Source organism: Ictidomys tridecemlineatus, chromosome 5, assembly GCF_052094955.1.
Source record: "Ictidomys tridecemlineatus isolate mIctTri1 chromosome 5, mIctTri1.hap1, whole genome shotgun sequence".
In the NCBI taxonomy this organism is placed as follows: Eukaryota; Metazoa; Chordata; class Mammalia; order Rodentia; family Sciuridae; genus Ictidomys; species Ictidomys tridecemlineatus.
In genome coordinates this window covers 145867948-146012126 of record NC_135481.1, presented here as the reverse complement: position 1 = coordinate 146012126, position 144179 = coordinate 145867948, and positions in this window count along the sequence as shown.

Sequence of the window (144179 nt, the reverse complement as noted above, 5' to 3'; positions counted from 1 at the left end):
AAACTTTTCAAACTTCTAGTGAAAATTCTGGGGAAATCTTACACATTTATAAAAGTCATATAATATATATATTTTACCATTGTCTTTTTTTGGTTGAGGTTTGCATGGCGATTGTTTAATTCTGTATTTCACTTTGGATAAGACACACACACACACAGACACACACAGAAGTTTATGCCTTTGTGTCTCACAAAGGACAAGTTCCCCGATGTTTGACGGAACATATTTTTAAAGTGCTGTGTCTATGTACTTAAAATCATTTCAATGTTTGGTAAAAATTCCAATAGAGTGGCCATATTCTCATTCAATATTTATATTTCTTTATCAGAGTGATTGGTATGCTACAGCAGAGCAAGTGGTAAATGGTACTCTGCTAGTCTGATTTTAGAGGAGGAAAGTTTATTTAGGGCTCACAGTTTCAGCGATTTCAGTCTATAGACAGCCAACTCCATTGCTCTGGGTCTAAGTTGCCACAGACCATTGGGGTAGAAAGGTGTGAAGAAGGAAAACATCTCAGAAAATGGCCACCAAGAAGCAAAGAGAGGCTGTTCCAATAACTGGGGACAAAATATATACCTCAAAAGCATGACCCCAATGACGTACCTCTTCTAGCCACACCCTACTTGCTTATAGTTACAACCTACTTAATCCAGTCAATTGAATTAATACACTGATTAGGTTAAGACTCTCATAAACCAATTGTTTCACCATTAACGTTTCTTGCATTGTCTAACACATGAGCTTTTGGCGGACACCTAATTTATAAACCTTAACAGGTACCATGAAGAGTCTGTGTGTATGTTTAGATAAATTTTTTGAAATAGTTTAGCTATTTATAATAGATTTGTATATTATATATGGTACTAAATTATAAAACATACTATTATTTGAATCTATTTTATGCCTTTGTGATTCACCTAAGTTTTTGTTATATATTTTTTTCCCTATTTCTAGGCTATGGGGTTCCCCTCTGCAAATCTCAAAAAAGAAAACCTCTATATAAGTGGACCCATTTTGTTCTAAAGTAATCTTTCGTATGTACACACATATATATGTGTCTATATAGTATGTATGAAATATGCATACACACACCTCTCTTTTTCCCCTTACATACATATATAGATATATGTATATACATTTAGTAGATATTAATCTATATTCTTGAACATTATATACATATATATATGTTTATGTGTGTTTGGTTTGTATATATGTACATATTCTCTCTTGTGTTTATATGGATATGTGGGTATTTATACGTATATGTTAAACCACACATACATATATTCTTGAACACAATTGAATACATGCTACTGTAGTTCTCAACTCCCAAACATGGGTCCCACTATTTCCTCACTGCTTGCATAAATTATTTAATTTCAATGAGACTCAATTGGCTTATCTTTAAAATAGGGATCAAGTCTAATTCACAGGAGTGGTGCACTAAATATTCAGTGCCTGACCACAGTGCCTTGGATCAAATGCTTACAATGCAGACATTCGACATACAATAAATCCTCATTTCTCCTCAGAACTTTCTAGGCTTAGGTTATTCTCCATGTAAATCCTCCTTAGCTTTATAAAACAAACAGTCATTGAATTTGAATTTTCCAGAGTCATGTTTCTGGTCACACATTTTTATCATGAGTACTACAAATTTACCTGAGATATGACAGACACATAAATCTGGTAACTTAGTCCCTCCAAATTCAATAAATAAATAAAAGGAAGTGGAATAAATTATAGAAATCCTCCTGCATCTATTTGTGACTAAAAATGTTTTATTAGATTTTATAACAAAATCTAAAAATAGTATCAAGTAGGAGTGTGTGTGCTTCCCAGGTAAGCAACGAGATGAGGATATATTGAGTTTTGTCTAGTCGGAAATGCCTTTAGGATGCTGTCATATAGTCCCACGTCAAGGTGGACAGAGAAGGGGAGAAATGTTCTGACAGGCAGGACATGAATTGTGGCCTGTTAACCAGGATCCAGATGCTAGTGAGGAGAGAATTTTATTCCATAGTCTACAGTGAAAAAAAAAAAGAAGAAGAAGAAAATCAGGAAATACCTTACATTTAATATTTATACCATCATGCTGTTTTTTTTTTCTGATTTATTTACTAAATGCTTAAAGTTTGTTTGGCATAATACTCTCAATAGTATAGAAAAAATTAAAATGACTAGTAATTTTCACCTTCCTGAACCAAGAGGGATAGAAGAATTCTTAATCTTTTTCTAGGTGTAAAACACCTTCATAAAGGACAAGAAGATTGTAATTCTTCTGGGGTTTTGATATGCTAGGTCATCTGGATTTTAAGTTCTAAAGGTCTTCCACCAACAACATTAAAAAAAAAACAAAAACATAAACTAAAACCCTGCCCAAATTTCTTGTCTTAGTATTCCTGGCAATTCTAAAAAAAAAAAAAAAAAAAAAAAAAAAATTGAAAATCATGCTTTTTGTAGTTAGCATTTTAATTGCTGTGACCAAAAGAGCTGACAAGAACAACATATGAGGAGAAAAAGTTTATTTTGCCTAGCGGTATCAGAGGTCTCAGTACTTAGATACCTGATTTCATTGCTTTGGACCCCAGATCTGGCAGAAAATCATGGCAGAAGGGGTGGCAAAGAAAAGCACCTCAGTACATGACAGCCAGAAAGCAGAAATAACCCTTCTCACAACGAGACAAAAGACCCAAACTGTATGCCTCCTGTGACCTACCTCCTCAGGCACACCATATCTGCCTACAGTGACCACCCAGTTAATCCACATCCACTGATCAGGTTACAACTCTCACAATCTTGCATTGTCTCACATGAGCTTTTGGGAAACACCTCATATCTAAACATATCTAATAATGTTTTGTCTTAGTTTTTAATAAGCTTACATCTCTTGGAAACTATTTTTTCTCATATTGTCTTACCAAAGCAACAAAATAAGAAGAAAGAGAAGGGGATAGATAAAAAGAAAAGATAGGAAAAAGAGAAAGAAAAAGAAATGTAGTATGGAAGCATTTAGCAAGTTGTTAAGTGCATGTTAGAAATTTCCTCACAGAACAAATGATCCGTCCCCTTCATTCACTGATCTTCAGGTAACTGTAGAGCTAAGAGATTTTTCTGCTACAGGTGGTCACTATAGGCAGGTAGGGTGTGCCTGAGGAGGTAGGTCACAGGAGACATACAGTTTGGGGGTTTTGTCCCTAGTGAGAAGGGTTATTTCTGCTTCTTGGCTGTCATTTCCTGAGGTGCTTTTCTCTGCCACTCCATCTGCCATGATTTCCTGCCAGACCTAGGGTCGAAAGCAATGAAGTCAGATGCCTTTCTCCTTGGAAGGGGGCAATTCAAACTCCAGAGCAATTCTTATTTAAGATATTGAAAATGCTGACTTCATTAACACATCTGTGAAGTGTGCCTGCTCCCCTCTTGGTACTGTGAGTGCTCCCTTAAATAGGAACTTTATTGGGGCCTGAAGAGCAATATCACAGCTGATGTCACCCACTAAGGTCCCAAGACCATCTTTTTTGCTCCTCTCCCAATACCCTGGGTTTATATTCATGGTAATGTTCATTTTGATAATTCTCTTTGGGGTTTCAGGTGAGGCAATGCCTCTTTGAGAATGAATTTCTGTGTATTGAATATGAACCTGAATGGATCCTCCATTAAAAAAACAAACCCAACAAATTTAGAAAACAGAACTAAAAGTTCCATTTCATAGGTTTTAGAGTCTATACGAAGTTTTACATCCTGAAGCAACATAGTTATCAGTATTTTGTTTTGGAAATATGGGAAGCACTACTTCAACTAACTCCTGGCCTGAAAACTTTTAAATAAACACATAGTTTTAAAAATAAGTTTGCATTCTCTAAGTATAATTTTAATATTACTCCATATTCTCTGAAATCCATTCCTTAAAGAAGTAGTCACTCTTTTAGTATATCTATACTATCAGTATGTTATCAGAACTTTCTAGTTTACAATAAACTATACATAATCACTTCTAATATATTAAAATTAAAAAAACACAATTTTTTCATGAGATACTAGAAAGTTATTTTCCAAACTCCACAGTATACATTTTGTGTATTTTATCAATTTACTTTTCTGGTACTGTAAGTCAAACCCAGGGTTTCCAGCATGCTAAATGCATGCTCTACGACTGAGCTGTAATCCAGCCCTATAACTTATTTTAAATTACAGAATGAATGTGTGTAAGTTATCTTGCATTTGGAAGGAGGGATTAGGAGACACCAATCAAAACTATTTTCTTTTCTTTTGTTCTTCTTTCAAATTGAGAAGCAAAAATTTTGAGAATAAAAGTAGATTTTCCAAAATTTTAATACAGAGACCTATGAAGAACTTGATTATCTTTTCAAGTAGCTAGCTTCTTAAATGGGTGGGTCCCAGACTCAGTAATGAAGCTCTATGGCTTATTTATTAATATTTTCTAAAATGCAGTCAAATCAAGGGAGAAACTGCAACAAGAAAGTTACAAAAAAAATCATGTCCAAATCTCTCCAAATGTATTGATATTCTTCAGACTGATGATAATAATAATAATAATAAAAAACATTACATGCTTAGTTCCAGAAATTCTCCATTTCCATTATTGCAGGAAAAGCCATCTAAAAAGCACTTGAAGTTGATGATGTATGTTGTTTACTCTCTTGAAAAAACATCCTCTCCAAATAGGGGGAAAGGTTAGAAATGATTTGTACTGCATTGATCAATTTATCCGAGTTGTCTTTCGACAGATTGTATTAATGGAACTTCATTTTCTTTTATTCAGTTGACGGCCAATTTTTTGTTGTCTCTTAAAAAGATCAATGAACATGTCTCGCCATCTTTTCACAAAACAAGATTTCCCCTTAAACTTTAAAAAAGACTTTATTATTTTGTTGTAATAGATTTTTGTCCCCCTCTTGCTTGCTTTCAACCCCCGGCAGTGAATTTTCTAATGCCTGCCTATTCTTTCATATCTCTTTGTAGTTTTGACTTCAATACCTTGAATTTCACTTTTTCTTTTTCATCATTCTGGGTGCCACAGATATCTTCAGGAATAGCAGCTTTCCACTCTTCAGGCTACACAAGACGAGTAGGCTGAGGGTGTTCAGGATTGTAATGAATAAACACAATCAAAATAAGCATCCACAAGAAGAAGAATGCATTTTGATTGGGGTATTATGCATTATATCTTTCATATTCTCTAAAAATGAAAGCTTTCTGTTTTTAATTTTTTTTAACAAGGTGAGATAGAAAGAGTTGGTTCCTTTCTATTCAAGGAGGGTTGGGGGCCTAGTGGCCCTCATTTACCCTTTTTTGACATTAAGAGTATGTTTCCATGGATGTAATGGCATCTTTCTGGCTGATGAAAAAATTCTTTGTGTGTATGTCTTTTGTTTCTATTGCAATGGGAAAATATGAAAAATAAATAGACAAATAAATCAATCTATGTACTTGTTTTTTCTTTGTAGATATTGATTCCTGCTTCCTTTTATCCCTGCTTCACCCCCTCATCATTATTTCCACAGTTCTTCTGAGCCTAACACATGACTAGTTTAAGGATGTGCCACTCATAGACGATGGATTGGTGTATTCAGGAGGAGATTTTTCTAGATACTGATTAGCAGTAGAAAGCATGTGATATATACTAACTTCTTCCAAATATTGTCCAACACAAAAACAAGAAAGAAAACAAAATGAAAAAAAGCAACTTCAGACCTTTAACAATTCATATTTTAGGGCTGAGGATATAGTTCAGTGATAGACACTTGCCTGGTATGCCTGAGGCCCTGAGTTTAATCCCCAGTACTGCAAAACAAACATCAGAACACAAAACAAAACAATACAAATATTAAACAATCATAGTACAGATATTAAATCTTGAACACAGTATTGCATTTCTTCATGATGGGCTCAAAAGCATACCTGAAACGTATTGCAGGAGAAGAAAGAAAATTTTGGCATATTGATGATGATGCCTGCATTTTGTTCCAAAGTTGTGATAGCAAAGCAATGTTAAATCCTGATTCCCTGAATTAACAGGCAATTCCTAAATCCGCGCCTATGGGGAAATGGTTTTCCACTACTGGCTTAGTATCCACCACAAATTATTCTTCATCTGTAGGATCCACAGTATGTGCAGGACACCAAGTGGAGATCCGAACCTGTGGGGTTCTGAAAGGGAGGAGGAAGAGCAGAGAGTTGCTGACTTTATCTTAGTAATTGTCATCACAGTCACCTGACTGGGATTTCCAGGCATCATTCAACATTTCTCCCTCTTCTTTAACCCACACATGTGATCAGTCACCCAGTCTTAGTGATCCTTTTTCCTATCACCTCATATCCATCACGTTTTCTATTCCTTTTGGCATTTATTTTAATTCAGACTTGCATCATTTCCCACCTGGATGTCTGGGTCAGCCTCCCAACTTGTCTCATTTCCTCCAGGCTGGACCTTGAAATGATCTTCCATACTGCCAAAATAAGCTTCCTAAACTGGAAATCTGATCATGTCATTGTACTTCTCAAAACTACCAGAAAGACCCCCTTAGTCTCAGGATGGAGCTCACATCATTGCTCTTTTCTCATCTGTGGCCTCCCTTTCCGTCACTCCCTTCCCCCACATGACCATGACCCTGCACAAACTGGAGCTATCTGCAGTCCTTCCTTCATCCTGATATTTTAATCCTTTGAAATTCCCCCTTGATTGGAATGTCCTTTTTTTCTTTTTCATTGAACAATTTCATACTTATTTTTAAAAGTAAAAGAGCAAAACATACATTCTAAGCACAAAACACAATCTCCAATAAAATGCTGCTTTCTTGGATGTTCTACCTCAACTCTTCTTTTTTGTTTGTTCTAATTAGTTATACATGACAGTGGAATGCATTTCGGCACATCATACACAAGTGGAGTTTAACTTCTCATTCTTCTGGTTGCACATGATGGAATGTACTCCTTATGCAACCAAATGCTTGCTCTTTTCTATGCATCCAAAGCAGCCTTTTCCACATCTTCACAAAAGAGACTATGGTTCTGTAATCATTAGTTTAGTTGATAATGGAAGTTACTAGCACTCCTTTAGCTAGTACAGAATGGCACATAGTAGCCATTCAATAAATACTTTTGGAAAGTTAAATGAGGAATTTAATCTAAATATCAATGTTCCATGGAAACTTTGGGCTGGAAATCACAGAGATTAATGGAATTACTTATGGAGAACCTTGAATGTCCAAAAGCAAAAAGGAATGTATTTATGCTCCAACAAAGGCATTTTTCAGTGAGTGAACTTTGGGAAATCAAATATCTTTCCCACTGGAAAGAGTTATATCCTTCCTTGTCTCTGTTTTTCTTTCTTTCTTTTAAAATTATTTTTTAGTTGTAGTTGGACACAATACCTTTATTTAATTTATTCTTATGTGGTGCTGAGGATCGAACTCAGGGCCTCACATGTGCTAGGTGAGCGCGCTACCGCTGAGCCACAACCACAGCCCCTATCTCTGTTCTTCTTTCCTACCTACTTCACTCTTTACCTATGCAACCCAGTTTTCCAACCTATCCTGCCTTCTTTGTGTTTAAGCCCACACTGCCCAGTCCTCATTTTACATAACATTCTAATTTAGGCACTTAGCAGACATGACTTGTAGCACTGAATTTTTAATCCCATCTCAGGCGAGAAAGTGAATTTCACAACTTGGGTACATGTCCACCCTTGACACAGGAAAGTGTGGGAGTCAGCGGCTATTCCCGTGGACAGGAGCAGGAAAAAAGGATTATGGGAGATAGTTAGGTTCAGATTTTAAAACAAGGGATGGTCAGTCCTTATCCCAATTCTCCAATTTATTTACACAGTTTCATAAAGCCCTAGATCAGAAAGATTTTTCTGCTTAAAGACGGGTTTTACTGACATCCACTTTGCATTTTGTGAAGAGCTGATCCATGAGTGTCTTCTCCAAGTACAACATTTGTATGATGTTGTATGATGCTATGGTTTTCCAGAATTATAGAGCACAAATCCCCAGAGGTAAAACTGATTGTCAGAAGAAACATTAAGCCAGATTCACTGTTAATGATTTAATAAAAAATAATGACTTGAATAATGTAGTCCTAAACAAATGTTGGTTATTCATATTGTTTTTAATTAGTAACAATGATAAGTACTTTGCTTAACATGTGATGTTATTTAATTGGCTCTCTATTATTGTATTTTGTACCCATAGACAAGGAACAATGTCTCTTGCTTAGGTACTATGCTTTCATTTAAAAAAACAGACAAAATGAAACACCTGTTTTCTGAAGTACCTATTACAGATTGAGTTATATCTTTCCCCTAGTCCATAAGTTGAAATGCTAACCCCCGATTACATTAGACTGGAACATTTAGAAATAAGATCATTACAGATATAATTAGATAAGAGGAGGTCAGATTGGAGCAGGGTGGGTTTTGAGTCCAACGTGACCAATGTTCATATGAAAGGAGGAAATTTGGACACAGAACCCCACATGAGGATGAAGGCAGAGATATTGTTGGTATTCTTACATGAAAAAGATACTAAGTATTGCCAGCAAACTACCTAAGATGGGTGAAATCAACTAGACCAGCTTTTTTTCATAGCTCCCAGATGAGAGCAATCCTGACACATTGATTTTGGACATCTAGCTTTCAGAAACGTAAGACAGCAAATTTCCATGATTTAAGCCACCAAGTCTATGGTGCTTCATTACAGTAGTCCTAAAAGTTGATGTACACGCACAAATTAAAAAAAAATCTTATAAATATTAGATGAAATTCCAAGATGATCCCTAACTCTTGCAGAAAAAGAAGTACATTTACACAGTAGCAGGCAAAGCACTGAGTTTATTTATGATAGTTCAGGATTTGGAAATGCCTTGCCTCCATGAATTTTTCTTGGAATGTTTTGCTTCCTTTTTTCTCTTCAACACATTATGTCCAACTTTGGGTCCCCATTATTGACCACTTTGCAGAAATCCTCTGAATTGAGGTCATGCGTGTTTTTCTATCTCCGTTTCTTCACCTTTAAATTGAAGATATAATGGAAAATATCCCCTGGAGTTGATGTAAGGACGGCTTGAGGAAAAGCTCATAAAGTGCTTAGTAATTCAGTTTCTGGCATAGAGTAAATACATAAAAATATACCTAATTTTCTTAGTCAAAAAATGCTTATATTTTACTCTCCCAATTTATATTTTCAATACCAAGAGCCTGAGATGGTTATCAAGGTTTCTCTGTTGGTTAATGTTCATCTTCCCAAATAGATAATATTTCAAAATAGATCTGTAACACTAATAGACCAGTTACAGAAAATAAAAGAGCATCATAATTTTCTTTTCTATGGTTTTTGTTTCATTCCCCTCAAAATCTAGCACAACAGCATGGTGATACTAGGTAACAGGATGAGCAAGTATACACTGCATGAAGGTACTGATAAATAAGGTAAAGCTGAGCAAAACAAAATTCTATCCTTCTGAGAGGATCCAAGTATCTCTTTGGAAACTGGTCCCTAAATTTCTTAATTTTGAAAGTGTTAGGTCCAAAGAATTAAAACACTATGGACTTTGTAGTCAGTGCCTTGTAGTTTCAACTCATGTTGCTGCCACAAACATATACTGAGGATTGGCAAAGGATGTAACCCTCATAATTTCATTAAGCTTATCTGTAAATACTGGGTCTCCTGAAAATGAAAAAGGTAACATATGTAAAAATATTGTAGAGTCACCAACATTTAGTAGGTGACTCATTCCCTATGTTTGAACCCCATGGAAGTTTCATTGGTAGATAGGTAGACAAAGTCAGACAGACAAGATATTCGTTTCAAGAAAGTAGCTTTTATGACTATGAGGCTGGATAAGTGAGGCTGACGTCTTCAGAGAGGTCATCAGGAGCTCATAAGTAGCCTGGAAACCACTGGCAAGTTCAAAGCTTCTGTCCTTCCCTTCATTTTTATTTTTTCTCCCCTTTATTTAATGTCATATTGACACATCAAATGCCTTCACCTGTGGACAGAGCAAGTTTTGAGTAGAGTACTGTTCTTTTTAACTTCTACCACGGTAGTGCCTTGAGTAAATGAAATAGTTTGCTTCATGTCTATTCTACATCTCCTTCCCAATGTCTCATCTCATGAACATATCCTCTGCTTGTACTCTCTATATATTTAAATTTTTCTTTTTAATAAAGATAATTTATCCACATAGTTTAAAAATAAAATTGCATGAAAAAATGTTCTACCACGAAAGGCATCTGAAGAAGAAGGACTAGGAAAGAAGAAGTTAGTACAGATATACAGAGAATATAAATATACAGAGTGGTACATTTCTGTGTCACTTGAGGAACTATTCCATGAAACTATTTAGATAACTTTGCTGAACTTTAAAGAGACCAACGGATCTTAGTCTAAATATTCAGTTGCCAATTCTCCTGAGGGAGCAATACAAAATCATGACGTGGTTAGAAATTACCAAGAAAAAAATATATATATATATTATGACATCAAGAGTAGAAATATGAAGGTATTTTAAAGACTAGAATATATAGACAGCAAAAGCATAAGGTTTAAAAGAACAAAGGGAAGAAAAGGAAGGTAGAAAGTCAGAAGCAGAAGATATAAGCTGTAGTACAATATTTTCTTGAACAAGATCCTGCAGTTTAGAGATAGCCTCTTTCATCTCTGTTTGTCCCTAGTCCCCAGCAACAGAAAAAATTAAAACAGAAGTGAATCTTCATTGTATCTTATAAAGGCTGAATACTTCCCAGAGATCAGGTATTTCTGTTTTGTTTGTTTCAAGATAGTTGCTATTCATTCTTTAGTTTGGAAAGTATTTGTTGATCATGTAATGCTGCCAATTTTCTATTGGCCATGACCAAAACTTACATTTTAATAAATTAATTGTATTGTTAAAATATTTTGGGGATAACAAAACAAATTCTTCTGATGTGAAATAAAATATACTGTAATTTTCAGTTAAATTTGAAGTTGTCTATTTATGAAGATGTTGATAGATCACTCTTTTGTATGAGCTTCTTTAATGTCTTGCATTTCCTGTGAAGTTTATCATTTTTAAGAAAGAATATATAGAAAAGAAAGCATTGTTTGAAATGAAAACATATTAATATGTGAATTACTGCGGAGCAGTGAGTATTCTAGGATCAATGATGCAATAACCTTTGCAAATAGTATCTAAAAAATAAACACAAAATATTTGTATGAACTATATATTTCTACTTTATTTACTCCCTAATTATTTGTTTTAATGAAGTTGTACCTTTTTTTTCTTTCTCCATTAGTTCTCTGGACCCCAAAGTCCATTTTTACTTGAAAGATGAGAACAGGTGCTCAGATATTTCTGCTATCTTAGCTTATTATTTTCCAATAAAATATAAGAGAAGAAAACGAAGGAATGACAAAAATAAATGCTCTGTTGTAAAAAAAAATATTTTTAGTCAATGAGCACCACATTCAATAGTAATCTCAGAACAAACACATAAAGTTTTGCAAAGCCTGGGCCTTAGAAATGAGGGTGGAAGGAGGCAGAGGAAGCTGGGAAGGAAGCATCTTAACAGCTAGGAGCATGAAGTCAGGCATCTATCTACTTGCCTTCTGTGTTAGGGTGGAGTGGTGGACTGCAGAACATCTCTTGAGTATCATAGTAATATTTAAGCTTATATATTTAAAGCTGATTTCCATTTATTTCTATGGTCTACTTATACCAGATTAAAATTTTACGTTAAAGAACAGTGGACCCATATTGGTAATATTCCCAAATACTTGGTTGGAGGAATGTAGTCTCTTTCTGGACCAATGAACTTTTCTCTCCAATTTTTTAATAAAAAGGGCCTAATTAGCATATAATAAATTGCACACATTTAGTAGTGCAAATTTGGTAGGTTTGGCTTTCTGTATGCATTGGGGAAGCCAGTCCTGCAGTGAACATATATATTGTCACCCAAGTTTCCTTCTGTCCTTCATAATTTCTCTTTCCTATCCCTTCCTGCACATTTGCTTTTGGTCACAGACAACTAATGATCTGCTTTCTGTCACAACAGATGAGTTTATACTTTATCGTATTTTATATAAATGAAATCAATATATTCATTTTTGTTCTGGCTTTTTTCATGTAGCATAACTGTTTTGATACTAATTCATGTGAGTATGACAATGGTTCAATTTTTTTCCAGATAAAAAGTATAAATAAATTTATCTTTATTTGCAGGAGAAAATATTAACCATGTGTAAAATACAATGGAATATAATGGATTAACAAGTGAGTTTAACAAGACTATAGAATGACCAGAAACCAATTATTGTTTTTATATATTATCAAGAAAAAAAAGGAATTAAAATACAAACTATATCATAAACAATTTAAATATGTAAATGTAGGAATAAGTATGACAAAATATATGCAAAACAAATATAATTTAAAAATACACCTGAGATAAAAAAGTCATGAGGAGATGGAGAGATACACCATGAATATATGTCAAAAGATTCAATATTTTCAAAACGTTGAGTTTTCCTAAAGACTTCTATAAATTTAACACAATCCCATTCAACATCTTAAGGACTTTTGTGTGTCTTGGTCAGATCATTCTAAAATCACATAGAAATGCACATGACTAGAAAGAACCAAAACAAACTGAAAAATAAATTTGGAGAACTAATACCACTTGACTTCAAAATATATAAATTTCAGTAATTTAAACAACGCAATTGATGTCAGGATAAATAAATAAATCAATGACAAAAAAATAGAGCCCAGAAATAATCACTCAAATACATGAACTAGTGATTTTTGACAAAGATGAATAGACAATATAACATAGAAAGAACAGTCTTTTTAATAAATGATACTAGGATATTTGAGTATCCATAAACAAAAAGGAAATTGTATGCATAACTTATACTACATAAAAAACAACTCAAAATGGGAAATAGGTCTAAATGTACAGCTCAAAATCATAAACTTTCTAAACGAAAATAAGAAAAGATAAATTTTTATAGCTTTGAGTCAGGCAAAAATTCCTAAGGTATGACATCAAAAGAATGATTTATAACAAAAATTTAAAAATGAAATTCATCAGGATTCAAAGCTTCTGCTCCTCCAAATACACTATTAAGAGATTGTTTAAAAAATTCAGGCTACAAAATAGTAGAAAATGATCACAAATTATGTATCTCATAAATGACTTGTATCCAGAAAATTCTCAAAACTAAAGAATAAGAAATAATGCAAAACAATTATGGGAGGAAATTTGGAAGAAACTTTACCAGAGTTTATCTACACTTTACCAGATTAGATTTGACCAATTGGCACATGAAAAGATGTCCTCCTTCCATCAGTAATTAGGAGAATGCAAATTAAAATCATGAGATGCTATCACACTTCTGCTAGAATGACGAAATAAAAAGACTGAACACTAAGCATGCTAAGTCTTGGGGAGGACGTGGAAGAATTGGAATTTTTTCATTAATTTCTGGTGGAAATGTAAACTCACTCTATCTATCTATCCATCTATCTATCTATCTATCTATCTATCTATCTATCTATCTATCTATCTACCTATCTATCTATCTATCTATCTATTTATCTATCTATGTAGTGTGTGTGGTACTGGGGATTGAAACCTATGGCTTAGTGCATACTAGATAAGTGCTATGCCATTAAGCTATTCTAACTTTAAAAAAGCTCTTTGATATTGTTTTATAAAAGTAAATCACATGCCTACCATATGATTGTATATGATTCATCCATTTCTCTCTTAAATATTACTCAAGAGTAATAAAAGCTGATGTCAATTCATAAACTTGTACATGAATGTTTGTTTAAGTGGAAAGACCTCAAATATCTATTGACAGGTGAACTGATAAACAAATCATAGAAGAATAACCTAAGAATGCATACAATGGCATGAATAAATCATTACATAATTTTGTTGAGTGCAAGAAATCAGAGAAAAGAGTACATATTATATCATTAAATTTATATAAAAGTTGAGGAAATGAAAACCAATCTCTAGTGGCAGAGTGCAAATCATTGGTTGCCCAGGGACAGTGTGAGAGGTGAGCAGGTGGAAGGGACTCCCAACAGTACAAAAGAGAACTCTTGGCTGATGGAAAGTTCACTGTCTTAGTGTGACAATCCTTTTATGAGTGCATACACTTGTCAAAACATAAAAGGATATGCTTTCCATAAGTGTATTCTATTGTATGCCAACTATACCTCTAAATAAAGTGTTTAAAATATCAAACTCAATAAAAATAGTAATGAGACAAACATGGAGCTAAAGAAATCAGGCAATGTGATTTTAGTTACCTAAATTCTTGAGTAGACAAAACTAATCAAAGGTGATAGTTGTCAAAATAGTGGTTTCACAGGAGAGAATGACTGGAAAGGGACAGGGGGAAACTTCTCAGGTTACAATGTTCTATATTTTGATCTGTGCAGTTGTTATAAGTAAAAAAAAATCAACAGGATGTTTCAGTGATTGTGTTAATCTGCTTTCTGTAACTAATACCTGAGATGATTAACTTATGAAGGGGGGAGTGTATTTTAGCTCCCAGATCTTAAACTTTCAGTCCGTGTTCCATGCTTTTGGACCTTTGGCACAGCAGCACATCTTGGCAGGGAACATGTAGCTGAACAAGGTGATCACCTCATCACCAGGATGCAAAGGAAAAAAATAAAAGGAAAATCAAAAACAAAGAAAGCAATGGGATATAGTACCACTTTCCCTTTAAGGAGCATGCCCTCAAGGACCAGAACAACTCTCACTAGGCTCCAACTCTTAAAGTTTCCATCACATACCAATAATGCTATACTGAGACTAAGCCTATAATACATGGATTTTTCCCCATATATTTATTTTTTACTGCATTTGTTAATATTACAGAGTTCTTGCACTGCCAAACCATGCCCGAAAATCCAAAGAAGGAAATGGTATAATGGATAGCCCCATCCACCCATCATATAGTATATTAAAACTTTATTCATATACATTCTCAAAAATGAGAATTTCACAATCTTTTATAAAACTATAACAAGAGTTAGAGTTTAAGACTGCTGCAGGTCTTCAAAATACCCAGTACAGTATGCCATTAAATAAAACCTCCTCATATTCATCTCAGTTCATTCTTCAACAATACAACCCAACAAAAGTTTGTGGGGAAAATGAGTACTTTCAGGAAAATATGTGGCTCCAGGTCCAAGAGATTTATTTGGATGAGTAGCTGAGCCAGTTGGGGGAAGGTAGAATGATTAAAGGAGAATAACGATTCTTGGTTACACTGAAGACATGTTTGGGAGCCAAAAACCTTAACAAGTTATCTTTTGGACCCTGAGCTACATGGATCTTTTTAAAAAGCATGAAGATACAATGCAATGAAATATAACACAAAGAACTACACTTTTCATGTTATTTTCCATGAAACATTGTTTCCTACATGTTCTCTATTCCTTTGGAGATTTTGTTGCAATTAGCATTTTAGAGCCTCTGAAGAGTCTGAAATACAGAAAACTTGTTTAACTTTGTTTTAAAACCAGCATTTCCCAGACTTATTGCACAACTGAAACATTTTTTTTTATTTAACACTTTTAAACATCTGATGGAACAAGTGTTCCAAAGGGATATATTTTAGGAAATGCTAAACAAGTCAATTAAAAACATATCCTTTAGAATCTATGGAGATTTAGAGAGGTTAATTGTTTCTGTCAGAGCTTACACCACCAGTGAAGGGCAGAAGCAGGATTGAAAATGCAGGGTTGTCTCACTCCATGGCCAAACTACTTACCTACTCTGGGCCTCAGTCTTCTCATCTATAAAATGAGGAGACAAGAATGTTCTGTGGGGGCTGGGGTTATGGCTCAGAGGTAGAGGGCTTGCCTATCATGCATGAGGCACTGGGTTCGATCCTCAGCACCACATAAAAATAAAATAAAGATATTGTGTCCACTTATAACTAAAAAATAAATAAATAAAAATTTAAAAGAATGTTCTGTGGGAGATGACAATCAGCTTTGCCACTTTTCTGTTCTGAGGCAGCTTAAAGAAACTTTCAGAGCTCCATGCATCTTACCTGTAAAGTGAGAATAATAATGATAATAATGCCCTAAATGAAGGATTTTATTTCTTCTCATTCTTTAGTTTGATGGAAAAAGAAACGCTTGAATAAGTTTTTCCTTCTCTTGATGTTTGCCTTGCCTCTGTATCAGAGTTCAGCAGTTATTCCTTTGCTTTGGATTTCTATCAATAACTAAATACCTTCGCACTTGGCACACACTGATTAAATGTGAAATTATTCGTCAAATGTCCAACTTCACCCACTCAGCATTATTTTTATTTGAATATTTGATGTATTTATAAATAACGAGAAGAGGCATCGTTTATGATACAATATGCCAGATGATTGTGCCACTAATTAGTTCCGGTAAAACTATGATTCCATTTAATCTTCCTAACAGCCCAAGAGGAAAGTAGGATTATGCCCGTTTTCGTGATGGAAAAATAAGTTCTAGAGGATTCAATCAACTATCTACATTTTGGAGGTATTATGAGATGACACCACTGTTTAAATCAGATCTATCTGCCTCTTCAGTCTCTGTTTCCTGAAAGATGTTTGCTGATCAAATGTTTCTTTGTGGCTTAAAGGTACTCACAGACAAGCAAGGAGGTTGAAGCTTATTGCTTTGCTTTTATATCTTACAAGGAAGAACAGAATCCATCCACAGTATTTCTCTGAACTTTTGCCACTCAAGATATGGAAAATCCAAAAGTTATCTTTATATATGTCATTTATCAAGTTCTTAGGCTCTTTCCAAATTCTCTTTGAACAAAGTAAAAACAACATTATATGTTAATGTTGTAATGGAATGAAAAGAATGCATAAGTCTGCCCCCCTCCAATAGCATAAAGGTGTTGTATAGACTTTTTTAACATCATGAAGGGCTACATTATTATAACAGGTCTTCCCAAATAATAAGGACATAAAGGTGTACTTATAACAAAGTAATTCATAATGTAAAACAAATTATAACGTTAAAGCAACATGCAACATGTACTTCAGTTTAACCATGTGAAAACAATGACATATCAATGAGAGTGTTTTCTAAGAATGCTCTGCAAATGCCAACTTATATGAATTAACCAATAATATTTATTCAAAAATAATCTTGCATTTTGGAATGACTTCTATATATCATATCCTGTGATAGATGGATATGCAAAGATAAAGTCATTCTGGGGCCTTTGCTTATTTAAAGGAAATATTTAAAGGAAAATTTTAAAAAACATGAAAAGCGTAGGATTTAATGAAAGCAACTAAGTCTTAAGAAGAATAAAGTGGAATAACAAAATGTCATTAAATTCAGGCAATGAAGACACTTGTCCTCGTGACTATCTCTTCTCATCCACTGGTACCCTCTCCTAATTGTCTGTGCAGTCCTGGGCATCTGTGTTGCCATCAGGCCACTTCTCATCCACTATTGCTGCAGGGGAAGGGGGGGTTTACCAGGAATTGAACTCAGGGGCACTTGACCACTGAGCCACATCCTCAGCCCTATTTTGCATTTTATTTAGAGACAGGGTCTCAATGAGTTTCTTAACACCTCACTTTTGCTGAGCCTAGCTTTGGCCCTCCTGTCTCAGCCTGCTGGGGTTACAGGCATGCACCACCATATCCACCTTCAAAATGTTAACATGATAGACATGTTTAATGCTTCTACTCTTTTGTTTTTTATTTTGAGTATCATATATTGTTAAAAACAGTGGCAGAAAGTATATATTACATAAAAGTAGTTCTGAGACTCTCTTGACCTAAGAATTTCTGCTAATACTTACTGAGAACTTACTGGATGCACACACCAAGATGGTGCTAGAGGAAGGAGATGGCCTCTTGAGTTGGATAAGTCTGAAGCTTCTTGCCAAAGAACAGCCATGCCCACTAGCTCCCTTCTAAAGGACACCAAGCAGGCTGATGAAATACCAGTATTTTTAAATACCACAAATTACTCAGTCCTCTGACTCTTGCCTATGTGAAGTCATGCCTATGTCATGCCTGGGTTAAACCATTGCATTTGACACAGGCTGCACAATATTTATAGCCTGCATGTTGGTAGGGTGGTGCATTCATATGTACACACATATATGATAATGTGTTTGATTTTATCCTAGTTCTAATTTGCCAAAGCATATTGTCTCAAAAGTATCTTCCTTTTTTCAATTTTCTTTCTTCCCTCCCTCCCTTCCTTTATCATTTTCTAGGATATACATGATAAACAAGAAGTTTACAATTCAGAGCATCACATACAATACCAACAAATAATATCAACACTGATTCAGTGCAGGCTGTTACTACAGAATTACAGGGGGTTATGAAAAAGCAATATCAGGATAAGGAGAATATCACTTCAATTAGAGTTGCATTTTTCTGACTTGATATGCTTCATTTTACAAGAGTACATAGGCAGTATTTGCATGGCTCCCATGTGTTTGTATTTAGAGTCCATGGGTTTCAATAAGGAGCAAACTTCTCAGGAGATGTGGCCTTTAGTAACAGAATGCACTTGACATATGTTATCTAATATCCCAGGCAGAACAGATAAGCTTGTGGGATATATTATTCTAAACAACTTGTGGACTCAAAGTTCTGACTTCTCCAGCCCCTTGGAAGGGGCCTCACCAGGACACAATAAGTTGCTAACACTGAAGAAAGACTTGCTGATGAGGAATAAATGATTTTGCCACTAGCATTGATTGCTGATTGATTAAAGGCAAAGTGACCTGCATAATCTATTCAGAGAAGAAACAGGTTGATAGAAGCTGCAAAATGTCTGCTTTCACTTTATCCTGTTAGGTATTTCTCAGGAATGAAGTATCCAAGCAGGAGCAATGGACCCTTTCACACAAAGGGGTGTTCGTGCCAAGAATCCAGACATGAGAAATATAGAATAGCATTTCTTCCAAACCAAGGGGGGTAGCTAGCATTCTTCATTGTAGAATCATACTAATTAACCACATCAAACAATATACCTAATTAGCTGCTTATGAAAACTATTACGGCCATGAACCAAATCCCTAAAATATTTTTGGACCTGGGAAATCTGTTTTGACAATGACATATAGAGCTGAAGGAGGAAATCTTTGGCTTCTTTAGGTGCAGTGGGCTCAAATGAGTCAGGACTAAAAGGCAAGCCCCCACATTTGCTATATCTTCTTGCTCCACATGAGAAAGGAACATATAAAACAAACAATTGTGTCAAGAGAGAAATGTGAAGCTTCTTGTTCTCTTTGGCCTTCAGGTGAGAGAAAAGTCATAGTTTCTTAGTCATACTCAGGATCCATTGCATAGGTTATGAAAGATCAAAGTACAAAAAAAGATATGGCAGCAGTTTTTAGGGCATAATATACAGATTTTTGCAGGTCTAGGGATGAAGTACAGGTGTGTATTACCACTGGGCTACATTCCAAGTTCTTTTATACTTTATTTTGGATATGATCTTACTAAGTTGCCCCAGCTGGCCCTGAACTAGAGATCCTCCCACCTCAGACTGAGTTGCTGAGATTGCAGGCATGCACTCCCACACTTGGCAGAAGATAATATTGTGTTTTTTTATTGATTTTTGTTAGGATTTCGTGTGTGTACGTGTGTGTGTGTGTGTCTGTGTTAATGAGGATCAAATTTAGGACCTTATATGTGCTAAGCAAAGCAAATGTTCTACCACTAAATTGCACTTCCAGTTCTTTTTTTTTTTTTTAAGGAGAAGTAAGGAAATAACCTGAGTGCTCATCAATAAAGGAATGGTCAAACAGATTATAGTAAAGGAAAAAAAGCAGAGTGCAATATAAAGAATGAACTATTTCTATTATTATTGATAAGGGAAGGTGTTAAATATAATTATAGGAGAATTAATAGAACATAAAGAAATAATCCATGCATGTGTGTGTGTGTGTGTAAATATGAAGAAGTATCTGTAAATAAGTAGGTACAATTCAGAAACCACAAACCTATTGGAGAAAACTATATGGAGAAACACAAATGGAGAAAACATTTGGAGAGAAACTATAGCAGAAAGAAATTTCTTGTTATAGTCTCTCTCTCTCTCTCTCTCTCTCTCTCTCTCTCTCTCTCTCTCTCTCTCTTACTCTCTCTCTCTCTCTCTCTCTTTTGTGTGTGTATGTGTAGTCGGCCCTCTGATAGTGTAACAAAATACCTGAGATAACCAACTTAATAAGAGAAAGTTGACTTTGGCTTGGCCCTGTTGCTTTGAAGCCTATGGCAAGGCAGTAAATTATGGCAGGAGCTCATGGCAGAGGAAACTCTTTACTTCCTGGCAGCCTGGAAACAAAACAAAATAAAGAAGGGGATTGGGTCCCAATATCCCCTTCCAGGTTATAACCCCAATAACCTAACTTCCTCCAGCTAAGTTCCATTGTATGAAGACTCCACCTCTTCCCAGTAGCGCCATGGGCTGGGGATTAAGCCTTCAACACAGGAGTCTTTGGGGGATATATTTATGATCCAAGCAGTATGTATTTGTTCTTGTGTATATTTGTGGGATCTGTGTGTATGTGTTTTGTCAGAAATCCATAAGGTTCATTATCCTCTTTAATTGTACAATTAAATAATTTTGAATTTGAGTGTTTCAATCCCAAACCATAAGTTTAAATAAACTGCTATTAACTCTAAGCCTATTTACATTGAAGGGAAACTTGTCATCTTCTGATAATAAAAATAATATAAGACATACAAATGTTTTGAATAACTGATGAAGACAGGATTTCTTCTGACTATTGCTCTATTGTTAAATTATGTGTAAGTTTTCCTCCATATCAAAACATTTTTAAACTTCTGTGTTTTTAAATCAAACAAGGCATACCAATGTGAAATCAAATTACAAGTGGAGTCTGAATTAATTTCTATCTTCTGTTTATTTATTTAGAATTGACAGATAACATAATATGCTTTTATTGTGTGCAACATGCTTGGAAGTATATACACTGTGGAATGATCACACATGACTAATATACCATCTATTACCTCACATAGTTATGATTTCTATGTTAAGAGCACATAACATCTATTTTTTTATATTTTTCAAGAATATGATACATTGTCATTGAGTGTGGTCACCTTGGCATATTAGGTCTCTTTAAATTTATTCCTCCTATCTTACTGTAATTATCTATCTTTGATTGACATCTCATTCTCTCCTTCCTCCAATCCCTAGTAATGACTATTCTATTCTCATACTTTTTCTATGAGGTCATCTTTTAGATTCCACATGTATGTGAGACAGTATGATATTTGTCCGCCATGTCTGGCTTGTGTCACTTCACAAAGTGTCTTCCAGATTCATCCATGTTATCATATATGACAAGATTTCACTCTTTTTTAAGGGAAGAGTATTTCATTGTGTCTTTACACTGCCTTTCCTTTATCCATTCATCCACTAATGGGTATTTACATAGATTCCATATTTTGACTATTTTGAATAAGCTGTATAAACATGAGAGTGAGGATAATGTTTCACTTTCTTTTTAGGTTGAAGACAAATAGGGTCACTGATAAAATGTATTGGCCAGGTGTAATTGAGATTATATCATTTATCTTTTTCATTCTCTGTACCTGTGCTGAAGCTGGACCTGGATAGACTTCTCCATTACATAGAATTTATAAGATTATTTGAATAAAATCAATATGCAACATTGATTTGTTTCCTTATCTCTGAATGTGGTACCCCCCCTCCATACCTAGGATTGAACCCAGGTGCACTTCACCAATGAGCAACATTCTCAGCCCTTTTCTGTATTTGATTGAGAGACAGGGTCCCGCTGAGTAGCTGAGGCTGGATTTGAACATGCAATCCTCCTATCTCAGCCTCCAGAGCTGCTGGGATTACAAGCATGTGCCACTGCGCCCGGCTATGGCATATTTTCTAACTGTCATTTACTCCAGACCCTTTCATAATTTAACCACTTGCTCTTTCACGGACTCTTCTTTCTTCCCCATCGTCTAAGCCATGTGTGTATTAGTAACACTGGCATGCTGAATCCATAGAAAAATATATAAAAATGGCTTCTCAACACAGAATGGAAATCGACATAAAGTAGTGGTGCCTTTAAAGGGTCAATCCAGCAGAGTTGGAAGTATACAGTTCCTGGAATTACCTTCCTCCTATGGTTCAAGTTAGAGTTTGTTGCAGAAAAATTTATGCAGGATTGGGAGGGTGAAGTTGAATCAGCAGTTATTATGCTCAGAAAGTTGGAGTGGGGTTTCTGGTCCCTGAACCACACTCTTATTATCACTGACCTGCTGGCTGTCTTCAATGGTGTGGGGAAGCAGTTGAGCCCCTACTCTTCCAGCTCCCCCACCATCTCTTTTCTCCCAGTTTCTTCAAGACTTAGGCCAAGTTCACATATGGATATGTGGCCAAGGATATCAGCCCCTTCTGCTGATCACCTGTGCCATCAAATTTGCACTCAGAAGTAGAAATAGGTAGGAACTTTGCTCTTGGGTTCCCAATTGTCCTCATGGGTTCCAGTGGTTTCTTGGTGGATTTCAGCTTACCCTTGCTCTCTCTGTTGGCATTCAGCTTTTCTTCCCAACAATGGTCATGTTGACCCACAGTGACTCCAGTGGCATGGCCAGATGCCACATATATAGAAGATTCAATCTCTATAATGATTACCACACTCTATGTCAATCATAGGATCACTGTTTCCTTGACTGGATCCTCAATCATGCAACGGCAAAAACATTTCTTCAATACTTAGTGTATCAGGCAGGTCTGAGAGATAGGAAATCTGCCTTCACTTATTCTGTTCTTTACTTGACTTCTTCACACCCTGTGTATGAGTATTTGACCTGGCTGGTGGAGCAACTCAGATTTCTTTACCATAAATAAGTCAGAACACTTAACCAGGCCTTGGAACCTAAGCAAAATTTTCTTGAGTACATCTTTAAAAAAAAAAATAAAAGTTTGTTTTATCCCCTGCTCCCACTCTTGGAAAGAAAAAAATATTTGAAAAATGGAAGTATATATAATATTCTGATTGTGCAACACAAGTTCTAAGGGTGTTTATCTGAAAGATTTCTGTCATTCCCAAACTTTGGGGTTTCTGTTGGTGATTGGTGAGGAACAGATTGCACTTTCCTGAACTGAAATCTAATGAATGCCACAAAGTGAAAATAAACTGGAGACACTTGAAAAAAAGGAAGAGAAAAGAAAAGAAAACTCACTTCAAGAAATCGAAGCCTCTTTCCCCCCTCTTCTCCCCTCACTTGCAGCCAACTACGCTCCCCACACATTCTGATCGTCTCCCTGCACGGTGTCTGTGGTGGTGACAACTGATTCATGTGTTCATTTGCATATCCCCCGGTGCCAGCAGCAGAATACAGAACGGGGCCTCCTGCTCTGGCAGCCGACACAGCACTGGCAAATCAGGGGAGCTGTCAGAAACAGCTGTCCATTAACGGAGTTTGTGGAAACAACCAGGAGCTGTTTGAAAATGCTAGGTGGTAGAATTTAATTGGAGTAGCAACTGTTCAAAATTAAGATTAAAAGGACCAGTCAGTCAATGTAGATTTTGTGACACCTTAAAAATAACATTCCAGGTTTGATTAATGCTGCATGAAGTTTGCACGTTTCTCGACTTTGCCAATAAGGCCTGTTTGCTGGTAATTGATTTGGTGAATCTGTGTAGCAGGAGGGGCTCAAGGGTTCCAAAGTTCAGATATCCTATTCTCTATGCTGAAACCCTGCTTGTTAAGGAGATTTTGATAGGAATCACATGCAGATTGCAGTGGTTGCAGAAGGGGCAAGGCTGGCACTTTGGAAACGGAGACCTATACATCCACCCTGATAATGGCTTGGCCATCAGCAGCAGCCCTCACTCCTACTCCTAACCCTCAGAGCCAGGCACAGGGATTTGCAAAGCACATTGGCATCCAGGCAGTGAGTGAGGGGAGATCTCCATGATCCATTTAATCCTTGGCTTCTGTTCTGGGCATGCCCAAAAGGGTATCAAAGGTCCCTAACACTGAAGTAGAGGGAGGAGTGGGTATGGGGTTGTGAAAATATGGGCTCAGTCATGGTGTATCACATTTTCTCTTTCTGAAAAATCTCAACTTTAACCTAGCCTGAAGATTAGGGAATAATTCTACATGCCAGAAATAGCTTCTTACAATTTGGAACAGCATTTTGTAACCCCAAATCCTGAATTTTAGTTATTTTAAATTCATGGCTCAACAGTAAGGGCTCAAGTCAACATTCTCAGTTCCCTATAAGATTCCTTTTGTAGTCGACTAAATGGCAAATTTAAACATTTAGCTAAATTCTTTGACTTCTTATTGGGTAGATTGTGTTCATGCCACTCCTTGCAAGTGTCCATTTAAAAAATCGATGTAAATGGGAGTATATTGAATTTAATTCTATAGTTTGTTTAGATGGAACTTTTAAAAAATCAGAGCAGCTTTACCATGCAGTTAGGACAATGAGTGCTGGGCCACAGTTCTAGATAGGTAATGCATGGCAGCCAGGAGAGGAAGTGACAGCTGGTGGCTTAGTAAACAGATTTCGGTTTCGGATTTTCTGAACATTTTAATATGCTTCTCTACCGTATCTTTTGTTCCCAGTTCAATAACAGCCATTTCCTATTTGTTACCTTAAAATATCAGATTGGTTATAGAAAACAGACATAGAAAAAGGAAAATAATTTGGTATTAAAATATTTCTAAATATCTGATGTAATGCTGGGAAAGGGGAGAGGAAGAGGTTCCACAAACAGGGGGGGAACCTGAAGAGTCTTGTAAATGGGATTATAGGGTGTTTTCATTGCTCTAGGCTCTTGCCTTAAATTCTGATCTCCCTTTCTAAGTCCTGTGTATGTTTCAAGATCTACCAAACAGATAACGAATCCTAGCTGACTGGAGGTAAGTGAAGGAAAAATTAAAAGCTGTAAAGAGTGAAAGCATCTTTAAATGGCATTGAAGGCACTACTGTTTTACCAGCCCAGCTCATTTAAAGGATATTAGACACTGAAAGGGACCGTTATCTTTGAGTCCCAAGGTATGTGTAGCATGCTTTGCCTATCTCAACGAAAATGGCCAATTTGTATTTGTCGTAAAGATCTGTAAATACTGTCTTATGGCAGCTCATTTTTAATTGTTTCCAGCCTCAGGGGAAAGTGTGATTGAGTCCTCGATGCTGCTCACATTGTCTGGGAGAGGTACAATAAGGCTGTTCTTTGAGTGGAAATGCTCCCCTCCAGCGTGAGGGAAAGAGGGAAGCGCTTCAGCATTCAGCTTTTGCTTGCTATTTTTAGTTAAATTAGTTTCATGCTCATGAGCTACTGGTACTGCATTGGCCAGTAAGTTGACAGAGTAAGCTGCTAACATTTCTGTAATTTACCGACATTTTAAATGGAGTGGTTGTTGAGAAATCCTAATTTTAAGGAAAAAAAATTGATATTAAGGAAAAATAAACATAAGTTGGAAACTTCCCTTTCATTTTACTGCATTCTACTGAGCGGACCAGGAAGAATTCATGTTTCAACAGCATCACAGTCTGAATTTTGTAACTCCATTTTGAACATTCTGGGATAGTGCAGATTACATTAGTATACTTGGGAATGTATAATCAAGGCCTACTCAAGATAACTCAATCAAAGGGTGGTGTATAGTGACGCCATACCAGGAATATTGTGAGGATGTCAGGAAATGAACAATGGAGGGAATGAAATCAAGGAAATTTCATAGTTTCTGTCTCTTGGGATTTTTTCTGTATTCTTGTCACCTGAGCAACCCAACCATCTCTTTGTTTCTGTTTATAACTTTGGCCAGCATGTGACTTTTGGCTTATGTCTATAGCAGATTGCCAATACCCCATTTCCTCATCTTTCAACATATGCAGCTTTACCAATTCCCCAGAATCCTCTGCAGTTAGGGTGGCCACAACATTTGTTCTCACCACAGAATCTAAATAGAAGCAATAAAGTTGAAGCTTTTAAGAAGCACATATCCCTCATGCATGCTCTTTCTATAGAGGATGGCCAAGTCACAAAACCCAAAATACAGAGGGGACAGGAGAGCTACAAAGACAAAGCTCTGGGTCTCTGAACCGCTGTTAAAGAAAAGCTCCATTGGGCTGGGGATGTGGCTCAAGCGGTAGCGCGCTTGCCTGGCATGCGTGCAGCCCGGGTTCGATCCTCAGCACCACATACCAACAAAGATGTTGTGTCCGCCAAGAACTAAAAAAAATAAAATAAAATATTAAAAATTCTCTCTCTCTCTCTCTCTCACTCTCTCTTAAAAAAAAAAAAAAGAAAAGCCCCATTGACTACCATCATCTAACAGACTGTTACATGAGTGAAATAAATTGTTCTTGTGCTTGATGACTTAAAGTTTTCATCAGTTAATTATTGCATCTCCTCCAAAATGGGCTAATGAACACAATCCTGTTCTTCATAATATAGTTCTGAAGTTCCACTTGCCATTATTGTTCCAGCACACCTATTTCTCACTCCCACAAATCTGATTGACAAGCTTATTCTCCACTTGGCAGGTAGTATGCTTCTGACCAGCTGACAGATCAGCAACTGTTGCTTGTCCATATCTGGTCCAGTCAACTCTAGTCACCTGGGCTAGTTAGAGCTGCTGGGCCTCACACAACAGAGGATGAGGGCCCCAGGAATGGCTCCTGAGCAGAGATGCAGCATAAGCAGAGGAAAACTGCTTTTCATTCCTGTTCTGATCTTCCAGCACAGACCAGTCTTTCAGAGTTCAAAAAGTATGAATTCAAAGATGCTACTGCAAAGTAACAAAAATACTTCTACTCTTTTTGGGTTCTCAGTAAAACTTGCATGTGCCAAAATCATTAATTGACCATTACCACTATCATTTTCAAATACTCTCCCATTTCTAATAACAGTTCAATTCAATCTTCCAAATGAACATGTTCTTTTATTGACTCTTTTACCCACTTTCATCTTTATCCTTCAGGAGTTCCCAGGGAAGTACAGTCTTTGGGAGCCAGATACAATACTTGTGCTAGAGGAGCAACGATGTGTGACATAAAATACGGTATCTGTACAAGTTATGTGTATGTGACCAGTGTCCACAGACATATGTGTTGTGCAATCTGTACAAAATACTATGAAATTCACATTGAAGCTATATACCTGGTTGAAATCAACAATTAAGATGTTGATTGTAAATTTTGCCTCACAACTGAGTGAACAGAAGGATAGAAAGAGCTCTTAAAACGTGTAAGTGGATAGAGAGATCAGATATATCTTCAATGATTACAGGAATATTGAAGGTTTTTAAAAAACAAGAAATGGCATGGATATTGAGCACCACCTAATAAGAGAATGTATTTCAAATGGATAAGTGATTTTGCCTCCTCATTTTAAATTCTTGAGTTCCTGATATAATTTGCAAATAAGTTTTTATTTTTCCTTAAATTATTTATAATTTTCAGACTTTCACTGTGTCACCTCTACTAAAATACAAGAACTGTGATGGTTTTTTCTCTAATATGAATAGTTTGGAACCCACATATTAATGAGCCCAGGAAGTTGACCCTGGCATTGCTGGAAGGAATTTGACTTGCTACTATCAATAGTCAGTATTCTGACCTCTTAAGATACTTATTTATTTCATAAGTCAGCAATAGTTTGAGATTGTGATATATTTTGGCTCATTTATTCATCAATTTCGTGAAAAAACACATATATTGAGATTCAACTATGTATAGTAAGAAAATGATATAACTGTCTTTATCTATAGGATGACATTAAAAATTTTATGAAAGTGAATATTCATGTGACAATATCTAACAATTTTTATCAGTTTTCTTACAATATATAATATACTCCTTGTAGAAAGGTAGAAATGGGGTAACTTGAATGGCACTAACTAACTTGATTTTGGAGTTATTATTAAAGTGCCTCTGTATTTATTCAGACTGTTCTAATCACAATTAGAGCAAAAATTTAGCTGAGAAACTTTTTACTTAGTAGGGATAAATGGAAGCAAGTACATGCTGGAGTGTAGTTCAGCACTTCCTGACATGCAAAGGCTGTGAGTTCCATCTCTAGCAACACACACACACATACATGCACATACACACACACACACACACACACACACAACTTAGGGAGCCCAAAATTAGAAAAATTATAATCATGACCTGGAGCAAAATTGTACAGCTCCTATCTGAGCTCAAGTTTACACCTTGGTAAGATATGGATAATTTATTTTCTTAGGAGAAATAAATAAGTTTCTCCACGCAAAATGCTATGGAGGGCACTTGGCACACAGAGTGATCAACACATCTAATTACTCTCTTACTGATGATGAATATTACTATTGTCGTTTTCATCATAATCTTCCCCAACTCAACCCTCCAAGACATTAAGCTTTATTTCTTTTCAATCTTCTATTCTATACCTATTTGTCTTGCATATTTTTGAATATACTGTAATTTTTAGTGAAGCATTTTAAAAACTAATATTGCTGTGTTTTATAAGAAAATTTTCAATTCCTTTTAAAATTGTGGCAATTTGATTATAGGATACACTAAGAAAATGTAATGCAACAGTTTTATTTTAACACATTTGTTTTGTTACTTATCTGTCTACTAACATTAACAAATCATGTTTCAATACATAATCATTACATAACGGTAAATATCATATGACAAAGGGACCCCATACAAAAGGTGTCTTTCTTATTCACCAATCATAAAATTATAAAAAGCTGCACTGTGTTTTCACAGAATCAGTATTTATATTTTTCCAGAAAAGGGTTTCTATAATATTGTTTAAATTCTAAATGTTGCCTGCCTCAACATTTTTATGACCAGTCTACCATTGCACATTGCACATTAATATACATACACAAGTCCTTCACCCTATCACAGTTATATTAGTGCACACATATGCAACTTTATTTAAATGAGTTATCTAAATCCACATCTTCAACTTCAGGGAACTTCTTATAACTAAGCAAAGCTTCTAGATTTAAAAATAAATAAATAATAGAAAACACCATCTACACATGTAACTGCACGTATTGTGCAGCCTATCCTAGCAACAGAGATCTTAGCTAAAACTGAGATGACAATAAATAGAAATGCAAATTTTAAAAGGAAAAGGGGAAAAAGGCATGAGGAGGAACAGCAGGCTAGAAAGGGACTGTCACTTAAATGGGAAGCTGCAGCGGGTCACATCGCCCACTCATCTCTGTGTGTGCTTCGTGCTTCTCATTCAGTTTGGCAAGATTCTCAAACAAAGTCCAGTGTCCTAAAAATATTTGGAACTATTACAAAGCATAAATTATAAATGTGTCGGGAAAATGGAAAAAGGTGTCTTGGGCCTACTTAAAGCACAAAATGATCTCAACCATTATTCAACAATGATATGAACATCTTTTATTTCATTTCTCCTTAACAGTTCCTTCTGTTTGCTATCATTTCCTGCTCAGCACCATGTCAATAATTACTAAATTAGCAGGACGCCTGTACAATTTCAGCTCAAGTGTTATTACTGACAAGTCAAACAATGGGGCTGATCGAAAAGATGGGACTCCATCTCCTTATTTAAATGGACCGTGTTCAGGAGGAAAGATTGAAGCCCCCTCTTTCTTCAAAAGAAGGAGGGAGGGAATGGTTTACATTTGTGCAGCTCAAGGACACGGAGTCAGAGGAAATGCCTTTTTAATGTAAACCTCTTTTCATTTCCAGGGGACAAAAATGAAGGGTATTGAAAAGAATCATGCTTGGTGGAAGAAGTAATTACATTTTTTTTTCTTTCAAATCTCAGAGGAATAATGCTTTTATATTTCCTGAGATGACCCAATTTGCGCTCTGATATGCTCCCTTAAATGTAACCATGCAGGCGTCCTCACCTGCATTGTTTCTCAATGGTAAAGATGTCCTGTCGCACCTCTCATTACTTTGAGTACCCGTCCCCCAATGTGCAAAAACAACTGCATCAGGGTTGTCCCTCCTAGCAATGATGAGTTAAACATGAGAGACTCCTCAGCTGTCTGTCCAAAAAACAAAACAAAACAAAAAATTCAGACAGTAGCTGCAGCTCTAAATTATCTTCTCGCACTATACAAGTTGGGGTCCCCCACCTGCCTTGGAACAGGAAATGAAGTATACTGACACATCAGCACTAGGAAGAGAAAGCCAGGCTCTGGGTCCACAGCCAGGGCACAGCTGTGTGTATGGAAGGAAGGGACCTTACTCCTAGTTCATCATTCTCCAGTCCAAAGTCCAGGCAGTCATCCCTTGGTGTGAGTGGGGAATTGGTTCTAGGAACCCCTTGTAGAAAATTCATGCATGCTCAAGTTTCTTAGGTAAAATGATATTGCATTTGAATAGAACCTTCACATATTGTCCATATACTTTAAATCATTTCTAGATGACCCCATGGTAACTAATATATTGTAAAAACTATGTAAATAGTTACTATGCAATATTGTTTAGAGGATAAGAAGACAAAAGCATGTCCATGTTCAGTAATGATGCAATTAAAAAAACAACAACTTAGTTTTCCATTCAATTGGTTTAAACTGTAAATGTGGAACTAGCTGTTTGACTATATGTGCAATATCACAATGTCTCTGCTATCCACAACTGGATAAGACAAAGCATTTCAGAAATATCTTTTCTCTGTAAGAACTTGTATCTTAAAAACCTTTAAGAAATATTTGTTAAAATCTATATACCTAACAATATCATTGCTAATGAAGAGTCCAAATCAATATTTGCATACCTCTGAAACATTCTTTGATTATTTTAATTAAAATGCTTCAAGTATTTTTTGGAAATTGATTTTCATTTGATATAGATAGGAAATCACTGGGCATGAAACTAAATTTGTTTTTGAAATGTCAAACAAGTCTTTAATGACCTATGAATTTTAGTGAAGTAAACATTTATTTAGGACACGCATATGCACACACAAGTGTGTTTGTGTGTGTGTCTATGTTCTGTTTTATTCACCAACCAACTCTTGATTTCTGAGAATATGATCATCAATGATAACATTTAGTATGGTTAAAGGCCTTCACCTTAACATTTCAAACTCAAAAAAAGAAAAGAGATATGATCACTAGTTTAATGTAAATGAGGGTAATAAAGAAATATGTTTACAAAGTTTTCATCTTCTTGCTGGGTACAGTGGTGCAAGCCTCTAATCCCAGCAGATCAAGAGGCTGAGGCAGGAGGATCACCCATTTGATGTCATTCTCAGCAACTAAGCAAGGCCCTAAGCAATTTAGTGATACCCTATCTCAAAATTTATATATATATATAGGCTGGAATGTATAGGCTGGATGTAGCTCAGTGGAAAAGCGCCTCTGGTTTCAATTCCTAGTACCCACCTAACATACTCTCAAAACAAAGGTTTCTACCCTCTCAGTTTTGTTTTTTTATTTCTTTTCAATCATTATCTCACGCCAGCCAGAAAGTGAAATGTGTAATTTGGGGTGATTTGTTTTGAGAACTGACAGGGACCAAGGTTTCCTATCACCTGGCATAACTCAAAGAGGACTGTATTCAAGCTCAAGGATAATAAGATATTCAACAGACATGTGCATGAGACATACAGGAGAGATGGCTTCTGTCTCCCTAATGTGTCCTGAAGACACTTTACATACACTGTCCTAAAATTGGTGTTTAGTGGTTAATGAACATTACTTCCCTTCAGAAGACCTGTGACCCCTGAATACTGATGCTCAAGAACATAATTGTGGATTTCAATAATTTTAATAGTGAGTGTTAAGGTAGGAAAAAAACTTAATATTGAGATTTCTTCAATGTTGAAAATTTATTGACAGTCTCAGAGCTCTGATCACTGATTGAGAGGATTTGTTAGAAAAAAAGGGGTGGGAGGAGGGTGGGAAGGGGGAGAGAAAAGTAAGGGAAAACCTAAAAGAAAAATCTATAATAAAAATCTTTCTAACATTGAATGTAACGATTCTGCCTTGATTTTTACGTAGATCACTCATTAGTCAGCTGATTTTTCTTTTTACAAAGTTGATTAATTCTCTGATTATGTTCAAAAGCATTGGCCACTTGCATCCTTCCTGATGTAGGATATGTGGAAACATTTTGAAACCATCAGCCATTCATTGTTTTTCTTCCTAGGACTTGTTTCTTTGTTTATTATTATTAATTTTTTTGTGAGAAGTTACTAAATTTTGAAATGCTGCCTGGTAATTTGGATAGATTTACAGATAATACTTAATAAGATCATTGTAGATGAACATAGTACATTTTTCCGTGTGTTACTGATGTAGATTGTGAAAACATAAGTTTGCAGAATTTTCAAACAATATTTGTAGGGAGTGTAGATAAAATTGCTACAGCCTATGAATTTAAGGAACTGGAGTCTTTCTCAGTATGGCTTAATAACACCACTTCTGCACTTCCTGGGTGCCTGGAGTTCCATAGATCCATACTTCCTTTGATGGTAGCAGTGACAAAGAACCTTTTTCAAATAGTAGCTACTCTTAAAGAATACATTAATTAGATATTATTAATTGAAAGTTTCTGGAGTCCATGTGTCTAAAATGAATTATGAACCAGCCTAGCAAAGTAATAATTTTCCAGGATTATTTTAGGTAAAACATTTGATTTCACACAGTGTGGTTAGACTGTTAGGGTCCATGTGCAACTTGACCTTATCTAAGTTGGGTGGCTTTGAGCAAGTTATTGAGCATTTTCCCCTTGTGTAACAGGAGGAGGATAATTCAGTAACATTGTCTACTTCATAGGGTGTTTGTGAGAGTCAAGTGAATTAGAGAGTTGAATGGAAGAGCTCAGAACCTTGCCTAACATAGAGTACTCACTTTCTAGAAGTGAACTGTATATGGCAAAACTATTTCCATTATTATTTTCATCATGACAGAATGATTCTAAGGGCTGTCCTGGTTATATAATTTTCTCAAATTTATAAGTATCCTTTTTGAAAATCAAGATTGAAGTGGCCTTTATCCATTACAGTCCCCATTAGGGAAATGAACTATCTCTATCAATGGGAGCCACAGAAAATGGTCCACTGTCATGTACATACACCAACAAATTTATTTACCATTTCATCATCCAATAGATAGATATTTACCAAGTGCTCACTATGTACAAAGCAATATATAAAAATGAGGGTTTTTAAGTATAGGCTATGTATTATCGTCAGAGAGATAATTCTAGAAATAAAATTAAACAAATATACATGTGTATATGTAGTTTTGATAAAAAAATTAGAAAGTATTTGAGAATCCTAAAAAGTAAAAAAATAAAACATTAGAAAAATTAATTTTTGAATGCATTTATCAAGCATCTAGGTGATTATATTACTGAATGATGACATGTAGGGCCAGGCACATAGATATGTATGGGAAAATTAACATTCATAATTCTAGAAGGCATGAAGAAGTGGCTCAGATTACCATGTATATTAAGCAGGCAAAATGGCCATAATAAAACAAAATTATTGTATAGTTTTAAAACTTAAGTTAAAAATGTTTACTGACATAATACAGCACCTGATTAAAACTGTGTCCTAGCATTGCCAAAGATCAATTCATTGTCCTCTAGGGAATATTTCAAACTTCAAACTGAATGAAACAACCAAGATAATGAAACAAATAAGGAAGAGTATAAAAAAATGCCTTAAGTAAGATCAAATCTGAAAATTGACCATGGGACCCAGTAGAGAACCAGTCATTGAAGACGTTGTTGAGGATAGTCCTTCTGGAGAGATGGGGCTGAAAACTTGGTTGGAAAGGGTTTAAAAGAAAATGAAGAGATTAATTGAAGCCAATGCTTGTAGGCAATTCTTTCAAGGGTTCTTCTTTTCAAGAGAAGCAAAGAAACAAAGCTGGAAGAAGAAGAGGAAGAAGTAGAGACAAGGGTGTCTGTGTGCTATCTTTTGAACGAGAAAAATAACAACATGTCTATGATGGCAAAATTCTGACAAAGGGAAAAACACTGTTGTGTGACAGAGGGGTAGAATTGCTGAAAGGATGTCCTTGAGTAGGAAAAAGGGTTAGCATCTAATCTGCAAGTGCAGGGACTGGCCAAAGGGATGGCATATTGGTGAAAGAGCAATATGGAGGGGAAGATGCCGGCATTTGTACACAAAATAATGGAAGACTAAAATTCCCTTCTGACTGTGTCAATATTCCCAGTGAAACACAAAGCATGGTGATATTCTGAGAGTGAAGAGAGAGAGAGAGAAAAGGTGTTGGAAACAAAAAAACATTTTATAAAATTGGCCTTTAGGACAGTGATACCCCAACTTTGTGTGCAGATGGGACTTCTAGTCTTCCATCTATGATAAAATAAGTATAATTATTGCAAATAACTATCCACAAAGATATATCCTAAGTTCATGTAGTCTCAACAATCAGGTCTATGATCTGCCTTAGTAAGAGGTGTTTTGTACTGATTTCATGTAGGAGTATATTGGTTGTTGATATAAATACATTGCACAGAAAACACCTAAATTAAGGACTGCACCTGAAAATAAATCAATGCACTGTTTCCTTCATCAAGAATATTTTGCTATAAAAATTACATTAGCTGAATTAAACAGTGACTTGGTGACAGAGTAAAAATTGTAAATTACAGAAAGCCTGTGCATCAAATTTAAAAATGTTTTAATTATTATGGGATAACATGGAAACTGATCATGAGCAACTACATTGTGTGCTGAGGTATGATAGTTATGAAGAGAAAAGGCTTTCATTGCAAAAGTTTGAACTATAAAATGTTTTCTTAGGGTTTCTGGAAAAATTATAACCAGTTTGGACTTAACTTTTTTAAAGATGCTAATCGGACAACCAGATCCACTTGTTTCTCTCATATCTTGGTATTTTAAATTAATCATAATATTCCCATGCAAATGAAAGGTAAGATTGAAGGGCAAGAGCAAACATTAGGAGCTTGTAAGAACAGAGTTTCTATGGATTGTTTTAACATGTTTCATAATTTAACAATGATTTTTAATGAAAAGTTGATGGTCTTGATATTTTCCATCTATGAAAGGTCATGACAGCATAACTTACAAGTTGATGGAAAGTTTTAAAAATTTTACTTTCTATCAAAAGTTGAATGACACTTGGAAATTCATGGATCCAGAATTCATCTTTTTCATCAAAAGGTAATTTAAATTTATCTATGACATTACAGGATAAATTGTTAGAACTTACTACAGGCAAAGAATAAAAAATGAATTTGTAGAGTACAGTATTATCTGCTTCACTTCAAGTGAAAGAAAAAAAAATATTTTTTGAGCTGGCTTTAAAATTTCTTCTTTCACCTACAGGAACATACTGTTAGATTATGTTTTTTCTTATGTGTTGTTAAAATAGCACTTAAAAATAATTTAGATTTATCTAAATTGTCTGCATTATCTCTTTCCGGTAGGCTGACAAAAATGTGACAGCAGTGTAATCTAGATTAGGTGAGTTAATAAGCAAGAAGAAAGCACATTTTTCATCATCAAAATTTAAATATTGACACTCACCTGTCTTGGTTCAAAGTCTACTTATAGAAATTCAATGAGAAGATTTGTTATTACCTTCATTTTGTTTATTTTTCATTACAGAATTGTGTAAGTTCATGAGTATAATAAAGATTTTCTGTATATATTACCTACACTTACACTTTAAATGACAGAAGTGTAGTTATTGAAATTCCCTTGCATTTGTTTTTTATTCTGATTTTATTAACTGAAGTAGAATGTTGTGTCTCTAAAATCTGTCAATAAAATAGAGTTCAATTTGGTAGGTTTTTGCTTTTTGACTTGTTTTTAATTATGTTTAAAAACATTATCAACCTGGAATAAATTTGAACTTGAGTGAGTTCTTTGCTAGAAAAGGTCTGAGAGGCACTCTTGGCAATGGAGCATCACAGTTTCTAAAACCAAGGAGACACATGACTAGGGTTGGCTAACTAAAGGGCAGAATGGCCATAAAACTCTGTAACAAGCTCAGAAAAGGACAGATAGTCCAGAATTATAGACCAGATATACTCCCAAGGGAAGACTTTGAATGATATTTTGGTGAAGGAAGGGAAATCTAAGTCTAGATGCTGAGAATACTTCAATGCAATGGAAGAAGAAGACAAAGTCTTACAGCTTCTATATTAATTGGGAAAAGTCAACAAAAATAACAGATTGTTAAATATATCATATAGAGATACTTGCAAAGTAAAAAAATCAAGTACACATAGTAAGGGCGAGCCGCAGAACTGAGGTAGGGAATGGAGTGGTTATTGGTATCTTTGCAGGGTGGTCATGGAAGTCTTCATTAATATCTCCTTGGGCAGAGACAGGAAGAAAGTGAGAGAATGAGCTGGAAAGCTATTGGGAGAAGAGTTCAAAATACCTGAGGCAGAGGTGAGATAGACATGTTTAAGGAAAGGCAAGCAATCTTGCTTAAGGCAGTGAGTAGAGGCAGGGGCCAAAGACAGGAGGAGGTAAGTTCAGAAAACAGGCATGGGCCAGGATACCTAGAATCTGGAGGATACTTGAGAGAGTTTGATTTTTCTTCTCTTTGAAGGGAAGAACATTTGACAGTATGAAGAAGACAAGTGGAATGAATGACATTGTGATATTTTAAAAGGATCATGAGGATGCTGTACTGCTAATAAACTATGGAAACAGAGCAAGGTTTTAGAAGGCAGTTCATTTGTGAAGTGACTATAATAATCCAAACAAGGAATCAGAAGGGCCTTGGTTTTGCAAAGCAGTAGTTGAGACAATGAGGAGGAGTTGAATTCTTGCATAGATTCTGAAAGTGCAGATATTGAAGTATTGAGGCAGAAGTCAACTTTAATTAGCTAAGAGAAAAAATGATGTTTGAAAGAAGGAAAGACTGAGAAGAAAAGATGTATAAAGATTGTTTCTGGACATTTAGAAAAATGGGAAGGTGAGAAAGATTTGGCAAAGGAATCAGAAAGAGCAGTCAGTACACAGCAAGACAGCGGGAAGTTAATGGTAAGCTGTGTGGAGATGGATTGAAATGCTGTGACAAATAATGCTGTTGGAATGGTTAAAAAGAGAAATTAATCCTGAGAAGTTTGCATGGAGATTATTGCTCCCAAAATTTTGCTCCAAAACAGGGGTTGGAAACCTACAATCTATTTTAACATTTAAAGTTTTATCAGAAGACAACTCAATACACTGGTATTTTGTTTGTATCTTTTATGTGTTGTGTTTGTATCTTTTATGCTCTAAAAACAGACTTGAGCAGTAGTTGCAGAAACCAAATGGGTAGCAATTTACAGAAGAAATTTTTACAAAAGAAATTTCCCAACTATACTCTTAAAAAGGAAGAAAATGGGGTAGTGTCTAGAGACAGAAATGGGAGCAAGAAAAACTTATTATGATGAAATATACTACAAAATATATCTATTCTAATGGGAATCATTGGGGAGATATGACTAGTGAATGCTGCTGCAGAGAGGACAATTAGCTGAACCATGCTATTTAATTCAATCTTCAAAAGGGGTGGGATCTAGAAGAAAGTAGAGACATGCCTCACTTTTGCAAGGAAGGAAGATAGAATATTTGAATATGTATGTGAATATATGGCAAATGAAGATAGAAAGATCATGAATTTACTCTTCTGATCACTTCCATTTTCTCACTGATAAAGGAAATAAGATTATCAGTTGGGAGTGAAGTGGGAAGTTTGTGTTGAATGTTATTGGATTAAAAGGAACAGAGAAAATAATCAGAAGGAGATTTGTGAAACAGTACCAAGAGTCCACCAAACATCACAAATACCAAATGTGACTATTCGTCATGGTTTGAGATTCCTTCACTTGTGCAACAGTTTAGGTGTGGACTTCAGAGTGATTGCAAAGTTGGATGTAGTGTGATTTGGAGTTTCCTTAATGAATATGATAAGAAAAAGGAGGGCAATAGAATGAAGGGTACCTGTGGAAGTGATTATGTAAGAACAGTGATCCACAAACTTCAAAGTGCCTAAGAAGCTCCTAGAAATTTTATCAAAATACAGCTTTCTGGGCTCCACATATAGTGATTCTGAATCAATAAGTATTGATGGAACCCATAGATTTTCACTTATAATAAGGTCACAGGTAACTCTAAAACTACTAGTCAGAAAACACATTTTGGAAACTTCTGTGTTAGAACATCAAATCTAGATTGACTAGATAAAGAAATAAGAAATGAGGTGTGGTGGACGGTGAAAGGTGGTGAAATTGATACCGTGGTAAGATCCTCTGGGTTAGAGAAAGTGATTTGGAAGAATGAGAGTCATGGGATGGAGATTACAGAGATGGTAGGAAGTGTTGGCAATGACAAGGTCTAGTGGATTACCACATTTGTGAGACTGAGGTAGTAGATATAAAACAAGGTCTTGGGCTGGGGATGTGGCTTAAGCGGTAGCGCGCTCGCCTGGCATGCGTGCAGCCCGGGTTCGATCCTCAGCACTACATACAATCAAAGATGTTGTGTCCGCTGAGAACTAAAAAATAAATATTAAAAAAATTAAAAAAAAATAAAACAAGGTCTTTAGAAATTAGCTGCTAAAAACCAAAAGGCCAAGATATGTTGAAATGGAAATGGAATGTAGACATTGGCATTACCAAGAATTTTGATAGAAGTGGAGTTTAAAAAAGTGATAGCCAGCTAAACAAAAAATTCACTTATTCTTCTTACAACCACATGTAAGAATGATATAGGAATGAATACAGCCATTACGTGAAAGGCTAATAGAAAAAAAAGTGTTCTTAGGAGGGGAGAAGGTTTGGAGAAGAGTAGTAAAGTGCAAGAAACTGCTGCTTATGTGTAGATTGAAGGAATTTTGTTAATATTGGATTCCATATTCCAAAAGGCTTAGGGAAAGAATCTGGGATGCTGGCAAGAGATGGATACTCATGTTCATTCTTTTAGTGATTTCATTTGGTTTTGATGGGTGACATAAAAGTTCTTGGTTTTCAATAAATGAAATAAGCAGAGGTAGAAGGAATGCTAGATTCTTCCTAATCAGTGTCCACAATGAATTCTCCCATGTTGAGGAAGAATGTGTGGGGTCTATCCAATGCTGTCAGGGTTTTGGAGTACTGCCAATCCTTCCTTTTTCACTTAAAAGTAATATTACATTCTATCATTTTATTGTTTATCACATCTTATTTCCTAGTGCTAGAAACTGTTCTGGAAGAAGAGGATACAGTTAACAACCAAATGGATATGTTTTCTCTTTTCCTAGAACTTATGTGTAGCATTGGAAAACAGTGAACAAATAAATAGAAAAGCCCATAAGTAAAATAATTTCAAAGAGTGACAATACCTATGAGGAAAATTATATCAACTAAATGGAAATATAGCTGGTGATAGTGTTGATAGTCTAGTTGACATTTAACCTGAAGAAGAAATACATGAAGAAAGAAGGAGGTGGGAAGAAGTTGAGAGTTTATTTTTGGAAGACGGTACATTCAGTGCATAGCCCATGAGGTGAGAATAGGCTTGGTTTGTTGCAGACCAGAAAGGCAGAAAGTGAGCGGGAGTGTAACTTTCTGAGTGCTGTAGATGATATGGAGACAAGAAGGCAGGGCCTGGTCAGGCAGAGCTTGCTAGGCTGTGGCAGAGTCTGAGATATGTTCTGGGCATGATTGGAAATTGTTAGAAGGTTATAAACAGACAAATGATATGACTTTATTTTTATTTTTAACAAGCTTTCTGGGCACTAGGGAGAACTAATATCCTGGGTGAAAGACAAAGTAGAGCTGAATTTTGTTTTCAGATGTACTAAAATTCAAGCAGACCAAGGTTTCTTCCAGTGAGGTGTAGTGGCTGCTCCCTGCCTGTGGGTCAGTCATGCTGAAACCAGTTTGGAGCTTGGTGTATGAAGAGCTGTGAGTTACTTTGTCATTTCACTTCCAGCTCATGAGGCCATGACTCACCAGTGTCGCAATTTCTTTTCTCTAGAATATATGCCTTCTATAATTGGATTTTATATCTGTCTGGCCTTCGTCTGATAAGAGCACCTTTCCATGTTGCATTAGGGATAGTGTTTGCTTTGGCAGAAAACAGAATCTTTGCTAGTTAAGGCATTTTTTTTGTTGTTGACTTTGACATCTATTACATGGTGTTTTAATGACTCATAATATTCTAAATAGAAAGAAAAATCATGGCCAATTTTTTTTTAAGTCAACAACTTAACCTGTTTGTTGTCGCTAGGTCAAAAAATTTAATTTAACAAGTGAAAGGAAGTACACCTTTGACTGTTGGAGAAACAAACTTTTAAATTAGTTTCCAGAACTCTACTCATAACAATGGATGCTAACAGAGCACAGGGAGGACCATGCAGTGGTATAAACAAGTGCCAACTTCTGCTTCACGTCATGTTGTTCATTTGCTAAAATCTCTGGTTTCTGACTTCAATGTCAAAGAGGACAACGGATTCAGTTGTGAGCTAAGACTTGAATGGTTTAACAATGGAATGCTAGCAAGGGTCCCAAGTCCTCTTAGAATCATAAAACCTAGATGGTCTTTCACTTTTGGTTTGCATGGTTTATAGTCCTGGGATTTCTACAGTTGAGTTAGTTTTTTAGATATAGCAATGAGAGATAGTAGGACCTCAGAATCACAGATAAATGAGACCTTGGTATTTCATAGTGTACAGTTGCAATACATTATTTATTTAGATTATCACTAGTCATATAGAGTAAAGAGTACATAGAAGGCAATGCTTTGGACAAGTGTTTGATTAAGAATATTTTCATGGAAATAATGATTATATGGCACTTTTAAGTTTATTGAACACAAAATATTACCTGAATAAAGAAAATAGATAAAGGTTTTAAATTCTTAGTTTAAGCTCTACAAAGGAACCAAAAAGCTTTAGGATCTACCCTAAAAAAACCTTTATATTTCTATAATCACAAGGTTAGTATTTCTGGAAAGCAAATGTCAAAGCTACTCCTGAAGTGGGCCAAGAAACAACTAAACTTGAATTCACTACTTTTAAGGGTTTCAGGTTAAAAATTAAGGCATTTACTGGAAGAAGGAGAATTCATAAAATTAGGATGAAACAAATTACAATAATGCAGAAGCCTAAAACTTTAAATTCTTTTCAGCCTTTTTTTTTTTTTTGCCAATTTAAGTAGCCATTCTTCCTCTGTCCAAGTAGATAAATTTACCCTCTTTCTGAATAACCTATAACAGCCTTAGGTGATTGTCTTCAGGTTCTACTAATTCTATTCAGAGTTTGCTCCTACCATCTCTCATTGCTATGTCTAAAATACTAACCCAACTGTAGAAATCCCAGGACTATAAAACATGCAAACCAAAAATATATTGGTAAATAATAAATTGGCAGCACAAATGCAGCATAAATTTATATTGACAGAATTTTGGGAATAGTTTAGGGTATTTGTCCATAAAGGAGTTGAATCAGATTGGGAGAGGTATAATATTGAATCAAGAAAAATTTCATCAGCTATGTACTAAGTAGAGAGTCTGGATTCCGTGTGGTAGTATAAGAGGTTGAGAGTGACTCTACTAGGAAGCAGAATTGGTGGAATGAAGGTGAACTAAATAGTGGTCTACATCTAATGAAGCTATAAGTCCAGAAACATATATATTTAAGAGAAAGGCTCTTGAAGGTTTAGATTGACAGAGATGCTTATTGTATATTATGTAAGACTTACTCACTCTCCTCTAACCATGTCACTTCGCTACATTGGGAAGTTCGAGAGACTATAATTTATCAATTTTTCAACATGTTGAGAGAGGAATTGCAAAGAAGAGCATTGCCACTCCTGAAGAATCTGAGGTGGCTACTATGTTTAGGTCAGGAATATAAGGGGGAAATGTTGTTAGAAATTGGACCCTGAAGATGGGCTACTTGAGTGACAGAGGCCAAGTGGTGCCAATGAAAGACAAGCAACAAGAGTGAAGTGTATGTAACAAAGTCAGAGCAGAAACCACAAGGACCTTCCGAGTTCTTTGGTTTTTGATAATTGACTGTTTGGATAAATGCAACTGATGAGAAGTTTTCAAAATTCTTCCCTGTTTATATAGTCAGCAAAGCTTTAGGTTCATCAACAGTATGAAATCATCACATTTAGAGGTCATTGTTCCTTGACTAGCTGTTCAATCTTCATGAGGAATGAACCTTAAACTGTCAGCAATTTATATGATAACCATCTTCCTTGTATTACCACATCTTTCTAAAGGGACCATGGGCCATTGAAAAGGGTACTGGGAAAGGGGAATTATCTAGATCATACAGGGATTACTGGATACTGGCTCTGAATGACACCAATACTGGGTTCCAGGTGCCACTGGGGTCTATCAATCATAGCAGGGACTTACAGGGGCAGGCAATTGATTAATGTAGTTTTCATTTCAGTTGATCTTAGAACGGGCCAAGTGGGTCTTTGAACCTGGTCTGTGATTATTTCTTTCTCTTCAAAATGAATAGTGTGTGTGTGTGTGTGTTTGTGTGTGTGTGTGTGTGTGTGTATATATATATATATATATATATATATATATATATATAAAGTTTTTATATTATTTCAATGAGCTTTGGAGTGAGGATTATTATAGCAGCCTGTGGCTTGACTTCTATTCACCAAAATAGTGGCCTCTGAGCTCTATTGCACTTACAGAGAAATCTCAGGGGTTTAGTGTCACATCAAGGATTTAAAGAGCAAAAATTTGAATCCAATCATCTGTCCTATTTTGTTTGTATAAATAAATAAATTTGAGCTCTTCCTTTACTTAAGAAAATCAGTGTATTATTTACTTGGTTACTGATTTGTGAGAATATTTTTTCTCTATACCTGTTAATAGAAATTGCATATATATTCATTTCTTTTATCTGGAATGATCAACAATCCACATACATTATCCTATTTTAATTATTTAGAGCTCTATAATATTGTTCAGTAACTGAATATTCCAATACTATATATTTTAATTTGCAGACCTCATGCAGTTTCCCCTTCATATTTTAATTTTTATTCTTTAAAAATGTTTAAAAATGTAAAAAAAAATTTAGCACAGGTCAGATTTATCTCATGGACAATAGTTTGCTGACCCCTGATCCTATCCACAGGGAACTTGATTATTCCTCTTTTGTATAGGATCTCTAACTGCCACAGCACACTAACATTGTGCTCATAGGACCTTGTGAGTAGGAAGATGCAGTTTACCTAGAAACTTTAGGAAGGTACAAGTGTACTTGAGGGTGAACAATAAATCCCCACACAAATTTAATCATGTTTCTTTGTTCATCTTTCTAAAGGTTTAATGTTCTCAAATCTGTACATTTGGGTCCTCTTAACATTAAGAAAGAAGAAAAATGCTCAATGAGTTTGTTTGGAGTTTTGAGGCAACCTTATTTTGGCATGCTTATTCAAATCATTTGCCAGGTAACTCATAAGACAACTAGTTTTGAGTGAAGCTCAGAGGAAGAAATAACTCTATAACAAATTCAGATGGTCACAAATAATGTTCTGTGTCTTAGGTCATAACACATAGTGGATCCTGTGGTGCTTTGAAGGATCACTCCCAGAAAAGATGTTGTATAAAGCCTCTGGCAAACTTTTGTTGGTGAATGTATATAATTCACTCTGCAATGTAGTCCATTTGGCTATTAAAGCAAAACTTGGCCATCTCCTCCATATTGCATATATATTTATATTTATTCTTGTTTTGTGAAGCAACTCCTGACTACAATTGGGCTCTAGGAGGAAAATAACAATAACAACAACAACAACAACAACACAAGAGCATTTAACTGTGAACCACAAAATTATCAAGTCAGAAGATCTGAGATCCTGGTTTTAATATGATTATTGTCTGAGCCACACAGCCATAGAAGTGGCCACACACAGGAGCTCTTCATCATCAAACAGAAATGGTATATACGTGTAGGAATCAACTTAAGTATGTCTCAAGTGCTTATATTCCGGATATACATTTTCTCTCTTTACTTCACTTATAGCATTATGGGGAACTTGTGACTGAGGAAGAAAAATATTCAGACCTGACTACAAGTAGTTTTGCACAAAATATTGAAACCAGCTGAAAAAAATTAATGACTATATCACTGTCACCTTATTCAGGGGAGGCCCTAAGGGTCAGTTTTAAAGGGATATTTTTGAAGTTGGCAGCTTTGAGCAGGAGAACTCTTTGTTCATATTTCTCTCCAAGGAGAAATGATCAGAGACACGGATCCATAGTGATTCATTGCAAGTGGCTAAGAATTTGATTGCATGGTCAGTGAGTTAAGAGGAAATGATTAGAAACAGGTAAAAAGGAAACCAGGAAAGTGGGGTCTTAGGGGGAAGGGTATAATATGTAAAGATATTTGTATTCCATGGCAATTCTGTGAAAAATCACTCAGAGGAATATTTAATAAATAAATTGATACTTATTCTGCATATTTAAGCGAGGCATTCTCCCCAGCCACTGTTGCCCTTGCCTAATGGCTGCATACCTATGGCAACGGCAATGGTAGCTTTTGGATAAGTTTATTTACATAAGCTTCCGTGAGCCAACTACGAACTAGTTGTAGTTACCAACTTGTCTACAGAAATAACAATAGATATTCTGTTATGGAATCATTCCATAGAGGAGCATTCAGCCATCTCTGCTTCCTGACCTAATATAGACACCTTCTTTTACACATTATCGTCTTCCATTATTAAGGAGTGGAAGATATTAATTTACATTTTTAATATTTTAATAGCTTGGAACATGATTTATCTCAAATAATCTTAACTACTTTTGTTTTAGTCTGCTTTTGCATCACTGTCACCAAAATACTCAAAACAGAACAACCCAGAGGAGGAAAGGTTTATTTGGGACTCACGGTTTCAGAGGTCTCAGTCCATAGATGGCTGACTCCACTTTTCTGGGCCTACGGTGAGGAAGAACATCATGGGGGAAGAGTCTAGAAGAGGAAAGCCTCAGGTCATGACGGGATCATGAAGTGAGTGAGGGGAGGCAGGGGAAATGTACCATTCTAGGGCTTACTCGCAGTAATCTACTCCTCCAGCCATGCCCCACCTGCCTATAATTACCACTCAGTCAGTCCTTTAAAACTAAGATGGACTGAGTACGTTACAGCTCTATAATTCAACCATTTCACCTCAGATCTCTCCTACATTATCAGGAGTTTTGGAGGGACACTTCATTTCCAAAGCATGACAATTTTGAACTTATTAAAATTGATTTTTTAACTGAAAGAGTGATAGATTTATATACTTACCCAATACTTTATACAAATACAACAAATAATTTTCATGCATAACCATACGTACGCTGCCGCCATCAAATCTTTAGAATTTCTCCATCAAAGTCCTGTGATTTTGACCAACATTCTAAGGAGAAAAGGAAATAAGAAAGATTAGCTGATTTAAAGCTTTGTAGTGTCTAGAGAATGTCTTGCAGACCCTCAGGTATAATATTTATTCCCCTTTCCCATCATGATTTACTCGACAATTTATAATCACACTTGAACTGCCAGTTCTAAATCAAAGAACATTTTTGAGATGGTAACACATGATTCTGTAGAGGACTCCTAAATCTCTCCCTTAAGCATACTTGAACTTTCCAGTGCTCCTTGGGGAAGATTCAAGATACAGCTCCATGTCACACAAGCTACTTATGTGAAAATATTATGATTTTGGCTAATTGGACCATTAAAATACACGTTTCCATAAAATCTGAACTATTACCTGAATAAGTTCACTTTGCCCAGAATGTAATGTTTTTTTCACACCATACTCTGAAAAACTGAACTGAGCAGCTTATTCCACCAAGTGATAAACAGAATTTGGCTGATCAGACATGAAGGACCAAGTCAAACGGATATTAACTCTTTAATACTAACTAACTGAATGGCAGGGTGGAGTTGAACATTTTTATCACTGACATTTCTGGACTAAGACTGCAGTATTGTTGAGCAAAATGGAAAATAGAAACTCATGTGTGAGATGCAACCTCTGTGTTTGATGATGGATGTGTGTGAAAATTGGGGAGAGGAGGGAATTGAGGATGACATCATTTCCTGTCTCACCTTGACAATGCTTCTATAGTGAACTTTCTTCCTGGTTAAAATTTAAGCTCCTATGATATGTGGAACATGAAGGAAAGGAGTCAAACATCTGCAAACCTCTCCTTACTCTTTTCAACGCTATATTCCTTTTGAAACGTAGGAAATCCATGCTCAAGGATTGAAAATCAAAGGTGCTGAATGCTGCATCTTAATTGAAAATAATTGGATGCTTGTGTGTGTGTCAAAGAACCACAGAATATAAAACCCAGTATCTGAACACCAGTTGAAAGGCAAGGAAATCAGAAGACAACCTGCATATCCTGTATGGTCTATAACTCTATCTTCTGAAGCTCATTTTGGAATTCATGGTGTTCTCTTATAACCCAATGAAGTCTAAGCTTCTTATTATAGTATGCTAATAGTGCTGCAGTATTCAGCAGAGAGTGCTGGAATGGAAAGGAGGCATTTAAAGGTCTGAGAGAATGTAAGAACTTAAAATAAATCATGGCAAACTTCTATACTGTGAAAGAAAATATGTGAAACATTCCAAAGATCTGAGAGTAAAGAACTTTTCTAAGTTAATGAGGTAAAGGCAATGATTGAACAAGCACGAGTCAGTTGCATTGATGTAGTAAATAATGACAAATTTGTGCATAAAATGTTCCTAGAAGAGGAAAATAACTAGTGAATGTCATGCAAGATTTGTGCTCCAAAAGAATACTTATATCCATTTCTTGTTAAAGAATTTAGTGTTTTTAAATTAACTATAACTTCTATATTTTGACTGTAGTATAATACTGTTCTGACACAAGAAATCCTGCAAGAGATAAATATATTTTGTAGGACAGGGCTTTTATTCCAGCCTTCTGATAAGGGTTCAGTCTACTAGGAAGCATTATAGATCCTAGATATTGGCAAGTGAGTCCACACTCCTTGGTAATAACCAACTTCTACTAGAGTCTAGAAGATACTGCTATTCAATACAGTAGAGTCTAGAGTTAGTGTACATGGTCAAAACTAAGGTTTGTCATATCCTAGTTACATGAATTTAGATAAGACATTTAACCTTTCTAGGTGAGAATCAGAATAGCTGTCATATCATTTGCTGTGATTAGTTAATTCCAATAGATCTATCAAAAGCAGTACTAAATGCTTAACACACAATAATTTCTCGGCATACTTCTTCTTTTTTAATTTATTTTTATTTTTTATTAGTTGTTCAAAACATTACAAAGCTCTTGACATATCATATTTCATACATTTGATTCAAGTGGGTTATGAACTCCCATTTTTGCCCCCGTATACAGATTGCAGAATCACATCGGTTACACATCCATGTTTTTACATACTGCCATACTAGTGTCTGTTGTATTCTGCTGTCTTTCCTATCCTCTACTATCCCCCCTTCCCTCCCTTCCTCTCCCATCTTCTCTCTCTACCCCATCTACTGTACTTCATTTCTCTCCCCTTTTTTCCCCCTTTCCCTTCACCTCCTCTAATATGTAATTTTGTATAATGATGAGGTCTCCTTCCATTTCCATGCAATTTCCCTTCTCTCTCCCCTTCCACCTCTTCTCCCTATTTAATGTTAATCTTCTTCTCATGCTCTTCCTCCCTGCTGTGTTCTTAGTTGCTCTCCTTATATCAAAGATGACATTTGGCATTTGTTTTTTTAGGGATTGGCTAGCTTCACTTAGCATAATCTGCTCTAGTGCCATCCATTTCCCTGCAAATGCCATGATTTTGTCATTTTTTTAGTGCTGAGTAGTACTCCATTGTGTATAAATGCCACATTTTTTTATCCATTCATCTATTGAAGGACATCTAGGTTGGTTCCACAGTCTAGCTATTGTGAATTGTCTTGACATACTTTTTCATTTATAAAATGGTTTAGATTAGATTCCACTGTAAATGAATGAAAATCCCAAATAACAATAGCTAAATCAAACAGAAGTATATTTTTCTCTTCTGGAAATGTAGGCAATCCAGGGTTACCATGGTAGTTCTGTGATTATCCCCTTGTGGCCCAAAGGAATTCTTCAGTTCTCTCCCTCACAGTTTTATTTCAGGGGAAAAGAAGGGGTACCAACTGCATCCCTTCATTTCAGGGACACTTCTTGGAATCTGGATTCAGTGTTTCCACTTGGATATCACTTGACAGGACCTAGTGTTATGGTTTGGATATGAGATGTCCCCCCAAAGCTACTGTGTAGCACCGTGCAATAACATTCAGAGATGAAATGATAAGGTTTGAGAAGTGTAACCTCATGACTTAATCCACTGGTATGAAATGACTCAGTGGTAACTATAGGCAGTTAGGGCATGGCCGGAGGAGGTAGGATGCTGGAGGTATGCCTTTAGGGTTTATATTTCGTCGTGTCCTGAGTTTCCTTCCTTGGCAAAACCCTTTCACTGTGATGTTCTGTCTCCCCTTGGGGCCAGAACGGTGTAGTCAGCTGTCTGAGGACTGAGCCCTCAGAACCTGTGAGACAAAATAGGCCTTTCCTTCTCCACATTGTTCTTGTCAGGTCTTTTTGTCATCGTGACCAAAGCTTACTAAAACACTTAGGAACAAGGATACTGTGTTAATTTTATGCAGCATCTTTATTAGGTGATAAATGGTTCCCAGATATTTGGTTACACATTATTTCTGGTGTACATATTTGGGTGTTTCAGAAAGAAGTTGGTATTTGAATTGGCATACCGAGGAAGGCTCCTGTCCCTTTCCCATGTGAGTGAGTAGCACCCAATCATTGAGAGCCTGAAAAGAAAGAGTTGGAGGAAAAGATCAATCACTCTTTGTGTGGTTGCATGAGCTGGATATGTACCTTCTCCTGTCCTCAGAGTGGGATTTACACCATAGGCTACCAGTTCACAGGCATTCTGTTTACTAGAGCTTATGTCCTTGATTCTCCTGTGAGCTCAGGCTGAACTCTACCACCAGTTTTCGTGGATCTCCTGCTTGCAGATGACAGATCATGGAACTTCTCAATCTTCAAAATTGCGTTAATTCATAATTGAGTCAACTTATAATTGAGTCGATTCCATATAGTATCTCTCCCCATCTGCTATACATCCCTTTCCCTCTCCCTTTATCATTTATAGGTGTGCATTGTGTGTGATTGTGTGTGCCCACACATTACATGCATGGGTGTATCTTCTACAGCTGCTATGTTTCTGGAGAAATCTTAGGAATACAACTTCAAATAAAATCATGAAATACATTCTTTATCCCTGGAGTCATGTACCCAAGTAGAAATAGGTTGTGTTTTTAAACATTTTTAAAAATTATTATAGAAAAATGGAGACATATAAGAACATATTATATATAATATACCTCCCTCCCACCTTGTAGTCAAGCATTTCAACGGAATTATATGAAGTGACTATTCCAAAAATTTTAGTTGTATCTCTGTAAAACCAATTTACTATTTGATTCAGTGGACTAAAGTGAGAGAAAGACTGACTGGTTAGTTGATTTGGCATGACACAGAAAGAGTGCAGAATGAAATTATATGCTTAGCCCCTCTAATCTAGAAATCTGAAATATTAATTAATCCAAAATCTGAAAATTTTAAGCACTAATATGATGCTGCAGTAAAAAATTGCACACCATAAATTTTCTTTCTATGCACAAAGTTATTTAAATATTGTATAAGATTCACTTCAAGTTATGTGTTTGAGGTGTACATAGAACAACTGAATTTTGGCTTAAGTTTGGGTTTCATACCCAAGAAATCTTATTAAATCTATGAAAATATTCCAAAATCCAAGAACATTAAACCCCAAATACTGATGGTCCCAAGTATCTCAGTAAAGAAATACATAGTTTTTAATAATCCAAGTCATAAATGACTTTATTGGAATTCATATTAGTACTCTTATCTGAGAAATTTGAAAATAGCAAAAGAAAATGATTATAAACTCATATCTAGAGACATTAATTTTGCAAAACAATATAAGACTTTATTTTAGGAGAATGCCTTGATATTTTAATAAAATAATTACATCACATTTTCACATATTTCTGCTAAATGAAAATAAAAATAAAAAGTGAAGAGAATAAAAAAAATGTGTCTTTGCATTAAGTATCCAATTAACAGATGAAAATCACCAGCTAAATCAGTTTTCTGCTTTCATATGGAAGAGAATTGGCTGGATAATCAACTTAATTGTACATAAATGGGCCTGTTGGGAAGTAAAAATAAATTTGGCAGAATATATTTTACTCCTGGGTTTGGGTATGTGAGTTAGAGGAACAATGTTGGTCTGAAATGAAATTACACATTAATTCTATGGGTGTAACAGGTTTTCAGCAATTTGAACTGAAACTTTTTTTTTTTTTTTTGGTACACACACACTAAATGTGTAGCTAGAAACTTTGAAATTTCATCTGTGGTTATACAATACTCAATCTTTATTATCTCTCTGGTTTGGGCCTGAGCAGACCTGAAGTTAGGAGCTCTGGATCTTCAGCTCAGTACTTCCTCCAGGAGGTTGGCTGTGAGATAAGGAGAGAGTATGTGATCTCAAGATGACCATTTCCAGGAGTCTTTTAGCCCTAGGATTCTTTGCCCCTGTGACATTATGCCTTGAATTTTCTGACCGTTTACCCAATGTCCCATTTAGAATAGGAGCATCTTGTTCAAGGTAACACTAAGTACTGTGGCAGCTCCTTTTGCCATGACCCCATCCCACAGTTTAGAATCTGCTTGTCATTCCTGAGGTGTTACTTTGTGTGCTGTTCCCCACTGATGCCATTTAAATGATAACAGCAGGTTCAGGTGATTTGAAAATGGTCAGAAAGATGACCTCAGACACTCCATCATTTTCAGTAACTGTAGATACACCCTTAGGCTCAAGCCACAGCAGAATTTGAAATAAAGCAGGATAAATCCAAACTGAGTAACTTCCCCACTTTTGCCACCTCCAACATTAAGTTCTCATCAACCTCCATTATGTTGGAAATGCCACATGACCTGGAGAGGGACACCCAGAACTGGCATGTTCTAAAGAGAAAAAAAAAAAAATGTTCCCTTTGTATTTTGAGTTTTAACTCCCCTCCTATCTGAAGGGCCTCTCCCCTTCCCCCATCTCTAGTGTACTCATGATATTTACAACAGACTCATCAAAATTTGGAATTAGTTTAATCATTACCTTCTTTTTAGAAACCACACTTGCCCACTAGAATTTTATATCTTTCAGAGAGAGATTGGTACCAAGCCAATCTCATTTGGCACTGTTTTCCCTGATGCTAAAAACAGTGGGTAGCCCATAGTAGGGGGCTCAATAACGATAAGTCGAATGAATCAATCAATAAATAAAAGAATCCAAACTTGGAGGGAAAGCCTTATGGGAGGGCAAGGCAAATAGCATATTTGGGATTAATAATTCATCTATTTAATCAGTGCCACTGCTTTACTTTGACATGTCCATGACATTGTACCAAGCTGGGCAAATGTGTGCCCACCATTAGGTTCCCTTATTTAATTTGGTTTCAGAGCACATCACTTTTCTCTCTGTGGTTGTCTACATTTTGCTGTGTTATAGATTTTCTAAATGCATGCAAATGTACCCAAGATGGCTCATTTTGTTATCAATTCCCCAACTGTTGGCTCCCTAATCATTAACTAATTGTCTCTGTGCTCTATTGACAACTTGGCCACCTTCTTGCTAATTTTTGCTGACACAATGAAGGCCCCCAAGAAGGGGGCTAACCTTTGACTGTTCACTCAAGAGCCACAGGTGGGAAGACCATTGATCAGGCTGGCCTTTGTGTCCAGGAAAACCTCATCAACGTTCCCAGCCATTTGTCTAATGAGGCCTCATTAATTGACAATGGGCAGGTGGATGAAGAAGTTCCTTTACTAAGAGTACGATTTTGCTAAAACGAATCAGAGGCTTAGAAAATCAAAAGCATGAAGAAGGGTGAAACAGTAAGTAGAGACGCTGCTTTAGGCTAAGGTAAGAAACCAAAGCTGCTAATGAGTCCCTCAAATTTCCAGTCTCATGTGAAATTTACAATAAGAGCGACACACTAAAAATCAAACACTATTAATATTGAATGGTTCATGTATGCTATTGCACAGGAATAGGGATGTTGATATTCTTTATTTTCTCCAAAAATAACCAGTGCATGTTAGAGGTATAAACTTGAAGTGAATAGGAAGAGCCAGTACTGAGTTTGAACATGATATGGCCATCTGAATTAAGTCCAGTAATACACTTACGTATTAGCCAGTGCAAATATGCATCTATACAACCTAGGTATATTGAAAACCTATTACACGGAGGAGCTGTTCTGGCATACGTGAATAATTTAGATGCTGATGTATGTATATATGGGTAAATATCAGAAAACAATAGAGAGGAAAGAAAGAGTGTTCCCTAAGAGCATACCTTCTAACTGGGAGAGAGTTGATTAACAGGAAGATAACAGAATAAATTATACAGCACTACAAGGTTGAAAGGTATTCTTTCTTGAAAGAAAAAGAGAAAAACAATAAGTTAAAAGGATCAGAAGTAGGGTAGGTGGAGGAGGGTGGCAAATTTATGAAAGTTAGTTAAGTAGTTAGGACAGACCTAATGGAAGTTTGAAGAAGTTGCAGAAATGAAAAACTGGGGAAAGAACAAGATGGTCGATGGGAACAGGCAGAGGTAGACTTTACACGGGAGCAGACGTGATGTGTGAGAGCAACCTGGTGAAGCTGTGTAGTTAGAGCATGGGGCAAGGATATGGACTCTGAGAGGTGGGGTGACCCGCCTGACAGAGAGGCAAGCAGAGCCTTTTGTACCATCACGAGGACTCTAGATTCTTGATAGAGAAAAAAACAAATCACAATATTGCATTTTTAGAGAGTCAATAAATTGATTTCAGAAATCCAAGAATGACTGGTTACTATGTTGATTATAGGAAAACATGCAAATCAGTGTGTTTTTAATTATTAAAAAGTCAGTGAATTGGGCATACGTATGCATATTTATTAATGTTCACTCTTTTGGAATTCTTGATATTCCTCTAATTGCTTGTTTTCTGGAAAGTTGTTGTGAAAAGGCTTTGGAGGGTTGTAATATAAGCTTATTTTCTCTCTCAAGTGAACATGCCAAGGAGACAGTATGGTAGAGCAATTCACACTAACAAATCCCATATTTAAAGAAGCTGAATTCTGGTGATCTGCTGTGGATCAGCAGGCACCTTGGGAAAATGAGTACCCCTTTTGGTAGAACTGGTCTTGTTACTAGTTGCCCCAAACAAGCACACTCTTGCACCGGACAACCAAACAAGAAACAAACTTGGTGTGTAACTGAGTTTCAGGACCATTTCTCTGTCCTTTACTGCCCCCTCCACCATGGAACAACATCAGAGTTAGCATGGTTTTAGGGCACTCCACAAAGCTATTATATCATTGTGAATAAGCTTGGAAGATATACAAAGAGAATAAGGAAGAATATAAAAGTACCATTATTTTTTGCTGCACAGAAAAACAATCATTGCTGATATATTTTCATATCTCCTTTCAAATGTTTTTAAGTAGTCAAGTTCATTGTGCATTATTCTGAATGCAGTTTAAAGTGCCTTGTATTTAACATGTATTCAATAGCCATGGTGTGCATTATTTTATATATCACTGTCTCAACATGACCTCATCAAGTCCTGAGAAGACTGTTATAAGTATATCTTAATTACAGATACTGATCCATTGAGTGGGAGGCAGCACAGTGTATCGATAAGAATACAGGCTCTGGAGTGAAACGGGTCTAGTTGGAATCTTGTACCAGCTACTTATTTTGCTGGGTGCTTTGAGAAAATTGTATATTTTATCTGAACTTTTATTTCCTCATCTATAAAATAGGTTAAATTATTATGTCTACTTCATAGGGATTTTAGGAGATTTGATTCATATAAGAATATTTGACACATTTCCAGATGACTAACAATAGATGATTGCTATCATTATTATTATATTAACCTGCAATAATACTATTAACCACTTTCATTTTACTTTCTTCCAGTTTCTCATCATTAAGATAATTCCACCATGAGCACCTTTGTTACAAATGTTGTTTTCATTTATATTTCTCTCCAAGAGTGTTAGTCCTTAGAACAGAATTAGTGGATGAGAGAATATGTTCATTTATAAAATTTTAATAACTTCACTCATTGGCATAAAATATTATTATCTTTAAATATGTGCTATGTTATAGAAAATGAAGATACAATAAATGAACTGTTGTCTTCTTATTGTTCTAGTTTATATTTATTTCCTAGATTAATAATACTAAGAAACTTGTTTTTAGTAACCTTTTTTGTGTAGTCTTTATATATTCTTAGCCATTTAGTCTATGACAGGATGATAAAACTCATTTGTACAAGATTTCTACACATAGAAGAACCTTGAGTTATTTTTGAAAAGAACATTTCAAAATATAAAATTTACATTTAAACTATTTTGTGGTAGATGATTTTATGTCTTATGATTGTTACTAAAGGTAAATCACTTTTTTTTCCTTTTGGAGAGTTCTTGAGATTTAAAGGTTAATACTCAATATTGTCTGTTAAATTGTATTTATTATACCTTACATTGATGCAATTACCATGACATAAAGTTATATGTCAGGTCTAAGTGCTACTAAAGTTCGTGTTACTTATACAGCACATCAGGTCCTATAAAACATCAAAAGCAAGATAGAAAAAATAACCAGAGTGAAGGGTTTACATTTGTGTAGTTTGGCCCGGTGGGGCCTGTGCTATAGAGGTAAAATCCTTAAGGAATTCTTGGAATTATTATTTTTTCCCTATTCATTCTGTACTATTCAACCAGCTTAAAGACTTTTAAAAATGCAATGAAACTGCAGCCAAATTTAGATGAAATAACTTAAAATATTCTCAAAATATTTAATTAAATAAGTTTTGATGGCTTTTGAGGAAAAACACAGACTAGATTCAACTTATGGGCTATTTATTTCTGCCCAGTGGATCTGTTGTCACTTTACCAATCCCCAAACATTTAATCAGCTGTCAGTGTTGGGGTAAATAAACCATTTGTGACTGATGCCATGACAAAAACCAATCCTATGTCATCAAAATTTCTAGTTCCCACTTTAAACAAAGACATCAGTCTGATCACCAGTGTCAAGTGATATCACAGGAGGATGGGCCTTAGGCTCAAAGATCTACCTGACTCATCAGTGGTACCCAAACATGAGAGAAGTGGGCCAATCTGGGATGCTGCTGCTCAACAATTTGGATTCAGGTAACCTGTAAGAGAGTTTTGTCCTGTTTGCATTTGAAATGTTCCTTTCACCTTGACTGGAATATTCTTATTAATACTTATAAAGCAGAGAATAATAGTACTTATCTTCAAATGGTCTTGTGAAGAGTGAATGAGATAATACAGTCAAAGCACTAGGAAGAGTAGCCAGTGTCCAATAAACATTCAATCAGTATCATTGTCACAGTGTTATTATTACTTAGTATTATTGTAATCAGCTGTGATTTTTGCATTAAATATGGCTTCATTTTTCCTAACAGATATGTTATTCACAGTTATTCAAAGATTTAGATTCAGTCAATTTATACAATCAATGTGAAAAAAATTAGTAAATTCATGAAAGAGTTTTTTACTGACCTGTGTTGTCTTTTTGGTAGCCTTAGCATGCAATCCTTGTGGAATTTAGTGTTATTTGCCTTTATTAAAACTGAATTAAATACTTAAATTTGAAAGGTACTTTAGTTTCTACATGAGAAAAAGTGTGTTATTACCCAAATGTTAGCAGAATTACTGAGTTAGATTTGCTGCATAGATGTAAAGTTTTAAACAATCCTTTTTGTGGTAAACATCTTATGTTAAATGACTAGAATCTGACTATTGTACACTTAAGACTAGATCTACTTAATTAAAGAGAAAAAAATGAACAAGAATGCTTCTACTAATGAAATATTATAAAACTCAAGGTTAAAACAATTGCCACAAAGAATGTCAGTATTCTTTTAGTCAAAATGTTGGCACAAACAAAATAGCTGATTGTTAAGAAATGGAAATTGAGTTTACAATTATTAGTAACATAGTTCATATAAACTTTTAACTGAGTTTTGGATTATGTTAATTTTTATTATAAAGTTAATTTCTGTTCCTTATATACAAACCACATGTAATATTTTTATTCCCATTCTTGATATTTCTCATTTTTACCAAAAGATAATTTACCTCTTCTCTGATGATTTTTTTATATTTATTTTTTTAGTTGTAGTTGGACATAATACCTCTATTTTGCTTATTTAATTTTATATGGTACTGAGGATCAAACCCAGGGTCCCGCACTTGTGAGATGAGTGCTCTACCACTGAGCCACAACCCAGCCCCTCTGATGATTCATTTTTAATAGCCTGATGACCTTCAGTCATACTCATAATAATTTAGATATACCATGTTTGCAATGCCTTATCTTGACTATATATCTGACAAGGAACTTCCTAGTCCACTTTTATTGTTTACCCAAGGTAGTATCTATTTAGTTTTGTCCCTGGGATAGAATGGAAATCATTTAATATGGTTATCAAAGATGATCCGCGTACTTTTAAAAAAAGAATAATGAAGAATCATAGAGAAAAAAAAAGACTACATCTGTCATTGTCTCTGAGAACATAATTCTAAGAAACATCCATGAAACTGAAGTTCAATCATGGGTACCATTAGCATTGAACTTTTGTAAATGTTTTCAACAGTATTGTAAGATGAAATTCATCTCATTGCAAAGATGTGTGTGTGTGTGTGTGTGTGTGTGTGTATGTGAGAGAGAGAGAGAGAGAGAGAGAGAGAGAGAGAGAGAGATCACAATAGAAAACTCCATGGTTTCCTATTACTTACTAACAAACAATATTACAGAAAACTAGGAAAATATTGTATATACTTACCTTTTATTTTTTATACACTATATATCAAGTCATAACTAAACGCACACTCACATATATACATTCTCATATATTTCATTTAAGTGATTATTTTAAATAATATTTGCTTAGTAAAATATTATTGGAAAGAATGCTGCTAGTTATCTTTATTTTTTTTTGAGGGGGGGTCTAGAGATTGAACTCAGGGTCACTTGACCACTGAGCCACATCCCCAGCCCTATTTTGCATTTTATTTAGAGACAAGGTCTCACTGAATTGCTTAGTGCCTTGTTTTTGCTGACCTAGTTTTGAACTAGTGATCCTCCTGCCTCAGCCTCCTGAGCCACTGGGATTACAGGCATGCACTACCGCACCTGACTGTTAGTAATCTTTGATTAGACCTAGAGATACCTATATTAAATAGAATATATATATTTGTTTTCAAAAGTGTATAAAGTTGCCCCCAATTGTATATACGTGTGTGTGTGATCATAAATTCTAGGTGCATTTAGTTTAATTTCCTTTTAAAGCAGCAATTTGGGATGTCTTCTAAAAAGACTCATGCTTACATTGGAGGTATCATTATAATTGGTTTTCAATCATACAGAATCCCAATAAGCTGACAAATGAGGCAAAACTAAAATACATGTGGCAACGATGAATTTCTTGACTCAGCAATTTTCCTAAGTAATTGGTGAAAACAAATGTTGCACAGGTACTTAAGAAGAAAATTTGTACTCACTTGGAAAGTTATTATTTTCTGTAGTAGAAAGCAGACAATTGGTATTTTCTAAGAATTTGCTAGTCACCACAACTGGCTATCATACAGATAGAATTACAAACATCAGCTTCTTTGGAAGCTGATGATACTGCAGGGTAAATGCTTAAACCTGGTTCAGCTAGAACTGACCCATTTATTTATTTATTTATTTTAAAGAGAGAGAGAGAGAAAGAGAGAGAGAATTTTTTTTTAATATTTATTTTTTAGTTATCGGCGGACACAACATCTTTGTTTGTATGTGGCGCTGAGGATCCAACCCGGGCGCACGCATGCCAGGCGAGCGCGCTACCACTTGAGCCACATCCCCAGCCCGAACTGACCCATTTTATAGCAGAGAATTCTGTGTCCCAGAAGCCCCCAATCTGGGAACAAACCAAGGCAATTATCATCCTATGGCATATATAGAAGTTTTTTCACCTACTTATCTAATCTGTTATAATGTAAAGCAATGCTACTCTTTAACATTTGTGTTTATTCTTTGTTTTTAATTAAATGTATTTTAACTGATACATAAAAGCAATGTTACATGATCTCAAGTATGACAACACAATTCTTGCTTCTGTTAAGACAGCTTGTTTAGAGACAGCTCCCTTTGACAGCAGTCTTTCCTCTTTCTAGCGTTCTGGGCTAGCACTAGGGGTGGTCCTCCCAAAGAAGAGCTTAGCTCAGCACAGGGCAGGGCCTGAAGCTGGCCTGTCATTCATCTGCCCCTGAAACCCTGTAGGTGGAGCCCTCTGCTAATTCCAAGGGTCTCTTCACACAGATTGACTTCCTTTAGGTTGATGATGATTGATTATGGTGGTTTCTTCATTACTTTAAACCTAATCAGTGCTTAGAGTAATTTGAGTAATGATTGCTCATTATTGACAATTGTGAAGTTTAAGTCTTTCTCTATTTTGTTTCACAAGACAGTCAATCGAGAAATACTGGAAAATATCCCTGTTCACACATATTTTCAAGGAAAAAAGTGGGAATAAATGATTCACAAAGCTTGTGATGGACAGGAAGTCACAGAGGTTTTTCAGAAGTTATATTACATATATTCTTGGCAGGAAACAATGACAGTTCCCACTAGATCAAATGTGATAATCAAAGAGACAGTTCTTACTGGATTTGAAAGCCATTCAGGCTTTTACTGAAATTCCCAAGTTCAATAAATCATGCTATTTCATATCATATTGTTGTACCACTCTGTCTTACAAATGAAGATATATGATTCTCTAACCAATTTGCTATTGTTAAAAAAAATAATTAATGATGCTAACATAAAAAACCAATGCTTTTTTTTTCAGGAAAACTTAGTAGAGGGTGTGTTTTTAAGGTATTTTCCAAACTCTCATAGGTTAAATCAAGTTTAAAACTAAGTTTGATTGTATGAGTTGATTGATTTACAGCCTGGAAATTGGATACACAAGAGGAAGACATTTTAGGATGTTCAGCAAATAAATAATAGACCAAGTCATTAGAATGAGTTCATCAAATTATATTGCAATACTGTTTGAAGAGCCATGAATTCAGAAAGGAAAGAAAAGAAAACTATGAGACTACATGACTGCATTCACAATCTAAAATTTCAGTGTGTGTGTGTGTGTGTGTGTGTGTGTGTGTGTGTGTTTGTGTGTCTGATGAGGCCAAGACTTTGAGAGTTGTCAAGATGTTTATAGTTTTAGACAATCATTCACAAACTATTATACATTAGAAAAGTTTTCAAATTTATGCTTACATTTAAAGTATTTTCTTTTTTTATGTCCAAGGCCTACATTAGAAAATCTCAAAAAAAATCGTTGAAGAAGGTAAAATTATATTTGAACAAATGACTTTGATAGTATATTTATAAGAATGTCCATGTCTTCAAATATTGTCAGAGATTTAAAATCCATAGCTTTATTTTAATGATATATTTGCTGTAAAATTTATGCTAAAGAATAGAAAAACACAAAGAAAAAAAATAGAAGTGAAGCAAGCTTTCTCCTGCATCAAAACATATTATTAAATCAAGTCATAATTAAGGTGGCTGGAAATGCTACACTAATACACTACCAAAGGAAGAAAAACAGAAAATTAAGACAGAAACTTAATCATATATAGAAATTTACTTCACAATAAAATGTGACATTAAAATTAGGTAGAAAAAAAAAAGATATACTTTGTCTCAAAAGCCTTTTGGAATAGGAAAATTTCTCAAAATCTATGCCAGGATAAATACTATGTAAATAAAGTACTAAAGCAAACCACAGGTAAACTCTTTTATAACCTGGAAGAGGCAGAAGTTTTCAAAGCTATAACTTTAAATTTAGAAGTAATGAAGCAAAGAACTGATAAATCAGATTACCACACACATGCACATAATAGACCATTCCACCAGCAAAGTAAAAAGATACATAAGAAACAAGGAGCAGTTACAATTTACATTCCAGACAATTTATTTCACTATAATAGCTTATAGAAATGGAGAAATAATTGGCCAATTACTCTTAAAAATGGGCTAGAAATAATAATGAAAAGTTCACAGAATAAGCAATGCAATTTCCCTTAGCCATATCAAAATATGCTCAGATGAAATGAATATTAAATCTAAATTTAGATATTTGTACTCATAATATTAACATTTTTTTTAAATTTACCATATTTTCTGATGGAGAGGCTATGGGTAAGTTGTTGCTCTCAAAACTCGATGTAAATATAAATAATCAGTTTTCATAAAGAGATACTACATATGACCCAACAATTCTACTTCTCTGAATCTACATATTGGCTAAAACAGATGAAGCAAATCAAAAAGACAAACAGGCTGATTGCTATTCAGTGAAACAGTATATAGTGTTACTTTTATTTGTGTGTGTTTGTGAACATGGAGATGGGTCCTTAATCTGAGAAAAAGGTCACATTTACATCCTACCTAGCATGAAGCTAGCTAAAAACTCCACTCTGAGATACATTCTTTTATGGTTTCCATCTGGAATGAGCCCCCAAAGCTCCTATGTTGAAGGTTTGATCTCCACTGAAACAGCATCCATAGGTGAGGTTTTTAAGATGTGATAAAGCCAGGCATGGTGATTCACACCAGTAATCCCAGTGGAAGCTGAGGCAGGAGAATCATGAGTTCAAAGCCAGCCTCAGCAAAAGTGAGGTGCTAAGGAACTCAGTGAGACCCTGTCTTTAAATAAAATACAGGATAGGCTCTATTTATTTATTTATTTATTTATTTATTTTTGCATTACAGTTCTTAAAATGAAAAAAAAAATACAACATAGGGCTGAGGATGTGGCTCAGTGGTCAAGTGCCTCTGATTTTAATGCTTGGTACACAACGCATGCACACACACGCGCACACACACATTCACACACACACACAAAGTGATGGAGTCATGTGGTTCTGACTTCATCAGTGGATTCATTCATTATATATACTAATAATTTGAATGAACTACTTGGAGAAGTTAAAAACTCTAAGTAGGTGGGGTACCTTTGGAGAAAGTAGTTCTCTCTTTCTTTGCTTCCAGGCTGTCATAAGCTGATAAGCTTTTTTCTGCCACATTCTTCCATTTTAATGTTCAGCCTCAACTCCAGACCAGAGCAATGGAGCCAACCCACCACAGACTGAAACTTCTGAAAACATGAGCTTTACTTTTCCTTCTAAGTTGTTCATGTCAGGTATTTTGGTCACAGCAACAAAAAGCTAACATATACACATATGCAAGTTTATTGCAGCATAATTCACAATAACCAAGTTATAGAATCAGCCTAAGATCCATCAACAGATGAAAGTATAAAGAATATGTGATGTCTCTGTATGTATATACATATATATGTGTATATATATACATATATATATATTACACACACATATACACACACATATACATATACACACACATATATATTTATATCCACAATATATCCACAAAGAATACATCACAAATATATTTAAAATATCAATAAAAGGAAGATTGAATCAGTGATAAAACATTTTAAAAAAATAAAGTCCTGGGCCTTGTGGCTTCATTGATTAATTCTATCAAACATTTAAAGAATAACTGATACACATTCTTCCTAATTTGAGGAGGAAGATAAACAGAAAGGAGTACTTTTAAACTTATTGTATGAGACCAGACTTACTGGAAGATCAAACCAGACCAAGACACTACTGGAAAAGTATAGGCCATTATCTCTTAGAAAATAGATACAAAAAATACTCAAAAAAAAAAATGCTAGCAAACCAAGTTCTACAGCATATTTTAAAAAATTGTATACCTTGACTAAGCGTGCAAAGATGGTTCAATATATGAAATGGATCTATGCAATAAACAATACTGAAAGAATGAAGGGGGGGAATATCACATAATCATCTGATTTAAGCAGAAAAAAAATCATTTGACCAAATCCAAAACCCTTTCACAATATTTGACCGCCACAATTATCCACTGTTTGCCAGCATATCACCTGCCTTTCGCCTTCCCATCACCCACCACTGGATGTCCGTCCCCTAATCCCCCACACTTTGCCTGCAAACCGCTCCACTCACAGATCACCCAAGGATTACCTGCTGCTTGCTGCTACTGACTGGAAGTCTGCTGTCTGGGTATCCACAGGTTTGGTTATATGCAGCTGCCACCATCTTGGGAGACCAGTCAGGGCCTGGAAGTCCAGGGCCAAGGGACCTGCACATTTGCCCCTGCTACCATTGCCATCTCAGGCCACGGCCGCCTCAGTCTGGGGACACTGACCAGAGCTTAGAGATATGTTGTCAGAGTACCTGCAGGTCTGGTTGCACCTGAGGTCTTCCTGCTGGGTGTACTAGTGGTCACCATCTGGTTGCCTGTTTGCAGGGTCGCTCTGAAGCCCAGGTTTGTCAGATTGCAGCTAGGTCTGAATGGGACAGTCTGGGTCTGGCAAACCTGTGGAAAGCTGGAGACTGGGGGCATTTCCCCCAGGGAGTCCAGGTGGGAGAAAGTGGAGAAAACTGGGCTCTCCCCTGCTCAGCGAATCCTGAAGTGTGCCAGGACAGAGGGGGCTGGCTACAATGGGTGGGAAGACTGAAAGAGGGTGTGAAGGCATCTTGCTATGGGCTCACTCAGCCAACTGATGGGGCACCCACCAGATTGGAGCTAACATCAAACTTCAGACAACCCCACCTATTGGAGGAGAAGGAAAGCTGAGAAAATTTTGAAAACCAACCAAAGAAATTGTTCAATTTTCCATTGAGACATTCCTTTTTTTTCCCTCTCTCTCATATCTCTACCATCTTTGAATCCGAATATTTTTCATACAAAATTTTTTTAAGGAATGTGATATCTGAATTCTGAATAGTATATTCCAGTTCTGTGTGTGTTCTAATTTTATTTTTTATATCTGTATATGTTTTTCTCTCACATATCTGTCTTCTTGGATTATGATTCTCACTTCTTTCATGTTAACAGCCAAGTTCTAATAATTCCTCCTTCCTCCAAATACTTTAAATTTTTTACTTGTATCTTCTCAGAAACATTACATCTCACACTACTTCTGTTCCTTCTTTGTCCATCATTTGAAGCAGTAAAGCCTTTTAGCAAACTTACTGTTTTTATTATAGACAATAATTGAACATAAAATTTCTGTTTATCACAACAACACTGTAGAAGCCTTAATAGGAACTATTTGGTTTAAGGTTTTATATTGTTTGCATTAGGACTTGTTAATACTGGTCTCCCCTTTAAAGGTGAGGTATTAGAAGCCTTCAGGGACACTGTAAGAATATAAGGTAGAAAATGTACTGCCTCAAATCAATACTGCTAGATGGGAAGACTCACAACCAACATGAAAAAACAAGGAAACAAAGTGCCTCAAATAAACCGAGATGTTCCAACAATAGAATCTATAGACATCACAGTAGAAGAAATGTCAGAAGAGTTTAGAAGGTACATAGTTAGACTGATCTTAGAATGGTGTCAGAAAATACAGGAAGTCAAATATCACTTTAATAAAGAGATAGAGATTATTAAAAGTTATCAAGCAGAAATTCTTGAAATGAAGGAAGTAATAAACCAAATTAAAAATTCAATGGAAAGTATCACCAATAGTCTAGACCACCTGGAAGACCAAACTTCAGTTAATGAGGGCAAAATATATACTCTTGAAAATAAAGTTGACCATACAGAGAAGATGGTAAGAAACCATGAACAGAACTTCCAAAAAATATAGGATAACATGAAAAAAAATTAAGATTAATCAGAACAAATATGTGAAGATACAAATCAAAGAAATGCACAATCTTTTAAATTATATAATATCAGAAAATTTCCCAAATATAAAGAATGAAATAGAAAATCAACTATAAGAGCCTTACAGGACCCCCCAAAATGTACAAAATTACAGAAGACTCTCACCAAGCACATTATAATGAGAATGACTAACACACAGAATAAGGATAGAATTTTAAAGGCTGCAACAAAAATCAAATTACATAGAGGGGGAAACCAATTTAGATTTCAGCTGATTTCTTAATGCCAGGAGGTCCTAGAATAATATACATCAAACTATGAAATAAAATGGATGCCAACCAAGAATTTTTTATCCAGCAAAACAAAGTTTCAGATTTGAAGATGAAATGAAAACCTTTCATGATAAACAAAAGTTAAGAGAATTCACTCTAGAAAGCCTACACTACATAACATTCTCAGCAAAATATTCCATGAGGACAAAATAGAAAAAGAAAAAAACAACAACACAGTGAAAACAAGCAAAGTTGATTGATGAGTTTAGACCATTAACATTCAGGGTTATTATTGACATATGATTTGTATTCCTGGTTATTTTATTTTATTTTTAGTTTTTAACTTGACTTAATTCCTCCTTTGACTGACTTTTCCTTTAGTGTGAGGAACTACAAGTTATGCCATAAAGCATAAGAAATACAAATACACACACACACACACACACACACACATATACACACACAAAGCAATACTATCCTGTATTCTATCAGATCATATTGGAATGAAACTAGAAATCAATGATAAAATTTAAAAAAATAGAAGATACTCTAACACATGGAGACTGAATAACATGCTATTGTATGATGAATGGATAGCAAAAGAAATGAGGGATGAAATTAAAAAATATTTAGAGGTAAATGAGAACACAGATACAACATACCATAACTTCTGGGACATTATGAAAGCAGTGGTAAGAAAAAAACTCATTGCATTGAGTTCATACATTAAAACAATAAAAAGTCAACAAATAAATGATTTAACATTACATCTCAAAGCCTAGAAAAAGAACAAGTCAACAACAAAAGCAAAAGACAGGAAATAATTAAAATCAGCTGAAACTAATGAAATTAAAACAAAAGAAATAATTGAAAAACTTGACAAAACAAAAAGTTGGTTCTTTAAGAGAATAAATAAAATTGATAAACCCTTAGCTACACTAATGAACTGAAAGAGAGGGAAAACTCAAATTACTAAAATTCATGATGAAAACGAAAATATCATGATATGCACTACTGAAATACAGAAGATAATTAGAAAATATTTTGAAAATTTATACTGAAATAAAATAAAAAATCTTGAAGACATCAGAAAATTTCTAGACACATATTATCTACTCAAACAGAATCAGGAGGATATACACAATTTAAATGAATCCATTTCAAGCAGTGAAATAGAAGATGCTATCAAAAGCCTATCAACCAAGAAAAGACTAGGAACAGGGGTATATTCAGATGAGTTTTACAAGAACTTCAAATAAGAATTAACCCCAATACTCCTCAAATTTTTCTATGAAAGAGAAAAGGAGGGAATCATTCCAAACTCATTCCATGAGGCTAGTATTACCCTGATACCAAACCAAAGACACATCAAGGAAAGAAAACTTCAAACCAATTACCCTGATGAACATGGATGAAAACATTCTCAATAAAATTCTGGCAAATTGCATGCAAAGCATATTAAAAGCATAGCAGACCACGATCAAGCAGAGTTCACCCCAGGGATGCAAAGTTGGTTCAACATATGGAAATCAATAAATGTAACTCATCACATCAATAGATTAAATACAAGAATTGTTTGATCAGCTTAATATATGCAGAAAAAGCATTTGACATAATACAACATGCCTTCACGTTCAAAACACTAGAAAAACTATGATAGTAGAAACCTGCCTCAACATTGTAAAAGCTATCAATACTAAGCCAATGCCAAAATTAATCTAAATGGAGGAAAATTTAAAGTATTCCCTTTAAAACGAAACAAGAGAAGGATGTCCTCTTTCACAACTTCTATTCAACAATCAGACAGATAAAAGATATTTAAGAGATATAAATAGGAAAATAAGAAATCAAACTATCACTATTTGCTGATGTCATGCTTCTATAGTTAAAAGATTAAAAAAAAATTCCACCAGAAAACTTCTAGAAAATAATAAATGAATTCATCAAAAGTAGCAGGATATAAAATCAACACCCATAAATCAAATGCATTTCTATATGTAATCGATGAATCCACTACAAGAGAAAATATGAAAATCATTCCATTAACATTAGCCTTTAAAAATAAAAATAAAATACTTGGAAATCAATCAAACAAAAGAGGCAAAAGCCCTCTACAATGAAAATTACAGAACACTAAAGAAAAAAATTGTAGAAGACCATAGAAGATGAAAAGATCTCCAATGCTCTTGGATGGGCAGAATTAATATTGTCAAAATAGCTACACTACCAAAAGTTTTATACAGCTTTAATGTAATTCCTATTAAAATCCCAATGACATTCTTTATAGAACTAAAAAAATCAATCATGAAATTCATATGAAAAAATAAGAGACACAGAAGAGCAAGAAGAGTGAAGCAGAAGGCATCACAATATCAGATCTTAATGTATGCTACAGAGTAATATTAACAAAAATGGCATGGTTTTGGCACCAAATACACATGTAGACCAATTGTACAAAATACAAGACATAGAGACAAACCCACATAAATATGGTTATCTCATACTAGACAAAGGAGCCAAAAACATACATTGGAGAAAAGATAGCTTCTCCAACAAATGATGCTAATAAAACTGGAATTCCATATGTAGCAAAAGGAAATAAATCCCCATCTCTCACCCTACACAAAAATTAACTCAAAGTGGATCAAAGACTTTGACACTAGAACAGAGACCCTGTGCTACTAGGGGAAAAAAAGGTAGCCCCAAATCTTCACCACGTCAGCTTAGGACCTGACTTTTTTTACAAAGCTCCTAATGTGCAAGAAGTAAAATCAAGAATCAATAAATGGGATGGATTCCAATTGAAACACTTCTTCTCAGCCAAGGCAACAATTAATAATGTAGAATGGGAGAAAATCTTTGCCACCTTTACTTCAAATAGATCAACAAACTCCAGGATATATTTAAAAAATCTCAACACAAAGAAACAAACAAACAAAAACCAAATAATCCAATCAAAAACACAAACGAGCTAAGGAACTGAATAGACACTTCACAGAAAAAATATAATTGATCAACAAACATGAAAAAATGTTCATCTTCTCTAGTGATTAGAGAAATGCAAATAAAAACTAGACTAAGATTTCATCTCACTTTCATCATCAAGAATACAAGCAACAATAAGTGTTGGTAAGAATGTGGGGGAAAAGATACACTCATACATTGCTTGTAAAACTGCAAATTGGAGCAACCACTCTGGAAGGCAGTATGGAAATTCCTCAGAAAACTTGGAATGTAACCACCATTTGACCCAGCTATCCCCTCATTAGTTTATACCAAAGGACTTAAAATTAAGCATACTGCAGTGACACAGCTACATCAATATTTATAGCAGCTCAATTCACAATACCTAAACTATGGAACCAACCTAGATGCCCTTCAACAGATGAATTGATAAAGAAAATGTGGTACATATACATAATATAATATTACACAGCCTTAAAAATTAATGAAATTATGGCATTTGCAGGTAAATGGATGGAGCTAAAGAATATCATGCTAAGGAAAATAAGTCAAACCTCCCAAACCAAAGACCCAATGTTTTCTCTTATAAGCAGATGCTGATCCATAATGGGGGTATGGCAAGAATGAAGAAATTTTGGATTGCATAGAGGGAGTGTGGGGTGGGGAGATGGTGTGGAGATGGGAAGGATGGTGGAATGAGGTGGACATCATTACCCTATCTCCATGTATGATTACATTACTGATGTGACTGCATCATGTACAGCCAGAGGAATGAGAAGTTTTGCTCCATTTGTGTACAATGTGTAAAAATGGATTCTACTGTCATGTATGACTAATTAGAACAAATTAAAAAAAACTTTCAAATAACAACACTCAAAAAACTAGAAATAGGAAGAAACAAGCTCAATATAATCAAAGATATATATGAAAATTTCTCAGAGGTAATCATACTCAATGGAAAAATATTGAAGACTATCCTTTAAGATTGAGAACAAGGAATAGATGCATACCTTCATCACCTGTATTTAACACAGTATTGGAGTTCCAGTCAGTGCAATTAGGCAAGAAAGAGAAATAAAAAACATTCATATTGGAAAAGAAAGTTATTTTTTTATATGTGGAGCTGATATAATTTTATATGCAAATATTTATAAAGAGTACACCAAAATTTTGTCCAAACTATAAATTAACTCAGCAAAATAGTACAAAGTTAATTCAAAAGCAATTCACAAACATCAGATTTACTGCTACACATTAACAATAAATGATATGAAAAGAAAACTACAAAACATTCCTATTTACAAAAACATCAAAAATTTTTCTTAAGAATTAACCAACAAAGTGAAAGACTTTTATTATGACACCTACAAAACTTTGGTGAAATAAATTCATAAAAACTTAAATAAATGGAAGCACATTTTGTGAAAAAAAAAAGTAATTTGTAGGTTCAAAGTAATGCTATGAAAATCTCAATAACAATTCTTTTTCTTTTTCACAAATAGAAAAACTCATTCTAAACTTCGTATGTAATCCCATGAGACTTTGGAGATCCATAACCATCCTGAAAGAAAACAAAGCTGAAGGAGGAGTCAAGTATCTTATTTCCAAAACTTACCACAAGATTACAATAATCAAAACAGTGTGGTGCTGGTATCAATACAGAAATATGGACCATTTGAATACAATAGAAAGTACAGATAAACCATTTCACATATGAAAAACAATTTTGACAAAGTTTACAAAGATGAATCAATGAGGAAAAGATGATCTTTTAAACAAACGATGTTGGAGGAAATGGCTACCCACTTGTAAAGGAACTAGTGCTCACAAATAGAAATTAACTCAAAATGGATCAAAAATCTCAATGTAAGACCACCAAACTGAAAATTTAAAAGGAAACATTCAGGAAAAATTTTACAATGTTGAATTTGGTGGTGATTTCTTAGGTTTACTGTGATTTTTGAAGTTTCGAAGCAATTTTGTTGCTCACATATTTTTTTCTGAAAATAATTTAAGATTATGGAACAAAATAATTTGCAGGGTTTTAAACATATCAACCCATGAGAACTTACTTAAAAGCTCTGTTCATATTATATTGAATCTACAGTTGTTTTCGAATGTCCAGCAAGAAATGAATGATTCCACACATTGTTAAATAAAATTATTTTCATCTTTCAAAGTTAATAATTTTAAAAATCATATTGCCAAAATAGTTGTTTATGATGTGACACTAAGTGAAGAGAAAATAAAATATATAAAATTGTGTGGGCAGTAAAATTTTATGCACACTATGAAGACTAAGAACCCATATAAAAGTAAAAATAGTTTTTGTAATTTTTGATGAATTATAAATCATTTTGCATTTGCATTTTCCATACTTAATTTCTATTTCTATCTACACATGATTATATATAATTTATATTCCTATAAGTGATATTGAACTTGAAATTCCTTGCCATATGATGGCACTTAAGGAATGTTGGTTCATTTAAACTTTGAAATATGGAAATATAAACCCAAGTCTGATGTCAATCCATACTGGCTTTCACTCCTCTTGGAGTCATTTATTGTTCTGTGGTTCCATGGGTAATGTTCTGTAAACTACCTAATACTTAGTTTCCTAAACCATGGAAGGAGCTTGTAATAGCATCTACTACCCATAGGCTATTGTGTACAAAAGCGTACTAAGATGAGGCACTGAGACAAGTGTACAGAAAACAAAGAGAGAAGATAAATGTTATCTAATGATATTAAAAACAATGATGATAACCCGAATTGAAAGGATTTAAAAATATGATAGCATTTTGTTATTGGAATTAAATAGAGATTAGGGATATCTATCGTAATCACAATTTCCCTCAAAGTTTAATATTTAAATGGTGTTTATGAAGAATCATCTATTGGTTCCAAGCCAAAGATACTTGATTAGAAAGAGCATAACAAGAAACCTAAATGCTGAATTAAATTCACTCACTTGACTGAAAATCATTTGATTAAGAAAATTATTATAAGTTACATCTGACAAAATAATTCATGTAATTGATTATTTAATGGCATGATTTTTACTTGCATTATATTCTTCATTTGGGATGATTATCTAAGTGTAAATTTGCTTCTAGAGCAGACTATTTTGATGTCTTTAGGGAAAAAATGTCAATTCCCAAACAGTAATTAGTTATGATTTTTATAACATTTTTGTGTTCTGAACATAGATTTTATTGAAATGAGGTCTCTCTTACCAGCCATTGATGGATATATTCCATGTGCCTCTTTGTTCTTCTAAACTTTTCTATAATCTTGCCTAAATTTGGTAACTGCATACAAAAATAGAACCCCCCAAAAGCCAATGATGTTAGAGATCCTGTGGTGTCATTCTCTCATTCTGTAGAGATGTTTCCTAACAGTCCCCGATCACTGGGGAGCTCTGGCTCAGCACTCCTGTCCTGGCATTCTTCCCACCACACCAGATTGTGCTGAGCCACAGACAGGCAACATCAACGTACAGCCTGATTGAGTTCTTTATCATAAACCCAGAAAGATAAGCAGCGGCCAAGATTCCCAGTGGAAATATTTTTGTGTGATTTGTGATGAATTTTGATAGAATTTTGTAGAAATTATGAATCTCACTGGTTTACATTAAAAAGTGGATACCTAGTATGTTAAAAAAATCTTTATATTTATGACTAGTAAATGTACTCTGAGTGTCACTCAAAGTGATCTCATACATTTTTATGACACCTGAACAGTACAAATGCACTTGCATATTCACTACGTTAGCACGTTTCAACTTCCATCACAGATCTGGCCAGGCGATTTCATCTCCATATTGGCTTCAAAAAAATGAATGCATGTGATGCCTAATTTTAGAGTTCCTAATCCCTCAATGTTTGAAAGACTTTCCTACCTTAATAGGCTGGAAAATACTACAGAAATAATTGCTTACTCACTATCATTATCTGTTTATTATGATTATTCCCAGAAGAAGGAGATGCCAGTTTTGGCTAAAAGTGGTAGGATATATCTCCTGCCAATGAGCAACTTGATGTGACAGATAGAATTTTAAATAGTAATTACCTGCAGCATTTGTGGCTCTTGATGTCCTTGAACACTCTCACCCACAGGGAAGGTTCAGGTAGAGAAGATGGGTCTTACCTACTTCATATCCATTTTTCACCTTCCCACTCCCAAGGAATACCTTCTCCAGCTGTTTTTAAATAGGATGATCCTGACCCTCTGAAGTCATCCTGAAAGTGGAAAGCTTCTTGACCTGCACAGACCTGTGGGTTTTGTGGAGGCAGGTGAGGACAATCCCTCCTGAGAAGGCAGAGGACAGACTGGGGACAAACCAGTCCTGGTGATGTGATGCTTTCTTTCCTCTGAACCAAAGTTCACGCTCCTTCCTCAATATTTTTAAGGTTGTTGGGAAAGGGACATCTAAGTTCATGTTATTTAGTGTCGACTTTTTTAATACTTACAAAAAAAAAAGGGATTCTGTTTACCAAAAAAGGGATTCTAATAGAACATGCATAGAAAACATCCAGTTAGGAGGTACAACCAGCATGATTACAAGATCTACTCCTGAGTGGTATTTTTTCTTTTGGACCTTAGGTATTCCATTTCTTATTATGAATGGTAATATCTTATTGCCACTATGGTGTATGTAAATGTTAATGTATTAAAATAGTGTTACAAATTATTCATGTATTTATGCTGCAATTATTAAACTTTGATTTATCAGAAAGACCTGCTTTTGTGTTTGCATCACAACTTCAAGACTTTTGCTTCTAAAGGTCATGTCTAGGGCCTCAGGGTTGCCTGTTGGGTCTAGTCTGCACAACTAGGGGTTTTAAAGGTAATGTTTATGGGGAGATGGCAAAGCTTACATTAAAACTAAGTTTTAATCAAATATTTTTTTCTTAAGACTAGTAGTCCCTCTTTTCTTCTAGTACTGCCTTCTTTTTTCTTTTATTCCATGATGTGCGAATAATTTTCCACAAATCACAGTTAACAAATCATACTCGTATTTCATGATTCTGATGATTAGTCAATGCTAAATAAATAAATGTGTTGAATATACATAGCATAGTCATAATATTTTCATTACCAGGATGCATATCTGGGGAATCTGGATATCTTCTCCTCCTCTTTCCTTCCAATACCCTTTCTTCAAAAAAGAATGAACAAGTAAACAAGTAAACAAATAGCCTGTGCAAAACATGTGATGCTTCTATTTCTGCTTTAAACAAATTAAACCTGGAAACTGTTGACACTTGTCTATCTCCCAACTTGATGGGTATATAAGCTGTGGGAAGCAAACTTTTTACCTAGGGTGAATTTGAGGATGGTGATTCATGCCATTTATAGCACTATCTTTATCAGCTTTAGCCAAAATTAGTTATTATTGCTTGCTGTGAAATCAAGGCAATCAGCTTTTGAGAATGACACAATATTACACAGTGTGTCATAAAATACTACACTAGGACTAGTCTGTTGGTGATCGCAAATGGCAACAAAACTGCAATGTTCAAAAATTGCTTGGATTAGAAGAATTGTTATTCCCACTTCTTTCTTGATTCCAAGTTGATTGACACAGAGATCAAGTTTAAGCCTTGGATAGCTGAGAAAACACAAGGCTACAGGCTAGTTCCCCAAGAGAATGACGATATTTTTGCAAACTCCTTCCAAATGGTAGAACTCAACCTCATTTAAAAAGCAACCCATGTTAGCAGGTGGAAGCCCTTTAGTGTGGCATGCCTCTTTTGTCAAGTATAGGGAAAATGATTTGTAATCACAAAGCATAGTAAACACTACCAATTAGAGATTAAATTATCACATTCAGGAGATGTTTGATCATTTTTCTAAGGACCCAGAATTTTACCTGACATGACACTTTAAAATAATATCATTCTGGCTAAGTGAGAAAAGCATGCACCCTTACCCCAAATTCAGATTCTATAGATTTCTACCCATGTTCTAGATGTATTGCTTACTACAAATTTGCCAAACCATAAAATCTTCCTGAAACATCTCTTAATAAACAACCTATTTGGATTATGCACATGAGGATCTCCAGGAGACATATGGGAATGGGAATCTTTACTAAAGGCCCCAGAAGACACATTTGGGAAAATTAATGCAATACAACACATCTCAGTCAAAGATTCCTAATTAATAAATAGGAAATGATTTTAATTAAATCTAAAAAGAATAAGAAAGGACTTTGATTATCAGCAAGAAAAATAAAAGTTAAAGGTGTAAAAGAATGTCATTAACATTATTTTTGAAAGTATGGAATCTTTTTAAATGCACTAGATAATCATACTAATGTGCCTATTTTATATTTTGGGTCTCAGCTCTTGAAACTCTTAAGCTCATCAGGTACAAAGATAGAATTATAAAATAAAATCATTGATTTTATTGAAGCCAATATGGAGTGTGGGAAATCATCTATACCTTCCACACTGCCTTCAAAAAACAGGCAGAAACTAAATAGGGACAAAATAAAAACACCAACACTGGCAAAGTTTTGAAGATCATAAACCAGGAGAACAAATGTATATGTATATATATATAAAACAACTAACAGAGCTTGCACTTAAGATAACAATTTCAGGAAATAGAGAAGATAAGCCTGGAGTAGCAGTGACTCACAAGATGAGATAATATGTAGGTATGAAATCTCCATTTATTTGATATGAGATGATATGTAGCTATGAAATCTCAACTTATTAATCACAAATATAAAAACGTGAGCATCTAAATAAGCACCATGCTTGCTTGTTTACAAGGTAGAGTTGACATAATTATAAAAAGATGGAAAATACAAAATACATGTCATGTGGGATGGTTCTAGTGTTTCTGATATTCATTTCATAATAATTACAGGAAGGAAACCCAGAAAGAGAACTAAAATAAGGGAAGGGTAAAATAATGATAGAAAAATCAATGCAGAAAAAAAGCAGCAACACATGAATTCCAGTTTGAGAAGAGCATAGGATTCCCAGCAGAAAAAAAATTAAAAATTTCCTACAAAAGAAACAAAAAATATGCACATACTTAAACATAAAATTTTGGGGGAGTGGAATTTTAAAGCATTATTGAAGCAGAAGGGGCAGGAGGAACAAGAAGAGAAGAAGGAGAATGAGGAGGAGGAACCATGGAAATTTCCAGAAAGACAAACAAACATAAAACAAAATATCTTAAAGTGAAATAAACTCCCTTTATATCAGACTTTAATCAACATTATTAAATACAAGAAGAGAGTCAATAAATATAATTATAGTCTTCAAAGAATCTAATTTGGAGCTTATTATTCAATTTCTTGCCAAGTTATTTCTTAAATTGGAAGGTAAAATAAAACAATAGCAGGCCAATGAATGAACATAATCAATGTATCTACTGACCTTTTCTGAAAATAAAAATGCTGACAGATATAAAAAATAAATAAATAAGTAAACTGATGCAACCCAAAATGTTTTCCCCCTCTGTGTGTGTGTGTGTGTGTGTGTGTATTTATATATATATTTCATATATATATATGAAAGACATATGTGTATAAATAAATTTTGACTTTTGAAAAGTCAGTATAATAATCTAAAGCTAAAATGTTAAAAAAAATCAATAAGTAAGGCAAATAGAAATAATAATATTTATATAAATTTGGGCCAGGAGTCTTTATTGATCCAGAGAGATTAAATTAACTGTGGAATTTGTATGATACTGTCATATAATTTATTTTGTTTTTACTATAATAAAAATAAATGCTTTGTAATTAGTGTTTAAAATGAGTGAATGGGTTAAACTCATCCATATGAAAACATAAATTAAAGAATGAAACAATTAAACATATATATATACACATATATGTATATATATAAAATAATTATTCTCTATACATTTAAACAATGTAAGGGGGAAGAAATTATATACGGGGGGGGGAGAGAGAGAGAGAGAAAGAGAGAGAGAGAGAGAGAGAGAGAGAGAGAGAGAGAGAACAGAATAGAAAATAAACATGGATTCCTTGCAAGTAGAAGAGCCATTACTGGATTGAAGGAGGACTTTTGGGGGGGAGGGAGTAGGGTGAGGAAAAGGGAAGAACAATGGAATGAATCTGATCTAAATTTCCCAGGTACATATATGAATATACCACCATGAATCTCACCGTCATGTAAATCCACAAGACACTAATGAATAATAAACAAAAGAAAACCTATAACTAAAGGGAAGAAAGATCAGAAATGGAGGAAAGGGAATAGGGATGAAGGAGGGAAGAGAAAGCTAAAGAACTGGGGACTAAATTGTATCAATTATATTCCTTGCTGGCATAATTTTGCAAAAATAAACCATAGTATTATATCTAACTCAAATGAACTGAAAAAAAAATTGTAAAAAAAAGTAGAAATATGTTCATAAGATAAAATTAAAAGTCAGATTTTGAAAAGGTGAAGGAGTAATAGTTTGAATAAATGAGAATATCATTATCAAGAAAAATTATATATTAAAAAGAAGAGGAAAATATATTTTAAAAATCACATTCTGTGTAAGTACTGTTTTAGAGTACTATTGTAAATACAACTTATCATTGATTTAGCAATAAATGATAATACTACCTGACACACATCTGTGGATTGAGATCAAAGTAGTACTCAGAGGAAAAATTGGTCTTGTGTATGTGTGTGTGTGTGTGTGTGTGTGTGTGTGTTTAATGAAAATATAAAGATTATCTTTAGATAAGCACCATGCAGCAATGGAAAAGAAAGTGAGTGGTTGAAAACCACACCTATCAATGAGTCTCACAAGCAACATTGTGTCTGCTATGATTCAATAAATGTAAAGAACAAACGTAATTTTGGGACAGGTGGTGTTACTCGGTGGCAAAATGCTTTTCCAGAATGTGTGAGGCCCTGTTTCACCACCAGCAATAATAAATATGGAAGGAAGGAAGGAAGAAAGGAAGGAAGGAAGGAAGGAAGGAAGGAAGGAACGCACAAACGAACCAATGAACGAACGAACAAAAGGGGAAAAAGTAACTGGCTATTAGAAGTTGGAACATTGGTTAGTCTTTTATTTATCTGTGAGAGACAGGTGGTAGAGAGGTGGTTGGTAAAGAGAGAACCAGGGAGGCTTCTGATAAGATTCTAATTTTCCATTTCTTGCTTGGTTAATATCTATGCTCAGTTTGTAAAAAGCGATCAAATTTTACACTAAAGATATGCATGTTCACACACATATTCACAATGCTATATATTTATATGAAAACATATATATGTATGTCATTAATACTGTACTAATATATGTATATATCAATATAGATAACTAAAGACCAATTAAAATAAATTTAGTTAGCTTTCATGAGGCCAGGAAACATACAATAAAGTATGAATTAGTGTTATGAATTAGGACAGAGGCAAAAATTTGTGAAATTAAAGAAAAAATCTTCTTGCCATTCTATTTCTTGATACCTATTCTGGAAGACACTTGTTCATTTGTATGGGGATAAGGGTCTCCATGAAAAGCATAGAGATCATATTAAAAACAAAATTCAGATAAACAGTATTTTAAAAACGTTTTATGCAATCTTTTTGTTTGCAAAATATGGAAACCCTAAGGATGGTCCCTATGGACACCCAGTGCAGCATTCATTGTTGGTCATAATGAAAAGTATTGAAACCAATGTAAGTACTCTTTAGTAGCAGGTTGATTGTGTGGCATAGGTGGCATACCCACAACATGAACTATTATGAAGAAGAATTACATTGTGTTGAAGGCACTGTCACAGACAAAATCACAAAGACATTTTAAAACAAAGAACAAACAAGAAATAAAATTTGACCACAGACATTAAAGCATTTACTATGGGTCCATGCATAGACTTCAAGGAGATACACACTCCACTGGTACCAGTAGTGACAACTCTTTATAGAATGGCAGTGATTATTGGATTGGGAAAGTCTGTCTTGGTACCATATAAAGGATGCTTGGATGGATGGCGTTATTTGTAGAAAAAAAATGAATCATATATTGATAGTAAAAATAAATAAATAAACAAGCAAACAAATAAATCTGAAACCTACAGCAATGTATTTATAAAAATGTATTTTAAAGGAAGCCAAGAAATATAAGATCTTATAATAACAACATGATGTTTCAAATAGTGTATTTTATTTACATAATGTAGCATTGACTCCTAAAATATAAAATTATAATAGAAAAATATCCCTTCCCAATATGTCACTATCTACAATTCATGTTTGGGGTTGGAAAAAAAAAGGAAATGGCTAAAAAATGTAATGTGCTATGGTGGATATGATCTTGGAATTTCAACAGGGAGAGTTAGTCTACTAATATATGTTGTGTCTTTAATAAGTATTTGGGTAGTTAAAAAATATTAGAAAAATCCAAAGCCAGATGAGAATGAATTATCACCACTTGCAAGTAAAAATATCAAATGAGGAGAAAGATTTACACAGTGGGTCAACTGTAGAAAAGCAAGATAAATGCAAATTATTTATTGATAAACCATCTTGATCCAGTGCCAATGTTGTAAATATAAGCAGAGCAGGAAAACCTCAAAACCTGAAGGAGCAAACTTGATGGCTCAGAGAATGGTTCTTTCCACCTTGAGTTATGAGCATGCACAGTTCTCAGTCTCTTATCCTTTCTTTCAGGAGCACAATTTATTGACTTCCCACCACTCAGTGCTGAGAATTGTCTGAGCTGTGGATTCTGCAATAAATGAGCCAAGGATAAACACAACCCCTACTTCCTAAAACTACCAGTGATGACGTCTTTCAAGTAACTATTATAAATACTACTCACTGATAGGAAAGGTAGCAGAATGCAACAGTCACTAATATGCCATTATGTAAAAATGTGAGTATGTAACAGAAGTGAGTCTGTATTATATGTATTTGGGGAGTTCAAAACCCAATTGAGTTGAATGTATGAAAGATGATATATCTTGAGCTCTGTAATGTTTTGAACAATCAATAAAAAAAAGATAAAAAAAAATACTACTCACTATTATAAATATGTTTTAGAAAGCCTCACAACCAGTCAGGCTGATCTGCTCTCACAAAAGGAAAATCTACACTCCATATTTAAAATATTATTTATGCTTGAGTTACCAAAGTGAGAGGAAAGAACCAGAGTCAGAACAGTTAAGCAGATCTCTTTAATCCAAACCCCTGTTCACAAGGTTAAGGTTTAGCACTGTGTCATCCTAAGAAGATTGTAATCTTTAAGCTAGGAAGACTATGTACCATTTAAGACAAAAACCTACAATTTCCTTCTCTGGTCTCAGTCCTGGGGAACAGGAATATTTGACTTGAATGGTTTTTGTAAAACACAACATATGATAATGCATCCCAAATTGACTTGAAACAGAAAAAGGGGTGTAGTGTGTGTTGCATTGTTTTGAATTTGCAAGCCTCCTACTTACATTATTTTCCCATCGAAATCTGTACTTTCACTAGTCTATTTGCTGTGCAAATAAATGTGCCCATTAGATGAAAGATTTATAAAAGCAAGCAGTTACTTAATTTTTTAAACTTACTAGTTACAGCAAGAAACCTCTTAAGACATAGTATCATTTTAACTCCAGCTGTGCACTTATATTTAAAAGGAATCTGCCCTGAGGATTGTGGTTACATAAGACATCTCATGTTTAATGTTTATTTATGGGGTCTTGGCAAATTCTCATGGAACCATTTTAATGCCAACTTCAAATTGTTGAACAAAACAGTCACAAGACTCTTTTACTTAGACAAATTGCATAATTCACTGACATGAACAAGAAAACATAATTTCCAAATTAAGTTTTCTTAGCATTAAGTATGTATTTTGAAACCTCTAAAGTGCCCAACTGATTTTATAAAGAGCCCTAGGACTTACAGAGTAACATTGATGCATACATCATCTATCAATTTAAGGTCCTAAACTTCTGCTTAAGAACAAGTACCTGGACAAGAACAATTACCAGATGGTGGAGGTATTCAATCACCTGCAGTTTTATCACTTTTTTGCCAGGCCTTGCCCTTCCTATTCCCAAGAATGCATTTGTAAGTTAAATGAGATAAGTGTTACTTCTCAGTGAAAGAGCAGGTGTTTCCTTGGTACCACACTCTGCTCTCTAGTTTTATAATAGCAAGGACAGAATGGTATCACTTCTTTTCTTTTTTCATTTTCTTTTTGTCAACACACTAATTGCTAGTGAAAACTACTTTTCCACAAGAATCTTAACAGTTTTTCAAAGGGTGAGTTGAAATGAAAGGATCAAAACTCAGTATTTATACAAGTAATAAAATCACATTTTATTATTGCTATTTACTAAGCAAAAGACGAGTCTAGCATGCATGCTGGCGTTTTTAATGCATATTGAGTGCCTCCTAATGCTCTGGGTTAGGTCATGAGGGATTTAAGGATGAACAGAAATGAATAAGTATGAAGAAGTATCTATGAACAAGTGTATAATTTATAAAAATGCACCATTTTAATGTAAAACCTCGAAATTTAGTGTTTTTGTGACATGGAATGACTTTTGAGTTGTTTTTGCTTCTAATGTCATATGTTCCTACCCAAGGAAAATGCTCTGAGGTTTGGAAGAGCTTCTCAAGTCTTGGTGCAGGTGTGTTGACTCAAAAAAGGAGGGGGCACGATCTTCTTGCTTCTAAAAGGCACATTGCCCCCGCCCCCCGTAAGTTAAAATCATAAGGCACACTTGTTGTCTTTGTAGCACAGCACAGGCAAAGCTTAATTTGTTTGAAACTTCAATTAGTATTTGTCTTGATGGGTATTTGACATACTATTACTTAAACTAATTCCCCTGCCAGGTCTTAGGGAGAATTCTGCTCAGTGCCAAACAGTCTGTTAAAATCTTGCTTCACAAGTCTGTGCATTCCAAAGTGGAGAATGTGAGCAGCTGCTTCCCATGGATGAGGAGAAGAACTGCCTTCTGTGTCCTGGCTGAAATTTTATGTTGCTTGTATGCACCCCAAAGCCCTCCCATCAGACCTGTCTCCTGGTAATGTTCAGAAAGCCTACATTAGTATAGAACTTTGTTTACGAATCATTTTCACATAGATTATCTTATTGGAGACACCCAATGGTTCAGCGAAGGTAAGTAAAATAGATATGTTTATCTCCATTTTATAAATGAAAAAACTAAGACTCATGGACCTGTCCATCAACACTGAGCTGAAATTCAAACCCTGGTTTTAGAATCTGAACTGGAGGGCATTGCTTTCACCCCACTGCCTCTGCCTTGAAATTCAAGTTAGTGTGTACATAGTACTTTGAAGCCTGACCTGGAGGACAAAGACCATAAAGACTTCAGAATGTGATAGGAACTATTGTAATATCATGAAAATTCCAAATATAATAGTATTATGAGAAATTATTTATATAATTATATTATCGATGATTTTGGTTTTAGTGATAATGGTATTGCTATATTTCTATTTGACTTGCTTTCACTTTTCCTTTTGAATCTATTGCTGATTTGCATCACCAAAAACCTTCCAGGAGCTGGGGTTGTGGCTCAGTAGTAGAGCGCTTGCCTAGTATGTATGAGGCACTGAGTTCTATTCTCAGCACCACATACAAATAAATAAAACTAAAGGTTAATTGACAACTTTAAAATACACACACATATATATATGTATATGTGTATGTATGTATATATATGTGTGTGTATGTGTGTGTGTGTGTGTGTGTGTGTATATATATATATATATATATATATATATATATATATATATATATATATATATATAGTATGTATCTTCCAGTAGCCCTGAAATGGAGAGAAATTTTCTTAAAATGATCACTTCTCCGTAAATAGTTCCCTGAGTTAGGCAGATCAAATTCAGTTGAAATTTTGAATTCAATTTTGATTTGGTTTTTGTTGCTTCACAAATTATATGTTATCAGAACTTTACTATCCCCTACTGAAATTCACATACATATAAATTTCAACAATTTTAGTTGAATTTTATAAATTTTTTAATCCTAGTTTTTTATCACAGTGCCATGAGTTATCTGTAAAAGGAATTGCTTAATTGATGATCTCTAAGGTCTTTCTAGCCTTTACATGGCCAGGACTTTTCTCAGACATTCCTCATAGAATACCATGGCTAATCATGTTAGGAACTATCAAAGCTAGTGCACACAGATGAGTATCCTGCCACACATTAGTCATATATAGAATCTCATTTAAAATACACAGTGGAACACCTATTTCACTGAAGGAACCCTGTCAGTTCTTTCTATATGGCAGCAAATAACTTAATAACTTCCCAATAAATTCTATATATGTGTTTATATGGCATATATATATATATATATAAACATACACACATATCAGCTGATGATTTTATATAGAGAGAATTATATATATATATAATTTTATATCTCTTTACATATACATATCCTATATATAAAGAGAAAGCAAATAGACATGTAAACATTTACACAGCCATTATCAACTTATGCAATTTAGCTTGTGACAAGTTAAACAGTTGATTGCTCCCTAAGTCATCTCTCATTATTTAAAAAAAATTGACTCAGGGTTAGAAATTGCCTTGCTGTTCAAATATTTATAACCTATAGATTTAATGTATATGAATATATTCTATTATTCATATACATTTTACAGCTCATGGATTTTTTGAAATTTTAAATTTTTTTCTCTTAGGACATATTCAGTTGACTTCTGGGTTTTACATCTTCCAAAGAATGAGCTATATTTACTGTGGTTAATTTTCTACCTTATGTTATGATTGAGTCCTGTCCAATAGGGAAACACAGTCTTTATACCATTATGCAAGGAATAAATGAAAATGTGTAAAAGAAAACCATCACCAGTAGCTCACAGCAAGCAGTAGTATAATCTCACCTTGACAAAAACAAAAGGTATTTTAGCATAATGTAATAATTTAAACAAATTCAAAATTATGGAGACAGATAGATATCAATATATGGAATCACTTGGGTTTTTCCCTATCCTTTTGTTTGTTTTTGAATAAAAGAATGAATGTAATTTCTAATGTAAGTTAAGAACATACAAAGTATAAAAATGATTCACCATGGAGTACTAGAAGTAGTTTGGGTTAATATAGGAGAATGCTAAGTAAAGATAAATTTTACCTTATAATTTTCGTTATTTCTAGTAACATTATATGTGACAGTAAGTAAAATAGACATTTTTATCTCCATTTTAACTCTTAATTTGATTGCAGGTAAAAAGACACATCGAGAAAATGGACTGCTTTATTATGAACAGTGATTATGCAAATATACCATAATATGTACCAATATTCCATTTCAATTTTAAGGCTTATTATACACATTTCCAGGTAAGTATGACTTACAAAAATTGGCCAAATGTAGAAGATGGCTTCACTATAAACTAGCAAAAAAAATATCTGAATAGTTCACAAATCCCTTTTGGAAATGTCTGATGTGTTGTATTTACACCACCAGGCTTCTTTCTAATATTGTTAGCAATTCAAGATAGCATTTTTCTTTTTCTACTTCACTACATTTATAAACCATAGTGTATTTTGGTGCCAGGTGCAAGGGAATTCCAACTCTAAGTTCCAAGTTGGATTTTTTCTTTTTTCTGGCCAGGCCAAGAAACTAAATAAACCTAATCATTGAGGAAGGAGATCTTTTGGATCTGTTTCTTTTAAGAGTGCAGTATATATGATAATGACTTCATTGTCATCAAATAGAATACAATTAATTTTATTTTTTAGTATGTTATCAGCAAGCAAACCACCAGTATTAGCTCGATACCATCTGGGAGTGACAGTTTCCTTATTACAAAATATGTAAAAATATGGATTCCCTTAAGGAATCTGTTGCATTGCATCTGCTCAGATTTTTGTTATATGCTAATGGTTTTAACCCAGCATATGAAGCATGTGAAAAAAAAATAACTGAAATTTTTCAGCTAAATTACTCGTTTCACATTTAAAGTGTCTCAAAGATGGAGAAAGCTGCATATGCGCCTTTAGCTACAGGGGATTGAGCAGAAACAAAGAAGGAGAGAGCATCTCTCTTCTTACCTGATGTTTAGTCATCCTCATCTTTGTCTCCAGAGAGGGTCTGACTACCCACATAATTAAGGCTACTTGATATGGGAGGGAGGTGTGGAAAAGGGAACTACATGATGCTAAATCCCAAATGAGCACTGGTTGTAACAAAGGGATTGTGACTGATAAGACAATTATTATCCTTATAACTCTGTGTTCACAATATATTAAACAATCACAGTGATTAAAATGAGCTATTATAATTATGAAACCATTCTCTGAGATAGCATTTGCTTTCTTTCAATCCTTGGCCTTTCTGCATTTTCTCACCTTTACTTGGATGCGGAAAATTCATTGGAATGAAGTCTGCCTATTGACTAAGGAGAGTGCTGGGTGTGAGCCAAAAAACATGTAGCAGATTTCAAATGCTGGCCTCTGAGTATCAACCATTTAGGGGAAAGACCTATTTGTGAAAGAGACCATAGTGATAAGCTGAATTAAGTTTTCAGACTAATTCCAGGGCAGAAGTTTGATGTTGGGGTGTTGCTTCTCCTGTTTGATAGTGGAGAGCTATTGCTTTAGGCTAGCAGAATTTTCACACGTGTGAAACAATTTGGTATGAATTGCTTTCCCATGTATATTGGTCCTCAGGCTTTAGAATGTGAAATATAATGGGCATTCCTTTTTCATTAGCATCATCCCAAGAAATATCTATGTATAAAGTTCTAAAATAATTATCAATGTTTTGTAATATGTGTATATACGTCTACATTCTTCACAATTGATGTTCTCTTTTTTGGATAGTAAGAATAGCCCAATGCCTCTTTGTAAGAAATATAACAGACATGAACCAATATAATGCATAGTAATTATTTAATTTCCTGATAATATAAGCAGTGTTGTTTTCTATTTATAAAATATTTTCCCCAAAGATGGAGTATTTGAAAAACAGGTTGATATCATTAAACAAGGTGATGATTCAGTAAGAAAGTATCATATATGTATTATTAAATATTAAATTCATTTTGTAATCTGCCAGACTCCATGGAAGGAATGTCTTTTGGGGACTGCAGTGATAAAAATAAAGTCTCAAGCACATTGAGCAAGTCAATATCTCCACACTGAAAAAAGATTTCCATAAGGTCTATTGATTTTACACACACACACACACACACGTTTTAAACATACTAGTGAAAAATAAAACTTAAATGTATTTTTTCCTTAGCTGACCAAAAGAGAACTATTATTTTCTTTATTCCTCATTCACTGTTGTTCCATATGCTGTTGTCTGCTGTTTGTAGTCTTACGTGGGTTACATAGATTGACCTAGGTTAATCAATACTTTTACACACTCAAGTGTCATAACAGAGAATAGTGCTTTATGATATAATTCATAGACTGCTAGTCTGCCTATGCAAATCAGAGGGTAACTCTAGCTTTCTTGCAGAACAAAAGTAGCTGCAAAAATGATAAAGGATAGCTCTTTATTGTGATTGAAATGAAGAACTTGCTATCCTTCAGATGAAATAAAAATTATCCAGAAGTAGCCCAAGGAGATAAAAGGAACATAGACATATTTTTAAATAGTATACTGGGTCTGAATCTGTGTACACAAAAGGCAATCATTCCTTTCTCCTAGACATATAGTAAGATACATGTCTCCTAAGGAAGAAGGGTTACCTGTAAACATTTCGTGTATAACAATTTTGGAACTTATTTTCAGTGTTAAATTTCTTTTTTTGTAATGTCACTTTGATGCAATGAGAACTTGAGCTACATCTTTCTCTGTACTGAATGCTTTCCTTACATTTTCTTACTCAATGCTTACAGTTAACCTCTGGGATAGGTATCAATTTAATCCCATTTTGATGATTGGAATACTGAGAGTTACAGAACAGAGAAAAGGTTTCCTGGTGCAGCTGGAATTTAAAACCATTCATTTACTTGAATGTAGCTCAAGCCCTTCACCATGGCAGGCCACACCAGACTTATGGGAGTCTTCTGCTTGGGAGAACTGAATACATTAGCATGTTTATTGCAAAAGGGGAATTCTATTCAAGATTGGCTTGTGAACATTAAAAAATCCCTTGTGAATGACTTTTCCTTGTAGCGTTCATTTTGTACCATACCAAGAAAAGTTAGCACTTAAACTCTTTGCTTAACCTGATGTCATATGAAATCTTGATCACACAGGGTTAATGTCCTCTCATGGTGACATTCTGTTTTAGAAGTCCCCTTGGATTTCCTTGAGCCATGTCTTCAACTTTTATGCCAAGGTAGAAAGAGGGTCAGCTTCATACTGTGTGGTCCTACAAAGTTAATATTTTCTTCTGTTGACTTTAGATTTGAATACTAATTCATAGAGAGCAGGAAGAATTGCCCTTCATCTTCTTAAAAGCTAAGGATATTGGATATTACAGCTAGGCACCTGTGTGAAAATAGGGCCAAAGGGGAGTTTGTAATGGATTGCAATGAAGTCAGAGTTACAATATTCTTCCAGTATATTCCTGATGAGGTATTCAGTAACAGATTTAAGTGGTACTTAATGTTTCTCCACTGCATGCTGTCAGTGGACTTTAAATAAAATCGACCTGGAGTGTAGCTTTGAACTTGGTGAGCCAGGGGAGCTTAGCAGAACTTTACTGATGAGCATGCAAAAGATAGTTCAACTTTGTGGAGATACAATTAAAAACATGGCAGCGTGACACTGGATAGCATTCACCTTTTAAATAATGCAAGAGATGAAACCACTTTTTGCTCTACCCCTTGATGGCATGTGCGTATAGATATTAAGGCCAATTGTACTTAAAAGTTGCTAATGTACTTGAAAAGAAATTTTTTTCATATGCTATTCTAATTTTATTTGATTTTTTCAATAACAGAATTAATAAGACAGTTCAAAATCCAAAAACTAATTTCCTTTGACTGGTGTGTAATGGTACTTGAAAGTTCAGAGAAGTCATTTATCTGATGCCCCACACTGAGTAAGAAACTTTATATTATTTTTTTGACAAAATATCACTATCTGGTTATTGGTTCTGAGTGTGGGTAAGGGGTGCTGTTCTTAAGCATTATCTATTATGGCTTTTAGGGTTTGACTCTGGCCTGGCCACATGATGTTTAGTGATGGAGGTAAAATCCATCAGTGGTCTGATGAAAGGTAGATGCTGAGACTTCAGAGCAAACAACTGATCTGGACAAAAGGAAAGACCCTTTTTCTTGGTGATGCCAATTTTACAGTGCATCAGTATGATGCCACTGGCCTTGCCCCAGTGAGAACCTCCCTTGAATAGTGAGTAAAGCCAGCATGAAAGAAAGCAGAATTTGGTGAGAAGGATGGAATCCTGACTTTATTGATTTCTTGACAGCAGCTGTATCTGAAACACATTCCAAAGGACTCTTAGTTACACCATTAAAATAAAAATCTATTTATTGCTTAAGACAAATTGGTTTCTGTTACTTGCAATCAAATTCTTCTTGACTACCAAAGCAAGTCATTCTCTTTATATCCTTCTAGTTATGACTACAGAACACATTTCAATGCACTCTCCCTATTTATAAGTTCTGCCAACATCTTGCTCTATCTTACCCAGGCCGTTCTCATTCATCGAGGGCCCACCCAGATTAAATAGCTCATTTAGCTATCAGTCATGGGTAAGCCTTGTCTGATATTCCATCCAAGGAGGATTCAACCTTGAGAGGAACTGCGCAAAAATCTACTGCTTATTCAATGCCTTTTCTGTGATGCTAGTCAAATTTTATTCTGTCTTTCCCTTCATGAAGTATTCCACAGTGATTATAGCACATAATTGGACTTACAGCTAATTATATATGTGTGTGTACTGTAAGCCTGTATATATTAAAATGTGAACATCTATAATTCGTATAAATAATAACATTTTTATATATGTATGAATATACAATGCATAATGTGCATTTGTATGTATGTATTTCTAACTTGAATAAATACTGGAATGGTGGTACTGGTGTCGGATATGGTGAAGATGGCAAGAAGGGAGTGATTGAAAGACGGAGTGAATGTCAAGAGTTGTATAGTATGCTTATTAATGGTATGATTTCTGAGACATTTTACTAGAAATGGCACATGAGCATATATACGTAAAGGCTATAGTTCAAATTATATATAATAATATCATTTATATAATAATGTTCTAAAATTATATTATTATATAATTATACATTATAATAATATACTATATGTTGTATGTATGTGTATATTTGCCTTTCTCCTGTTTTCTACAATCTTTCTCCCTGTTTCAAAAATCAAAAGCAAAACATGCAGCAAAACATACTCTTATATTCCCCACCTATGCATCTGACCACATGTACCGCTTCTGTTTTCCCTTTGCTCTGCAGATTTATGCACCTGCCCATGTCATTTCTAGTCAGATGTCTCAGAAGTCTCATCAGAAATATGCATATTTTTCATTGATCCCATTGTCAACCACTCCCCTTTTCCATCTTTGCCATTTTTGACATGAGCATCACCATCCAAGCACTTGTTAAAACTAGAATTGTATTCATACATATTATGCATAAAACAAATATAATTACATTATGCTTTGTCATATTTAAATTGATATTTAAGCAAGATTATATACTTACATATTTATGTATGTAGATATATCTATATCTCTCTCTATATATGACTTGTATATATACCACATTAGAGTATCAAAGAGAGAAAGAGTTTTCCATTTACTTTCCCAGTTCATTTTCCCCTCTTTTCATCCCCCATTTATGGTTACATGTCACTTCACACATACACAAAATGATTATACTGCTTTGTTTCTTTATCTTTGCAAAGGTTATGAATTGGTTAGACTTTGCATTTGTTCTTCTGCCTGTTAAGGCTTCTCATTGTCTTCACTGTTAATTTTCCTCCTGTAAGGTATAACACATTCATCCCCTACAAAGAATTTCCCCAAGTTGTGGCATAGTCTTACTCTTCCTTCTCCATTCATATTTCCTCTTTTAACATCAATATTTTGTAATTTTCAGTTTTTCTCTCTCTCCTTATCACTATCTCTTGACTCTTTAAGAGCAAGAATATTATTTTCCTCAAGAATATTATTTCCTCAAGTCTTGCTGCAGTATTTGTTTTTCTAACAGGCACTCGCCACTATCTGAGGAGTCAATGAACGACTAAATGACCAGACACATTCAAAGATTGGTTGACTGTGCAGATTACACTTTGTTATGCTTGAGGCTGAAACACAAACATTGTGGGGAAAGAAGTTAATATTAAATTTCCATGATAAACAAGGTTTCACATAACTTCAAATATGGATAGAAATCATAAATGTCATAGGAACTCATAAGAGGGTGATGGATTATAAAGCTCTAAAATTGTCAATCAAAGATGAGTGGAAGGACTATTCCACCCCCATTCCAGTCCAGATATGCTCTGGGAACAGAATGCTCAGGCTGTAGGATACCAGAATAGAACCTGGTTCTATTGGTTCATTTGAAAGGCAAGTGTGGTGAAATTATAAACTTCTAAAAATAGACCATGGGTTTATTTTACTCTTTTAATTGAAATTTGCAGTGTATCTCAAATATGCCAGGCACTTTTTTTATTGGTTGCTCAAAACATTACAATGCTCTTGACATATCATATTTCATACAGTTTATTCAAGTGGGTTATGAACTCCCATTTTTACCACGTGTACAGATTGCAGGATCACATTGGTTACAGCACCAACCAACCAACCAACCAACAAACAAACAAAAAAAAAACAAGCCAGGCACTTTTATAGGAGTGAAGCTACATTGAAATGAGAGATGGTGTAGGGAAAACATAACCCCTATTGTCTCTTTTGTAGTGAGATGCCCAAGTATGATAAATAGCTAAATCATATGGTCCAAGAGAAGCAAAAAGAACTATAGAGGAAAAAAAGCAAGATGAGGGAGATATAGAGAGCTTGTGGGTAGAGATATGAGATACAGCTTTTATTCTTTCAGTACTGAGTATTGAATCAGGTGTGCTTTACCATTTTATTTTTCATTCTGATAAAGGGCCTCACTAAGTTGTTTTGGGCCTCACCAGTTGTTGAGGCTGGCCTTGAACTTGTAATCCTCCTTCCTCACTGCCTGAGTAGTTGGAATTACAGGCATGGACGATCACATCCATCTAGGATGGTATTTTAAGGTAGAAGGCAGAAACTGATATTTGGAGCACAGATTGGAAAAGGTGATGGACTAAGTCATAGAGAGAGTACATCAGGCTGAGGAAATAGCATATGCACAGTTCTTATAGACATGTTCTCATAACAGCAAGCAGGGCAGGGCCGCTCAGTGGACTCCATGTAGAGAAAACAGCAGGAGATGAGGGCAAAAAGAGGAAGGACAGTACCTGATGGGCTATGCTAGTACTTTTGATTTTATTCTGAAATTACATTAACAATGGATAATAACAAGAAAGAAATGACAAATTATTGTTAAATTCTTTCTCTCTGTCTGATCTGTGCTAGAGGCTTCAGATCATCAAGTCTTAAAATATAGTATATATATATACAAAATCTTTGGGTTCAAGAGGTAAAATACACACATATAAGTCAATTAGAGATGTGGGTTTCCTACTTTTACTTTATTGACAAATGTCTTATTTTTATTTAAGTGACATATATGTATGACCTTCATATATAAAATATATCATAATCAGAAGTATTGTATTGAACCTGATGAGCTGAAATCCAGCTGTAACAAAGTTCCCACTTGCTTTTTCAGTAGAAGAGAAATATTATCAATGAAATAATTGGACTATGGATGCAGGTTAGTGGTAGAGTACTTGCCTATCATGCGTGAAGCCTAGGGTTCAAGCCTTATCCCTGAGAAATCATAAAAATGATAATAATAGCAATAGCAGCAGCATAAAACCCGAAGTCTGGGAATTATTCTTAATCTCTCCTTTTCCCATTTGTTGTTTTTCTACTTAACAAATATTTTTTTTATTTTCACCTGTTGATATTACCTTAATTCAAATTATTTTTTTCTCATGTGGTAAAATATTCTTTTAACAGGTCTCTTCACTTTCTAGTTTTCTCTTCATCATTTATTCTCTCAATAGCCATTCAGAGCCATTAATACTATAAAATTCTTCTAGGAATTTTGGCTATCAGGAAAGTAAATACTCAAAAATCTCTCTCTTCATGGATTTTATATTCTAGAGCTAATATAATGTCAATAAAAATAAATATAATAACACATTACACTATAAGGAAGTGAGTGATTTGGAAAATTAAAGGACCATCTAGAAAAGAGTTATGAGAAGCTGGGAGTATCAAATGAAGTGTATGAAGGGGTGTTATAACTTTAAATCTGGCAGTCCTGGTAGACATGTTTGGAAATGTGGAACTTAATGGAAAATGTTGAGGATACAAAGAAGTAAAGCACAATAAGGAGGCCACCATTACTATAACAGAATCAGTGAAGAGAGATGTGGTGAAAAGTGAAAGTGTAGAAACTTAAAAGGCAGCAGGACGCAGATCATACCATGTCTGGAATGCTATTTTAGTTTTAGTTCTTTCTCTGATGAAGATGGGTAACAATGAAAGCTTTTGAGTTAAACATTGACTATTACTTTAAGAATAGATATAAGAAGACCTCCGAGAGAACACTGGAGTAAGCAAACAGAATAGAATATTGGCTATGATGAGTATGAGATTAATGGAAATGGGAAAAAAATTCACTGAACTCTGATATTTGGAAGGTAGAAACAACAGTCCCTGACAATTGAGAGATAGGCTGAGAAAAAAAAATCAATTATGATTCTAAAAATGTTGAACTGAGCAATGGAAGAGACACATTTTTTTTTAATCAAAAGAGATAAGGAAAGACTAATGAGAGCATAATTTTAGTGTGAAGACGAAGAGTTCACCACCATTTTCAATATGATAAGAACCATGTTCCTTTTTACATAAAGTTTATTATGTTAAAATAAAATTTTAACCCCTTCCATGACCCAAATATCCCTTGTAATCTACTCTTTGCCTTTTTTTCTGGTCTTGGGTCACATAGTTTAGCTAGGGGAAAAATTACCAGTCACATAATAGCATAAATAGGAACTTTATAAAATAAATTATTTGGAGACTTCGATTTTTAGAAAAGGAAAAATACAGAGCAATTTAAGATTATGTCAGCAAAATTTGAATTTGGGTTAATAAAAAAGAAGATTTCTAAGAAAATGACTTTCACATTTCCTGAGATTTAAAGGATAAATAGAGGTTATCTGGGCAAAGTATAGGGAGAGAGCATCCCAGGAAAAAGAAGCAGCCTATACAAACATCCTAAAATACAATCTAGAGTATGCAGTTAAAGAACTGAAAGTAGAACTATTTAAATAAACCATAATCACTGGGGGAACTGTGATAGGTATAAGATCAGATCTCATAGGACCTGGCAGACTAGTTTTATCCAGAGGTAAGGAAAGTCTTTGTGAAGATTTCAGCAGACCAATGGCCTGACTTGATTTACATTTGAGTAAGGATTTTCATATTGTAACACATTTAGTTTTCATAACAGTGAGGCGGGCATGACAATATAATTTATTACAGACCTGAAGAAATGTAGGAACAATGAGGCAAAGAGCACCTGAGGTGGTGAGTTGTGGAACTGGGATTGAAACCCGCCTCCTATAGTCTGTCTTTTTGAACATGGTGATTATAGAGAACATGTGGACATTTAGCTCAGAAGGTGCAGATGGCTCTTAGCTAACTGGGACTGAAGTTCAGGAAGAGGTTTTAGGCTTAGATGAAGCAGTTCTAGGAGGGCCATGAGGCCTGCTGCTATTTCACAATGATAATTAAATACACCATCAGAGCTAGTGGAAGAGAGTGGTGCAGAAGAGCCAGGAATACTGCAGCTGGTGGCTCTCAGAGTGTGAGGGATGAGAACATTGTACACCTTTGCAATCTTGAGGGCTTTGGAGAAGTAACATAATGGGATCAAAAACAACCATTCAGTTTGAGGATGGAGCTCAGTAGTTATTTCAATAAGTCTTTTAATAGAATGGAGGGGGTTGAGCTTATGGAAATAAGTTTCTAATACTTGTAAGAATTTGATCATTTTGACTTTTATGGATTTCCCCCACCTTGAAAGCAGCTAATTTTCTTTAAACAAGGTATAGTGCCCCAAATACTAATGTAAAACCCAGAGGCAGAAGGTGATCTAAAGTGGGTGAAATCCTGAAGCTGATAATCCTGTACATTTCCCAAATTAGCAAAAAAAAAAAAAAAGAATTATTTGTGCTATCCTTCTGTATGCTGCCTACCTTTTCCCAAAATGTATAAATGAGGCGTGGCCTTAATGGTCCCTGGGATGAAGGTTTTTTTTTTCCTTTTTAAAGAGGGAAGAGAGAGAGAGAGAGAGAGAGAGAGAGAGAGAGAGAGAGAGAGAGAGAGAGAGAGAGAGAGAGAGAGAGAGAGAACTTTTTAATATTTCGGTGGACACAACATCTTTTTATTTTATTTTTATATGGTGCTGAGGATCGAACCCAGCACCCCGCACATGCCAGGCGAGCATGTTACCGCTTGAGCCACATCCCCAGCCACAAGGGTCTTTTTTTGAACAGAAAACGAATTTTAAGAGCTATGCTTTCTGGTTCATAACAGGTCTTCACAAGAGGATATCTGACAATGATTTAATACACATTTATGTAGCAAGCACCATCATCTAATAGTGGGTGAATTCTCTTAAACCATTTATAGTTTTGAAAATGTATATTTAATATAAGTACTTTTATTTGTATTTCTGAAAACAATTTCTCATTTCCATTTATTTTCAGCCAAATCCAAAGTGATTCTAAAATACGTTTTGAACTAGTGAAAATTTTATGAGTCAAAATAAGAAGGAAGTTGTATTTAAATGTGTTGTGCTTTTCTGTCTATGTATTGAAAAAAAGAAAAAAAAAGCCAACTTCAATAGAACTTTTTAAAATTACACTTGATTTTTTTTTCAGACATCTTATCAAATCAAATAAATTTATACACATACAGCTTTCCATTTAAAGATATCATTGATTATAATAGAAGATGAGAATTAAATCAAACTGTATTTACAAATATTACTTTCATACAAGATAACTTATGTCATGATTTTCAAAATTAAAAAAAAATTAAATATTCAGATTTAATGAAGTAATGGTTTTCTCTATAGGGGTAGTAGTCATGTTGATTGGGAATTTGATTTCATTTATTATTAATTTTTTGTTTTCTATTTTTTTTCATGAAGTTCATCTATTTGTAGCATAATCTATCAATTGAAATTTGAGGAGATTGCAGGTGTCATTCTTAAGCATTAAATTTCAAAAAAAATCTATAAACCCTAGTATTTCTGTATTAATCTAGTTCCAAAAAAAATAGATTGTTTGGCAAGAAAATTATTTTCAGTTGTTTTTTAATTCTCAATTTTTTAAAATTTGGAATGTAATCTCCTTTATAAGCACCTGGCCTATTATCCTTGGGGAAGAGCATATATCAGCCTCCAAGTTCAGTTGATTACCCCCAAGAATCTTCCCTGATGAACCTTTTTAGTATCAGTGATTACAATGATACTCTCACTGTTTGGCGATTTTAAATAACAGGACAATCAGGACACATTCCTTTTCATCTTTGCCTCCCATAATTTTCTTTGGTAGAGGTCTTGTCAAAAATGCTTGATTTTCTTCTTTCTCAATTATAACTCTTCAAAGGAGAGAAAATGAGACTTGGGGCCCGGGTTTCCAAGCAAATGCTTCTAGGACCACAGCTGCTCCAGCTTTTGAAGTCTCTTCTGCCCACCTCTTGATGCTCTAACCCTCTTAATAGCAGCATTAGCTATTTCAGTTCCATTTTCTAACAGTGTTGGTGGAGAGTGAGGGAAAGCCTTTCATGTAGGACTTTGCTATCCTGTGACCCTGCTTGAAAAATAAAAATAATTTTGATTTATTTGGTCTTGGTATAAACATATAGTTTTAGTCTCTTTGCTTAGTAAGCATAATGCCTCTTACTGGGTTGTTTTTTAGTCCACATTAAGTAATGGATGCTAGAACCCGATACAACTAATATATGAAATAATTTTGCAAGGATGTATCTGTTCAGTATAATGTAGACATAAGACCTAGGTTAAATTCCAGGTACTACAAATAACAAATTCTTTCTCTCTAGTTAGAAGTGGCTGGCAGATGTGATGAAAATCAGTTCTTCTTATATTTAGGAAAAGTTAAAGTCCAGTGAAAAATATACTATAAAATCAACACTTTCTTTTGTGAAAGACAAATTTATGTCCATAAGTTTTGTTGCATAAATGCAGTCAAACTGTCTATGAAATGTTTTTCTGTAACACCAGACAATACCACAGCTCCATAAACATTGTCTTTCCAAGAATAGAGTAGAACAGAGTCACAGGCCAGCTTTGCTTCTTGTTGGAGCAGAAGTTAGTAAATTGACTGATAGTACTTTTAATTTGCATTTGTGGGCTTAGATATGGATGCTGAGAAAGACCTGTTTAAGCAAGTCATTTGACATATACTGAACACTACCACCTTCTATGATGCTATTAAAACTTTTGAACTGTTCACAGTAGAGTTCAATATGCTCTCAATATGCTTTGAACTTATTGAAGAGGAGGACAGAAGCACACGAGAAGTTGAGAGGTAAATTTTTATGTTTTCCCCTTCTATGGTGTAGGGGGGAAAAAAAAGTACAGGCCACAGAAGATCTGTGAGCATAAGAAATGAGAATGTTGGAATTCAAGTTAATCTGGAAAATCCAGTCTTCAGTTGAATTAAGTTAACTGGGTGCATTTTTTAGCAGATTCAGTTTTTTTGTAGTTTGTTTCTGGTGAAAGTACAGTTTCAAAGGATGTTTTTCATTTACATGTGGCTCTTGTTCTCTGCATAATAATATGTGTGTTTTGAGAGTTGTGTTATTGTTTGAATACATGTGAACCAGAGGTTTAGAACAAGGTGCTATAGTAGTAAAGAGAGAAAAACGAATTCATTGGTAACTGGTGCATGGTGATCTAGTCTTCTTGTTTAAGTCCTATATGGTGTCATATCCCCTAAACAACTTACCATGAGTCTACTAGAGGGAAGATTTCATCCTGTGACTAGAAGAGTTTTCTCTAAAAGTTGGAGAAAACTTATTTTGTGGTACTTTATGCCTAGAATTTGGTTAGGCTTAATGAAGACATATCCTCCTGTTTGTGGGGGTAAATGACCTGAGCCCTCTTCATATGCAGCTGGAATCACAGTGGCTATGCCAGTAAAATATTTTAGGCTACCATCTGTATTTTGATAGTCTTATTCTAGACTACAAAGAGCTTTGAAGAACACAGTTCTACACATTATTTCAACATCATTAACAGTCTTCCCTCCCTACACACCACATTGTTGGTAATAGCAAAGATGAGATAAAGCTCTGCTCAGCAAAGCAACATCTTGGGAGTCTCAATGACAGCTGCAGAGATATGGTGATGAGTCCTGACAGAGATGTTTGAGGAGCCTGTTCTTGACAATCCTCTAGGAAACTCTCAGAAATCACTGGGACCCATTAGAAAAGAAGGAAGGTAGTCAAAAAGCAAAACAAAAGAGAAACCAAGAAAATTTGTGGGTGAAAGTTCTAGAGCAAAGCCAATGCTCTGAATTTCTCTACCTGGAATCCCCCTTAGAATAAAGTACAAAAAAAAACCCGAAAAAGGTTGTCATTCAAAACTCAATAAGGAAAAGCTAATGTCTACTTTTGAAACTTCTAAAAAATATGGCCAAGTGGTAACTTTTAAAAAATTCCTCTTAATTACATTCTCCTTTCTAGGATGTGACACCAAAGAAGAATGAGTCCACAGAATTCTGAATTACTATAAACATCTCATATCTAGGGACTATCAATTTAAGCATGTTCATTTATTTCTAAGGAAAAAAAAAAGCAAAGAATGATTCTAGTGTTGGTGGAAACCATAGGATGTTTAAAGAAGCTGAAGAGATTTGCTGTGTTCACTGAAGATGAAGTGAATGGCTGAATTCTGTAGGCACTCCCACTCCTTTTCCATCAGGGGAGAACCCTGATGGAAAACATTAAATCACTTCTACATTCTGGGTAGCAAAATTTTTGCCTGTGGGATGACCACTTGATTTTATGAATAAAACTTTATTGGAACACAGCTATGCCCATTTGTTTATGCATTTCCTGTGGGTATTTTCATAAGATAGCAGAATTGAGTAGTTACAAGAGAGACCATAGGTCCATATTTAGCCTCTAGCTCTTTACAGCAAACATTTGCCCACCCTTGTCATAGAAGAAGAAAATGGGAAACTTAGGTTTAACAAAAACAACAGCAGCAGCAACAACAAATAATCATTCTTAGATAAGATGGAGAGTGACAAGGAAGTTTGATCAGTTACATTAAAGAATCTACCACAAGCCTAAATAGAGGCATCTACATTAAACATAAAAAAAAGATGGTGGCAAAACATCACAATATCTGTGTAAGCCATCTCTTTCTCCTCTGCCCTCCCCTCACACACACACTTTAGAATACAACTGAAGGAAAAATAGAAACAGTGTACCTTATAGTATAAAAACTACCTAATTAGAGTATGAAACAGGAAAACATCTCAAATACAAACTAAATGAAGGAAAATGAATGTTTCAGAGTTAAGAAAGTCATTGGAAATTACAAAAAAGGCAGAAAAAAACCTTTTTCATTTTTACTGAACTACTAAATAGAGTAAGAAGCAAAATATATAAGGTTAAAAATCAAATCAAATTATTGACATGGAGAAAAGGCTTGGAAGCAAATATAAATGCAAAAAAAGAAGTGGAAGGAGCTTAAAAACTAAATAAAATATATAAATATATTAGACTATATTATATATTATATATGTGTATATATTCTGACATAGATTTTTGCTATTCCTAAATTAGGAGAGACCATACATAATGCATGGTACCAAATTTTTCTTGAAATAAAGGAAAGGAAGAGAAATCTAAGATGGTGGGCCTGAGGGAGGCAGCATTCTGTGTTGCTTAGTGACCAGGGTCTCAACTAGTGAGAATACTGCTTCTCTGAGAGTGATAGAGGACACAGCTGCTCTCTACAGGAATCACTAGTGCTGTGCCCCCATTCAGGGCTCCCGGCCTCAGTGTTGGAGCAGGACTCCCGACTCTTGACACCCACCTCTGGAGGTTCTAGCCCACGCTGGGCTCCCAGGTGCCTCAGCAGGATCACTTATCAGCACCGCTGCAGAACTCCCAGATGCTGCTACATTCCCATGCAGAACACTCAGCTGCTACCTACCCACAGGAACTCCTGCTGCCACTTTTGTGTGGACACCCATCTACCAAGGAGGGGCTCCCCGCATTGCCTCTATCTGTGCAACAGCTGTAGTCCCTGAAGTGGTAATCTGCATGCACTTAGGGGCATATAACAGGCTCTGAATGTCTTGGAGCTCATCTCTGAACACATCATCTCTGAACACATCGCACAACACCATCGCCCGGCTCCCCCTACTCCACCAAACACCCCTGCACTAGAAGCAAACTGCCTCCATTTTGGGCCACCTTCTCACCATATTTGGTGGAGGCAGCTCCCAGATTGGAACTCCAGCTGGCCAGATACCTGGTTTCCAACTCGCCCCTCTCCTAAGCGGTGGTAACCCAGCACAGTAACTGCCCAACACAGAACAGTTCTCAGTGGGACAGGTGCGCAGTGCGACCAGGGTGGTGCCTATAGGAGCCCTGTAAGAGAGGTCCCTTAATTGGGAACTGCTAAAGGAGAGGCAGACAGGGCTAAAGTTTCAAGACTAGTGAGACCAGGAACTGGGGAATCTTCAGTCAAGATAGGGAGATAGGCCTGGGCACTTCCATTGGACCCAAAAAGAGACACTTGAGGTGCAGTCTCCCTGCAGGAACTGGTGGGTGCCACACCTCACTTCCATGTGCCCTGCACCAGGACCAGCCTTCCCACCCTGGTTATCTTCACCATCCTGAGGGTGGAGATACCAATTAACAACAGAAACCCCACCCCAGGAAAGTGGGAAAGAAACTGATCTCCAAAACAATCAACAATCCCGGTTTCTTCCTTCAATAATTTTTTTTCTTTTTCTTTTTTCTCTTTTTCTTCTCCCCTTCTATCCTCCCACCTTCACATCCCAACATATGTGAAAACAAGTATTTTTCATGAACTAGGATTTTGAGGACTGGGACATCTGAATAATATATTAGAGGGGGGCTAGGGATGTGGCTCAAGCCGTAGCACGCTCACCTGGCATGCGTGTGGATCCTCAGCACCACATACAAACAAAGATGTTGTGTCCGCCAAAAACTAAAAAATAAATATTTAAAAAAAAATTTAGAAAATATATTAGAGGTATGCTATATATGCTTTTTTTTTCTTTTCCCCTCTAATTTTTACTATTTTAATATCCTTTATTTTTCCGAATACATATGTGTGGTTGTTTTATGTACTATACTGTCTTCCCACATACTTGTCTACCCAAAATTACTTCCTGTCTATTCCCTTGCTACTAACCCTCTTCATTAGATTTCTCTTTCACACTTCCTAAGTTATGTTAATTCTATATCCTCTACCTTTTTAGCATATCATCCTATGCCTCACCCCCAGTTCATTGTCCAATATCAGAAACTATAAACTCTTTTACAAACCTACTGATGATATTATGGATAATAATCAAATTCACTATTTCTGTACATTCTGACAAAATTGTAAACATCTTAATAGCAACAAATTGTTTATAGGTGGTATATTGTTGATATTGAGATCTGTTAACATTGTCCTTCCCAACAAAGAAGAAGTATTGGAACCCTACAGGAGCGCTATAAGCCTATAGAGTAAAAAAAAAAATAACACCCCAAAACCAGCAAGGAGGAGATTTAAAAATTATTAGAGGTAAATGAGAGCATGGAAACAACATACTGAAATCTCTGGGACATTATGAAAGCAGTACTAAGAGGAAGGTTTATTGCATGGTGTTCATTTCTTAAAAGAAGAAAAAGTCAACAAATAAATGACCTAATATTACATCTCAAAGCCCTAGATAAAGAAGAACTAATAAACACTAAAAGCAGTAGAAGGAAGGAAATATTTAAAATTAGAGCTGAAATCAGAACAAAAGAAACAGTTGAAAAATTGACAAACCAAAAAGTTGGTTTGTTGAAAAAATAAATAAAACTGACAGATCCTTAGCTACACTAACAAAGGAGAAAACTCAAATTACTAACATACGTGATGAAAAAGGAAATGTCACAAGAGAAGCTACAGAAATATAGAAGATAATTAGAAATTATTTTGAAAACTTGTACTCCAATAAAATATAAAATATCAAAGGCATCAACAAATTTCTGAAGTCATGTGATTTGCCCAAATTGAATGTGGATGATATACACAATTTAAACAGACCAATATCAAGCGATGAAATAGAAGACACCATCAGAAGCTTACCAAACAAGAAAAGCCAAGGACCAGATAGATACACAGCGGAGTTCTACAAGACTTTTAAAGAAGAACTAATACCAATACTCTTCAATTTATTTCAGGAAACAGAAATAGAAGGAGCACTTCCAAACTCATTCTATGAGGCCAATATAACCCATTCCAAAACTAGGCAAAGATGCATCAAAGAAAGAAAACTTCAGACCAATATCTCTAATGAACATAGATGCAAAAATTCTCAATACAATTCTAGCAAACTGAATATAAAAACATATCAAAAAGATAGTGCACCATGATCAAGTAGGATTCATCCCAGGGTTGCAAGGTTGGTTCAACATATGGAAATCAATAAATGCAGTTTATCACATCAATAGACTTAATCATATGATCATCTCAATAGATGCAGAAAAGGCATTTGACAAAATACAGCACCCCTTCATGTTCAAAACACTAGAAAAACTAGGGATAACAGAAACATATCTCAACATCCTAAAGGCTATCTATGCTAAGCCCGAGGCCAATATCATTCTAAAAGGAGAAAAACTGAAGGCATTTCCTCTAAAAACTGAACCAAGAAAGGGATGCCTCTTTCACCACTTCTATTAATGTAGTTCTTGAAACACTGGACAGAGCAATTAGATGAAAGAAGTTAAAGAGATATGTATAGGAAAAGAAGAACTCAAATTAGCATTATTTGCTGATGATATGATTCTATACCTAGAAGACCCAAAATGTTCCACCAGAAAACTTCTAGAACTAGTAAATAAATTCAGCAAACAAGCAGGCTATAAAATCAAGAGTGATAAATCGAACACATTTCTGTATATCAGTGACAAATCCTCTGAAAGGGAAATGAGGAAAACTACCTCATTTACAATAGCCTCAACAAAAATTGAAAATCAACTTAACAAAAGAGATGAAATACCTCTACATCAAAAACTACAGAACGCTAAAAAAGAAATTAAAGAAGACCTTGAAAGATGGAAAGATCTACCTTGCTCTTAGATAAGCAGAATTAACATTATCAAAATGACCATACTACCAAAAGCACAATACAGATTTAATGCAATTCCAATTAAAATCTCAAGGGTATTCCTAATAGAAATAGAAAAAAGCAGTCATGAAATTCATCTGGAAAAATAGGAGACCCAAAATAGCTAAAGCAATCCTTAGCAGGAAGAGTGAAGCTGGTGGCATCACTACACAAGACCTTAAACTATACTACAGAACAACAGTAACAAAAACAGAATGGTATTGGCACCAAAACAGACTGGCAGACCGAAGGTACAGAATACAGGACAGAGCCACCAACCCACAAAACTACAATTATCTTATATTAGACAAAGGTGCCAAAAACATATATTGGAGAAAAGATAGCCTCTTCAACAAATGATGCTGGGAAAACTAGAAACCCATATGCAACCAAATGAAATTAAACCCCTGTCTCTCACCATGCACAAAACTCAACTAAAAGTGGATCAAGGACCTAGAAATTAAACTAGAGACCCTATGTCTAATAGAAGAAAAAGTAGGCCCCAACTTCCTTAATAAGACTCCTATAGTGCAGGAATTAAAATGAAAAATCAATAAATGGGATCCATTCAAACTAAAAAGTTTCTTGTCAGCAAAAGAAACAATCTGTGAAATAAACAGAAGCCTAGAAAAAAGGGAGCATTTTTTTACCCCTCACACATCAGATAGAGCACTAATCTCTAGGGTATATAAAGAACTCAAGAACCTAATCACTAAAAATAAATAAATAAATAATCCGATCAATAAATGGTCCAAGAACCTAAACAGATACTTCTCAGAAAATACAATCAATCAACAAATATATGAAAAAAATGTTCATTATCTCTAGAAATTAGAGAAATGCAAATCAAAACTACTCTAAGATTTTATCTCACTCCAGTCAGAATGGCAACTTTTATGAATTCAAACAACAATAAGTGTTGTCAGTGAGGATGTGGGGGAAAAGGTACACTCATATGTTGCTGGTGGGACTGCAAATTGCTGCAGTCAATATGGAAAGCAGTATGGAGATTCCTTGTAAAACTGGAAATGGAACCACCATTTGACCCACCAACCCTCTCCTCAGTCTATACCCAAAGGTCTTAAAAAGAGCATACTACAGGGACACAGCCACATCAAAGTTTATAGCAGCACAATTTACAATAGCTAAACTGTGGAACTAACCTTAGATGCCCTTCAGTAGATGAATGGATTTTTAAAAATGTGGCATATGTACAAAATGGAATATTACTCAGTAATAAAAGCAAATAAAATCATGTTCTTTGCAGGTAAATGGATGGAGTTGCAGAAAATAATGCTAAGTGAAGTTAGCCAATCCCCCCAAAAAACAAATGCTGAATGTTTTCTCTGATATAAGGAGGCTGATTCATAGTGGGGTAGGAAGGGGGAGCATGGGAGGAATAGGCAAACTCTAGATAGGGTAGAGGGGTGGGAGGGGAAGTGAGGGAGTATGGGGGTTAGAAATGATGGCAGAATGTGATGGAAATCATTATCCAAAGTACATGTACGAAGACATGAATTGGTGTGAATATACTTTGTACACAACCAGAGATATGAAAAATTGTGCTCTATATGTGTAATATAAATTGTAATGCATTCCACTGTCATTTATAATTAAAAAAAATAAGAATATATGCAAAATGTAGATAAAACATGACTCAACTAATAAGATTAGTGAGAAAATTAACTTGAGGTCATGGTGGCACTGTGCTATGCAACAAACTCTCAATATACATTTTAAAAAATAAATAAAGGAAGAAATAATGATGTCCAATGAATGAGTATATCACATTCAAGGAAGAAGTTGAGACAAAGCAAGCAAAGTCTATCTTCTTTAAGGTTTAAACTTCCAGATTACAGAAGAATGTGGGTATCTAAGAAGAAAAAGCCAGTAATTTGTAATCAGAGTTAAAAATCAAGATGATATTTACCAAGCCAATGTTTGAGGGTAAAAGTTAATGGAAAAATAGCTAACAAGTGCTGTGCAAGATGAAATGTAACTCAAGAATATGATTCCCACCCATGTTTCCTTTTAGGTATGAAGGCGACAGATAATGTAGTTAATTCATATAAGAATTTACAGGCTAAAAGATTTGCAATCCCTTCTGGGACTCCATTGCCCCAACACACACTCATATAACATTCATGGAATGTAATCATTCAAAAGAAGAATGAATGAGCTCTAATAAGAAAATGAGCACAGTATTTGTTGTCAGAGGAGTGTATGATAGAGTCTGCAGTGCCCCGAGGAAAACAGAAATGTGGACAATGTAAGCACATTTTTTGACACAGCTTACCATCTTAGCTCCTAGGCACTCCACATTCTCAAACATGCAAGAATATAGAAAAACAAGCAGAATCATGAACTCAAGGAAGCAAAGTAACTTAAATTTTGTTTGAATTTTGTTTTCAATGCCTTAGACTTATCTGTTTTTTGTAAAATTGTAAGTCTGACAGAACCCCACCTGTTTGCCTTCTTTCTCTTATGCTGTGACTGAACCTGGGAATGGTATAGATGGAAAACTTATTAGCATAGGAATTCCACCTGAGGCACTCATTCCAGAATGTGCTAAACTTTATGCTTCTCACACTTTCCCCAATGGACCCCAAACCTCTCATGAAATAGATTTGAATCACTTTCTCCTGATTATATTTTAAATATTTACTTCCATATCAATATAAATGTTCAAGGATGCCTTAAGCTTATAGGTATGGTTCAATTAAAACCAAAGTAAAAGAAGGCATTGAGCATTTTGTCCAACTTTGATGGTCCCATGCAAGAAACAATATGGTAAAGAAACAGAAGCTGAAGACCTTGCTCTGAGCTCTGTCGTTGGATCCTGTTTTGTACCGTGAAGAATAGGGCATAAAGCAAAGCAGAGAGAAGATGGCTTAATGAGAAACAGATGGCCTTAGGAAAGCTAAACACAGCTGTTTCCCAAACCATGTTCTCCTCTCTGTCCTGGCCTCGGGCCTCTGCAGGTTCTTGTATTATCGTTGCTGGTATTTATGATTATCTGTGTGGATTATCATAAGGAAATGTGGCAATATGCAAGGGAGAATAGATAAGAATCCAATTTTTAGGGCTATGGTTAATCAAAAAAGTCAATCCCATTTTTTCAAAGACCCAAACAAAGGGTTTTATTAATACTCTTCCATTTCTTTAGGTATAAGAAGTCATTGGATATTTTCTAAGCTGCTTTCAGTCTGACCTTCACTCATTTGACTTTTAAAGCAAATAACATGTGATTCAACTTTTCTTTAGGTCTAATAGAAAAAGAAGATTTTTTTTTTACACTGGACTTTCAACTAGTAGCTCAACCGTTTTTTCCTTTGTGTCAGCAAAAGGGATGTGGGATTTGAGGATCATCCTGGTGTTTTCATGTTTATAAACACTTTCCTCATTTGATGTGGAGTGCTTGAATGGAGTCCTAACAGGAGTGTTTTCTAGAAAGTGTAACATAAAAGGCAAACAAGTCATGTAACAATACCTTGATAGAAATGTGTTATTACCTGGGAGCTGTTGTTATCAAGCAGGTTTTCAGAATGTTCAGAATATGAATTGCATGGCCATTTTATCAGAAGAAGCCCCAGACTCCTGTGTCATGGCTGTGAATCTTGAGGTTCATGTTCTGTGGCCCAAGCAGATCCAGTCCTGGGCTGCTGAAAGGAACTCCATCCTTGCCTCCTTCTTCATTTCCTATCTCCTTATCCCCACCCCCAACCCTTCAAAAGCTACAAGTGTGCAAAATGTATTCCTGTGCTAGAGGCTGTTTATTCTGTTTAATAGATACCTCATTCTTTCCTTTCAGATTGTCTGAACAGGCATAAAGAAAATTAGTGCAAACTCTTTCAGTCAAATGTCAGGTGGAATCACAGTGATGCATGCTCCACTCCTGGACATTTTAACTCTCTGGGCGCCATACTGACAGCATTGTCTCTGTCAATTACAGCTTCCCAGAAGTGCTCCCTGAAGTCCGCTTGGAATGTCAAAGTCAATCCTGTAACTTTGGGAGGTGTTGTTCCAATGGAGACATTTCGAGTTTGTTTTGAGAGACCGAAAGGAAACTGACATTGGAAATTTTATAAAGTTACATATTTTTTTTTTCTAATGGGGGCATTTTGAGGCTTCCTTGATCCTAGCAAAGATCGGGAAGTTCTAAAATCATGGCATACTCAGATGTTACAGAGCAATCCTTCGCGCAATACTCATTTATGGCTTTGGTTTAAAATAAGACCTGGAGCCCTGAAGAATGGGCTGAGCTGAATTTCCTTATAACAGATGTATCTATTTAAGTACTTCGTGATATTTAAGGAAAATCCTTAATGTGAAACTCAAAAGACCATTATTATATATTGATACTTTTGTCGTTCTCAGCCTAGTTAATACAGAAATATTGAAATTCATGTGATTATTTCCCAGATACGTATTGGTATTGCCAATATTTCTTGTTCTTTCTTTCTTCTCCCTCACTTTTTCCCTCTCTTCCTCCGTCTCGTTTTCTCTCTCTGTTTCTGTTTGCATTTTTGTTGTTGTTGTTGTTGTTGTTGTATTTTCTTCTGGCAGATTTTTTTTTCTCTAATATCATTCGGGATCTTAATGACTTATCAGTTATTATCACTGCAGTTGTAGTCATCCACAATTTATCAAAACTTTTAGAAATAATCCTCTAAGACACTTACAATTTGGGATAGATTACAGTGAGTTCATGGCTACAATGACAATGTAGGATATATGAAAAGAATCCAATCCCCTCTAGTCCAAATAACACTGGTGAAAAACAACTAGGGGGGTGGTGTTTCAACCTAATTGCTCTCACAGTACAAGCTCCATCAAAAGAGCGGGCTTTTAGAAGCCATCTCTTCTCCTGGCCAACTGGTCCTGGGGTAGAGGCTGAAATTAGCATGGGACTCTCAGATCCTAGAAATGTCAGGAATCTTGAGTAATAGCCAAAAGTTTTAGGCAATCAGAGAAACATCAATGGAGACCTGTTGTTAAGATCCTTAGATTCTGCTCTTGCTCTTCAATTCATTGAAGTTATTCAAGTGTAACTTTTCTTATAGATTTTGTGATGATAACCATCACAGTTACTTGCAGTAAATATGATCTTAATTTACATAGGAAGATTTGGATAAGTAAACTAGGCAAATTTCAAATAAGGTATCGGGTATAAATGTATAATCATCTATTTTCTGTGAAATCTCTAAGGTATGGTAGTCTTCAAGACACTCAAGATTTTGAGAATGAATTATTATCGTAAAAGAGTGATTGTGTTTCCTTATAATTGATCTCCATTTTTTTCTTTTTATTCTTTCAAACAAATTTAAAAACATTAAATTAGCCTGAATTCATTGGTCATGTAGACAATTGATTCCAAAATATGGCACATTTCTATGATTAAAAAAAACACATTCTAATTATCTACTAGGACATCATCAGTACTAGAAAATGTGTAATGTGTTTCAAAGTATTGATTTCCAACCTCAGCTTTCAACTGGTTGTTCCATTTTGTTTAATAACCACATTCCCTGTTTAGAATGAAGTTATCCCACAGTTTCTGAAAAATTTTTAATTCATATCTTATTGCCCATAACATTTCACAAATCATGTTGAAATACAGACCACATGAATTCCTCAGGATATATGATTCTCAATGTTTGATTTGCTTGCCACCTAAATGATAGTTATATATTTAGTCACATAAATGTTATATACAAAAGGTACTTTCTTATGAATCAATTCCTGGAAACCCATTTGATATCCAAAAAAAAAATAAATATTAACATATCTAGAACTTACAATAATGTGTAATTGCTCAGTGGATATAATAAAGACACCTTTGAAGTTCTTGAAGAGGAAGTATTTTCAACCTGTGGAGATCTTGATGAAGATGTACAGGCACCAATGAAGCTGACTTGAAAATACAATTATTTTCCAGGAAGATTTCCCTATATCCAGTCGCCTACTTCTAGTTTTACTCATGAGCAGGGTTATCTGTCGCATACACATAGACATATATTTTGATGTAAAATGTCCACTCTTTTTTAATGATCACTTGCTTTATTTCATTGCTGAGAGAAGAGAGTTCACACTTTATCACTTATTCTGAATGCAATTGAAAACAAACCATTCTACCTCAAAATTACTTGAGTTCAAACAAGAGATGTACTGACACATGCTAACAGCCAAAGATTGTACTTTTCATTTCTATGATCAAACTCAGTGCCACATTTATTTTTTCAATTTTCAGGGAAAAGACATTATAATAAAAAAGAAAAGCCAGTAGTCATTTTATTTCTTTTCATTATCTTTTTCTTTTCAATAGAATAAAATATTTTGTATTTTTAAGGTATTGGCATAAACACACATTTAATAGAATAGTTGGAAAGTAATCATCTTAAAAGCAAAAGCAGTACAGCAACACTATTGAATGGTTTTACATCTTTTTAAAGCTAAATCATCTTTATACATTACTTACCTTAATTTTAGAGTATCTCAATGCACTTTCATAATACTTACTTTACAAAAGCTCAAAAACATTTAATACTTTGCATAAATATCTGGTAGTTCTGACAGCCAGAATTTGAACTCTGGTTGGTCTGATTTCAAACTATGGTTAATTCAATATGATATGTTCTTCTTGTTGAAGTCACAAATAGAAGGGGGAAATGAGATAATTAAAATGTATTTTCTTGTTCACAGACAATCTTAGCCATCCCATCTCTCTTGGATGTGTACTAAGCATCCGGTGCTTAGTTTTCTCATTTCTGAAGTCTCTTTTGCCCTATGGGATAAAATACATTATGCATATTGCAAAGTTATTAATATACAAAATAACACAATTGATATTTCTCATTAGCTAAAACAATGTTTTTTTGTTAGATCACTAACTTTGCTCCAAAAATAGGAAAATGAAAAGGAAAAGTAAATTGAGGAAAGGAAAAATATTTTATTATCCTATAGTTTATCCCAAAAGATACAGTATATTTTAACTCTGTCACAAGTCACAAGAAGTTCAACAAATGTTTATAAAGTGGACACATTGACATTTATCACCCCTTATATACAATTTGTCATAAACTATTATATTTTTTTTTGACTACAAGTGATGTAAGCAGAACAGGCAATCCTCAAAGACGTCCATGTCATAATTCTTGGAACCTATGATTATGTTACCTTAAATGGCCAAAGGGACTTTGCCCATGGGATTAAATTAAGACATAGAGATGTATTGTCCCAGAATGTTTTGGTGGGCCTTATGTGATCACAAAGATACTTAGCTATGTGGTGATGAAAGTAGAATCAGATTTGAAGATGCTGCAGGCCTTAAAGACAAAGACAAGGTCCCTTAGCCAAGAATCAAAGCAGCTCCTAGAAGCTGGAAGAAGCAAGGGAGTGCATTTTCCAAGAGAACTTTCTGAAAAAAATTGAGTTTTGTAGACCAACTTCCTGCTTTTTGATATAGTGAAACCCATTTCAGACTTCTGACTGGTATAAGGTAACAATGTGTATTGTTTAAGCCACCATATTTATGGCAATTTGTTACAACAGCAATAGGAAACTAATATAATAGGTGAACTGAAAAGGCTTACATTTTTTTCTCATAATTCTTCTAGTTAAAATGTAAATCTCAGTATGAGCAATGGCAAAATAATTACAATATAATATTAAATTATTTTTACCAGGCATTTACACAGATGCATTCATACTCACATACTGAGTATGTGCTTCAGTGTCTATTCAGATATAAAAATCTCATTTGGTAAGTGTATGAAATTCAAAATAAAAAAAAATATGAGCAAGCCTTTATATGATTGTTTTTGATTAGCATCTTTCGTTTCTGCTGAATGCATTTAAAATTCCTGATGCTTAAAAAAATAATATATATCTCATTAATTTAAACTCCATGTTTTCTATTTTACTCAGGGAATATTTTATTCCTAGTCTTTGCCTCCTAATTTCACAGATTCACATTGTAATGCCTAAGACATGGTGGGGATGTAGGAAATACTTTTTTGAAAGCATGAAAATTAAAACAGAAAGCTGCCATTTTTATCATTAAATTAAGTATGGTAATAGTGTTAAAAGTAAGATGTGATAAGATTTAGTATAATGTTATAAATTCCACATTTATATTCACTTATTATTTAAAAACAGAAACTCTTTCAAAATCAGTTTGTCAATATATACAAAAGATCTCACAAAAAGTTTTTATTCTGTACCCTGGCAATTCCATTTCAGGCAATCTACCCTGAAAGATAATTTACTAGACTAATCATGACACTGCTGATTCATGACAATGAAAAATGTGGAGAAAAACATCATGTCAATTAAAATAATTTTGAAATTATTTCAGTGTCCCAGAAAATGGTATATAGAATCTATGAAGGATAATACAATGGTTTTTGCTTTCTTGTTAAACATTTTTCTAATTTCTAAAGTTTGCCCAATTTTATATATATCTTATGTCTAGAAAGTTTGGTGTAAGATTTATTTACATTCTCAAAATAAAAGCAAAAAAAATTAAAATCAATTCATTTACTAAGAGCTCAAATGAAATGTTTGTTTTGATGTCAGAATCATACTAATTGTTGATTAACATGAATCAAATCTGGTGTGTAACTCTCTAATTATTTACTTACTGCACCTGTGTATTAACAACCAGAGGGACACTGTGGCTCGAGAGGTAACTTTAATACTGTGAACATCTCCATGTAAATGAAATATACATTGGCACCGTACATAAGGCTGCTAGTTGAACTGTTTTTAACTGGATTGATTAATATTTAAGGCAAGCAAAGACATTTTATCATATATTCTTACAAAGTAAATTTCAAGCTATTTGACTAAAGTGGCTTAGTCAACAGGTATCACCAGAGGAAACTGTTTATTTCTGTAGTGTTCAAATTACAGAAAGCAATATGGCTCTTAGAACTGTGCCCAGAGCCTAGCACAGCAGCTGGCTCTCGCCAGGTTCCAATAGAGTTGTTGAACCAATGTATTTCAAGGATGTAATAATTTGTAGTTAATACTTACTTAGACTTTTAAAGAAACACCTCAAGTATCAGAATGTACTGCTATTATACCATGAAGTAAAAATTCTGAGTTTTGTCCTTACCAGCATATTAATAGAATTATAATGGAATGAGTTAGAAATTAATGAACCATGAAGCTGAAATTTTGCAGACTATTTGAACCATATTTATTTTCCTGTTTTCATTTCCATTCAAAGATCCTGTCTATACAATATTCTACACAATGCTCTGTGATGTCAGTTCCTGCAGAAGAGACAAGCATGTTTAAGTCGACTGCAGTGCTGACTTTTCAATGGCCATGACCAGTGTAGACCTTGCATCTTATGAAAATCCTTCAAAAGGGACCTACTTATAAAAATAAACACCACTGATTGTGGTGGATACTGTGGTTTTGCATGAATACAAACCATTTCCTTCTGGAAATAACACTTAATTCTCCTCTAGAGCATTATGTAATACGTAAAATACCATGCCTCCTTTGAATCGCAACTCTGGTTCTTATTTCCTGTGTGATCCAGTTGGTATTGCTTAACCTCTCTGTGCTTACAGCTAATTACCTATAAAATGGAGATAATATTTCCAACATTAAAGGGATATTATAATAATTAACTGAGTAGTTAATCTAATTGCAAAAGCAATCAGAACAGTGCCTGACAAAAAATAAGCACTCCGCATTATCTGTTAAATAAATAGACAGCTCCTTTTCCTTACATTCTATATTCACTGAACTGTCCTACAATATTTTCTGCATTTCTTTTGTCCAAGAGGTAGACTTGGACCTCAGCCAAATCCAATCAGAGACATTGTTAATAGACATTCCTCTCACCAGTATCCTAGTACGTAAATTTGAGTGTTATTCTTTAGGATAAATTTCCTGAAATTCGATTGCTGGATAACAGACTCAAAAATTGTTAAGATCTTGGCATATATTGTCAAATTGCTTTTTATAGTGTCTGTTACATTTAAAGCTTAACTGAAGTTCATTGAAAATCATTCATTTTGACAGTAAAGCCCTAGAGAAATTCTCCACAAGTTTCTCCTACCTGGATCCTGAGAGTTAACAGGTTCTAGAATTTTATATAGCAATAATTAGTATTTCTCTCATTATGACAAGCTTGAATATGCTTAAATATCTGTGTGTATCTACTTATTTATGTTGCATGCCTGGAAATTTTCAATTTGATTGTCAAGATTCATCTTACTAATATCTGTTAACTGTTTGCACATTAGGGGGTCTACCTAATGTATCCTGCCTTTTAGAAGAGTGAATATTGAACATATTTCATATTTTCTTCTCTTTAAAAGTTTTACTTCTCAAATGCTTTACATTTCCATGTTAGAAATCAGCTGATCAATTTTTGCCAAAACATAAAAACTAAAATGTCCTAGAGTTTTGATAGGGATTGTGAATTATCACAGTATTTGGAAAGGTTTGCCATTTGATCAATATTTATTCTTCCAATTTATGAATGTGGCATTTCTTTCTGTTTATTTTTATCCTTTTTAATTTCTTGAAGCAATGTATTAGTTTTTAAAATTTAGTATTAAGCATTTTAATTTGAGGCTATTGAGGACAGAATTATTTCTTAATTTTTATTTCACTTGCTCATTGCTAGAATATAGAAGTACAATTGATTTTTTTTTAATTTATTTTTTTGGTTCTGGGGCTCAAGACCAGGGATCTTAATTGACCACATCCCCACTACTTTTTTGTTCTTTTAAAATAGGGTCTAAATAAGTCGCTTAGGGCCTTGCTAATTTGTTGAGGCTGGCTATTAACTCTTGATTCTCCTACCTCAGCCTCTGGAGCTGCTGGGATTATAGGTGTGCACCATTGCACTTGGTAATCAATTGATTTTTTATAGTTACATATTTTTATTTTTTGGCATTGGTAAACTCATTTATTAGCTCTGTTAATTTAGTTGTATATTCCTTAGTATTATCTAAATATAAAATCATGTTATTTGTAAATATATTTTTATTTCCTCCTTAAAAATCAGTATTCCTTTCAGTAATTTTGTTTTTCTTATAGCAATGGGTAGAAATTGCATTCTAATGAATATAAATGTGACTGTGAACACGCTACCCTTGTTCCCAAATTTAGGGAAGAAGCATTTGGTCTTCACTTATTAAGTTTGATATCAATTGATAGTGTTTAGAGATTTTCTTTATCACATTGAGGAAGTTCCTTTCTGATTTTAGTTAATGCATTTCCTCAAATGCTGTGTGTCTGTAGTGTATGTGTGTATGTGTTGACAAAACTATCATGTGGCCCTTTTCCTTTATTAAAATAATATAAATGCAATGCAGCAAGGTATTACTAAGTTATTTTTTCTAGAAAATTATTAATAAATTTGTATCTATATTTTTGAAGGATATTGGTCTAAAGTTTTACTTTCATATGATGCCTTTCTCTGTCTTTGGTGATAGAATAATACTGGATTAGCCCCTCCTTCATTTTCTGAAAAAATTTATGAAAAAAAATATGATCTCTTTTTTTAGATATTTGATAGACATCACCAGTGAAGCCTTATGATTCTTGGTTTGCCTTCAAGGGAAGACTTTTAATTACAATATAATCTCTTTACTTATAATACTTCATTTACTTCCTTCTTCTCTTTCTCCTTCCCTCCCTCCTTTCTTTCCCCTCCTCCCCTCTTCCCTCTCTCTCCTCCCTCTCCTTAAGCTTCTTGTTTTCTTTCTTTTTGTTTTCTGTTTTTTGTTTTTTGCTAGAGATTGAACCCAGGGCCTTTCACATGCTAAGCATATGATCTTGCTGAACTGTGCTCCCAGAACTCTTCTAATTCTTTTTGAGTCATATTTGGCAATTTGTTTCTAAATTTCATTTCATTTAAATAATTTAGTGTGTTAGCATAGTGTATTGCACAATATTACATTATGATTCTTTTAGGTTCTTCATGTATGGCATTAATGGTATATCTCTTGTTCCTGACATTGATAATTTATACTGTTTCTTTTTTTATTGGTATCACTAAAGATTACTCACTTCTTTATCATGTTAAGTGAAGTAAGCCCATCCCCAAAAACCAAAGGCTGAATGTTCTCTCTTATAAGTAGATGCTAATCCATAATGGGGTGGAGGCATGGGAAAAACAGAGGAACTATGATTGGGCACAGGGGATGGAGGAGAGGAGAGAGAACATGGGGGCAAGAAAGATGGAGGAATGAGATGGACATCGTTACCCTAGGTGCATGTATGATTGCATATATGGTGTGACACTACATCATGTACAACCAGAGAAATGAAAAGTTGCACTGCCATTGTGTACAAAGAACCAAACTGCATTCTGCTGTCATATATACCTAATTAGAATAAATAAATAAAATTTTTAAAAATCCTAAAAAATAGTTATTTGAGATCTTTCCATGGTGGAATTTCAATATATTGATAAGAAGCAATGTCTAAAACATTGCTCTTCTCTTACCTATCAAGATGTTAATCTTGTCTGTTAGATTTTATTACTTAGAGAAATTAAGGAATTAAGACTTGTTCCTGTTTTAATGTCCCTTAAATGATGACTTTGTAACTGGTTAAATGAACAACTGTTGTTTTTAGGTCAGGGAATATAATTTGCTGCATTTAAATCCCCAGGACTTTCCCTTTTCCTCTCTTCCTCTGTCCCCAATCACTTTTTTTTCTTTTTTACTCTACTGATCTTGCTTCTATTTATTTATTTTTTATATTGGTGTGTTATACATAAACAAACAGGTAGAATTCATGGGTTATATTCACATACGTACATACCATAATTTGATCAATTTAATTCCATAGTCTCTCTGTTTTTTTCATCCCTCCTCCTTTCCCTCAATTCCTTTTCTCTCCTCTACTAATTTCCCTTCTATTTTCATGGAATATGCTGCTCCCTTTAAAAGTTTTCTTTTACTCTCTAACTTCCACATAGCAAAGAAAACATCCATTCGTTCACTTTCTGAATTGACTTTTATTTCACTTGACACAATGTTCTTCAGTTTCACCCATTTACCATCACATGCCATAATTTCATTTTTTTATAGATGAGTAAAACTTAATTATGGAGATATGCCATGTTCTCTTTATCCATTCATCTTTTGATGGTCATCTGAGTTAGTTCCATAACTTGACTGTTGTAAATTGCACTGGTATAACCTTTGGTATGCATGAATCACTACAGTATGCTGATTTTATCTTTGGGATAAATAACAAAAGTGAGATAAATATCAAGCTGAGTCATATGGTGGCTCCATTTCTAGTTCTATGAGGAACCTTCATAGTGTTTTCCAAAGTGGTTGTACTAATTTGTAGTCCCACCAACAATGTATGAGTGTACATTTCCCCCCACATCCTAACTAGCATTTACTACTGTTTGTATTCTTGGTGACTGCCAAGCTAGTGAGTGAGATGAAATCTTAGTGTATTTTTGATTTGCATTTCCCTGATTGATAGAAATATTGAATTTTTTTTTCATATATTTGTTGGTCATTTGTACTTCTTCTTTTATTCTTTGTTTTTAAATGTTGTCATTTTTATCCTTTAAATTCGTCTTTTCTAACTTCTTTAAGTTTAAAGGTTTTCTTTTACTTTTGTATTTTAAAAATATGTAAAATATTGAGTTATCTTATTATTGGTTGATAGTATTAATTAAAGTATTATCTGGGGATTATAACATTCATTATAATTTATTTCAGAATGATATAAATTTAAATCATATAAAATGTAGAAAATTGACACCATTATGTCTCCTTTTGCTTTCTCCTCTTTTTATTATTTTCATATTTGTTAAAATTTCTAAAAACTGCCTATAATTGCTGTTTTATACCAACCTACATAATTTTAAAAATCATAACAAGAAATGAGAAAATATACATTTATAGACTTTTTGTTGATGTGCATATTTATCATTTCTGGCAGTATTGACTTGATGTACATCTGAGCTTTTTGTTATGTCATTTCTATTCAAAGTGAGTTCTTTTGGTGTTCTTTTTAAGGCAGGTCAGCTAGCAAAGAACTGTTTTAGTCTTTACCTGTCAATGCATTTATTTTGGCTTCTGATTTGAAGGATAGTTTTGCTGGAAACAAAATGTAGCTTTTAGCACTTGCAATAAAGTATTCTGCTGACTCCAGCCTTCAGATCAAGGGTCTGTGGTGAACTGTATTAATTAGTGTGGGAATGAAGCCTATTTGGGGGGCCACTTTCAATTCCACCCTGCTTTTCACTTCCATCAGACTCTGTCATCTCATATGTGTTGCCATTCTGATTCAGATATCATTGGTCAAATTTGTATGAATTGACCTGCAGTGCATGATCAGGTTTTCAATCAATCCTGGGTACCTGGCTACCTTATAAAACATCATTTGGTTGTTTTCTTAGAACTCCCTACTAAATCCTTGACTAGCCCTGTATTCTGTTGCTTGATTCTATTAGCCCCTTAGTAGAGGCAAAAGAAACCTCTGGACCTCCTTATTTTCTTGCCACTGAGATTACTACTTTAAATGACCACATTCCAAGTCAAGGGAATCCCACTCACCACTTCTTAGAAACTTCCTGTTTCTAATGCCAAACCTGGTTGAACCCTGGCGCTGACAGTACTTCAAGGCAGGATAAATATGGGAGCAAACCCAGCCAAAAATATCTCAGACTCTTCTTACCAGTAGTTTAGTTGTTTTCATGAACAACAGTTCTCTGTGTGTTCTATGGGTCTTTTTAAAAAAAATCCCTGGTTGCTGAAAAGGTTGTTTTTGAGTGTCTCCTCCTGAATTAATATTGTTTCCTTGGGCAGAGAATTCATTGACCTTCTCACTCTGTCACAATAGAAATTGCTCTCAGATAATTTACTTAGTATTATCAAATAACAACTATTTCTAAAATATAATTTAGCATGAAGTTCTTTATAGTTTCCTGGACAAAATTTCCCACTGCCAACCAACCACAATCTAGACACTCTTACCCAAGTTCATAGGTTACCATCCCGACTCTTCCAGCCTTTGAAGTTTGTCTCAGACTTGAGTCTGACTTGATTGAATGGCATGTTCCACACTTCTCTTTTCTCTCTAGAATGCATCAGTTTTCCTTATGGACCTAGACAGTCTCTATCACACTATGATGAAACTCCTACATATTCCTTGATAATTCATCACTTCCATAGAATATTTCCAAGAATATTTCCCCAAAATATGGTCACATCTTCTTCATGAAAGAGATCATGCATCAGCCCAAATTTGGCTAATTTAGATCCTTGAACCCCCAAAGCATCACTGAATATTTGTCTCACAAAGCAAGAAAAAAATAAGGGAAAAGGAATGTATTTCCCTTGTAGGGAAAGAAATGGTGCATCATTGTATCATGTAGAATAACAGAAATGGTAAGAAAGAAGCCTTAAGACAAAAATTATAGACGCATAGTCTTTATTTCCTTAGAAAAATAATGACTTCATTAGTTCTAAGTGAGCTTAGAGAAAGAGAATTTGGAATTAAAGACAAAGGAGTTTAAAACAGCCAAGTCTGGGGGCTGAGAGAAAACCAAGTTTGGATCATAGAGGTGAAATGCCAGTTAAGAAAATAGAGAAGAGCTTAAGCATCCTGTGAAGGGGAGCTTTATATTAGTGATCTGGGCAGAGCATAAGAAAACCTTGAGACAAAGAAAGACTTGGTAGGCTAGTCTACAACTGAGTGCTGGCTCTCTTCATCCCTACACAATTCAGAAGTAAAGGCTTGGCTTCTAGTTGTACTTCAGGAAGTTGGGTGCTGTTCTCCATAGAGATCGGGCTTGTCTCCCTTCCACCTGTTCCTCACCATCAGGAGTGTGAGTGAGGTATTACAGAAAGCTTTCTCTTCCCATACTAAGGCACAACTTTAATCCCTCAGAGGAACATTAAGACCTGATTTCTTAAATCAGGAAGTAATATTTGTAAATCATGGATTTATAGGAAACTGAATCCATGACTTTTCATGACCTTTTAAGTCCAAGGTTATCCATAAGGTATAAGACCTAGAAAGACAGGTTTCTTCCCTTCTCTCTCTCTCTCTCTCTCTCTCTCTCTCTCTCTCTCTCTCTCTCTCTCTCTCTCTCTCTCTCTCTTTCTCGGCAAAAAAAAAAAAAAAAAGGGCAAAACTAGGGCTATTTTAAAAGTTTTTCTAAACTTTAAGTGGTTCATATTTTTTTAACCTGCCTCAGATAATGTATTTGTCAGGCAAATCCTTCCATTCTCATTTTCCTGTTTTGTTTTATTTATTTATTAACAAATTAACATTATGAATAATTGGGATAGCTGATAGAAATATTAAAATCTTGTGGTAATCTTGTGGTATATTTTGTATTTTTTAATTCCTTTAAAATTTTAGGATTTTTTCCTTCAAAATAATAATTGCGTATATTGTAGAACACTGTAATTACTGCTGTTGCTTCATCATCATCATCATCATCATCATTTCTTCTTCTTTTATTGTTATTATTATTATGATACTACGGATCCTGTTTTTCCCCTGAGCTATATACCCAGTCTACTTTTTCTTTTTTTTGAAACAGGTTCTTGCTAAGTTGCTGAGCGCTGAGACTGGACTTGAACTTACGATCCTCCTGCCTCAGAATCCCAGGTCTCTGGGATTATAGACGTGTGCCAATATGCCTGGCTCCCTAGTTTATTATTAATAATACACTAACAACAAGTCTATTTTATGGCTTTCTGAAGAAAGTATACAGCTTACACTTTTGAAAATATGTCCGATAACAAGATACGTCCTTTTATACTGCCTTAAATAAATCAGAATGGATTCAAATAATTATGAGTTCAGAATTATCTGCTATAAAGCAAAACTTGCTTCTATTTAAGAAATGAAACACTTAGTTCAATCTTATTTGTCCCTTGTGGAAAAAAATGTACTTTTTACTACTCACTATATCATTCACTCAATTTATGGCTTGCATAATTTTTCTGCTTTCCTGTACTATTTCACAATTGTCAATTTAAAGATTTCATTAGGTGACGTAGCCAATCTTTTCAGCTTGTTGTCAAAAACACTCAATAAGACACAAGGAGACTTAGAAGCCAGGAATAGATAAGATTAAAATAATGGCCACAACCTTTCTCATCCTTTGCTCATATAATTCCTTCCTGTTATTTCTTGTCCCCTTATTTTCTTGTCCATAAACAATATTGTATTGTCTGTGAAATTTAGGGTTATCTCTAATTTTGATCATTTTCTTTTAATAAAACCAAATAATTTTTTCAGGGTAAAATTTCCTGGACATTAAGAAGATCAAATTTACTAAGAATCCTGTCTAAGACTTAAAAATAGATACTTAAGAAACACTCCAGTATTATCCTGAAAAAAAAAATGACACTGTATCTTATAGTAGGCCATAACGGGATGAAGGAAGTGTTGGCAGAGGGCCAGCAAATTGTGTTAACTTCAAGAGCAGAGGTGATTTTTAATGTTTCAACATCATTCATGAAATATTATATATATAATTTGTACTCACAATAACAAGCATACTCTCCAAGGAAACATTAAAATAAATAGCTTCTTTAACTCTTTTGTACCTTGATCATATCTTATTTTGATGAACCCATAAAAAGGGAATGTAAGATTGATGTTGGGCAGTTCAGTAGGGCAATCATATAGTTTATTATCTATTTATGACTCTGAAAGATCAAAGGATGTTTTTATGCACATAGCTTGGCAAATGTATTTTGCCACACTCAGATATATTCCAAGTGACTTCAATGGGGAAGTGAAAAGTTCTGGCATTATGCCTGAATTGCTATTTGGCAAGACATTGAATGATGGTGAGATGCAGGAACACAGTAACATACTGTATTCCATGTATATATACACACACTCTATATATGTATGCACACATTCCCTGGTATATAGGAAACGTGTGACTGTATACACACCATGTAAATATGCTAACCTATTACATAATCAGGGTAATTAGACAAAATAGTGGTATCTGAATACATCAGTAAAACTCTATACTTGGAAGGACTGCATTATTCTTCTATGTCACATCAATTTTAAGAAAATTGCAAATAAAGTTTTAACCACTAATACACTAAAGATTTTAAAATATTGTTTGCTTGTATAGTCTGTGTGCTTTTAGTTTAATAGTCTAAAATTTGAAGGATGTACATTGAGCTGTAATAGAGTACCATTAAGCTGTAATAGAAAGGATGTTAAAATACGATATGGTTCCTACCAACAGACTGAAGCCTCCCAACCTCTTAGAACCCTTACCTCTGACCATGTACCTGCAAAATTTTGTTATATGTTGAGGGCATGAATATTATGTGCTTGGGATGAATATTCCATTGTTATCAAGAACTCAATATTTAGAGTTGTCAATATGGTCCAGTATCCCAATAACAAAAATGCCCTTGGGTTAAAATTATAATTTGAAAATATTAACTTTTAAATAACATTTTGCTATGTCAAAAATCATTGCTTTCCTATTTTTAAAAAATATAAATAGATTCTAGAATCGCAATATCCACTTCTGGGTATATATCCAAAAGAAACCAAATGAGCATACCAAAGAAAACTTGCACTCTCATGTATATTTTGGCATTTTTCACAATAGCTAAGATACGGAATCAAGACAGGTTCAGAAAAAACAGATGAATAAATGTACATACAAGTGAAATATTATTCAGCAATAATGAAGAATGAAATCCTCTCATTTGCAACCAAATGGCTGGAACTGGAGGACATTAAGCTAAGTGAAATGAACCAGACACAGAAATACAAGTACTATATGTTCTCTCTCAAGTGTGGAAGTTTAAAAGGAAAAAAAGTTAACCTGACTAAATATAGTGCTTACTAGAGGTTGGTAAATAGGGTGGTGGATAAAGAAAGGCTAGATTTGATTATTTCATGCTGTGTGCATGTATGAAATATCCAATATATGTAAATAATATGTAAAATAATACATGCTAATAAAATAATTAGAGTATCTCATAATTTCTCAAAATATGGTGCAAAGAATACATTAATCATTTGCACCATCAACAGGGGTCACTTCAGAAACAACCCCTCAGTGAAATATATTTGGGGAACATTGGCATAAATAATGTTAAAAGATTTCTATAGTTCAGATACTAATGCATTGGCAATTTCTAATAAACTGTCCCAAATTTCTCAGAATTATTAGTCAATATTCTATTTTGCATTGTTTTATGAGCTTGGTGCAGAACCTACCCTTGTAGTTCCCCAATTATCTATGGATCTACCATTGTAGTAATAATTTATAATCTATTTAAAGCCAGTTGTTGATTTGTCACATCCTCTTACTTATTTTACTGATGGTGTACCTAAATTCTCTTATCAAATTCTTTTTATTTTATTTTATTAAATTTCATTTTTAGTTGTAGATGAACACAATACCGTTATTTTGTTTATTTTCATGTGGTGCCAGGATCAAACCCAATGTTTCATGCATGCTCCAGAAGCCCTCTACCACTGAGCCACAACTCTGGCCTTCAATTTGGGGAAGTCAAGCAAATACCTGACAGCAGAAGACTAGTGACTGAGTCAGAATTTGAACCAGGCTTACCCAGTATCAAGGACTATTCTAAAAGTCACATCAGAAATAACTTTATCATGTTGGAATATTTTTATCTCAGTATAAATCTTCACTAGAGCATTGGTGATGAGAGAACCATTGTATCTACTGTATGTTCTATACGAACTTAAATGCTGCGACTGGGTCACTGTTGCCAAGTGACTTCTGGCTTCAGATATATTAGATATATTGCATGTTTTTTTTTCTTTTTTCTTTCTTTCTTTTTTTTTTTTAAGGCTTCAAAAGTTGGCTAATTCTTACAAAACATTAAGACTAAAAGAATCAAATAACAAACATTAAATGCTGACCAGGGGGTAGGAATACATACAGGATATGAAGTAAAAAGGAAACAGAATTTTTTGCCATTAGAACCCATGACAACAGTCAACCAGTGTGGTCTCAATTTCTTGGTCTAATTTTAATAAAACAAGATCATCTATTTGCATCATTTGTCTTTTTTATATTTCTAAGTGAGTAATTTGAGGAAAAGTGTGAGCAGAAAATCCAGAATGGTACCTGAACACAGGTATTTCCTGTCTTGTGTTGGTACCCACATATGTGAAGGGTAGAGGTTGTGTGAGCATGTGTTTGTCTGAAAACAGTAGGCCAATGTTTTTGGAAAGCCTCAGGGACCAAAAATTGTTCTTGCATGTCATTTTGTGTCTAAATGATAGATCCATGTCCAGGATTGAAAGTAAAATATGCATTTCAAATGGGACCAGTAAGCACAAATATTGTGTTTCAGCTTCTAAGATTTTCAAATGCTTGAGAAGGAGAATTAATTACTGATTCAGATGTTATTCAATTGGATTCACTCATAAAGCTAAACAAGGAGGATGTGGAAATGTGGTAATATATACAAAATCTGACAACACCATGGAGAGACATAGTATTACCTGGAGCTATGGCAACTCAAGGCTTATCATTGCATGACTATTATAAATAAATAAATAAATAAATAAATAAACATATATATATATATATATATATATATATATATATATATACACACACACATACACATAAATATCTGTGGAATGTATGTATACATGAGTAAATATCTATGTATATATATTTAATCAGAGCATAAATATGTATTCATAGATATATCCCATACATACACATGTATACATGTATATATATGTGTGCATGTGTATATTTATATATATTTTTAGATTTGATGTGTTTTGTGTCATGTGCTCAATATGTGCTTAAATCTCTGATCATGTGTAGAATCATAACAGAAAACCTAAGAAAAACCCTAATTGTTACTATAATTCTCTGATTACATTTGTGTTGCTCTGAAAATGATCATTTGTAGGTATAACTTTGTAATCAAAATTGCATCAAAATATGTGAGAACAGTATGCTCCAAAATGCATGGAAAATCTATCTATGTCCTTACAGGATGAAGAATCATCTTGTGACTAAATGTTTGCATAATAAAACTGGTGAATTCCTCAAAATTCATGTAACTTGAAATCATGTTTCTTAAATGTTGCTGTTATTATGGAATCTATGTTCTTTTCTTCAATTTGATCACATTTTTGTTAAATTCCAATTAGATGTACCCATTTGAGGTTCCCTATCATTTTTAAGTTTCATTTTATATTTTAATCAACGAAATAATTGTGCATCTTTATGGGGTATAATATGTTTTGATACAAGTATATGTTATACAATGATTGAATCAAAATACCCAGAATTTCTGTCAACATGAACACTAATCATTTCTTTGTGGTAAAAACACCCAAAATTCTTTCCTCTTTATTGTGAAATATAAAATATTCTAAATTATAATCACCCCGTTGTACACTAGAGTGCCAGCACTTATTCCTCTTGTCCAACTGTAATTTTTCAATCTCCCCTCAATCCTATCCTTTTCAAGTATCTTTTTAAAGTAGACAGAAGTCTAGGATTCAATAATAAAACTCATTGCTTAATCATTTGCAATAATGTGTGCCCACAAGATTATTCAGCAATTGAGAAGGTATTAGCACTTTCCACACGCCCACACAAAAAAGCCAAGACTTATTTTTTTATGTTTTCCACATCTTTTATGCTGCAGAGAACACATTCCTATAAAAAGATTTCTCTTAATATGACATTAGATGTACAATCTTTCCTAAAGAGACCAATTCAGATGAGGCCTTAGTACCTTTACTAAAATGTATAAGAGATTGCATAAAACTGCCTAGATCTGAATTCTTATTAGCTGTGCAAACTTGAGTAAGTTATTGCATCTGTGTCTCAGCTTCTTTGTAAACTAAACATGATACTGTTCATTCTGAGAATTAAAAGAGTAATATATGTAAAATACCAACAACAAGGTCAAACAGTTAAGCAGTATGAAAATTGTGTCAAGTGAATACAAAAACTAATTGCTGTGTTGTATCAATATTGTCAGTCCTGGCCACTTTTTACTGGTGGACCCATCAACATCTACTCGGTATCCTTGGCATACAAGATTTCATGTTAGATGAATGGGATTTACCTGTTTAAAGATGAGCAGGGCTTTATATTGAAGGATATAGTAATATCATGTTTTTCCTCTGAGACATAGAACTCTTATCCCTTATATGACTCCTCTCAAAATATTAGCAACCAAAGAAAGAAAAAAAAAGCTTACTGTGAAAAAGCCTGACAAACAGATGATCAAGGTCAACGTTGTCTATCACACCTATGTTGACTGCTTATACTCTTGATCTGTTGTGATGCAAATGGCAATTTACCTCTGCACTTCTTCCACAAGGCCCACAGTTGAATCATGAGAAACTCATCAAACAAATGTACATAAAGGACATTCTAGAAATGCCTCTCCAATACCCTTCAAAACCATCAAGGTCATCAGATAAAGGAAAGTTTGAGAATTCATCACACCATGAGGAACCTAAGAGGACATGATGTCTAAATGTAACTTTGAATCCATATGGGATCCTAAAATAGGAAAACGAACAAAAACAAAACATAAAAATACACTAAAACAAACAAACAAAACTAAGACTTTTTGGTTCTTTAAAAATCCCTGTGGGAGCCAGGTATGGTGGTGCAAGGCCTGTAATCCCAGCGGCTCAAGAGGCTGAGGCAGGAGGATGGAAGATTCAAAGCCAGCCACAGCAATAGTGAGGCACTAACTAAGCAACTCAGTGAGACCCTGTCTCTAAATAAAATACAAACTAGGGCTGGGTATATGGCTCAGTGGTAGAGTACCCCTAAGTTCAGTTCTTAGTACCAAAAAAAAAAAAAAATCCCTATGGAGAAAAACTGAGGAAATCTCAATAAACATGTATAGATTTGATGTTAGTTCGTTAATTATGTGTCAGTATTGATTCATTAATTTTGCCAAATGTAGCTGTGATAATTTAATACTCTAATAATAGAAGAAATTGTATGAAATATGAGAACTTCTTGTACTATATTTGAATTTTTTTGTATAAACCTGGAACTATTTTACAATTTTAATGTTTAGTTTTTAAAATGTCCCTGCATGTCCCAGAGTCATGATGATGAAATTATTTCAACTTCACATGACCCCTGATAGGTCAAGTACCCAGATTTGGCAAATGATTGCTTTTCTCTTCATGGACTTTGCAGAGGAAGCAGAGCAATGAAAACAAAACTCACAGTCACTGACACAACCTTAACATTCTCATCAGCATCTGTAATGGGAATGGAAATGATCTGGATACCAAGCCTCCCATGCTTGACTAATAATAATAAGCTAACATTGATGGAGCCCTTTCTGTAGGCTGACTCCATGCTAAACTCTTACCATGGATAAGATCTTGGAAGCTGTCCAAGAACCTGAACAGAAGATGCATCCGTTCAGCTGGGGGAAATTATTATTCAATAAACACCTCCATTGGGCTTCCTGGCACAAGTTGTATGACACATAACATTGCACATGGTACACAGTGGGAAGTTCAATCTGCAGTGAAGAACATATTCTTAACCCTTCAGAAAGACAAGGAAGAGTATCCACTGTTATCTGCATTCCTGCTACACAACTAAACCATTTCTCAAATGCCTGAGGGTAATATAATCAAAGGGGCATAATGAGGTGTACTTTTGTGGTAGATTCTGGAAGTTTTGAAGTGCACTAGAGGAAAATTTCTTTGTTTAGTTACTTTTGTTAATGTTTCATAATCATTCTTAGTGAGACCTTCAGCAAACACTGAGGAGAAAATGGCTAATAAATCAAGTCACTGATTTATTAGAAGCTGGACAGGGCCCAAATCTCAGAAAGATTCTATGCTTGGTCTAAAGCTTTCCTGGAGTCATCTTGAAACTCTTCATAATTTTTAAACAAGGGACTCCACCTTTCATTTTGAACTGGACTCTACAAACCATGTTGCCCATGCTCTTCAAATGTTTAATGTCTTCTTTTTTCAAATGAAGTTATATATAGCAGCATATACATCCCCATTTGTTTTCTTAATACCTCCTTAGGAAGAAAGAGGTGTTCTTGAGAATGTAAGTTTAATCCAATTCTAAATATCAAACATTCCGAATCAAGTGGGTTCACTAACAGGACTCAAATCCTGTCTTTCTGTCTCTCAATTGCCTGTTGGCAAATACTAAATATATGGCCCTGGGCAAGTAGAAGCACTGAACTGATATAAGAGTTTAATCATAGATATAGACACTGTCAAACAAACCAGGATAATGTTATCAATGCACTGGTATTTTCATATCTGGCTTGCTCTAGAAATAGAATGTCCAGGGGTTGGCCTACAATCACAGTGCATAATTCTAGAACAGAGAGTTGTCCAAGAGAAAGGATATTATAAAATCATATGGCAGAAATATTTTAAGGCCATTTATCTGCAACTGACTGTGCTTACCTGAGCCAGGTGATCTCCAAATTTACAAATAAATGAAAATAAATTCCCTTTATTAAAGAGTGTTTGTGAACAAACATTGGGAAAGAATTTTGAAAGGGCATCTCACAGAGCTTTTACATCAATAAAGGAACCTAATACTTGTAGTTTTGAATTTAACCAGAGAGAATTCTTATCATATCACCCAAAGTGTGTTTTTTTATTTTTTTATTTTTGCTTCCTGTTGTAAAACTGACACTCTTAGTTTAAATGACTCTCTACCAGTATGTTCAAAATGTCAAATCCTTGAGGACTGAGGAGAAATCTACTGAGAATGTTACCAGAGAGACATGTTCCTTAAATATGGATATTTGCTGAATTTGGTGACTCATACCATGAAATGTACTCATGACTTTGGAATCGTCAGCCACGTGGAGATATTTAGTCATGCAATCACCACTTGGATTGAACTAGAGAATAAACACTTTTCAGCTTCTGTCTGTAGTGGAGCCTCTAATTCATGCTTCTTTCTTCATTATTCCTCCTGCTTTCTTGCACTTCTGTCCTTCTTCACATTGAGCCCTCTGAGGCCTTGCCTCTCCATGGGGGGGGGGATCTGTGGGCCAGCCCCTGCTTAGGTAGCTGAAGGTCCCTAATGAGGGTGGCACAGGCACTCTAGCCTCACAGGGATGGCCTTGGCCACATAGTCACCTCAGAGCATGCTCGCAGAGGGTTTCTTCTCACCCCTGTCAAACTCTTCGCTTGAGTTCAAACCTTATTACAATTAAAGTAGAAAAACTTCACTGGGTTATTTACTTGTTATCTCTGCCAGCAGAGAAATTTGCTACAACACAGCCTGCAAAATTTCTTCTAAAGTTAATTGGCAGAGAATCTGCTGGTGTTCTAGAGAAAATTGTGGGACACTGTCAGACGCTTTTCTTTGGGTTTTCAATGCAATAATTAAAACATTCTCCTCTTTTTTTTTTTTTGTCTTTTTTGTCTCTCAGCCCTATTTAGCTTGATCCCACCTGCATGAAATTAACACAGAAAAGAAACTGATTTTCTTAATTTGTATAAAATAACCAAATAGTTTCATGGAGTGTGTGTGTGTGTCAATGTGTCTGTTGGACTCGGTTTTCACTTCTAGATTAAATTATCACACTCAGCTTCAGTAGAGAATCATGCAGACTGCTCTCTGGAGGAGATGGCACTGCTTAGATAACTTATTACTTGTGGGAGTCAATTACTAGGCTGGTAAAGGGCCCGGGGAAGTAAAATTCTCCTCCAGGCTCCCAAATTGTTGAGTAAGATTAACCACATTTTCCTTCTTGGAAATGTGAATTCAAAGCTGTCAAAATAACTAGATAGACTTTGAGTCAGCTGAGAGGTCCACAGGTAGAAGGAGGTTTGGTAGCTATGCACATAAAAGTGAAAGGACAGGACACACAGTCCTGGGGGGAAAGTCAGAAATGTGTATGACCCTGAGAGACCAGGAAATAGCACCAGGAATTTTCTACACAATTTTATTGAAACTATAATTAATCATCCTTTCAGTATGATCATTTCTTTATTTTATGTTCTTCGATTCATTAAAATCTCTAGCAAAACACTGTGGAAGAAACTCATATAATGCTGTATGCCTCTTATTTGAGCTTGCTCAACTGAACTTCTATTTTTAAAATGTTTGACTAGTTAACTGGGGCACTGAGAAATAGATTGCAGTGCAGGCCATGCTCTTACTTCTTTAAATAAAGAAAAAATGGCGACAACATATCGATTAGAAACATGCATATCCTACAATCATCTAGTTTCCTTCTCACACAACCTCACAAAGTAGCAGTAACTGTATACTATTATAGATGGGGACCCTGAGAAGAGAAATCTCAAATAATATATAATAGGAGATTCCAAGATTTAAATGAAAATTTCTTCAATTCTGAATCCCAGTCTTCCCATTATGCAATATTGTTTAACTACAACAATAACAAGATTAATGAAAAAGATGGGTAGAATGATAAAGAGAGAGAAGCTAGCACTGATTGGTTCCCTACTACATGCTGCCAAGTTGTGTTAGATGACTCAGTTGTGAGGACAACACAGCAAAGCTAAACTGAAAAAAAAAATATACATATATATGTATATATATATATATATATATATATATACATACATACACACACACACACACACACACACACACACAAAGCTCAAAAATTCATCAAAAATCACATAGCAAAAGGAAGAGCAAAGATTTATGCTAAGTCAAATTGATTCCAATACTTTAGCTTCTATATTCTATACTACTGTTGTTTGGTACTAAAGAACCATTCATGCCCAAACAATTATTTATACAAATGAACAATTATATATATATGTATATATACACACATATGTATGTGTGTGAATATATATATGTATGTATGTATATATAATGTCATTGCAAACAAAACATAAAGAATATGAGCTTGGAGAGGGCCATCATAATGCAATTAACAAAATTAGAGAGCTTAAAAGCCATGGAAAAGTTGATGTACAAAACAATGGAGGAAGCCATGCATTTGGCCACCCAGATGTCACTGTAGCAGACAAGGAATCAGTGTGACCAGCAGAACCTCCAGGATGTTTCTAAGACAGAGATGACAGTTATAGCAAAAAACAGTGTCAAGTTTGCTCATTACTTCTATATATTATAGTATTTTGGTAGGTTTTCTACAAAATGGGCATGTTTGATAGTATATCTATAATTAAGTGTTTGTTTGAATATATTTGTTTCTATTTACTATAAATAGTATAACAATCAAATTCATATATGTTGAATTTTTTAACGTTTTAAATTCTTTAAACACATTTCTTAATTTATTCTTATCACAACTTACTAACCTGTTGGTATTAATCCATATTTTTAGGTAAAGAAAACTGAGGTTTTTATGTTTAGGGAATTTGTATGAATGCATATATCTTTTAGAGACAGGAATCTAGTTCATCTTATCTTACTCCCAATCCAGGGCTCCTTTCACTGTTGCCCAATTATTTTCAGTGCCTCTGAGCTTTCCTTTTCTAATTTTTAACACACAAGTCATGTTAATGTCATGAGAAGCCACTTTGGAAGATTTGCAATTCTGAGTTTATAGTAACATAAGCCCACAGTTTCATTCTACAATAACTAATTAAATAAATAAAATCTGTATATGTGTGTGTGTGTGTGTGTGTGTGCATATGTGTGTGTAAAACCAAAATTAAGTCAACTGTTTGCACAGCACATGGCACATAGTAGGGCCATAATAATTTCTTGTTGAATAAATACATGAACCATTAGAGAATTCTTGATTGAATATTGTTTTTCTTTTACTCATTTTTAACTTACCAATTAAGCACATTCCAGCAGATTTTGAGCCAATTATTAATGTTGGGAATGCTTTCAAGAGAACAATGCTTTTGAAAACAAAGAACCAAGTCACTGGTGTATAGTGGTGCAGCCTTTTGTCCTTCTGCAGCCAGTTTATTATTAAGCTTACTGATTAGCTAATTAGCAATTAATTTAATTATTAATGATATTTACATATTTGGATTTTTGCAGTCATTAAGCAGACCCTTGCCCTCCCCATTTCTTTTCATCTTAAAATAAAAGGGTTAAGAAAAGACGATAAGTGGCAAATTAAGCGATGAAATGCAAAAGGCAAATGAACCAGACTGACATATAATGAGAGATTACACATAAAGGAAGGATGAAATTACTTGAAAGCTGAGAGAAGGATGGGCTGTTCTCTATGGAACTTTTAAACTTCGAGGTAGAGGTTATGTATAAATGCACGTCTGTACACAATTTATAACAAAACATGGGAATTTGGAAACCTGATCATACATTCAGAAAATGCAGCCGCTGGTTGAAGCCCACATGTCCCTGTAATTCCCATGGTGGGCTGTAGCAGTATGAGAGGGGTGTCAGAAGAATATTTTAGCATCTTTGGTCTCAGTTTTGTTTAACCTGAAATTACACTGGAAATGCTGCGCTTCAACTAAAAACTAACATGCATTCTCCAGAAAGAACAAAAAAAGGTATAAATTATGTCTGATTGAACAAACACAACTCCACTGTTGAACAGCCAGTCAATGGAGAGGGCAGGGAAAGGCAATGGAGCAAGGTAATGTGTAATCTCACCAGTCAATGGACTGTGGGCAGGCTGGGCGGCCCATCGCTGGAGGTGTCAGGGAGATAAATAGCAGAGTGTCCTCCTCAAAAATATGATTAATACCCTCCTCGGTCCACTGCTGAAGATGTAGTGGGTGCAGCTGGTCTGGACAGAAGTTGCATAGAGGGAAAATCCAGGACGATGGCAACAGAGCAGAGAGGGCAAAGAGGAGGACAAATAGCCACGAGAGTGGGAGTGCTGAGGCCTGACGGGTGCAGAGGGCTCTGGGCTGGCCAGAGGTCTTCCCAAGCTGCGGCTTAAGTAATGTTTAGGGCCATCACATGCACTTGCACCTGAGCCCCATAGGCCATGATCTTGAGGGGAAAAGACAAGCTGATGTTGAATCTGTGTGGAATATAGATGCCACCTTGGAAACAGTGAGTGATCTTGAAGAATTGTAGTACTTATGGTATGACTACTGTGGGACTAGCACTCTCCCTTCAAACTTTATTTAATTCTCACAGATCCGTATAGGTAATGGGAGTTTGTTTCCTCTTTTTTTTGGAGGAGGAGGAAATTGAGGTCCAGAGAAGTTAAATAACTTGCTCCAAGTTACGTATTTAACAAGTCGATCAGGGTTCAGGGCTACCATTTTTCTTGCCAACCAGAAACAATCACAGAAAAAGTCAGAGCTCATTTTAGCTACTTTTCTATTGGTTCTACTTATTATCTCTTCTGCCCTTTCCTTCAAAGGGTTTTTGGCCCGAGTTTCCTCCCCCCCCCACAATTTCCTCTTACCTTATGTATAAGGATGTCAACAAAAGACTTTTAAAATTTCTCAGCACGTGTATTTTGGTATTATATTATACATATAAACTCACAAGCCTACAAAAGCTGACTCTACTGAAAAGCTAATGGATCTGCTCTCCCATTTCATATGTAGAAGGTAGGAGAACTTTCTGCATTGTGCAAGTAGAATTGTTTTAATTTTCTTTATCAGACAATCTAATCTGAATGGTCAAGATATTGCAATAAGGCCAACAAAAAGTTGTCCTAGCATGCCAACAGAAGAGTAATGTTCTGACACAATGGAATTCTGAAAGAAAAATCTACTTACACCTAGTAGTTTGCTGGTTTACTATGTCATTTTTTGAAGTGTGTGAACTAAAATCAGATTTTTAAAACTTGAAATTTCAGCGAAGAAAATATTTAAGATCCAAGTTAACTCTATTCCAGACATGTCCCAAATTATATTCTACAAGGATGTGATGGATCCCATAGAAATGGTTACTATACCAGAAGGAGAAGAGGGAAAGGAATTCTGCAGGGTAAAGTTGACTATAACAAATCCCAAAGATGGTGACTATGGTGTCCTGCTTTTGAACAAATGGAAAGATGATGGATGAAAATCTCCATTTCAGAATCCAAAAGGTTTTGATGATCTGCTCTCAGTAATTATGATAGGACATTTCCTGGGTTTTCTAGTTTATGCTTTGCACAGTCCTTCAACATGTGACTTCTAGAATATTTTCATTATTGCTATCTCCAGTATGGCTTTCCAGAATGTAGCATGTACATGAATCACTTGAAGCCTTGGAAAAAAAAATGCTAATTCTTATTTGGTAGGTCTGATGTGGAGCCTGTGATTCTGCATTTCTAACTCAGGAGACTGGTTTCACTGGTCAATGGATCACATTTTGAATATAAAAGCTCAACAATGTATCCTAGATTGTGGTGGAGCCAGAATTTGCAATCAGGGATTCTTGACCACAAATAATTTCCGGATATATCAGTGTCCCTCAGATGAGGTCACACAACTCAATTCAAAAATAGTAGTGACATCAGTTGAAGAGGTAAGAAATATGAAGTAGAAAATTATGTTTCTGAAGTTAAAATCCACTTCTCAGGTAAACAACTAATCTGTTCATAAGAAAGACCTCTGATGTTTGAGTTAATGTCACATGAGTAGACAAAAGGAAGACATTTTTGAAGTCTACATAGATTTAACAAAAAAAAAAAAAAGAGTTTCCAAATGAAATGTCATGGTGTTAGAGAAAACCAGCCAGATGAGACCAACCACCTACAGAGCAGGGAAGATCCTGTTGGCTGCAGTCACAGATGTTAATAATGCAAGTGTTTATCGGAACAATCTAGTGAATAAAGACTTATCCAAGTCCCCAAATCCAGTCTCAGTAGAGCTATCCACAGTGTCCCCTTCCTATTTAAAGCTGGGTTAATAACACCTTCTAAAGTTTTGCAATACAGGAAACTAAGCCTGTGTTGACCTGACTCTGAAGCCATTTCTCCCCAGAAGGTTCTCAGATTTGCTTACAAAGGATAAATCCAATGGCTCAATCTCACCTCATTTACTTATCCTGTAATCTTTCAGACATGTCCACATGCAATAAACAGCCCAAAACAGCTATAAATAATGAACAATACCAATCCTAAAATGATCTACATTTTGAGATTTTGATATTATAGCCATTCTTGTTGGCTATATCTCATTGAATAGTCATTCATTTTTTCTCTTTATCCACATAAATTTTTCTGATTCCCTAGCTTAAACTACAATCTTCAAATATCATCCATGTTGCCTCTAATTATGTATTCATAAACACATATATAGTAATATATACTAAAATATTTATCTATATACATATTTGTGCATATTTGTGTACATACAATAATTTTCCACTTAACTGTAGTCTAAAATCTAAAGATGAAATAAATAAATGGATGGTTTCAATGCCAAATAGCTTGTGAAGTATTATGTTCTCAATTGATACATTAAAAATTCACAAATATCTAAAAACTCCTATGATTAAAAATTTGTATTAAACTTCCTTTAGCTTGGCATTTCTAACAAGCATTTGAGTACTTTTTTGTTTGGTTGTTTTAATACATGCTTATAAAAGACCCATAGAATAGTATTCTGTAGAATATCACTTAGGAAATGAGTATTATGTCCTTGAGTTTATTCTGATGGATATAGTGAAAAATAGGAGACAAACTTGAATTTGTTTTGGATGATCCATAATCTTTATGGTCATTGCTGCAATAATACACTTTGTTCACAGAAGTGTAAAATAGAGTCCTCTCATATTTTCTATTTGGGATCTTTGCTGAAATAAATATACGTCTAATAAGTTGGTTTCTTGACAAAAACAATATGAAATATTTAACAGACACTTTAATAAAAAAGTAAGGTGATTTAATTTCTGGATATTGATGCTTTGCTATATATGCATATTCATAAGCACATCATATAGATATGTATAGTACAGGTTTAGCATGGCACCAAAAGTGTGTTGTTATTGTTAGAAATATAACATCATGTGAAAAAATTAGGTAAAAATTATCAAAATTTATATTAATTAAATTTTTATTCATCAGTGCCTGTGGTACTGCTTGAACATTTGGCCTAGGCTTTCAGGTTTCAGGTATGTTAAGACTAAAACAACACAATCTCACATGTCAGGTGACAGAGCAATAGGAACTGAAGCTTATTTACTTTAGGCACCAAAAATACATCTCTGCCAATATAGAGACCAGTTCTACTATGGCCATTTCTTCAGATGTTTTGATTGTTTTTGAGACTCAACAGGATGGGTTGAAAAGCAAAATTTTAGATCCTTCTGTAGTATTGGAAATTGGGTGAAGATGAAGATGATTTCTTAGGACAGAATATGAATTCGATGCTGAGTTTTTATATAATCAAAATGAAGTGAACAATGTGAGTTGTTTAAATAGAAATAGAATTAGTTTTAGTTCTTTTAATAAAAAGCTATCTCTTATTTGACTTATACAAATAACTATGTGGGCTCATCATGTAAACTACATATATTGAAATGATTTTCAGTATAATTTTAGATTTTGTTTATAGGACTCTGCAAGGGGACTTTGTATTTAGAGCAATCCCCACAGAATTCGGGAGATGTTTCACTCTACTGAGGGGATAAAGAAAATACAGAATATGACAGAATATGACATCATTTCTGCACTTTCTCTCCTGAATACATAATTTCTTTTTAAGTAAAACACTAAATAAATTCACGGACTCGGGACCCACGCTAAAACTCAATGCTTTCAAAGGCCCTGCTTAATGAGGAATCTTTTAAATGTCACATCTACAGTGCAAATTAACCAATATTGCATAGCAAAATTCCCTCAACAAGAAATCTGGTCAATGGTTTATGACAAAAAAATTAATGCTTTCTGTCAAGAAGAAGGGTTAAGTTTAGTATTAATCATAAAATGACCTTTAATTGCCAAACAAAAGCACTTTGTTATTTCACTACAATCCCGAACTCACCCTGAGCACTGAAAAAAAAAAGTCATAATTTGCTTAGTATAAATATATTAAAGTATTAAGCCCGCTCTGCTACTCAATTAGTAAACATGTCAAGGGGTGGGTGAGTTATTCATGGTTCAGAGGGCCAGCCCCTTTGCACGGGGAACTTTTTTCACTCTAATGAAATGATGGATAATCTGGAAGTAGGTGCTTTAAGAAGATATTAATCATTCTCTGTGGTGATGTTAATCATGCGTTCCGTCATCTCCAGATGCCGTGGATCACCTTCCTCTGAGACAAAGGGCACCTAAGCCAGGAGAGTCCTTTTGATCACCTTTCTACAGGGACCCTCACATGTGGCTGACATTAAAGACAGTTTTAGATTTCAGGGCATCCTTAAGATAAAAATGCTAAGAGCAGTATAAAAAGCCTTCAACTGACTGCCGAGCCACATGGGCTGGGAGCTCTCTCAAGCCCTGGTTATTTACATATTTTGTTGCTCCTATGACAGCAGGAAAGGACTTAAAACTATAGAAGTAGAACACCGAAGTCCATCAAGTAAAAGCTATAAAGTTTGTTCTGGCAAACCCTTTTTATGATCTAGGTTTCAAATCTTACAAAATGTTAGCATCTGTGGGGGCAGATTTCTCTCTTAAAATGTCTCTCATGGTCTCCTTGAGTTAATGAAACACAGTGTCTCCAGCGAGACTTCTGACCAATTAAACATTTTTATGGCCAGTGTTTTTTTTTCAATAGAAAAAAAAATGCTGAGTATAATCTGAGGGCATATTATAGGAGGCTAAAATAACTACCATCACAGACTCATTTTGATTGCTTCATGAACCCCAATGCCTGAAGAAGAAACCTGGAATGATTCCTAATTCTCTGAATCCATTCCATATAAATTGCCTCAGGAAGATAAACCTAAGGGGAACAAGTAATGCTCCTGTCATCCTGCAAAAGCATTAAGAACTCTAGAGATTAGATAGCCTCTTTACATAAAAGAAGCACCATTTTCTTAAATCCACACGTGCGTGTGGCAGGATCTACAGATGCACTTGAAGGTTACCAAGGAGGTTATGTGATCTCCTTTTTTGGGAATAGTTCTACTTAGAGGCAAGTACTCTGTGTCTGATGACTCAGAATACTCAGACTCAGTCACTAAATATTTTGATCCATATGTGTGCACACAAAGGGCCAGAGATTTGCTTCTGATCTGCTACAGAAAACTGCATGTTGTGTTCCTCCCTCAAAGATAGCCCTGTTGACATATTCCCAGCTGTGGTCCTTTCAGATCCGTCGGTGTGTCTTCAAAATGCATCATATTAGCAAAATATGTGTATAAGTGAATTTATCATTCATCCAAAGACTTATATATGAATTGGATTTTCTAACTCTAACTGACCGCACCGTCATTTTACTTCACCTTCTCTTCTCTCCTAGCCCCCTAGGTCACATTCTAAATTTTGTCATCTCCTCAATTAACTTCATCTTGGACTTTCAAATTTCAGCTGACAATTACATGACAAGATATGGATGTCTTTTTTCTTTTTTTCTTACCGCCTCATTTCCACTAAATTTCCTCCATGATCTCAGCTTGTTTTGGCTCTATTGTTTGCTTTCCTTGTCTGGATTATAAAGCTGTTCAGAACCCCCAGTCTCTCTCCCTCCTTTGATGTACATGTAACCTGTCAGGCCTCAAATATGGAGGGATTTTACCTATAATACACATTCATGCACTTTGTGTGTCAGACGCTAGGTTATTAGAGTAAATCTTCCATTCTGTAGCTTGGAAACATACAAGTATAAGGGTTCTGAGGTTAATTATCTTCATGAACTTTCTACTTCTTGGTCAGCTACTCAGGGTCTACTCCACTCTTCTCAAGGACTGTCCTTGATGTCATTCTCCTTCTCCTCAGCTGATGTTCTTGTTGCCCACTTTATTGGAGAGAGGACTTCAGAAACTGTCTAAATACTTTACTGTCATTGTGCACCATGAATATGCCATTTGACAGGTCCTTTTCTTTTTGTATTCTCAACTGATGAAGTGTTCTTCCCTTTTGTTAAAAATTGACTTTTTTTAAGTTCTTGATTTTACTGTTTGCCTTTTCTTACTGAGCTATGTTCCTATTCTCATACATTCCTGTCTTAGTGTATAAATAATTCCAGTGCTCTCCCTGTCTAAAACAGAAATGCTTATATCATTTTTTCCCTTCAGTTACCTTCTCTTTTGATTATTATATAACATTGTGTAAGAAGAATCTCCACATCTAGACTGTTTCACCATTTGGTTTTCCCACGTGCATTTGGCATTCAACCTCATTGCTTTATTAAAATTTCCACTTAGTGGCTTCCTAATAAATATTACTGAGAGTTTGCTGTATGACCAGTATTTTTGATATAAAGACACATCAAGGACACAACAGTTAAGAAGAAACTTATAACACAACTCTCCTGGACTTTATATGATTGCAAATTGTTAAATATAATAAATGTGTATTTTTATTAACTTTCTGGACCTCTTGGATTGCTCTATGTACTATCTGCACCAGTTTGATAAGTCTTTCCCCCATTCTCTCCTTGTTCATTGGCCTGAAATGTTAGCATAGAGTTCTCTAGAGTTCTTAGCTAATTTCGCTGTTCTTCTCACCCATGCATTAATCATGTTAATTTTATGTACTCTCTTGAGTTATCATCTAGATATTGATTTCTACCGCATTGATCACTGTAGCCTAAACTCTTCTCCTAATCGTCCATCCATTTTATCTTTTTGATTCTGGGTTCCATTTCCATCGGTTACTCATATCCAGCAGGTCACAGCTTAGCCCTTCCCCTTGGCATCATCAGCTTCTTCCTTATTTGACTTAGTGATGGCCTCCACAGTCCATCATCATTCAAACTGAAACACTGTGGTGTACTTCATTTTTCCCTTTCCATATCTACCTTTCTAATAAAATGGTAGGTCTTTTCATACTTATTTTCTGAATATTTCTTATTCTATTTCTAATTCCTGATGATTTTTCCCTGCACACTCATACCTCTCATAACATTTGTAACAGCTTCGTATCTTACACGTCCAGTAAAATATTCACAGAGCAAATTATTGAATGAAAGAATAAAATAACTATTTAATATTTATTTATTATAATGAGACATTAAATATTCCTCATACCATTGCTCTCAACAACCTTTCCAGCATTGTATTTTCCACTCCAGGACTCACCACATATATTGAGGCACAATAAAAAACTTATATTTACCTGTGTATACACAATACTTTTTATTTATTTTTTTACTTTCATGTTTCCTTTCTCTTATCTATCTAGTTATTTTTGTCTATATTTTATCCCAATACATGATTCCTGAGTTTTAAAGGCATATTTACATATACCATCTCCTCCATGAGAACATTAAAAAATTTTATCTATCATCTCCACAATGTGCCTTGTTAGCCGTCTATGTTCTTAAATACAGACAGCCCTGGCTTGCAATGGTCTGACTGAAGATATTTTTTTCTTTTTTTTTTAACTTTATGATGGTGGCAAAATCCTGAAGAAACCCTCCATTGAACTTTGGATTTGAGTCTTTTCCTGGACTAGCAATATGTGGTATAATACTTCCTGGTCATGGTGACTAGTAGCAGAGAGCTACAGTTTCTAGTCAGTCATAGGATCACCAGCATGGACAATGAAGACTCTGCTTTCTACCATGTTATTAAGCAATGATAATTAGCAGGTTTGTTGGATCATGTGCAATTTTGATTTATGATATTTTCAATTTCCAAAAAGTTTATCAGGATATAATTCCATTTAAGTAGACAAGCCTGTGCACTCTACATTCTTGCAGTGACATTTTATTACCCTCCATATCTCAGGTCAACTTAGCTAAATTGTGGTGACTCAAAGGGGATACTTCTAAATCCTAATTTCATTGTTACTTCCTAAATTTGTGCCCGACATAGAATAAATATTTGAAAGACAGATTATTAAAAGGAAAAGAGAAAGTTAATCACTTTTCACCGAAGAATTTTAAATATGCTGTGGATTGCATTTTTTAAAGATGACCATATTGATGTATACCACCCCTGTGCTTTTCCTACATACTGAAGGTGACCCCATTTAGGAGTGTGAGCATTTATTCATTCATAAATGTTTATTGAGTAGCAATTGCAATTACAGATAGTCTCTGAGGATATAAAAGTTATCATATTTCCTTATGATTTAGCTTTTTGGTGTTATCAGCAGAGAATATGCATAGAAAGAAATATAAATTCTAAGTTAGGTAACAGAGGACAGAGTGCTATGGCAGATACACAGAGGGAGATGTGTTATGATAAAAGATCAAAGAGGAGAGGACACTTGAGCAACACTTTGAAGGACCATTAAAAGTGGTCCATACAGAAATTAGAGCAAAAATATTCCAGAGATGACATGGATATCTGGCTATCTTTGCAGATAAAACCATGAGAAACATGAGAGATTCAGAAAGTCAGGAGTAGTTCAGAAAGACTGATATGTAGTAGTATTTTGGGAGATGTTGAGAAATTAATGCTAGATCTTTCTCTTCATCTGAAAAATCAGCTTTCTTTTTAAAGTAAGTTTCGGAAGGCATAAATGCACACATCATTTCGCAAAGTCAACCCTGTCCTAACAGCTACTCGTGGGTATTTGAGAGTTGAGTTATACTAGTGAACTAAGTAAAATTGAATAGCTACCTTCCCTTAGTTTTTCTTTTGTCAGAAACATCCAATGTTGAGCAATACATCTCCTCAGGGTATCAATGATGTGAACAAAAGGCTGAATAGAAGATTTGTCTTTATGGTGTGATATATACATTTTTAAGACCAAGACTGCTCATGCTGAAGCCATTTAGACACACACAATTATTTAGAAGTAAGGAAAGGGTGTGCACTTACATTTTTGGAAATGACTTCTATATTTATCAGAGGCAGGAGCTGCTGTTCGTTAGGTTTCTATGATTATAACAAAATACCTGAGATAATTAACTTATTATCTGTGATAATTATCATATGATAATTAACCATGCCTCATAGTTTCAGAAATTCCAATCTATGATCATGCTGACCTATGGCTCTTAGGTCTGTGGTAGGAGAATGAGAGCATATGATGGAACAAAGCCATTTACTTCATGGCCAGGATGCAAATGAGAGTAAAAAACAATGTGCTAGAGTCCTATAATCACCTTTGAGATTGTGCCCTCAATACCTGAAGAACTTCCTCGAGGTCTTACCTCTTGAAGATTCCATCATTTCTATGTGGCACAACCCTAGGAACCAAGACCTTAGAATATGGGCATCTGGGAGACTTTTAACATGCAAACCATAGCAGCTGTCATTATCTGCACTTCCCATGATTGGGCCTTTCCTGAGGATTCACTGTACTAATGCAAGGTATATTTCCTAAAGTTCAGTGATATTCCATGGTGGTGGACCTGAAATCCCGTGTCCTTCAAGGTCTTCTAACCAGAAGAACTTGAGCAAAGATCTTGCTATTCTTTCATGTCATAGTCAGGAACTGTTGGAAACATACATAGACACATGTGTTACAAAAGTAAACTGAAGGGCCTCGAAATTTTTCTCAAATCCACCTTGTTCACAATGTTCACAATGAAGTTAATTCTTCCATTTCTCCTGTGAACAACTGTATTTTCATGACATAAAGATGGGGTTATGATAAACATATCACGAATTAAATGCAACAAAGAAATCCTATTAGTTAAATTCTATTTTTCAATGAAAATATGCTGTAGTTATTAGAATTAAATATTTGAAATGGAAAGTAAAAAATCTTCCTATATTGAAACTATAGTTTTATTTCTTCATACACAGCTTCAAAATTAAGTAGGTGCATCCTACCTCATTTAACAAAAGTTTCAACTCTCAAGTTTCCTTAATGGCTTAATCCAAAGACTTACTATATTTCTTAGTCATTACTTTTCAAAGTGGCAGTTGGAATGATTACAGGAACCATATGCTAATTTTAATTTTTTTTTTCTAAAATTTATTTTGAGTTTTTTAATCAGTGATAGTAGTTGGCAGGAATATTAGAATTCTATATACAATACATAGGCATGATATTCAATGATTCAATTTTCTCTTTCTGTAATCAATTATGTTAGTGCTCTTCATTAAAAATGAATTAGTCAAAATAATTATTTTCCACAGATATTCATCAGTCATAGGTTATGATCAAAAATATGTGCATTATTGAGGATAAGAAAAACCAAGTTTTCTAAAACTGTAAATAGTAGTGAATAAAAAAGATGCACTAGTTTATATTAGTCTTTATATACCAAGTATATTAATATAATATGTACTGTTTGAATAGAATGCGTCATAGCAGAACTCATTACCATAATTATTTGGGTAGGTCACAGATCAAAGAATGTTCTCCAAAATAACTTGGGCCCATATAATCCCTAAAATATTCACACAATGCACTTAAAAACTTGGTGATGCATCTGCTCTATTATGGTCATGCTAAACAATATTAAGTTTTTAGAGTTTTCTTAGCATATTAAGAAACAGTTTATCTTATGTCACTATCGAATACTGAAAGTGCCATTTTCTCCATTTATGACAATAGCCTATGAAATCAAATGAAAGAACAAAATTGAAGTGGATACCAAGACATTGGATCATTCCAAGGCCTACTGTCAATTATATTGGCCTTGTGAAAGGACACCAGTCACTCTTTGGGGGCCGCTAAAGCACAAAGAATACAGCCTAGGACAATAATTGCTCATATTTTCTAGATATAGCTGGAAAGTAACATACAAACAGTTTAGATCCTTAACTTACAAAAGCATACTTTCTCAGATCCTTGAGTTTCAAGAGCATACTTCCTATTAGCTCATTTCTTCTTACAACCTTGGTACTCGGTTTAAGCTCAAGCATTCCTTGACCTTGCCATGTTTTGAATACCATTAGTTTAATTTGCACTTTCCAGGACACATTTACAACTTTGAGCTATTTATGAATTCACTGTAGTTAGAAGACTCACTGGATTGAGAGGATTTGATTATTTCTTTGTATTTACAGTTGAATGAGTACACTTAAATGTGTCCACGATCATTTTACAGGGATTTGCTGATGATGTACACAGCTTGACAAGTAAATAAAAGTCACCATAGGATAATGAAAAGAGGTGGGCTTTGAAGTGAGGCTAGCCTTGAGTTAAATTTTGACTCTATCACTTCCTATGTGGATGACATTAAGCCAACTATGTGGTTCTGTGGAAAGTAGTTTACTCATTTGTAAAGCAGAGATATTCATATGTGTAAATGACTGATACCAGGGTTGTCTTTATGTGTCAGCTCAATAATTTATAGCTACTGCATTCTTCCAGAAACACAGTTCTCCAGGGGGTGAAGAATTAGCTACACTCTGCTCTCTTTCATCAGGTCACACCTAGACTTCTCTTCTTTATTTTCAGAGTCTACCTTCTAAGAAAAGGGACATTGATGGATGAGCAGATGCACCAGAAGAGTGTAGGAAATCAAGATTATGTCCTGTGAGCAATGGCACAGAGGAAAGAATATGTTGAAGGGGTAAGCAGCTTTGTAAAATAATTGCAGATATATAATGTATGAGAACATTTAGAATTATTCATGTGATTCCAGACTGCAGAAGTGAGACTGGGATGTGAAAACTGAAGGCAGGCAGAGCTGGCTCAAGATAAGGGAAGACGTGGTCACAGTCTGGCAGATCTGCCAAGGTGTTCTTTAAGATACCTCTGTTTAGACAGAAGATGGCTAACTATTGGGTCAGAACTCTCTAGAGGGGGTCTAAGCATAGTAAAGTGAATTGGATTACTATAACCAAGGAGCTGCCTCATCTTACTTGTGTGCTTTATTGCCCATGCCCATTATAAAACTTAACTGTTGACTATGTATTCAGTTTAAGAAAATAGTATTCCACCATATCTATTGAGGTAGAGGCTACAGAACACCCTCACCTCCTCATTCTCCAGCTAGTTTTCTGCCCATTTGTGGCTTAAATCCTCTTACACCCCAAATCAACTGGTTCCTACATAATCCGATCCCAATTTACTCTCTTAACCTCATATGCTGTTTCCCACTGACTGGCATTCCTCCCTGTACCCCACACCAGACTATTTGTCCATTCAAAAAACATCTTCTAGCCTCTGCACCTCTGCCCATGAAAGACATATGCTCATAAAACCTTTTGTCCCCTGGAGCTCAGCATCTCTCTTTTTGTCAAACCCAACAGTGTCTGTTAGAAACATGACTGTCTCTTTAGAAATACCAAGGCACCCTTGAGACCAGGACCATGTCTCCATGTCTGCCATTGTTTCAATAGCATCTTGCAAATGTGGGTCTTTTGAGTATTACAAGATGTTGATTACCACAATTCTTTCTATTGCAAATAAATAAATAATAAAACACTAAAAAAGAGAAAAATTGTGTCCCTTCATTAATAGCAAAGTATAAAGACACAAAAGCAAAAGAAGATATGCATCAAAAGTTTAAATAACATATATATGAGATATTTCTGGCCTCAGATTTACGGTAGATGATGATTTTCCACATTTCCCAGAAAATTGTGACCATAGGCCACTCTGATTGACGGGGTCAGGCTCCAACAGAGAATCCGATTGGAGTGTCTCCTGGCTTTGACAAGGACGCCTGCACTCTTCTAAATTAGACAGGGCCTCTGCTCTCTGTTGGGCACAGTCCAAACCATGTCTCCTGTTAGGGGGAAAAAAAAGTGACTATAGTTGAGATCCAGGACACAGACTTTGATGGCATGAACAAAGAACATTCTTAGCTCTTCTCCCTATCTAGCAAGACAAAGGCTTTGAAAGAATTGAATATATGCTCATATATCTGCTCATGGGGCCCTTTCGTTCAAAGATCTATTAGTTGATGATGACATAAATACCCAGGGTCTATTGTTTCCAGGTTGTTTTGAACAGTGGATCTTGACTAAATTACCTTTTCCTGTGAGGTGAAGACATAATTTCTCTGAAGATCAGAATAACCATGCAGAAATACTTCCCAGAGAAATCTTCTCCATTTCTGCCTTTCCAGTGCTGATCTAATTTTTCCACAGTGATTCCCCATGCAAGTCCAATCCTGCTTTGACCTATAGTGCCCTCTCTGCACTGAAAGCCCCCATCCATGGGGTATTTAAGATCTCTCATGTCACCACTGTTCACTGAGAGGTTATCTTTCCTCCCCTTCTCAGTATTGTTCCTATCAACTTCACAGAGCTCCATTACTGCTTTCCTCTTTACCACTTAGCTCTCCACTGAAGTTGAAGTCCTATTTGGTTGCTGCCCTGATTTTGGCAGCTTCTTTCTCTTGGGCTTTCATTGCAGATAATGGCTCAATTTCCATTATGAATGGACCTGCTAATTGACAATACCCATGAGCCTTTGGAATGTCCTCTTACCGAGCTGCCTTCTAACAAACCTTGGGCCACAAAACTCTACTCCACCAGGGATCCACCAAAGACCAATGATAACACTGAGATCTTGCCACCTTTCTCAGCACGCAATGATTAAAATGGTATTTTAAGTCACCATAAGGCTGTTTACATTATCAAAATGCTGGTTACAAATCTGTTTTATGACATGTGTTGTACTAAACACTGGAAATACAGACATGGGCAGTCAGTTCCTTAGTGGCTAGAATAAGATAAAGCTGAATTTTCCCTTGTATTTACTGAAATGTATACACTGAAATTTATAATATATTATATGTAAATATATTAATAAGCCCCGAGTAAACTGAAAATAATAAAAATAAAAATAGTTCAAAGCTCTAGGAACAGACAAAGACAGATGGGGAGCAAATGGTGCTTAGCCCCAATCCTGAGAACCTTATCTTCTGTCTCAGATCATCAGTCGTCCCCTGATCCTCAGAGTGCATCGCAGACACTCTGTGACTGACTTCTGAAGTACTGCAAACTACATCCTCAGGAAGTGAAGTTCCTAGTTTCAAGGAACTCAGGCAAACTAAACCACCATGCTTTTGTGTGCACTTTAAAGGAAGTAGGGCCGGTCACTCTCTTTCTCCTTTCTCCTTTTCTTATTGAAGACAATGGGCCAAAATAAGAAAAATTAACTTGTATATTTACCTGAATGTTGAGTGCTCTGGTAGGTAGGCAAATGAACAATCAAAGATGCTCAAGTCCTAATCCCAGAACCAGTGAATATGCTACATGAAAGAGGTTTTACAGGTAGGATTAAATTAAACATTTTAGGATAGAGAGACTATCCTGGATCATCTGGGGTACCCAGTGTCACCTCAAGGGCACTTACAGTGGAAAACAGGAGAGTCACAATCAGAGAGATCTAATGATGGAGTTGAGGTTGGAGAGATGCCCTGTGAATTAAGGAATAAATTCAGCCTTAAAGATGAAAAAAGATGAAGAATGGATTATTCCCTATAAGCCCCCAAAGCAAACAGCCCTGCCAGTCCAATTTACACCTCTGTTTCTCATAACTATAAGATAATAAACTTGCACTATCTTAAGACAGCAAGTTTATGATAAATTCTTAAGGAGCAGAAATAAATTAATACAGGATTACAAGGAATTTAATAAAAAAAAATTTTAATTTCCAGTAGGGTTCCAGGAAAGAATCATCAGTATGTGTTAAAC